This window comes from Ursus maritimus, unplaced genomic scaffold (genome assembly GCF_017311325.1).
Source record: "Ursus maritimus isolate PB19 unplaced genomic scaffold, ASM1731132v1 scaffold_12, whole genome shotgun sequence".
In the NCBI taxonomy this organism is placed as follows: Eukaryota; Metazoa; Chordata; class Mammalia; order Carnivora; family Ursidae; genus Ursus; species Ursus maritimus.
Genome location: NW_024423564.1, coordinates 56,881,287 through 57,020,112, shown reverse-complemented (window position 1 = coordinate 57,020,112; position 138,826 = coordinate 56,881,287). Strand labels below are relative to the sequence as shown.

Sequence of the window (138,826 nt, the reverse complement as noted above, 5' to 3'; positions counted from 1 at the left end):
CCTTACTACCCATCACCGGCCTATCCCATTCCCCCACCCCCCTCCCCTCTGTAGCCCTCAGTTTGTTTCTCATAGTCCATAGTCTCTCATGTTTCATTCCCCCTTCTGATTACCCCCCCTTTCTTTATCCCTTTCTTCCCCTACTGATCATTCTAGTTCTTATGTTCCATAGATGAGAGAAATCATATGATAGTTGTCTTTCTCTGCTTGACTTATTTCACTAAGCATTATCTCCTCCAGTGCCGTCCATGTTGTAGCAAATGTTGAGAACTCGTTCTTTCTGATTGCTGAGTAATATTCCATTGTATATATGGACCACAGCTTCTTAATCCAGTCATCTGTTGCAGGGCATCTCGGCTCCTTCCACGATTTAGCTATTGTGGACATTGCTGCTATGAACATTGGGGTGCATATGGCCCTTCTCTTCACTATGTCTGTATCTTTGGGGTAAACACCCAGTAGTGCAATGGCTGGATCATAGGGTCCAATTTTTAACTTTTTAAGGGACCTCCACACTGTTTTCCAGAGTGGCTGTACCAACTTGCATTCCCACCAACAATGTAGGAGGGATCCCCTTTCTCCACATCCTCTCCAACAATTGTTGTTTCTTGCCTAAGACAAGCTATTTCTTAATGACTATAATGAATAAAATCTTTTAAGGGTGGAGTCAGCGATGTATGAAAATCCTATATGTGGTCATTGGTGGTCAGAGCATAGGGAGTCATTGCTTTAGATTTTTACCCAAAAGACAAAAACCCTGTGCCAAGTCCCTTTAACTGCATACAGCATCTGACGGAGCCAGACTGCTTACCAAGTAGGTGACCTCAGTCTGTTCACATGACCTTACTGTGCTTCAGTTTCCTTCCTGTAAAATAGGGATGATGACAGACCTACCTCTTAGTATTACCGTAAGAATTTTTAAAAATTGAAACACGCGAAGTACTTAGAACAAGGGCCTGACACACAGTAGGAAGTCAGTGACGGCTGTTGTTGCTGTTTTGGCCTCGCTGTCCTCATCTGTAAAATGGACTTACACCACCTTTCCCATAGGCTTATTGTGAGACTCAAATGAAACAGTACACAAGTGCCTTAAAAGTGAGAGCAGGCTCTGAAGATGGGAGTGCGTGCTGTAATTTTTACTTTTATGACTCACACATGAAACAAGTCTAAGAACAGCATATTCCAGCCGGGAAATTAAAAGCTTTGTTCCTTCGGAGTCAGAGCATGCTCCTGTATAGATCAATGTTGCTGAAACGAAGAGAGAGATTTAATTACCTCAAGCCTTGGCGCCTTCCCCACTGAGAGCAGAGAGTGCCTGGTGAGAGGAGTGGCTGAATGTGGAGGTGACAGGCCAGCGTGTGGCACCTGGGGAATCCCGGACCACAAGTTCTGGCTCTGTTCCCACGGCCAGACAACCTGGCAAAGGCAGAGCTGGCCCCAAAGAGAAGGTGGGAGGCTGTGTCTTCCACGCTGTGATGGAATCTTCCTTGGGAGGGCTGCCTTCCTTGCCCTTCCATGCCTGTGTTGTGTCCACACAAATGCACGTGGAGCTGTGTTTGCACACACTGGCATCCACATGCGGAAGGGGATGTGCACCACAGTCTCAGCGGCACATGGTCACGTGAACATTTGAAAGTCATGTGTATGTGTATCTGTGCATCTGGGCACGCCTGTCGTGTTAAAACATGAGCGGGTTTGCACATGGGCCCTTGGCCCCCAAGGGCACAAGTGTGTGCCTCTGTGTCTGCTCTTGGCCCGTGGATCTGTATGGCCAGGTGGACCCATCTGTGTAAGTCCATGGCTTCACAGGTATAAATGAGCCTCTACCTGCACCTGCCATGTGTCTCAGTTGTGCCCAAGAATCTGAGACAGGGCAGGCTGTGGGGCTGTGGACATCTGTGGAGTGGGCTCTGGGAGATTCTGGGTGGATGCCCCAAAGCTAGGAAGAAGCAGGTTTAGAAGAGAGAAACTGAGCTCGCAGCTGGAGGGGTCAAGGAAGTGTGGATACTAAGTGAGAGGAGAGGCAGAGCCTGGACTGTGGGGAGGAGAGAACAGGGAAGAACACAGTATAGAAACAGGGAAGCAGAGCGTTGGTTAACAAATCCATAGCCACTGGCAGGAAAGACTGGAGAGCTGGCTTTTGTTTTAAACAGAGTTGTCTCCTTAACAGTGTCATACCAGCTGCACCCAGCACAGGCATAGAAGGTATCAGCCTGAGTGGTGTCATACACGCAAGGGCTCTGTATTTGCACAGGGGCTTTCCAGAGTTTGACACATGATGGGATTGCATCTCAAGCATGCTGGCTTTTACTCAGACAGCACTTAGACAGCACCTACTGTGTACATGAGGAGTTTGGGAGAAACTAGAATGAAGTGGAATCACATTCTTATATTGTAAGCGGAGGAATGAAACATCCAATGCAGAGAAAAAATACAAGCAACATAAAAAAAGTGGGTAGGAATTCCAATTTCTAGATTTGTGTTCAAGTCTGAACTCTGCCTTTTACTAGCTGTGTGGTCTTGGGAAAGTTATTTAACCTCTCTGAGTTTCATTTCCCTCATCGATAAGAGGAGATGGTAACACCAACATCACTAGGCTGTTTTGAGAATTACAGGAAGTAATGTATATAAAGTCAACTAATAAACTATACAGTACAAAGCAAATGTGGTACATGTGGGCTTGGTCAGGCAGGCTGCCTGGAGGAGGAAGGAGCTGACCAGGGGGATGAGCAAGGCTCACCCTTGCCCAAGAGAGGTCATGGGTGATCCTAATTTCCCACACCGTAGTAGGATCCAAGTACCTGTTCTAGAAAAGCCTTAAATGTCAGGGCAGAAGAGTTCCTTAGAGGAACACAAATGGAACCCCTCATGTTACACAGGCAGAAGGAGACTCGGGTTTGTCCAGAAGTTTCTAGAAGGAGAGCTATCACACTATGAGGCACTGCGGCAGGCTCTTGCACACGTTCTGACCCTGCTGATTGGCAGAGCTTCTGTTGGCTGACATAGCACCTTTTGCAAATAAGAAAAGAGCACTCCTCTGGGTAGGTGCAGCTCAGTGGTGCCCACCTTAGTGAGCTGTCAGCAACGTTGTGTGAATGCAAATTAGAACACTGTGCCTCCTTCAGGCAGAAACAGAGTCCCTGAGCACAGTGTTCGGCACCCAGAGCATGAGCAAGATGGCAGCCTCACTCCCCTCTCAGCTAGACCGCCCTGCGAAAACAGGCAGGATGGCCCTGTGTCTGAGCCTCGCAAGGGCTGGGACCAGCCAGCACGCCAAGTTCTGAAGATGCAGCAGTGAATGGGACACATGTCCCCACCCCATAGGAGCTCTCAGTTTAGTAGAGGGAATGACAGTAATGACAAAATTGCAACCAGTCATTGTGAAAAGTTCCATGGGAAAGGACACTGCAGAATCAGAGGGCCCCAAAACAAGCCTTGGGGTCAGGAGAAGCTTTGCAGAAACATGGACAAAAGGTCAAGGACAGGGTGAGGCTCGAGCGAGTATGGCGCACGTTAGTAGAGGTACATAAAGGGTTTTTACATTGTGATGCAGCCCTGTCAAAACGGACACATTCAAACAGACTCTGACTCAAAATGCCTCCATTACAATCATAAACGAATAATGCTTATTAAGCATTCACCATCTATTTTAATTCATTTAATCTTACAACAATCCTATGAGATAGGAAGTGCTATCATCCACATTTTCAGATGAGGAAACTGGGGGGTCAGGTATCCAGCCCAGCCAGTTAAGTGGCAGAGCTGGCAGGAGGGCTCCAAACTGCCCTCTTTACTGCCACCTTACACCACCTCTGGCCAGATGTGTTTCCCCTGTTGCAGCTCAGGAACAGGGACCAAAGGAGAGCTGGGCTTTGGGATGAAAGACCAAGGGCAGCACAGCGGCCTCAAGAACGTGACTCTTGGATGTCCAACTTCAGAGAATGTTGCTGACCAATGGTCCCATCAACCGTTCTCTGAAAGCTGGCACCGCCTTTGCACCATGCTTGCCCCTGACCTCTCTCCCAGCCAGTGGCAGAGCCAGGGAGGGCCACTCATGCAGGGCCACTCCTGGGAGACTCAGCTCTCTCATGGTCAACTGCATCTCAAGAACTCCTGGGCAGCTTTGCCAAACCTAGCCCTAAGACATTTCCTCCCAGCCTTCCTTCCCTCTCTCCCTCGCCCGGGGTCAGACTGGCATCACAGACTACAGATCTCCTGGCCTTCCCTGGCCTCCTCCTCATTTTCTCTCACAGGTGGTTACCCTTCTGGATGCCTGCACGTGTGATCCTATCTCAGTTTCTGCTCTCTGCTTTCTCGGAGGACCTGGCCTCACACGGCTGGCGTGGGTAGATCAGAGTAGAAGCAAAGTGGGTGCCCAGGAAAGGTCCCTGAAGCCTAGGATCCTGAACCTGGAGGGCAGCTGAGAGGGTTACTCGGGGAAGATGCCCACATGGTAGTCACGTAAAGCGCTGACGCTTTATTTTCCCATCTTCAGACCTCAGGGAGGCTATTCTTTCTTAAAGGAACCATTTCCCTCCCCTGCCACACACCCTCTTTTTCCTGCACGTGGCTTTACCTGGGTCCCATCTGGAGGTCCTGTTTCTAGGAAGACTTGACATCTTCTCTGGGTGATGTGCCATGTCTTCATTCTGTCACTGCCCTCTGACCTCCCCCTATCATGCAACTCACCCCACAGCCCTGGCAACCTGCTTATGCCTCTGTCCGCCCTGCTAGTGTATTCTGGGGTCTGGAGCAGAAGCGCCTCCAACATAGGAGCGTTGAATAAATGGACGCATTCATACATACGTGGAAGAGCGGCCTCCCAGCAGATAGACATGTCATGCCTTCTGCAAAACAGACACATGACCTGGATGCAGAGCCCCACGGTGCACAACTGAGACCACCAAGACTTTGGGTGGCTCTGGCGGCACCCCTCTTTGCCAAGCTGCACTCTTTGTCTGTATGAAGGGGCGATGATGCCAACTCTCCGAGTGGGGAAGATTGAAAATAAAACACATAAAGCCTTTGATAAAATGGCTGGTAGAGTAACAGGAACTCAAGTATGTCCGACTGAACCTGGCCCCAGAGGCATGTCATTGCACACACGCACACACGCAGTGGGGCTCAGACCAGGGCGCAGACTCTGCCCGCCTGGCTACGCGGAAGGACTTAGGGATGTAGGCTCTGCCGCCTCCCTACCTGCCTGCCTTCTCTCTTGACCATCCCGTTTCTTATCTCCTGATTATTAAACACACAGTAGTAGACACAGTGCTCCCTGCTCCTGTCGTAGCCACTGGGGATTCAGAAATAAGGAGAGTCTTCTTTCTTAGAGCTTGTGATCCAGGGAGGGGTTGGGAGGGGGAGAGAGTAGAAACAAGCAGAAAGATAAGTAGTGCTGCTCAGGGCGGGAACAGCCACGATCGACAAAGCCCCAGCTGCTGGCACGTGACCACGCGGATCCGAGATTTTCCACCAACGCCAGTTCCCATTTTAATATTTTTTCAAAAGAGGCACTTAGTTGGATATGATTCAATATGTATTAATTTTTTATGGACTACTTCAGGCATATAAAAAGCATGAGTACAACGCACGACCGTGTGCCCACTACCTAGCTTAAAAGAGAAAACCTCACTGCCTTCTCCTTTCTCTCTATCCCCAGTGGTCGCCTCTCTCCTGAATTTGGTGCTTATCATTCCCTGGTGTGTCTTTTATACTTGTATTACATACGTGGGTGCCTCCAAACAAGGTATCACCTTGTTTTACACATTTTCTTTTTTGCCCTCCAGGTATTTATTCCCATCCTCTTGCCTTTTTTCACATGAAGTTCTCCTACACATTTTTAAAAATTCATATCAACGTTACGTACTGCATGTATCACTCTGCACCATTTTTTGGTTTTTGCTCAGCATTATGTTTTAGAGATGTCTCCGTGTTGATACCTATATCTCTAATACCAATTTCCCTGCTCTATAGTGTTCCCTTCCATGACAATATCGCCTATTGATCTGTTTTCCTGGCAGCAGATGGTGGGTTGGGGAAATAGAATCACTAAGTCTGTCCCTTAGAGTTCTCCAAGAAGCAGACATGGAGATGGGATCAGATGTGCAAGAGAGTCATGAGGGAAACACATGAGTGACAAGGGGTGGGGCAGGCAGGAGTAGGCAGGGACAGCCTTCAGTCCACGGTGCAGGGGACTGGGGAGGAAGGAGGAGAGACTCAGAAGAGCTTCTGACTGTAGCCCAGTTCTAAGAGGCTCAGCAAGGCCCACATGAAGTCCCTAAGCAAACATCGACCATTACAGGTACCTCTCGCAAGGCAGGAGTGGTCCAGGTCAGCCCTGGTGCCCCTGTCATGCTCAATCACCAGCTGGGGGCAGTTCAGGGGTCTGAGTGATGCCACACTTTCCATGACCACCCTACTGTGAATGAGCAAGAGGAAGTAGATTCTTACTCTGTCTGGCAGACTTTCATTCATTCATTCATTCACTCACTCATCCACTACCTTTGAAAAAAAAGTGAGATGTTCAAAAGGCCATCATAGAAAGGGTCCTTAATGATGGGTCCTGAAGGACTGTTTCAAGCATCACTGCTGGAGTCAGCAATCTCAATAAGCCACTTCCACTGATTTCTCGGTGACTACCTGGAGCTCGGCTGCCAGGGAACTACAGTTAAGGTTCCAAGAGGCTCTGTGTTAAGGTTCTAGAGTCGAACAAACCTGCATTTCATTCTCCTCCCTGCCACCTGGTCATTTACACAAGCCACTTCACTGCTCTAGGTCTCACTCTTCTCATCTGTAAAATGAGGATAACCAGACCTATCTCACAGACTTGTTATGGAGACTAAAAGAGATGATATAAATAAGCATAGTGTTTTATACACATGGTAGGAGCTTTCAAAACCCTTAGTTTCTTCCTCTAGGTCATTGTTGGGGTAATTTTTGGGTGCAATACATTTTCTCAAACTGAGAAATGTTTAAAAACTTAGAACCCTAGTTCTACAAACTCCAGCTAACTACAGCAATCGGGGTGAATCGAAATGATGTCCACTGAACCTTCTTATTCATACCCATCACTCTTCCTATAGCAGCATTTGTGATTAATCTCACTCTAGGGCTAAATCGGTCCCAAGTGTTTCCAAGGCACTTGATAAAGAAGCTCTCTGATTTATAGCAAACACCATTATTGAGCGGTGGCACAGAGAGGCCATTGGGGGATTTGTCTTGCTGGAAACTCTGTTCATTGGAGCCATTTCTTCTATTTTCCTGGATAAGAGCTCAATTTATTTCAAAACGGATGAATGGAGTCCTTTTTTTGCTCCCTTGATGGGGTAGGAAGGACAGAGAAGTTGCACAAATTTTAAAAATAAAGAATAATACTTAATATTTTAAATTTGGAAAGCTCTTTACAGCTTACACAGACATCAGGATTCAACAGAAGGCTAGGCACATAGTAGGTCCACAATAAATGTTTGTGAAAGTGTATCATCTCCTTTATTTTTAAGATTTTATTTATTTATTTGACAGGGAGAGAGAGAGACAGCCAGCGAGAGAGGGAACACAAGCAGGGGGAATGGGAGAGGAAGAAGCAGGCTCCCAGCAGAGGAGCCGGATGTGGGGCTCGATCCCAGGACTCTAGGATCACGCCCTGAGCCGAAGGCAGATGCTTAATGACTGAGTCACCCAGGCGCCCCTCGTCATCTCCTTTAATCCTCACAGTGGCCCTGTGAAGTACACCAAGTCCATTCTTCCCATTTGGCAAAGGAGGAGGCTGAATTTCACAGCTAAGGAACAGCACAGCTAGGACTCTGACCCAGACCCAGACCTGAACTTTACCAGTCACCACCCAACAGTCCAGGAGCAGAGCTATCGGGCCCATCCTCTCAGCACAAATGACTGAGACACTTCCTCAGAGTGAAAACCTGGTCAGCCAAGGCTGCAACTTCTTTTTCACCTGGTCTTTGGGTTCATTTGGTTCTGTTGCAGATGGAACACTTGCCTCTTAGAGTCCACCTTCCTTACTTTGTCTGCTCAGAGCTTGACTGTCCTCCCCAACAATGCTTATAGTCATCTTAGCTTCAACATCTCCAGTGACAGAGAGCTCCCCACCCAGTGGAGCTGTCCACTGTTGAGAGCTCCTCTCAGTTGACTGGGTTTATATTTTGCCCTGGAATGTAATTCCCTGAACCTTAGCTAGACTTGGCTCCAGGCAGAATAGTAGCAGTGAAAAGCTTAGGCTCAGGCAGACCTGGCTTAAAGCACAGCCAGTCCACTTACTAACTCTGTGACATTGTTATTTAACTTGTAAAATGTATTATTTAACTCATAAAAAGGAAAATGGAAAATGGAACCAGTAATATTTTATCAGCAGCAATTCTTTTGGGTACAAGTAAGAAAATAATTAATAGTGGCATAAACTATTAAGACATTTAATTATCTCACTTCTCAAAAAGTTTCAAGGGAGGCAGTGCCAGTGTTGGCTCAGCAACAAGGTGGTATTAGGGTTCTTGGTTGGCATTGTCATGATTCTCAGATTCATGAGAAGGCCACAGCAGCAACAAACATCGTATCTTAACACAGTAGTTACAAAACAGAAATAGAAGACACAAGTTACCAAAAAAAAAAAAAAAAGGAAAAAGAAAAGAGAAGGATAAAAAAAGAAAAGAAAAGGAAGGAAAAAGGAAAAAGGATAGCCTTTATGTGTCCTCTTTCTTATCAGGGAGGGAAATATTTGCCATCTCTGGAAAATATTACATGTTCCTTTATTCCTCATTGACCAGATCCAGTCACATGCCTAACTCCTAGATCAATCACGGTCTTCAGGGGATAACATTGCCTTGATTGACTTAAATGATCATGATTTACCCCCTTGGGCAGGGCACAGCCACCTAAACAGAACAAAGTTTTGCTGGAAAGGAAGAGGAAGAATGGATGTTGGCTGGGCAGCAACAGTATTGGAGTTGAGGGTAAAAGGGAAGAACATAAGAAGTGTTTAGTAGAGTCTCTGACACATTTTACTCTGTTAACTGTAATTGTCTGCCATTGTTGTAAAGGTTAATGGAAGTATCCAACTTCTGTCTGACCATCTCCTCTCCCACCTAGAACTTGAGTTCACTATAAATTATGTTCTACCTTGATCATGCTCCCTGGCAGAAAGGATCAAGGGGTCATAATAGATAGGGCTGCCTTGTTGCACAACTATATTGGGTGTTATCTACATTGTTCTGTGGGTGGATGGCGCCCCTGGAGGTGTGCGGTTTATACCTTGTGTGACCATTAGACTCAGTCCTAATAGGAGTAAAATAATTATTTCTGTGTCATTTGTATTCACCATACCATCTTCCCCAGAAGTGGTCCCCTCCTGTCCTTGATATATTTGGTCCCAACATAACCTTTAGTTTTAGGATTTTGTTTTGTTTTTTAGTTTTAATTTTTAGCTTTTTTACTTGTTTTGTTTTATTTTTATCATAATTGCTTTTTCTAAATCTCACTTCAAAAATTAGTGTGAATCAACATCTTGTCAACATCTTGGGTAAAAAGAGGCAGTTCCCTTCGAGGGAGAAAGTCAGTGACCAGTCATGGTCATTGAGCTTGCCCATGGGAACTCTATCTGCCCTTCATATGTCAATGGGCCCTAGGGTGAGGAGGGCTCTCTGGCTCTGCTAGGACATCTGAAATAGTTCAAGGAGAGAGATCTTGCCAGCAGAGGGCAGAGAAACCAGAACAGGGAATGCCTGAATAATACCTAATGTTATCTTGAGTAGAAAACAAACAACTGTGTTGAAAACTACTCTTATATTTGTCTCTTGACATTCTCTGCCTTACAAAAAAAAATCTCTTAATTTGAGGCCTGGCCTCAAAGAAATGAATCTCCTCTCAGATTTTGGCCCCAAACTTCCTTTTGTAAATCATCTTTGGAAGTAAATGGACTATAAGCCACAAAGTTGAGAGGGAAAGAGAAATAGCAAGGAGTGATCAGTTACCAAGTGCCAAGCATCTACATGCACAAACCCACTGCCTTCTCACAGGTGCTCTGGGAGGCAAATATTACAAATATTTGGTAGGAGTGACATTAGTCCTGGGAAAGTGAAATGATTCATCTAAGGTCTATCTGGTTCGAAAGACATTTCTCTACATTGCACTGTATTTCTGTGCACTGTATGCCAACCAACCAGCCAAAGAGCCAACGCACTACCACCTAACACCTCCAGATGGCATTAATCTGAGGCCCAGAAGCTTGGAAGGGCTAGGTAGTCCAAACCGTGATGTCTACAGGAGGTCACCGAGGCTCTCTGGGCTCTGATTTCTTCATTCCTATATAAAGTGGGACAATCATAGCCACCTCTCAGAATTGTTGCAGGAATCAACTATGTCAAGTGCTTTGGGGGCCTGGTTGGAACGAGGCCTCGGTAATGAGCGGTGACTCCCATTAATGCTCTGCTTACTGATCTTATTGTAACTTGATCTTGCTTGAGCCCTAATGACCACATCTCCAGAACAATCCAACCCAAAAGTCCTCTGCAGAGTAAGTCTGAGTGCTGCTAAGCAGGCCTCCCCAAGACTGGCTTGTCTCCCCAGCCTGTCTTTCCTTCACATTTCGACTCCTGACAGATTTCTGTGCTCTGGACGAGGCCGTTGAGTGGTAACTCTGCAATCTGTCCCGGCTGTTATATAAACTTCTCCTGCTCCCGGACAAGCTGTCACATGTGTGTAAATACCACTTTATGCCTGGACTAGGATTTCCAAGTCAGAACTCCCACTGCGTGGGTGGCTATTAGGGTCACTCTAGATCCAGGGCCCATGAATCACAGATAATAGGTTCAAACTGAGAGGCTGCTCTGGGAATTGACTGTGTGGCCTGAAGGAGGGATGATTAGCTATTGTACTTGGGCAAGTTTATGGCTACTCTGGGCATCTGAGGATCACTGTCCATGTCACCATCATTAGAAGAGGTAACACTATAAAGGGACAATAAGCAACTCGTGCCCAGTACGACCGTTGACAGGGCCCATTTATATCTGATAATTGACTTATGACTTCCTCAAAACGATCCCCAGAGATAGGGACTATTAGAACCATTTGCAATGCAATCATGGGCCACTCCACCTCTCTGAACTTCAGTTTCTTCACCTGGTAAGCGGGGTTGTTATGGGGAGTCAGTAATAACAAGTTTGATAGTGAACTTCACAGTTTGGTTTCCCCTCGAAGCAGGTCCCGAGGCAGGCACTAAGGTAGGGTAGGTGGGTACCAGGTCATTTGGCAGCGATCTCAGGGAAGCACACGCAAAGAAGTGGATGAAGAGAGAGGGAAGGGAGAGAAGCCTATAGAGTCTGTATTAATAAGTGGGTTAAAGTTTTGGGCAATGGGGGCCCCGTCTCGTCCGCTGACAAACTGTGGACCACACCCTAGAATCATCCCAAAAGGATGAGACATTTGTCCAGTGATGCTGATCCCCTGGATGTGAGACACCCTGAAGGAGTTAAAACCCCAGTTCTTCTGGAGTACCCCTGCTGGTGGTGGAGCAAAATCATGTGGGGCCAGAGAAACCCCTCAGCAGAGAAGGAAGCAGCCGGATGAGAACAGTGCTGGAAAACTCTTCCCCCAGCCCTGGCTGCAGGTGAGCTCAGGTGGGCTGAGGGGACAGGGTGGTCCTGACACACTCTTGATGCACAGACATCCTACATGCTGGGGAACAACTGAGCCCCCGGTATACATTTGGGCCTCCCACCCACCCCCATGAAGCCTCAACCATTACTACCTCCATTTTCCAGAGGAAGAAAACTGAATCTTACAGAGTAAAGTGACTTACTCAGAATGAGCCAGCCCCAAATCCGGCTCTGTCTCACTGCAGATGCTGAGCTCTTAAGGGCAAGCCTAAGAAGAACATTAGCCTGTGTGACAGACCGGCAACACTGGCACCCTGAGGAGTTTCCTGACAACTCTGAGAGGCGATGCTAGTCACGACTCTATTCTTACGCTGATGGAAGAGACCCATTTCGAGCAGTACTTTGGATCAAGAGTAAGAAAGATGATTGCCACAGACCTCCGGCCCCCAGGTCACTCCCAGGCCGAGGGCGGGCTCACAGTGCAATGCGGCAGGCGTGATTTGTCTCCATAACATTCAGGGGAGGATGAACTGAGGCTCTGAGAGGCCGAGTGGCATATTCTGTCACGCAGAATGAGGAAAGCAGGTGAGGAAAGCAGGATCTGAAGTCCGATCTTCAGACCTCAAATGCTCAGCGGTTTCCTAAACTAGTTCCCTTTATGAGAACGAGTTGGATTTTTGTGATCAGCTCAGGTCAAAGCTAGTGATCCAAATGGCTTTGGGTCGTCGTAGTCAAGTCTACCGTTTCAGATGGGGATAACTGCTATGAAGATAAATAAAGCAGAGAATAGGGTCAGTGAGTGGAGGATACAGAACTGGCAGGATTTTCTGTACCTGCCATGGAGTGTTTGTGGGTAGTGCTGAGGTTTACAGGACCTTGGGAACTGGGAGGAGGTGATATAAACACCCCCTGGTATATGGGTGAGGCTTTCCCCTCACTGCATTATAAAGTGCACCCCAAAACTACCTCAAGCATTCACATAACTCCTTTTGCTCACTTGTTTGTATTCATTCATATGTATTCATTCTTTCAGTCTTTGCACTTGAAGTCAGTGAGCACTTACTATGTGCTGATTCGTGTCCCTGAGGGCTGCTGGGCCCTTGTCATGAACTCCTGTCATTTAGCTGGTTAGATGGTGTTAAGGGGGGGAGACCATGGAAAGTGTCAGGGATCATGGAGCAGGAGAAAAGGCTTGGGCCCTAGAACAAAGGAGGACCCCGAATAAATGTTTCCCACATTGTCCTGACAGTTGCTCTCATTTGCTGTGTGTGAAACAAAGCATGTGAAAGTCAGTAAAAGCTTGAGTATCACAAAACGAGTTGAACCCCTAGACTATCCGTGTGCCCTTGGCTAAGTTACACAGTCCTGTGATCCTCCATTTCCCCGTCAACTGGGAAATAACCCGTGTCTTGAGGAGGCGCTGTGAGGATTACACACAGAGAGAGGATGTGGTGTCTTGTCTTTAGCAGGGCTCACCAAACATGAATTCCCATTCTCTCAGTCCATCCTCTGGAGAATGCGCTGGCCAGGAAGAGACTGACGTAAGCATCAGAAAGTAGAAATTGGTGGAAACCAGGTATACTTTCTAGACCAAGGTCATTATAGGATTAATAGAATAACTGGGATAAATACACACACACTCGCTCTCTAATAAATCAGACTAAAACAAAATTTGGTACAAATAGGCTTCCCTTTGTCTTACATATCTTCAATTCTAGATCAGGCAAATGGCCATCCTTTTGGAAATGACCTCTCCTAACTAATAATCTTACAGCGCAGACTAAGACAATGCTAGAATATAAGAACCAGCAACGGTATAGCAGTTTGGATGCTGTACAAAGCATATACACATTACTATATTCAAAACCCATAATAATGCTGGGAAGTAATCAGGGCAGATGTTACTATCCCATGTTCCCCCCCACACACAAAATAAGACTAGCCATACTGACTTTGATTCTCTCAAGGCTACCATAGCATCAGAGGAATACTGGTAGAAAAAATAAATTCAACTTGTTTGTTTCTGTACAAAAACTGTCATAATTACTTTAAAGAAATATATCCTTAAATATAGAACAACAGAACCTTTAAGGTGATCATCCATCATCTACTTTGATATATTGGTCAAAATTAATACATGTCAATTTTACTTTCTTTTATAGTCTGAAGAGAAAAACAAAGCAATCTGACATCAGACCTATGTTGCCCAGCATGAGGTCCCAGGCCCCTCATGGTCCGCAAAGACGGTACTGGGTATCTGCCAGCCATGCTTAATATTTCAAAGTGCCGAACTAAAAATTTTATATTTTCGCTCATATAATTAGGCCACCCAGACTAAGTAAAATCACAAATTTTTCTTTTGGCTGAAATTTTGATAATACCAGAGATCACATGATGATCAGAGGTCCTGATTGGTCTTTGGTGATATCACAGAAATTCTGAAACATGGGAGCAGGACCACACTGTGACTTCCGCCCCATGCCCTACAAACTCGACTCCTAAACAGCCGGCACAGCAAGAAGCCCTGGTCATGAGCCTGGACCCTCCACCCCTTCAAGACAGAACTCTGCTGTCAAAGTCCATGCACACAGTCAGACCATGTAAAAGGAGTCCTTGATGACTAAGAGGCTGGGAGTCACTGGCCTACCTTTGGAGGCTATTGGTTTTCTGAGAGAAGTTCGGGGGTAGCTGTGAAGGAATATACACTGCTAGGGTTCTTCCCAGTAATGGAGAGAGAGATACTTCTCAACACAGAGTAAAGAACTCTCAAGGCTCTAATAACGCGTTTACGTTATAAGATGATTAACAAGAATTTTAACCCTCATGTATATGAATATACTTAAAATGAATATTTTTACCACCTGTCATAGAGTATTAAAATGAATGCTTTTAAGAGAAAGGAGGGTACTGGCCCTGCTGTTCACAAGTGAGGGGTGAAGGGAGATGAGCAGCTTTCATTGCCACTTCCTTTATGAGATCTGCCAACTGAAGTGGCAGTAACTGGATGAAGAGCACAGACTTTGGAGTCAGAAGATGAGGGTCTGAATCTCAGTTCTGCCATTATGAGCTGAGTAGTGCTGGGCACACAGTTGCTTAATATCTTTGAGCTTCGGTTTCCAGACGAAAAATGTAGGTAATACCTCCCTCTCCAAAGAATGTGGTATTGCTGAAGGAGCACTGGGTTACAAATCAGGAATCCTTTCCTTCTCACCCCAGTTTGCCAATTAGTTGAAGTGCATCCTTGAATAACTTGCCTAATCCCTCCAAGGCTTAGTCTTCTCCTTTATGAGTAAATAACACCACATTGTCCTTCCAGTCTCATAGGTTGGTTTTGAGGACAGGAGATACTTCAGGTTGTAAATGGTAAAGCCAATATACTAATGCAAATTTACTACCACATCAACATAAAACTTACGTTACATTGTTTTTGCTCAGCTTAAATATCATTTTGGACCAAATCTACAAAGAATCATCTTGTTTCTTTGCCTCCTGAAAGAGGATAAATGGAATAGGTTTGTATTCCGGTTATTTAGTAGACCCTGTGGCTCTATGCTAGCCACTCTGTTTGAATGGTGCTGACTGTGACCATCCTTAGCCCCAGCCAGTCAGGATTATCCCATCCCCTGTGGTGGTGATTGCTTCTGGGTTGCTCTTTAGAGGGTCCAGTTAGTATTGAAGGTTCTGTTTCAATAGTTGTGAGGTGAGCCACTCTTCCCATCTGGATGCGAATGAAGTACGTAACTCTGGCAGCTGCTGGCAGCCATCTTGACATGAGCAGGGAAGAGTGAAACCACAGCTAAGAAAAATCACAGAGACAAAGAACCACTGCTCTGATGATATCATGATCCTCTGGACTAAATCATGTCCAAAGCTAGTGTACTTCTGGGCTTTTTTGTTTGGTGAGGCAATAAATTTTCTTGAGTTTCAGGGTTTTTTTGTTGTCGTTGTTGTTGTTCTTGCAAGTAAAATAATCTTAAGAAATAGATCACGTAACATTGTGTAAGTTTCATTAACCCTCTAAACTTCAGTTTCCTGGTCTATAATGGGGAGTAATAGAATACCTATCACATCCAGGGCTGCAGTGAGGTTCAACAGTGCTTGAAAAATGCTTAGCACAGTGCTTGGTACAAAGTAAGCATTCAACAAATTGTGGCTATTTTTATTATACTGTGTATTATACTATACTATATTTATTATTTTTATTATGTTTGGAGTGCTACATATTATGCTAAATGCTTTCAGTACGTCATTTGCCTTAATCATCATGTCAACCTATAAGGTAGGATTTCTTATCCCCATTTTACAAATGAATAAATAAAGGTTAGAGAGCTGAAGTGACTTGCCCAGGGTCCCATGGCTACAAAGAGGTAGAGATTTCATAAAGTGTCTTTCTTTCTTATTTATTATCCTTTGACCAGATGATGTTGAGTGTACAGTATCAGTAAAATACTAACTGAATATCCATACGGTGCCAAAAATTATTAGGTACTAGAGACAAAGCAGTAAATATACATATTCTCTTTGAGTTTAGTTTTAGAGGACAGTCCTACAACTACCCAGATTATGGGAGAGATCTGATTGAATTTGTGCCTTGTATTTATTGGCATCATGCTCCTAAACCACTGAGCAACCAGCCAATGACACCTAAATCCTCTGGGCACATGAAAAGCCCTGACAGTATGGTATGCAACTAAATGCAGAATTTAGGGAGGTCTTTTCCATATACAACTTAGAGCACATGTATACATATTACATTCCAACTGCTATTTAATTTCCCCTAAAACTCTGAACTGAACACGTAACATTTCTTTTACATTTATTATCTCATGGGTTAAAAAATATTTTTTTCATATGCACTATAAAGGTATTCTCTCTATATTTTCTCTGCTCTTTCTGACGGCTTGTATATGTTTCCTAGGAAGTCTGAACAGCACAATTAGATGTGATAATGGGATGGAAGGAAAAATAGACCAGGGCCTCCACCACACTATTTTCTTAGGAAATCTACAGGGAAATCTAACGGTGTGCTTTACTGTTTACCTCTAGGTGACATTCTCCAAATGTCTTTACATGTTATGGAGTGCCTCTGACAGAACTAGGAGTGTGAATGACGACTAGCAGAACAGTTAATCTGAACCTCCTCCTTACAAGTGTTGTCTTGTGTGCAGATCAAGAAATTCTTTACCAGCAATCTCCAGTAAGCCTGAAAATTTAAAGAGCCCCTGAAATTCTCTTAACAACTAGGTACATACTGTGTCTAAGGAAATGCATCAGGACACATCCCAAATGAGAAGTCACCAGCTTTCATAGCCAGGGGGAGGTTCTACTGTCCTAACCTGCCTCACCCAGGCTTTTCATGCTCTTTGTGAGAGAAGGGTCTGAGAGGAGGAAACCCATCCTGCAGGTAAGTGATCCTGATTTTATAATTAGATTTTTACCTGTACTGTAGCCATACATGAGGACACGCACACACACCTGAGGATGGCGTTTGTTCCCCTCCGATAGCTCTGCTTTAGATACTTGCGAGTTGTGAAGATGGACAGACGTGCAGTCACACCGATCTAGGTTTGCTCTTTCTAGCTGAGAGGTACTGGGTGCACCACGTAACCTCGCCAATCCTGTTCTCACTGTGAAAGGAGATGGCTGCAACCTACTTCATGGGGTCTGGGAATAAACAGGCCTAGCTCAGAGTAGACACTCCATAAAAGATCGTTCTTTCCCCTTTAATTCTCTAAGAAACTATGTAATATAATGTGTTTCAAGAAAAATGTCCCTCTCAGGAATAGAACCTCAACGTCACTAGACTTCACAAGTTTGGGAGTACAAATAATTTACACAAATAATAAATTTTAGAAGTTTATTTCCGGACTAATATAATACAGTAACTTCTGAGTATCACCAGGGATGTGCCTTGTGCTCCCTGTCCCATCTTCTTCCAGCCCTTTGCAGATGTCTGCTGCCCAGGGAGATCCACTTGGGGGCGGCACCTTCTCTTGCCCCTCCTGGTGATTCCCTCAGTGGGAACAGGGTGGTTGCCTTCTCTGAGAACTGCTGAGATTCCCAGATCTTAGTATGTGAAGGAGCCAAGATGATACAACTTTCTGTTAAGACTTCAGAACATGAGCGGCACACTGGGTCTGCAAGGAAATGACCCTCTCTTACCATTTTGTTTCGCACTTTGTCACCTGGACCACAACGAGCACTACTTTTGCCTATGAAAACAACTTCTTTAAGCTTCTGCCTATGTAGCCCTTTTTTCCTCAGAGTCCATAAGCGAGGACCAGGAAATTCTCCATCTCAAGGTCCCCTATTCCACATAATCCTATCCCAGGGCAAATCAATTTCTGCAAACAGATGCTTCAGACTGTCAGTTTCCCAGTTCATCATAACCACACAGACTCTGAACCCCAGTTTAGGCTCAGCTGGAATTCTCTCCACATTAAGAATTACTGCACATTCTGATTTCTCATCCACTAGAGGTCTGCCTTCCAAATGAAAAGCAAGTATGAGACAGAGTAAAATGTGTAATATAAATTTATTCCGTGACATTTTCCTCATTGAAGATACTTTAAAATAGATTAAAATATATCAATATTTCATGAAAATACCTAGAAGAATTTAGATAATACTTGTAATATACATGATTTAACCCTGAATATACAGTTTTTAAATTTCAAACATCATTTTTTAAAAAATAACATAAAAATGGTAAGGATTGTGGCATTCTTCATATATCCCATGTCTCATAAATTTTAATTCAACTGCCAGTTCTCTTCTCAACTATATATGTTAAGGGTATTTGCTTCTGTTGTTGAATGGTGACAGTATCCATTTTCTGTTTCTCAGCAGTGATTTTTAGGTCTTCCTTCTCCGATTCTTCCAGGAAATGCTTCATGCTGAGTTTGAATAGTAATCGAGGGTCTGGTCCAGAAAGTGGTGGGCAATTACAGATCTCTCTAATTTTAAGAGCCTATAAATAAAGAATACGATACTATATATATATATTTATTTATTTAAATTTATTTATTTATAAACAAAATGTACATACAAAATATTTTTAAATGTATTTATTTATAAATTTAAATTTATTAAAATTATTCCAGTAATTCTTAATATGCTCTTCATAAAACAATGAAATATAAGAATACATTCTGTATTTTTGGAATAAAAGGTATCTTAATTATAACACATGAAGGAGAACCATACAGAAATTCATGGTACAGCCATATGCGCCCCAATGTTCATAGCAGCAATGTCCACAATAGCTAAATCGTGGAAGGAGCCGAGATGCCCTTCAACAGATGACTGGATTAAGAAGTTGTGGTCCATATATACGATGGAATATTACTCAGCTATCAGAAAGAACGAGTTCTCAACATTTGCTACAACATGGACGGCACTGGAGGAGATAATGCTAAGTGAAATAAGTCAAGCAGAGAAAGACAACTATCATATGATTTCTCTCATCTATGGAACATAAGAACTAGGATGATCAGTAGGGGAAGAAAGGGATAAAGAAAGGGGGGGTAATCAGAAGGGGGAATGAAACATGAGAGACTATGGACTATGAGAAACAAACTGAGGACTTCAGAGGGGAGGGGGGTGGGGGAATGGGATAGACCGGTGATGGGTAGTAAAGAGGGCACGTATTGCATGGTGCACTGGGTGTTATACAGAACTAATGAATCATTGAGCCTTACATTGGAAACCGGGGATGTACTGTATGGTGACTAACATAATATAATAAAAAATCATTAAAAAAAAAAAAAAAAAAGAAATTCATGGTACATAGTTACATTTTCATTATTTGTTCACACAGTAATGTATTTGAAACAAACAACTCTATCTGCAGTGACTGCCTGATGTCCTATTGGGGATAAACAAGACTTCTTAGAGGTGTCTCTATGATTTCAGTCAAACGAGGCCTGACCGTGAGAACACCCATCCAGATTTAAAAAGATCTGAAGACTCAAGAAATGAGAACAATAGCATACAGAAGTGTGAACATACTGAAAGAAGACACACATAACTAGGGCAGTCGGAGGGAGTACTGATGCTAATAACCTAGAAAAGTAAGCAAAGCAAAACCATCATAATTTTTAATTCCATGAAAAACAAAATGCTATAGGAAAAGTAATCACAGTCTACAACATGGCTCAGCTGTGACTGGTGTTTACAGTTTTAAAAACACTAAAAAACTAAGAGGCAGCCCACGGAATGGGAGAATATATTTGCAAATGATACTACAGATAAAAGGTATCCAAGATCTACAAAGAACTTCTCAAACTCAATATGCAAGAAACAAATAAACAAATCATAAAATGGGCAAAAGATATGAACTGACACTTTTCCAATGAAGACATACAAAAATGGCTAACAGACACATGAAAAAATGTTCAAAATCATTAGCCATCAGGGAAATTCAAATCAAAACCACACTGAGATACCCCCTTACGCCAGTTAGAATGGCAAAAATTGACAAGGCGAGAAACAACAATTGTTGGAGAGGATGTGGAGAAAGGGGATCCCTCCTACATTGTTGGTGGGAATGCAAGTTGGTACAGCCACTCTGGAAAACAGTGTGGAGGTCCCTTAAAAAGTTAAAAATTGAGCTACCCTATGATCCAGCCATTGCACTACTGGGTATTTACCCCAAAGATACAGACATAGTGAAGGGAAGGCCATATGCACCCCAATGTTCATAGCAGCATTGTCCACAATAGCTAAATCGTGGAAGGAGCCGAGATGCCCTTCAACAGATGACTGGATTAAGAAGCTGTGGTCCATATATACAATGGAATATTACTCAGCTATCAAAAAGAACGAGTTCTCAACATTTGCTACAACATGGACAGCACTGGAGGAGATAATGCTAAGTGAAATAAGTCAAGCAGAGAAAGACAATTATCATATGGTTTCTCTCATCTATGGAACATAAGAACTAGGAAGATCGGTAGGAGAAGAAAGGGATAAAGAAAGGGGGGGTAATCAGAAGGGGGAATGAAGCATGAGCGACTACGGACTCTGAGAAACAAACTGCGGGCTTCAGAGGTGAGGTGGGTGGGGGAATGGGATAGGCTGGTGATGGGTAGTAAGGAGGGCAGGAATTGCATGGTGCACTGGGTGTTATACGCAACTAATGAATGATGGAACTTTACATCAAAAACCAGGGATGTACTGTATGGTGACTAACATAATATAATAAAAAAATATTTAAAAAATAAAATAAATAAATAATAAAATAAAAACACTAAATCTTGATCTACCCCAAATCACAACTCAATACTGGGAAGACGGAGAGTTGGATCATGTGTGTGCGTGCACAGGGTGTGCCAACGATAAGGGGAACCTTAGTTCTCATCCTCTACAGGGGAAAGTAAATTGGTAATGCCTAAAATTGAAAAGTTAAGAAGTAGTAAGTATGTGTGTTATGTAGATACAGTGGGAAATACTTAAAGAATCATTGAAGAGAGCTGAAGATGGTTACCCTTAAAAAACTGAGGGCAGGGTAGGGGGACTGCAGCTTTAAATAAGGAGACTTGGAGATCTAGGTGATTCTCTAAAGTGGCTACATAAATGACTTTAAGACACAAAAACTAAAACAGAAAAATTTTAAGGAAAAAACATTTTTTATCTAAGGAGAGCTTAAAAGAAAGAAATTTAGGGACGGGACCTACTTTAATTTTTTATTACTTCTAACTTTTTTATAGTGATGCACATTAAGTAAGTAAAGCAGGGAAGGAGACAGTCAGTGTTTGTGAGGATAGTAAAATTTTGGAAAGATTAGCCCATCGAGGTCTCACTGATAAAATAATGATGGCAGTGGGGAAGGGGTACTGCTTGGAGGGAGGTACGGGAAGGAGAGAGGAAGGCGAGGAGACCTGAAGGACATGAGGGAAGAGGTCACATGGATACCTGGAAGAACAGCATTCCAAGAAGCAGCAGGGAGTGTGCAAGGACCTGCAATGGAAGCATGCCTGGACAGTTCTGGAACAGTGAGGAAGCTAGCTCAGCTGGAGCTGAGCAGGGTAGGGGCAGAAGCAGATTATGTAGGATCTCATGTATTATAGTAAGGATTTCAGGTTTTACCATGAGTGGGCCTACCCCTGATATTTGTGGGGTCCATGGCAAGAATGTAATTGGAGGCTCAGATACCATGTGTTTAAATATCTAAAAGCAGTAATTCAAGCTAATAAACTACTGCAAAAAATATGTTCTATTCTCCTACTTTGAGGAATACACATTCAAAATGACCCCGAAGGCCAGGTATAAAATTAGAATTCTTGAATTCTGCAATGTGAAAGGTTGCAGGAGCCTGCCCACCTCCTGCCACTGACCTGCTGTCCACTCCCTTCTCCTCCCATCCCTGGCTCAGTGGGCACTGTGAAGGGCCTTGTGTGCGTGCATCCAAGGGAAGAGATCCACACAGGCCCCAGAAGCAGGCTCAAAAGTGTTTGGGCAAGGAATTCCATTATCCCAAATACCCAGAGTGCCACGTGGTAGGGGCACAGGTTCTTAGGAATATTCCTTCATGTTCCACAGGAGAGGAAGGCATGCAGCCAGAAGCAAACCAGAAAAAGGTCTTCTAAATGGATGAGGCCATGGAAGGAGCTTGGATCTAGGAACACTTCTGATTCTGAAGGAGGCGATGAGTTACCAAAATAAACTAACGAGGAAAAAGCATTAAAGTGAAATTCTGTGGTGACAGGGCCTTATCTGACTTTCTTTGTATCTCACAATCATCCACTGAGCATTAAAAAAAAAAAAGTTCATTAAAGTAAACTGAACTGAAAAATCAAGAAAATGTTTCACAACTACAGCACTGAAGTAAACAGCAAGTCAGAGCCTCAGCTAAATGGCACCCTTCCATCCGAACCCAGTTACCTTTGAGAGTGGAAGCTGCTATTAAACTTGACACTGAGACATCAAGCACAGGCTGAGACTGCCCTAGCAAAATGAGGGCAGAGTCTACTCTTGCTTTAACTCCTTTACAGCCACTGTGATATCCTTTTCCAAGCAGAAGCTGCTATGTGACGGCTGCTACCTCACATGCCGAAGACGTTCACTGGGGTCAGTAAAGGGGCAAGTGTGGAGTCCAGCAGGTAACAGCTGGCACAGCGGAATGTAGCAAAGAGAGATGCCAAGCAGCAAATGAACGGGAAAGCAGAATCCCATCTAATCTTTTATATTCAGCACAAGCTCTTCTCTCTCCCCTAAGTTCTTTTTCAGTATTTTTACACTCAGCCAATATTTAGAACACCACACTGAGTGAGGTGCTATGCACACATCAGTCTGAATAAACAGTCATGATCCCTGCCCTCACACAATTTACTTTGCATTTCTCCATTACTGGGCATTTGAATTGTTTCCATCGTTTTGTTTTGTTTTATTTGGCTTTAATAAATGACCCTATGGGGGAGCCTGGGTGGCTCAGCTGGTTAAGCGTCTGCCTTGATCTCAGGTCATGATCTCAGGATCCTGGGATCAAGCCCCGCATTAGGCTTCCTGCTCAGCGGGAAGCCTGTTTCTCCCTGTCCCTCTGCCCCTCCCCACCACTCCCTCTCTGTCTCTCAAATAAATAAAATCTTTAAAAAATTTTTTTTTAATTAATTACCCTATGAAAATCTTTGCTTAAAGAAAAAATGTTGTAACTTCCATTTGGGTTTACTTGAAGTACACCCCCCAAAACAGAATGATCTGAACAGAGTATAATTTTAGTTTATATAGGACCAGATTGCTTTCTATCAGAAAGGTTTTACCAACTTATAATGTCTTCAGCATACAGGCCTACCTAAGTTATTCATAATCAGCATTACATAAAATTTCATGATTTTTATCTAGATAACCATATCATTTCAAACCTCAGAATCCTTAGAAATCATCAGCTGCAGTTTACAGATTGAGGAAATTGAACCCCAGAGAGGTTGTGACTGGCAGGGAACAAAAAATTGCTTGGCAAATGTTTACGGCAGCTTTATTCATAACTGCCCAAACTTGGGGAAACCAAATGTCCTTCAGTAGGTGAATGGTAAATAATCTGTGTTACATCTAGACAGTGGAATATTATTGAGTGCTAAGAAGAAATGATCTATCAAGCCATGAAAACACATGAAGGAAACTTAAATGCATATTTTTAAGCAAAAGAAAAAATCTATCTAAAAAAAAGCTATATAGTGTATGATTCCTACTACACACATAGCATTTTGGAAAAGGCAAACTATGGAGATACTAAAAAGATCCATGATTGCTGGGGCTAAGCAGGGAGAGAGGGACAAATAGGCAGAGTATTTTTAGGGCAATGAAACTACACTGTGTGACACTGCGATGGTGAATACAAGTCATTATATTTGTCAAAACCCACAAAGTATACACCAAGAGTTAACCCTAATATAAACTAGGGACTTTGGGTCATAAAGACGGGTCAATGTAGGTTCATCTTTTGTAATAAATGCACCACTCTGGTGCAGGACTTTGATAGTAGGGGAAACTAAGCAGAGGCAAGGGGTATATGAGATATTTCTCCTGTACCCTCCATGAAATTTTGCTGTGAACCTAAAACTGCTCTTAAAAATGTCTAATTAGAAAAAAATGACGGTGGCATAGAAGTAAAAAGGCTTAGAAAAAAAGGGATTAGAACCCACTTCTGTTGTTTTTGATGCTTTTACACTATGATGCTTTTGTACTAATTTTTTTTGCACCACATTTTGTTTCTTAAGTAAATCTTTTACTAAAAAAAAGTCTTTTTGAGATGTCTAAGCTATGCTTCATTGCTAGAAAAACTATATATTCTTCATAAAGGTTTTCTCTTAATATTTCTACATGTGTGAATTGTTTCTCTTCTCCAACTATCAAAACAAAATCCTATTACAGACCATACACATTTCTATCAAATCTTCATCTACTTTGCACAGTAAGATTTTATCACATATGTTGATAAAATTTTTATTTTTTACTTTCCTTTCCACATTTATTTTATTACATTTCAGGGTGTCAACATCTTTTATTTTTATAAATTCAAATCTATCTTATTAAATGCACTTATTAGGGTATTATGCTAAGTGAAGTAAGTCAATCAGAGAAAGACAATTATCATACAGTTTCACTCATATGTGGAATACAAGAAATAGCGCAGAGGTTCATAGGGGAAGGGAGCAAAAACTGAATGGGAAGAAATCAGAGAGGGAGACAAACCCTTGGTGATTCTTTACTCCAGGAAACAAACTGAGGGTTGTAGAAAGGGAGGTCAGAGGGGGGATGGGGTGACCGGGTGATGGGCAATAAGAAGGGCACTTAATGTGATAAGCACCGGGTGTTATACACAAATAATGAATCATTGAACACTACATCAAAAACTAATGATGTACTACATGTTGGTTATTGAATTAAAAAAAAAAGATGCTAGCAAATAAATGATACTTTTTAACCAGGTGAAAAAAAAATAAACTTATTAAATATCTCTTTATAAGTAAGCAACATTTTCCCACTGTACAACTAGAATATGTCTTTCTGTTGCCTTTACTTTGTTTTCTGCATTTAACTTTATGCACTGCACATAACAGGTACGTAATAAATGCATGCTGAATTTTAAAGAACACCTATAGAACACAAGCTCTGAATAAATCATTATGATAAATGTCATAGGGAAAACAGTCTTAAAGAGTTGAGAGTCTAGGAGAAAGCAAGAATGTACTCTAATAAGAAAAATATACAGTTCTAAGAATCCCAGGGAAGACTGGAGTTAAATACGGAATTGGCCAGCCTACAGATTCCCACTTGAAGTGAAAGAAATGAACATATACTGTTCACTTTCTATGTGCCTTCAACTGTGCCAGGTATTTTACTTATGTTATCTCAATTGGTGTTATGGTATGAAGCACCTTTGAAATCTTGGGCCCAATGCAGAATATTTAACATTAAAGTGTCTTGTAAGATAGGGAGGGAAGGAAAGAGGGAAGGAGGCAGGACCTTACCCACACAAACACTCAAGTATGTACATCAGTCAGGAGATACTGGTATCACAATTTTATAGATGAAGAACCTAAAGGTTAGATTAGGGAACTTCTGCAAAGTCAGGAGGGTGGATCAGAATTAAAACCCAAAGCTCCCAAGACCACTGCTCTTTTTAAACTACCTCCCATAAGCATCCTTTTTCCGTTACCAACTATTAGTTTGCTACATGCTAAATTTCCATGAGGGAATGTAACCGCTATTCAACCGCATTCATTGCCCAATTTTTCTTTTTTTTTTTTAAGATTTTATTTATTTATTTAACAGAGCAAGAGACAGCCAGTGAGAGAGGGAACACAAGCAGGGGGAGCAGGAGAGGAAGAAGCAGGCTCCCAGTGGAGCAGGATGTGGGGCTCGATCCCAGAACGACAGGATCACGCCCTGAGCCAAAGGCAGATGCTTAATGACTGAGCCACCCAGGCGCCCCCAATTTTTCTATTTTTAACCCAATATTATTTTACTTCTCTTGCCTATTATGACCCATCATGCAATCATGTAAAAAATATTCATTAAGCATCTCAGAAACTGTCACAGGCACTAGGGAGACAGCAGTGAGCAAGGGCCTTATGTTCTTAGAGGAGGAGACAGACAACAAACAAGTAAACAAAATCATTTTGGTTAAGTACACAAAGAGACAAAACTGAACTCTGTTAGACAACGACTGCGCAGAAGAAGGGCTATTTGAGACTGGGGGAATCAAGGAGAGCCTCTGAAGGGAGATGGCGTTTGTGTAACAAGAGCTGAGGGAAGAATATTTCAGGTAGAGAAGTCAGCAAGTAGAAGAGCGGTGAGGAGGAAACAGCTCAGTGTGAAATAACTGGAATCAAGGAAAACCTGGGGGAGAGGGACATGTGGAAAAGTTGGAGAAAGAAGCAGTGGCCAAATTACCTAACTTAAAGACAGCTAGGAATTTGGATTTTTATCCTAAATTCAAGAGATACCACTAAAAGGTTTTACGCAGGGAAATGACGTTTAAAAGATCATTCTGGCTACTGTACTGCATGCAAACAGGCTATTGTTAGGCGATTAGGTGAAAAACCGAACAGGAAGATTACAATAGGAGATGACGGCAGTTAATCCAGGTGAAGGATGATGGTGGTGGAGAAGGCGCAGAAGACAAGACCTTCTTGTGGTAGGATATAGAGAAGGAATCAAAAACGAGTCCTGAGTTCCTTCCTCTGTGTTAACAGCACTGCTTTTATTACGCTACCCATGTATGTGAGGATAATCTACTTGCTCTGAGTAAATAATTATTGTTACCTAGTACTGTACTGTTTGCTGGTTAATGACCCCAGTCTATACTTTTAAAGGTGGTATTTTTATCAGTTTGTCAAAACAAAATGTTCATAAAATGGATCAGATAATTAACAATGTCCCTTTCTATATTTTGAAGCTAGAGTTAAAATTATTCATTGAATAACTTCTCTTTAAACTTTCGAAAAATTCTCCAAAATAAATCCCCATCAGGGCTAAGTGCTCTTTTCTTTGCTACTTTGTTATGACTCTGGGTTTCGGATACAGCTGTTTTTATTTATTTTATTTAATTATACGTTACCTCTTCCTTCAGAAATTAATTTGAGGAGGTACATTCTAGTTACAATTTCTACTTCTAGCTGTATCCACTTTGGCAGTTCTCTCTCTCACACACACACACTCTTTACACTTTAATTACTTCTGATTCTGACCTGAGCCATTAATTAACATCATCTACCTAAAAATAACATTCTCTCAAGTATTTTGGTTTTCCTACATGCTAATTATCGTAGCTCTTCTCCTGATCCTATTTATCTTTTACTCTTTGTCTAACTAACTGATTCGATAATTTTCACTTTGACAAAATTTCTGAAACAATCAACTATTATAATTTTGTTTATTTCTGCTTAATTTTATTTTCCCTGTCTGGGGCACGCTATATGTCTTGATTTCCCTTCTCTTTTTCTAATATAGGCATTTAAATTGGTAATTTTTTTTTTACATATAGGTTTGACAGCAATCCATGAAAATACAACTACAACCATTACAAATTTTTTTTTGTTTATTCTAAGGAGTGCTCTTATGTTTATGGATTTCTTGTCTTATACATACAAGAATTTTATTTTAATTTTCATGTGGCTGCCCTATTTTAACTTTTGTCATATTAATTTTAATGTACTATGTTCTGATAATTTGAACCATAACATTTTTATATTATATTAAGTATACATATTTTGTCCAAGTTAATAACCAATATTTTTCTGAAAGATGTATGTACATTCGGGAAAAAAAATACATCCTTTTCCTGGCATTTAGTTTTTTGTGTCAATTGAATCTTACTTATCATACTTTCAACTCAATTCTTTATTAGTTCCTTACTTTATCTATGGTTTTCTAAGAATAGCAGGGTGCAAGCGAAAATCACAATCATATATAAACAGACTAAATGATAAACTCTATCTAATCCTTGATCATCTGTAGATTCTGGAAAGAGAACTCCAGCTACTAAGTACTTCACTGATAGATTGTTCTAAGTGTTCCATGTATTAAGGCATCTTCTATCTTAAAAGAAAGAAAAGTGGGTTTGACTAGATAGCATACCAAAATGTATTATTTCCACTGTTTTTTATTTCTTTTCCCCTAAATTCTTACACTTCTCCAAAATCTAAAAGGTAAGATCTAAAGTCATTCTTACTTCTGTGTGCCTTTATATTTTCCTTTTATACTTGGCAGCTTATAAAATCCTATCTTTGCAATGAAAATTAAACACTTGGCAAATATCTAGGCATTGTCATTTCAGGACATCTCGGGCATGATGCTCTGTGGTTCTAAATACCCACCCTGAGAAATGTTATCTAAATCAAACATGTTATAAAAACCACAGGCAAAGAAATTAAGACATAAATGAAGGACTGGCGTTTTCTACTATTCTATGTAGCTTGATTTCATGTCTTTTCAGTGTTCTTCCATTTTTCAGACTTTCTTTAGCTTTGGGTGTTTTAATTTGGTTGTGCTGTGTTTCTTTATCCCCAGCATCAATGAGTCTTTGCTCTGGGGCATCAATTCTGCTCCTCACAGCCTCCACTGAAAGTTTTACAGCTTGTCTGCTGTATTCACAAGTTTAGCAATTTTCTGGAATGGATGTATCTTACATTTGTAGTCATTCTTTCTTCTTCTGTCACTTTCAATGTAGTCAAATCAGCCTTCTCATGCCAGCTTCAGGGGGCACCTAGGCTGTCCTCTCCAACGTAGGAAAGCTTTTAAGTTACATCTGAGATTTGTTTTGTTTTTTGTTTTTGTGTGTTTTGTTTTGGTTTTTTTTAGATTTTTCAACTCTTTGAAGCTCATCTACTGGAAGAAAATGGGCATTTCAGAGGCTTTTTGTTGTTATTGTTAGACTTAGTTTAGATGAGGGTCCTTGCGGTGTTATTAGTTGAGGACACTCACACACAACATGTCCTTTAAATACAATTACCTATGATCATCTTTCTTTTCAACTCTAATGTACTCATCATCATTCTGATTTTTAAAAAATCTCTCCCATCTACCTCTTAAATCTACTCTTGAACAGGAGAAAAATGTGGCTGCAACATCTTTTCTTCCATTAAATTTGATTTGGCTGGTCTGAGTTCCTTCTTCACTGTTCTATATAGATTCCTCCTGAAGACGCACACATAGGTTAGCCTTTTGAGACAGAGGACAATGATAATTCCCCTCAATCAAAAAAACTTCTCAGGTTGCTGAAAAACTGCTTATTTATGGGGTGCTAAATCATTACCCTACAATCACTTGCTGGCCATGTGAGGGAAAACCATGTTGACAAAGGAAGGGCCAGGCCATCACCATCCAAACTTCTGATCAAATGTAGCATCACTAAATGTGGAGCAGCCAGATTAAGAGAAACCTGATGTGAAACAATATGAAACATAGCTGCACTGCCTATAAAATATTCTTGTCAAAATTTAACATCTGTTTACAGATATACAGAGAAACAAGTGTTAAAAAAAAAAAAAAGAGAGAGAGAGAGAGAGAGACAATAGACCCAAAATAGATTCACTTGTGGTAAGCCCCACATCAGCAAACGAAGATTTACAGCTAATCTAACTGCAGTTTCAACCTCTTCCAAAATGGAATCTTAAACCAGTGAATCTGGAATTTCCCAGTTAGCATTTAGTGAGGTAATCTGCCAGATAGGCCACTGCCAGATAGCTCCTCTTTCCTTGTCCCTGCCCCTTTCTGCTTACAAAAGTCTCCCATTTTATTTGATTGTTTGGAGCTCCTTTTTATTGCTAGAAGGATGCTGTCCAATTCATGAATTGCTGAATAAAGCCAATTTGGTCTTTACGTCACTCAGTTGAATTTTGTTTTTTAACACAAGTTAGATGATATCACAAAAAAGCAATCACATAAATCTAGAACACGAGGCTACATATATTCAACAAGTCAATGGCATGTTCAAAAACAAACAAAACAAAAGGGGGGCCACTGTTCTGAAGTCAAAGAGACTTAAGGGACAAAACAACCAAATGCAAAACATGGATTTGATGGATCAGGATTTGAATAAACCAATGGTAAAACTACATTTTGAGACAGAGAAATCTGCATATGGACAGGATATTTATTTTTAATAAGGAATTACTATAAATCTTCTTAGGAATAATAGTATAATTGTGGATGAAAATGGTACTACTTTCTAAAATACATATGGGAGTAACTGGGAAGAAAGACCTCATGTCTGGCATTTACATTAAAATACTAATGGGAAAAAAATAAGAGAAGATTCAAATGAAGCAAGTGACCAAAAGGTTGATAGTAATGAACGCGAGTGGAAAATGGGGGTTCATTAAATTATTCAAATTATTCTCTATCTTTACATGTGTTTTTAAGATTTATAATAAAAACAATTTTAAAGATGTTTTTCCTCTCTATCCTCCATTCTCCTGTCATTCCTGCATTTTTCTGACTTCATTCTTGATTTTATATCTATACCTTTAGTTCAAAATAACTCATGAAAGGTTTAAATGTTTTCCATTTTGGCACATGGACTATTTTGAGTTGAAGGCAATAAACCCCTGTGGGCTCAAGAGAAGATTTTGCTCCTCTCTTAACTACCTAAAAGAATATAAATTGGGGGGTCTTTCCCAGAATAAGAGTTATTACCAGAAATAAATTTTATCTGGGTGACCCATGTGTATGAAAGGGCAAACATCTCATTACCAAATATCTGCTCTTCTCCTTACTGCCCTGTGAACTGCTCTCCTCCCCTTTGAAGCCCCAAGGCCTTATCCCATTCCTCAGCGCAGAATGGCATATATATTTCATTTTACCTGTCTTTGAACCTCTCACGTATGTGGGGTTCCCATATGTACAAAATTAAACTTGTTTTTCTCCTGTTAATCTCTCATGTCAATTTAATTTAGACCAGCCAGAAGAACCTCTAAAGGGTAAATAAAAATGTTACTGCCCCAACAACCTGAAAAAATGAAACCAATGCTTTTATATGCCACTTCAAGCTCTCTTCCTTAATTTCTATATGCAAACATATACTTCAAAAAAAAAAAAAAAAGCCTAGGATTTTAGCATCAATAACCTCAATCAAAAACTCACTAGAAACAAATTTAACAGAAATGAATGAAAATAGTAGTTTGTTACTTTAAGAGATAGAAGAGAAATAGAATAAGGATAATGGCTATGTGACTACTTAAATTAACAAAAGAAAAATTTCTATTATATATTAGCCTGACAGGATGATTTGATTTAGTGTCTTTACTTGAAAGGCAAATCGAGGACAACAGAAAATAAAAACAGAAGAAACTGTGAAAGACTTTGAAATGGGCAAGAAAGAACACTGGATACCCTATCAAGGGCATCCTTGAGTGTCACCTCTGCCTTTCAAGGCCTTAAAGCTGTTTTACAACTTCATAATCTGTAGAAAACCAGTAACAATGAAAATAATACCTGCCTGTAGAAATGTAAGCGAACTGTCTGGTGGAATGCAATTGATCACTGCCTCATGAATAGATCAGTTTTGCATCTGTCTGTAAAGTCGGTTCACCATTCCTGATTGTCTATATACCTATGGTTCTGAAATTCTCCTGTGAGCTAGCTGTAACACATTACTGGCTCTCTCCGTAATAATAAGTTAAAGAAAATCTCAGATATTGCTCATCATATATTTGTGTAAGTCACGATTTTACCTTTAAAAATGTTTTCCCTCTAATTCATTTCATTTCCTTTCATAAACTGAAATGGAAATTGGAGTCTGACTAGTTTTTGAAGTGGCATAAAGAAGTTAGTTATAAATAACTAAAAATTTTAATAGATACAAAAAATTTAAAAATTAAGGCCTCCTTGACACAGGTCAATTTTCCTCTAATGATAAATAAGAAAAAGTTCTCAAATAAATTTTGTAATCAACCACTGCTGACATAGGAGAGCGATATACTATGAGATGGCTGTATCTATTACCAATAACAACTGAAATATTTATTAAACAACTGTTGGCACACATCAGGATTCTTCTAGGCACTACCTATCAAGTAAAACATCACTTACTCATAAAAAATAAACCACAATAATTAGGTTTAGAAAAAGAAAAAAAAAACAGGAAAAAAATTAATGGCCAGAGAAGCTTCATAATTAGATTAAAGTATAAACCAAGTCATTTCAAGAGAAAAAATCACCTCCATTTTTAAACACATTTTTCAAAAAATATCATACTTTTCTTTCCCCCTAAAAGCAATTTTTTCTAATAGCCCATTCACTTCAGCCTCAAGTAGATACACGTCACATGCACCATAATATTTTTTTAAGGTTTTAGACAATGTTACTGTCAGGCTTCCTGGCTTTATATGATTCAGAGGCCAATTCAATTACAGTAGCTGCTATGATATTTGCCTTTTCCTCAACACTCTCCATGTCAGACAAAATGAAATTCTGTAAGGTGAACAGTGTATGTTTGTGTACACTGGCCAACAACGACATTTCACTTCAATGTTAAACACTCATATATTCTACTCATGAGATGTATAATATTAATGATTTATGCATTTACTTTGTCCAATTATAAATGCATAAGAATGATTTACAAGATCTCTACCCCCAGCTTCCTGAAAGTTTAAAGAATTCGAGATAAAATGAGATTAAAATGAATGCATTTATAGCCTGCCAGTATCTATAAAAACTGAATGCAGTAAATTTGAACATCAAGATTTAAAAAACAGTTTACAAATAAGGCTGACATTGAAAGTTCTAAGAGTCATTAAAAAATAAATCCTCTTCAAAATTATAATAACATAACCCTAAGGCCAAATTAAATGTTTTTCTTATACATTCTATCATTCTCCATCTCCTTCCCCCAACTAAGAAAAGGATGGCAGAGAGTAAGTCAGTGAGAGAAACAGAAAATAAAAAATTCAGTCTAAATGCTTTCGGTTGTAAAATAAATCTTTCAAGTACATTTCTATCCTGGGTTATCATACCATTTTCTTTATTCACATCTATTCATCCATATTTTATAACAATCCTTATAGAAAGAAAGTTAAATAAGGGATCTCTTTCAAGGACAACTTATGTTATACATAAATTTAAAACCTGAACAGTGTTAAATAGAATTTTAAAACTGTCAAACCATTAAACAGCAACAGGTTGATTTAACATCTGTTCTTCAATTTTTCACCCAAGTTGTTATGGTAACCAAAATATGCGTGGAATATTTGTTTCCTAAATTTAACTGATTATTTCAAGTAAATAAAATTATAGCATATCATCTTATTAACTACAAATATTATTAATACTATAACCCTATATTTATCATTTTTAAATGCTGGTGGATTACAGGATTATATTTAACTAGACATTTATGCATGCTTTATCTCAGAATACACATTAAAAAATAGCAAAGGTATATTTTTTTCTAACTTGGGGGCATTTCTTGATTTTAAAAGCAAAACAAAACAAGGAACTAATCTATTTTCTGAACAATATACTATATTAAAATACTTCAAAGTTATATGATTTTAGTGCTTTGTAGGAAATGTAGATCACGTTCTTTCCAAACACAAGTCAATCCTGTTATTCCTCTAGTGCTCAAAACTTTCCACTGGTGTCCCATCTGTGAGCAAAGCCAAAGTCCTTACACTGGCTTCAAAACCCACACTCTCCACTTTCCCTTGCTTACCCCATGCAGTCACATTGGTCTCTCTGCTGTCCTTCAAATACACCAGGCTCACTACTACCTCAGGGCCTGGTACTTACTATTTCTTCTACCTGGAAGAGTGTTAGCCTAGGAAGCCACATGGCTCATTCTTTCATTTATTTCATTTTTTCCTTCAAATACCACCTTCTCAGTGAAACCTTCTCTGACTGATGCCATTTCAAACAGCTATTCCAGAACCTCGACCACCTCTGCTCACACATCACCTACCCACTATGGACTGAACTGTTCCCCCCACCCCAGATTCTTAGGCTGAAGCCTTAACCTCCAATGTGATGACAATATTTGGAGATGGGGCTTTGGGAGGTAATTTAGGTTAGATGAGGTCATGAGGGTGGAGCCCTCATGAAGAGATTAACATGCCCTTATTAGAAAAGGAAGAGACACTAACATGATCACTCTCTCCACCGGATGAGGACACAATGTTCTAGAAGGCAGCCATCTGCAAGCCAGAAAGACCTCACCAGAAACGGAATCTGGTGGAAAATTATTGGACTTCTAGCCTTCAGAATTATGAAAAAATTAATTGCTATTGCTTAAGCTAGAACCTTAATCTTGGACTTCTACCCTTCAGAACTGTGAAGAAATAAATTTCTGTTGCTTAAGCCACCCAGTCTCTGGTATTTTGTTATGGCAGCCCAAGCTGACTAATGCATTGTTCTTCCTTTACCTTCCTCATTAACACTCATTACTAACTATTATACAATATATCAGTGATCTATTCTATACATTACTAATTAACGCTGTTTATTGTCTGTCTCCCTTTACTGCATAAGCTTCATGAGGGCAGGGATTCTGGTGTATTTTGTTCATAAGACTTGAAACACCTGTGGTCTGGGATAACACATAATCAACAAATATTTGTCAAATGCACAAAGTATAAATTTAAAATATCTTAAATCTTGATATGCTATGGTAGGAAATAATATATTTCTTTGATGATATTCAGGGAATCCAGTAAGAAATAAAAAATACACAATCTTTATCAAGTTAATTTTTCTTAAAAAAATCAAAATTATTAGGCTTTGTGTTCTTACAGAACCAAAGAATCTTAATTTCCTGATTTTCTTGATCTTTTCTCCTCCTATGAATTTGATTTGCTACAGGCTCAATCTTCTTCCTACCAGTTAAATATGTAAACTACTTTATACAGTTAACTCTATCTGGGATTGTTTTCTCTGTTTACTTCGTTAAGTGAACTCATCTACCTGCTTCACTGTCACCTTTTTCAGATGACTCTGAAATCCTCATCTCTTGCCTAGATTTCTCTGTGTTCTGGTGCTGCATTCCAAACTACCTTTGAGATGTACACCACTTCGGGCATACTGTCAGGAATGTCAAAGGACAAGAGCTTTAGGTAGAATATAACACTGTACTCACGTAAGTAAAAAACAAAACAAAGCAAAACTAAATAAAATTTAACTACAACAGCAAAAAAAAGTAGTCCTTAGTAGTATAGACTCACATAATTCTGTATATTGCCTGAGGAATCGCTTTGTTTCATTATAGAAATTAGACTTACAATGGTAGGGCATTCCAATTTCTGGATTATGACTATGTATTCTAATTAACAGTATACTCTTGCACTATCAGCTTCGCTACAACCACTGAATTATTCCCAATATTGTAGTAGAGTTTTATTACTTTCAAATTGAATTTAATCACTTGGGGGGGAAAATATAAGAAATTATACGAGGTTTTCAAATTAAGTTTCTGAACTAGGATAGTTTATTTTTAGAAGAAAAAAAAATCTTCCAGTGTTTTTCATCATTGGTTCCCAAATAACATATTTGTTTCTCCAACCACTTTTCCTCATACTCACTAATCAATTCATTATTTTAAAGACTTCTCTAAAGCACATTTTTTATAGAATTTAGGACAGGCTTCAAATGAAAGTTGGCTAGAGTTCATTATTCAGTTTAAGCAAGCCATATATTTTTAGAATTTCACGAGCAAAAATGCAAAGAAAAGAAATTCTAAAAGAAAACCATGTGGTTATTACGACTTTAGAGATAGGCTAAACTTTCCAGGGCAGTACAAGGTCCCTGGGATGTAGGTATCACTGAGAAGACTCACAGAGCTAGGGAGCTAGGGAGCTTCAGTACACATAAATTATTAATGAAACACATATGATCCCAGTCTTATGTTGCCATTTTAAGATGAATGATTACTATATATTATATCAAGTAAATTTCACTGCTGTTTCTTTCTCAAATATTTTTTCTTTGAATTAGGAGTATAAATGAAATATGTTTAGGAAAGGACTTAAGAACCCATGTCTGGCTGTCCCCAATGCTCACGAAAGGTACAAAGTATGCCCTAGCTGTCAACAAATTCTGTCATCATTCCTCTCAAAATATATCTGAAATCTGACCACGTCTCTCACTCTCTTCTGCCTCCATAATGTTTTACTAGGATTATTCCAAGAGCCTCCTAAATAGCGTCCCTGATTCCACCCTTGCCCCACTACAGTCCACTCTCCACACAAGAGCCCCAGTGATCACCATAAAACACCTGAGTCAGGTCGATTCACTCCTCTGCTAACCCTCTACCAGCTTTCCTCATCACTTGAAATAAAGTTCTTACAACAGTTTAGAAGACCCTTCATGGTTTGGTTCCCCCTACATATCAACCATTCTTCGCACCTCCTTTACTCCATTCAGCCTCCATGTCTTTCTGGTTATTCCCTGGACATACCAAGCATACTCTCACTTGAGGTCCTGTGCATTTGCTACTTTCTCAGCCTAAAAGATTCCCTCCATATATTCACAGGATTTGCTCCAGGGCTTTTCCAGCCTCTATTCAGTGAGGCCCTCCTTGACACAGGACCACAGACTAGTAAACCTTCTCTGCTGCCTAGCCCTCTCTACTACATTAAACCTGCTTTATATTTCCCCCTCATGCTTATCACTACTTGACATACTACATGTATGTTTGTTCATTTATTATTCGAATTATCTAATTAAAATGTTAGCTCCAAGAAAGCAAAGACTGTTTTGTTTTGTCCTTGCTCATTCCCTGGCAACAGAATACAGAATAGATTAGAAATGAGTATCAACAAATACCGATCACAGAAATGAATGAATGAATGAATCTTGTGATTATTTCTCATTCCAAACTAGATGCCACCTATTATTCCTTCAAATTGCATACCACTACAAATCTACTTTTATGATAAGTCATATTCCCTGTTGTATTAAGAATCAGTTTGTACTTAGCATGAAAGTATCAAGAACCATCTCTCATTTCTCTTTGTATCCCCTGCACCTACTTGCATCATTTCTTTCTTATAATAGGAACCCAGTATTCCTTAAGCTGAATTTGAAGTCATACTGAAAGATAACTTTTATAACACACCTGGATCTCTTTTTATCCTTTAGCAAACAGACCAATACCAATTCTTAAATTCCTAAAGAATATTCTGCTTTTAAAACCAACCAGCAAATTTAATTCAAGTGAAACAAAAGAGCGATGTAGCCTGGCTTAGAGATGCCTGACATCCATTTTGTACTGATGTGGTAACTACAGAAAACATTTTGAATGATGTTAGGTCAAAAGATTTTCAGAAAATAGTAAAAACTACTTGACAGAAAGCTGCTTCGACTTGATCCATTCAGGAATTCTACCAAAAAGGAAAGAACGCCACACAGCACACGCTTTATAAACAAAAAAATAACTAAAAAGCAAACTAATACAAAGAGATTTTTTTTCCTAAGAAAACAAAATTTCAGCATTGCTATTGAAATTAATAATTAATTGACCCAAAAATTTTGCACAGTTCACTAACTGGTATTTTTAACAAGCTTTTTAACAAAGCTTAAATCACCAAGAAAAGACTAAATTATGATCCATATGTTGAAAAATACATACTTTGAGTTGTAGACTTTTGCCAAATCAGTTAAAATTAAAAGGTATGATTCTAAAAAGGTTAAACTTTCACCATCAAGAAAAGTCAACTGAACAGCAATTTATTCCCCAAGACTTGTGTACAAGCAGGATTTTTACTTTTCAGTCAAATCCTTTGAAAATTGATAATATATAATTACAGTGATCAAAATATTTGATAGGCTACACTAGAACTCTCTTTTTCTAAGCACAAGAAGCAACTACATTAAAAATAAATGATACAGTAAAAACAATGTCTTGCCTCATACAGAGTTAGCTCACCTGAGGTATGAGTCTATCCAAGTTCTCAGCTCGATTTCCATGAGAAGGATGTGTGGATAACCATTCTGGCAACTTGGGATGGCCTTGGAGGCTATCTGCAAATTCCATCTGCTGCCAAAACACTGAACTGGCTCTGACATCCACACAAGCCTAAAACCAGAATTAATTAAAGAAAAAAAAAAAGAGCTTAGTTATGACATTTTTTAAAATTTACATCATTATGTTTGAAAAATATTTTCTATCATTATTTGCAAATGACATATCCGATAAAGGGCTAGTATCCAAAGTATAAAAAGAACTTATAAAACTCAACATCCAAAAAACAAATAATCCAATTAAAAATGGGCAGAAGAAATGAACAGAGATTTATTTCTTCAAAGAACACATACAAACGGCCAACAGACATACAAAAAGATGTTCATCATCACATCATCAGGGAAATGGAAATCAAAGCTACAATGAGAGAGCACCTCATACCTGTGAGAATGGCTAAAATCAAAAACACAAGAAATAACAGGCGAGGATGTGGAGAAAAAGGAACCCTCGTGCATCACTGGTGGGAATGCAAAGTGGTGCAGCCACTGTGGAAAACAGTATGGAGGTTCCTCAAAGAGTTAAAAATAGGACTACCCTACAATCCTGCAATTACACTACTGGGTATTTACCCAAAAAATACAAGAACACTAATTCAAAGGGATATATGCACCCCTATGTTTACAGCAGCACTATTTATAATAGCTAAGATATGGAAGCAGCCCAAGAGTCCACTGATCAATGAATGGATAAAGAAGATGTGGTATAATACACACACACACACACACACACACACTCTCTCTCTCTCAATGGAATATTACTGAGACATCAAAAAGAACGAAATCTTGCCATTTGCAGTGACATGGATGCAGCTAGACAGCATAATACTAGGCGAAATAAGTCAGAGAAAGACAAACACCATATGATTTTACTCATATCTGCAATTTAAGAAACAAGAGAAAGACAAAGCCAGAAACAGACTCTTAACTATAGAGAACAAATTGATGGTTACCAGAGGTGAGGAGGGTGAGGGGAAGGGTGAAATAGGTGATGAGGATTAAGAAGTGCACTTATGATGATGAGCACTGGGTGTTGTATGGAACTGCTGAATCACTAAATTGTACACCTGAAACCAATATAACTCTGTATGTTAACTGGAATAAAAATAAAAGCAAATGAAAAAAAAAATAAAAAAAAATAAAAGCAAATGAACAAAAAACCAAATGAAAAAGCAGCAAGAAACAAAAAAATAAAAGTGATTGCAATGAAAAAAAGTATTTTCTAGCATTTTAATAAAAGTAGAATTGCTCATTGCTTTAAAAAAAACTCATACAAGATGGTATTAGAGAAGCCCAAAACCCCCTATACAACATTCACAAATAATCCCACTCCCAAAGATAGCCCACTATTTTCAGTACGACAGGTATTAAGAACATGTATTGAGGGCAAAAATCTTCCACACGAATTAATATTTTGTTTTCATAAAAATAAGGATTTAAAATCTCATTATTAAACTGTACTACAGAAATTTTATTCTTAATCTAGACCACTAGAATAATTATAAGACTTCAAATAAACTTAAATGAAATATTTTTTGTTATATTTTTAATGTGCATATTAATTTATCTACTTTTCCTCAGTGTGTGTGCTAAAGAACATATTTAGGTCATTCAAAATACCTTATAAAAGTATACCTTTTTTTTAACAAATAGGATACATACATCTTGTATGTGTGTGTAATTCCATCAGACACTCATACACGTACACTTATCAACACAAACAACGTTTCTGGAAGGCAATTTAAGAAACTGTTAATATTAGTAGCTACCCTAAGATTACAAGTGGGGTGTTTGATGATGGAGGAGGACTTTTATTTCTGAATTATATAAAGTATATTATTTCTATAATATAATTACTTCTAAATCCTATATAGGTCGATTTAGTAAATATTATTATAAGCCTGTTCAATCTATTGACATTTCTAATTTTTTCTAATAAGAAGTGACTGGATAAAGTGATTATATTTCCCAACTAGTTTACCCCTAAGACAATTAAGGGAAAAACTTACACTGTACTGACTAAAATGTGCTATCAAAAATCCTCAGCCTTAAAACAATGAGATTGTGACACACAAAAAGGCAAATACACAATATCATGCTATTCTAGTCAACATCCATGTCTCTCTGTTTTTAACAAACACCATTAAAATATTTTCCAATGCTGGGAAAATGAAAAGAAAAAAATAATTGGAAATCCAAGTAAATTTTATTCAATGTTTAAAACAATACAATTATTTTTATTGTGGTAAAATACATATAAAATTTGCCATCTTAACCACTTTTAAGTGTACAGCTCACTGGTATTGAATCCATTCACATTGTTATGCAGCCACCACCACCAGCCATCCCTGCAGCTCATTTCATATACACCTATTAAACAATCAATTACCCATTCTCCTCTCACCCCCTCCTGGGTGACCACTCTAACAAATTCCGTCTTTATGGCTTTAACTACTCTAAGTACCTCATACAAGTGAAATCATACAGTATTTGTCTTCTTGTGACTGGTTTACTTCACTTAGCATTATGTCCTCAAGGTTCATCCAGTATTACAGCATATTGCAGAATTCCCTTCCTTTTTAAGACTGAATAATATCTCATATGTCTTGTATCACACTTTGCTTATTCATTCATTGGTCAATGGACACTTGGGTTGCTTTCACATTTTAGCTACTGCTAATAATGCTGCTAGTTTGAACATGGGTATACAAATATCTTTTGAGGCCCTGCTTTCAATTCTTTGAGGAATATAATCCAGAAGGGGAGCTGCTGGATCGTATGGTAATTAAATTTTAATTTTTCTGTGAAACTACCATACCATTTTCACAGTGGCTTACCATTTTACCTTCCCACCAACAATGCACAATTGTTCCAATTTCTTCACATTTTCACCATTTGTTAATTTCTGTTATTTTGATAGTAGCCATCCTAATGAGTATGAGGTAGTATCCCATTATAGTTTTGATTTGTATCATCTAATGATCAGTGATGTTGAGCACCTTTTTGTGTGCTTAGTGGCATTAATTTATCTCCTTTGGAGAAATGTCTATTCAAGTCCTTTGTCCATTTTGCAACCAAATCTTTTGTGTTACTGTTCGGTTTTAAAAGTCCTCTGTATTCTGGATATTAATTCTTTATCAGATATATAATTTGCAAATATTTTCTCCCATTCTGTGGGTTGTCTTTTCCTGTGGATGGTGTCGTTTGATGCAAAAACTTTTTTTTTTTAATTTTCATGAAGTCAAATTTGCCTAATTTTTTCTTTTGTACCTGTGTCTTTGGTGTCACATCCAAGATATCATGACCAAATCCAATGTTGTGAAGCTTTGGTCCTATATATTTTTTCTAAGAGTCTTATTGTTTTAGGTCTTAAACTTAAGTTCCTGATCCATTTTGAATTATTTTTTGTATATGGTATTACGTAAGGATCCAATTTCATTCTTCTTCTGGATATCCAGTTTTCCACCATCATTTGTGAAAAGACGGTCCTTTGCCCAGTTTCCACCCTTGACAAAAATTATTTGACCATATACATGAGGATTCATTTCCGGGCTCTCTACTCTATTCCATTGGTCTGTATGTCTTTTATGCCAATACCACAGTTTTCATTACTGTAGCTGTGTAGCAAGTTTTGAAATCTGAAGTGTGAGTCCTCCAGTTTTATTCTTGATTTCAAGGCTCTTTTGGCTACTCATGTCCTTTTAAGATTGCATATGAATTTTCTATTTCTACCAAAAAAACAAAAAAAGTCACCGGGATTTTGATAGGGATTGTGTGGAATCTATAGACTACTTTGGGTACTACTGACATTTTTAAATTATTAAGTTTTCCAGTCAGTGAGCACAAGATCTTTCTCTTTCTTTATGTCTTGTTTCAGCAATGAATTTTTAGTTACCACTGTGTAAGTCTTTCACCTCCTTGGTTAACTCCTAAATCTTTTATTCTTGCTGAGGTTATTGTAAATGGAATTGTTTTTATCATTTCCTTTTCAGATTGTTCATTGTTCATGTATAGAAATGAATTTTTGAGTGTTGACACTGTATTCTGATACTTTGCTGAATTAATGTATTAAGTTCAAACAGCTTTTTTTTTGAGTCTTTAAAGTGTTTCCTACATATAAGAGCACATCGTCTGCAAACACAGATAATTTAACTGCTATCTCTCCAGTTGGGATAACTGTTACTTCTTTTTCTTGCTCTGACTACAAACTTCCAGTACTATGTTGAACAGAAGTGAGAGTGGGCATCCTTGCCTTGTCCCTGAACTTATAGAAAAAGCTTTCAGTCTTTTACCAGTGAGTATGATGTTTGCTGTGGGTTTTTCACATATGACTTTTATTATGTTGATGTAGTTTCCTTCCATTCCTATTTTGTTGAGTGTTCTAATCATGAAAGGGTGTTAAATATTCTCAAATGGTTTTTTTTCCTACATCAATTGAAATGATCACGTGGGGTTTTTTTTTCCCTTCCTTTTTTGAGATGTGGCATATTACATTGATCAAGTTTTATATGCTGAACCATTCTTGCATTCCAGGAATAAATCTCCCTTGGTTATGGTGCATATCCTTTTAAAATGCTACTGAATTCTGTTTGCTAGTATTTTGTTGGGGATTTCTGCATCAATGTTTTTAAGGGATATTGGTCTATAGTTTGCTTGGAGTGTCTTTGTATCAGGGTTATGCTGATTTCAAAGAATGAGTTACGAAATATTCCTTCCTTTTCAATCTTTTGGGAAAGTTCGAGAATTGCTATTAGTTCATCTTTACATGGTTGGTAGAATCTCCCAGGGATGCTGTCAGACTTTAATTCTTAGTTAGATTTTGATTACTGATTCAATCTCACTACTAGTTATAGGTCTATTAAATTTTCTATTTCTTCATGATTTAGTATTGGTAAGGTTTTGTGTTTCTAGGAATTTGTCCATTTCATCTAGATTATCCAATGTTTGGTATGCAATTGTTCATACTACTTTCTTACGATCCCTTTATTTCTATAAAATCATTAGTAATCTCTGCACTTTGATTTCTGATTTCAATAATTCAAGTCGTCTTTACTTTTTTCTTAGTTCAGCTAGCTCAAGTTTTGGCAATTTTGTTGATCTTTTAAAAGAACAAAATTTGACTTTAATGATACTCCTCTAATTGTTTTTCTGTTCTTTATTTCGTTTATCTCTGCTCTAATCTTTACTATTTCCTTCATTTTACTAGCTTTGGGTGTAGTTCTTTTTCTAATCCATTAATTTGTAAGTTAGGCTGTTCATTTGAAATCTTTCTTGTATTTTAATGTAAGCATTTATAGATATAAATTTTTTAAATTATTTTTTTATTTATAGTATTTTTTTATTATGTTAGTTACCATACAGGACATCCCTGGTTTTTGATGTAAAGTTCCATCATTCATTAGTTGCGTATAACACCCAGTGCACCATGCAATACGTGCCCTCCTTACTACCCATCACCAGCCTATCCCATTCCCCCACCCACCTCCCTCTGAAGCCCTCAGTTTGTTTCTCAGAGTCCATAGTCTCTCATGCTTCATTCCCCCTTCTGATTACCCCCCCTTTCTTTATCCCTTTCTTCTCCTACCGATCTTCCTAGTTCTTATGTTCCATAGATGAGAGAAACCATATGATAATTGTCTTTCTATGCTTGACTTATTTCACTTAGCATTATCTCCTCCACTGCCATCCATGTTGCAGCAAACGTTGAGAAATCGTTCTTTTTGATAGCTGAGTAATATTCCATTGTATATATGGACCACAGCTTCTTAATCCAGTCATCTGTTGAAGGGCATCTTGGCTCCTTCCACGATTTAGCTATTGTGGACAATGCTGCTATGAACATTGGGGTGCATATGGCCCTCCCTTCACTACGTCTGTATCTTTGGGGTAAATACCCAGTAGTGCAATGGCTGGATCATAGGGTAGCTCAATTTTTAACTTTTTAAGGGACCTCCACACTGTTTTCCAGAGTGGCTGTACCAACTTGCATTCCCACCAACAATGTAGGAGGGATCCCCTTTCTCCACATCCTCTCCAACAATTGTTGTTTCTTGCCTTGTCAATTTTTGCCATTCTAACTGGCGTAAGGTGGTATCTCAGTGTGGTTTTGATTTGAATCTCCCTGATGGCTAATGATTTTGAACATTTTTTCATGTGTCTGTTAGCCATTTGTATGTCTTCATTAGAGACAATCTCTTCAATAAATGGTGCTGGGAAAATTGGACAGTTACATGCAAAAGAATGAAACTTGACCACTCTCTCACACCATACACAAAGATAAACTCCAAATGGATGAAAGACCTCGATGTGAGACAGGAATCCATCAAAATGCTAGGGGAGAACATAGGCAGCAACCTCTACGACATCGGCCACAGCAACCTTTTTCATGACACATCTCCAAACGCAAGAGAAACAAAAGAAAAAATGAACTTGTGGGACTTCATCAAGATAAAAAGCTTCTGCACAGCCAAGGAAACAGTCAAAAAAAATAAGAGGCAGCCCACGGAATGGGAGAATATATTTGCAAATGACAGTACAGATAAAAGACTGGTATCCAAGATCTACAAAGAACTTCTCAAACTCAATACACAAGGAATAAACAAATCATAAAATGGGCAGAAGATATGAACACTTTTCCAATGAAGACATAGCTATAAATTTCATACTCAGCACTGCTTTCACTGCATCTCATAACTTTCTATACGTTGTTTTTGTTCATTTCTAGTTTTTATTCAATTCCTTGTAATTTCTTCTTCAATCCATTGGTTATTTAAAAGTATACTGTTTGGGGGCACCTGGCTGGCTCAGTCAGAAGAGCATGAGACTCTTGATCTTGGGGTTGTAGGTTTGAGCCCCACATTAGGTGTAGAGATTACTTAAAAAAATAAAAATCTTAAAAAAATAAAAAATAAAGTATACTGTTTAATTTCCACAATTTTGTGAATTTTCCAGTTTTACTTTCATTATTTATTTCTAACTTCATCCCACTGTGGTCAGAGAAGATACACTGAATGATATATACCTTAATCTACGAGAATTTGTGACCTAACGTAGGGTCATTTTTGGAAAATGTCCCATATGCCCTTGAGAAGAATGTATACATTCTGTTGTTTTGGAATAGAGAATTCTGTATATTAAGTCCTTTATTTCTTTACCTTCTATCTGGTTGTTCTATCCATTATTCTGGGTAAAGCTACTCACGTCTCCAACTACTATTACAGAACTATCTATTTCTTCCTTCAGTCCTGTCAGTTTTTGCTTCATATATTTTGATAGTATGCAGTTAGGTACATAAATCTTTATAAATGGTATGTCTTCTTGTTGTTTGAAACCTTTATTACTATATAATACCATTATTTGTCTCTTGTAATCTTTCTTAATAAAAGTCTATTTTGTCTGACATTAGTACAGCCACTCCTACTCTCTAATGGTTACTATTTGCATGGAATATCTTTTTCCATCCCATCACTCTCAACCTGCATATGTCCAGGGGTCACAAATTAGTCTACTATAGACAGCACATAGTTGGGTCATGTATTTTTATCCATTCTAGCAATTTCTGTCTTTTGACTGGAAAGTTAATCCGTTTATATTTAAAGTGATTAATGATAGAGAGGGACTTGTATGACTGTGCTAATTGTTTTCTATATGCCCTCTACCTTTTTTGCCCTCATTTCCTACATCACTGTCTTCTTTGTTTAGTTGATTTTTTTCTAGTGAAATGTTTAAATTCCTTTCTCATTTCCTTGTGTGAATATTCTATAGCTATTTTCTCTGTAATTACCATGGGGATTACATTTAACAACCTAAGTTTATAACACTCTACTTTGAATTTTGCCAGTTCAACTTCAGTAACATATAAAAACTCTGCTCCTGGGGTGCCTGGGTGGCTCAGTTGTTAAGCGTCTGCCTTCAGCTCACCGCGTGATCCCGGGGTCCTGGGATCAAGCCCCACGTCAGGCTCCTCCCCTGAGAGCCTGCTTCTTCCTCTCCTACTCCCCCTGCTTGTGTTCCCTCTCTAGCTGGCTGTCTCTCTGTCAAATAAATAAATAAAATCTTTTAAAAAATAATAAATAAATAAATAAATAAAAAATAAAAACTCTGCTCCTTCACAGCTCTGTCCCCATTCTCTTCAGTCTCTTATGTAACAAAATTACATCTTTATAAATTGTATAACCAAAAAATAATAATAATTTAAAAATAATTCTTTTAAATGCATTAAGTCTCCTAAATTACATAGAAAACAAGATTTGGAGTTACAAACTAACCTTTATAGTAATACTAGCTTTTATACTAATAGTTTTTTTTTTTCTTTAAAGGTATTTCCTTTAAAGGTACACCTTTAAAGGTTTTTCTTAAATTGTGCAGAAACAAAAAAGTATAGTTACAAACAACTGTTACAATAATACTAGTTTTTGAAACTGTCCATATATTTACCTTTACTAAGATCTTTTTCTCCATAAAGATTTGAGTTACTGTCTCGTATCCACTCATTTAACCTGTGGGACTCCCTTGAGCATCTTTTGCAGAGCAGTTCTGGTGGTCATGAACTCCCTCGACTTTAGTTTAACTGAGAATGTCTTAATTTCTCCCTCACTTTTGAAAAACAGTTTTTCTGGACATAGGATTCTTGGTGACAGGTTTATTTTAAAGCACTTTGGATATAACAAACACAGGTCTTCTGGACCACAACGTTTTTGATGAGAAATCTGTTGATAATCTTAGTGTAGATCCCTTGAATGTGATGATTCACTTCTCTCTTGCTACTTCAGGATTTGCTCTATGTCTTTGGCTTTTTAAAGGTTGATTATAACATATTTCAGTGTGGGCCTCCCTGTTTCACCTTTCTTGAAGCTCACTGAGCTTCTTGGATGTTTATATTTATGTATCTCATCAAATTTGGGAAGTTTTCAGCCATTATTTCTTGAAATATTCTCTCTGCCCCTTTCTCTCTCTCTTCTCTTTCCAGGACTCCCATGTTGGATATGTTGGTCCTCTTGATCATGTCCCCCACGTCTCTTAAATTCATCTTTTTTTTCTGCTCCTCAGCTTTGGTAATTTCCATCGTCCTAACATCAGGTTCACTCATTCTTTCTTCTACCGGTCAAATCTCTCTTTGAAAATGTCTAGATTTTTGTTGTATTTTTCAGCTCCAAAATTTGTTAGTTTTTTGGAGAGTTTTCTACCTCTATACTGATATTTCCATTTTATTAATAATCACTTTCTTGACTTACACTTTCCTTTAGTTCTTTAAGCATCTTTGAGACAATTGTTTTAAAGTCATTGTCTAGTACATCTACCATTAGATATTCTTAAGGGACAGTTTCTGCTTATTTAATTTTTTCCCTATGAATAGGCCATACTTTCCAGTTTCTTACATGCCTGTTTTTGTTTGTTTGGGTTTTTTTGTTTTGTTTTGTTTTGTTTGTTTGTTTGTTTTACTACTGCTGTCTCTGTGCCTAGGGTTAGCCTGAGACATAAATATAACATCTCCTCAGGATTTTTCTGAGCATGTGCAGTCACTTTCTAATTTTCCCCAAATATGCAGTTGTTTTTGAAAGTCCTAGCCTTTAGTATCTGGGTCCTCTCACCAAAAATTAAAAAAAAAGAAAAAATGAGGTGGGGAGGTGGTGGGAGAGGAATGTTACCAGATGTTTACGTCCCCTGGAAGTCACTTCAGCCAGAGGGGCAGGGCTTGCTATAACAGGAAGAGGTACAAAACAATGGCTGCCCACCTGTATGCACCTAATGATCAAAAGCAGCATTCAGTGACCAGAACACAGATCACTGATATTTGGAGGACAGGGACCTTTTTGCTTACACTGGCTCCGGCAAGCTGTGTTATGACATGCTCCAAGAAACATGTGCACTGCCATGTGACAGAGGTAGGACAGGTAGCAGCTAATGCGATAAGGGGTGAAACAGACCAAACTTAAGCACAATTCATTGTCCAGTCTTCCCCTGGGAGGTACAAGCCTTCAACAAACCCCAGAATTACAAAATAGTTACAATCAGACAGACTTTGTTAGTGTAACTGTGGACTATCTGAGGAGACAAATGCCTGGTGCTTCCTACTCCACCATCAAAATTGCAACATAATTCTTTAAGACCTCTGAATACACTAAATTAAAAAGAATCCAAGGTACTTTGCCCTATTGCACATATATAGACAGACACATATACATGTTTATAAATAGGAATATATATGTAAGACAAAAATATAAATGTGACCCATGTCTATACATGTATATCTATGTATGTGTAAAATACATATGTGACATATGTGTGAGTTGTGTGTGTGTGTATATCCACACATAAATAGTTGTTTGATACTGAATTCTAAACATACACAGAAATATGTCCTTCGATAGCAGGTCAACATATTCATAATAATATAAATACAAGCTGGGACAAGCAAGCAAGATATTCTTCTAAGATAATTAATAAAAATATGAGTTGAAAGAATTTGAACTGAAATAATAAGTTACTATTTTAAAAAGCACAGCACATATAGCAGCTAAAAAAACAAAAAACAAAACCAAAAAAAAAAAAAAACCCTGAAAACTGTAAGACAAACATTTCAATAGACATTTCAAATTCAGGAATTATCTACTATGAGGTATTCTGTTACACATACCAAACAATATCCAATATTTTTTCACACCAAAAGTGTTAATCAGGGGCGCCTGGGTGGCTCAGCCCATTAAGTGTCCACCTCTTGATTGTGGTCATGATCTCAGAGTCATGAGACTGAGCCCCGCATCGGGCTCCACAATGAGCAGGGAGCTGCTTAAGATTCTCTCCCTCTGCCCCTCCCCTATACTGGCATGCTCTCTCTAAAATAAAATAAAAATAAATAAAAGTGTTAATCAAAAGAGAAATAAAGTACTTCCCTCTTTAATCTCTTAAAAAAACACAGAAGGCAAGCTTTAAAGTAATATTTGATATGTAAAAATAGAAGAAAATAATTATCCCACAGACTGAAAAATATTCCAAACTTAAAACTACTCCAAAAGGACTGAAAAAATCTGCTTTAATAGTAAGGTAAAGGTATCTAAGTGTGTCTGTTCTTCTAAAACCCAATTCAAAGGACCATTAATGTAAGATAACTTTGTTTTCAAAAGGGGTATTTTATTTATATTTTTCTAACTTATAAAAAATAAGTCACAGGGTATCAGTAAGATATTGGAATAAGAAGCACTGAAACCTTCTTCCCACCACAAACACACTGATTTAACAATATACAGACAAATTCCCTTTCTGAGAAATCCAGAAAGTAGCTCAGAGGCTCCTGAACCTTGGGCAACTGTGAAACCAGACACATCAAAGCCAATAGGAAAATTCGGGACAGCCCCTTGCCATAATCCCTACCCTTAACACAGTGCCATACAATTGGAAGGAAACCTCAGTTCCCAGCTTCTCCCTAGTGAGGGAAAGAACTGGAGCATGTATCCAACATTCCAACTTTTCCAGGACAGCCCAAGGAACTGGTTTTTCTCTTGTCTCAGAGCACTGACAAGAGGCAGCACACGCTAGGCGTGGAGGCCAGTGAGAATAAGGATAGCAGTCTAAACTAGCACACAAACAACTGCAATAGCCCCTCCCCCAGCTCAACACAGATTGGCAAAATTCCCCAGATCCAAGCTTCTCCTCCCTGGGGAGGAAAGAAAGTGAACCATATGTTTAACTTTCCAGTATATCTGGGAGATGCCTGAGAAACTGCCTACTATCTCACCTATCTCAGAGCAATGATGGGACCTGGTATACTTTATTTATTTGGGGGGGAGGGCAGAGAGAGAAAGAGATAGAGAAATTTAAGCAGGCTCCAACCCCGTGCACAGCCCAACACAGGGCTCGATCTCACCACCCTGAGATCATAACCTGAGCCAAAATCAAGAGTTGGACACTTAACCTGAGTGAGCCACCCAGGCACCCCAAGGAGCTGGCATACTTTAGATGTCTGGGTTCCACTAAGAACAAAGACTGGGCTGGACTGGCACAAAGGTTTGAGAGGTCCACAAAATCTCTGGCAGGGCTAATTAGTAAGGATCTTCTCCTGGACAAGGCCAAACCACAAAGACCGGAAAAGTTGGTTGTTTTTTCTAATGTAAAGAAACCAACTCAGAGTCAATGAAAATGAACAGCCAGGGAAATATGTCCCGAAGGAAAAACTTAAATCCAGAAACTGACCCTAATGAAACATATATATGATTTACCTGAGAGATTCAAAGTAACCCTCATAAAGTCACCCACGTCAGAAGAAATACATAAACAAAGGTGAGAATAACAGAGATAGAAATATTAAAAAAAAACAAACAGAAATCTTAGAACTGAAAAATAAATGAACTGAAAAATTTAATACCAGAGGAGTTCAACAGCAGACTTAGATCCAGAAAGGCTCAGTGAACTCAAAGACAAGTCACTGGAAATTATCCAGAAAAGTAAAAAGAAAAGAAATAAAAGTGTAAAGAAAACTTAAGCATTTGTAGAACACCATCCAATAGACCAATATATGCATTACAGAAGTCCCAGGAAAGGAAAGAGAAAGAAGGAGCAGAAAGTTTATTCAGAGAAATAATAGCTGAAAACCTTCCACTTCTGGGGAAGGAAATGGATATCCAGATCCACAAAACCGAAGACAAACCATGAAAGATGAACTCAAAGAAATCAACTATCTAAACACATTATAAGCAAATTTTTAAGTCAAAGACAAAGAATTTGGGGGGGAAAAAAAAGGAAAGAAAAGTGCATCAATATGTACAAGGGCATCTCCATAAGTCTTCTCAGCACACTCCTTGCAGGCCAGATGGGAGTGGGACATTATATTTAAAGTCCTGAAAGAAAAAAATTGCCAACCAAGAATAATGTATCAAAACTGTCCTTCAAAAATGAAGGACACGGACTTTCTCAAACAAAATCTGAGAAATTTCATTGCCACCTGACCTGCCTTACAAGAACATTAAAGAGAACTCTTCAAAATGAAGAAAATAACCATAAACAGCAATATGAAAGCACTGAAAGCCTAAAACTCACTGGTAAAGGTAAATATATAGACAAATACAGAATACTATAATATTGTAATAGTAGTAGATAAATCATTTTAATTCTAGTTTAAAGTCAGTAGTATTAAAAATAACTACAAGAATATGTTAGTGGATATACAATATAAAAATATGTAAGCTATGAAATCAATAAAAGTGTATGGGGGAAATAAAGTGTAGACTTTTTGTATTAACTGAAGTTATTATCAGCTTAAAATAGACTATTATAACTATAAAACATTTTATGTAAGTTCCATAGTAACCACAAAGAAAGTACCTATATAAGATATACAAAAGAAAAAGGAATCAAAGCCTGTCAACACAAAAAAAAATCAACAAAATACAGCAACTGCACCAGATGAAGAAGACTAAAGAACTGTAAGACAAAGAGAAAACAAAATAGCAACAGTAAGTTCCTTCTCTATCAATTTCTTTAAATGTAAATGCATTAAACTCCTCACTCAAAAGACAAAGAGTATCTAAAAGAATGAAAAAATAAGATCCAACTATATGCAGTCTACCTGAGACTTATTTAGATTTAAGGACACAGATAGGTTGAAAGTGAAGGGCTAGAAAAAAAAATATTCTGTGCAATTGGTAACCAAAAGACAGCAGGGGTGACTATACTTAAATCAGACAAAACACATGTTAAGACAAAAACTGTCATAAAAGCAAAGGGACATTATATAATGATAAAAGGATCAATAAACATGGAAGGTATAATAATTATAACTATATATGCACCAACATCACAGCATCTAAATATATAAAGTAAACACTGATAGAACTGAAGGGAGAAACAGACAACAATATGATAAGAGTATGAGACTGCAAGACCCTACTTTAAATAATGCACAGAACTTCCAGACAGAAAAATCAAGATGGAAACAGTGGACTTCAACACTATAGACCAAATTGATCTAATAGACATCTACAAAACATTCCAATCAACATGAGGAAAATACTCATTTTCTCAAGCACACATGGAACATTCTTCAGGATAGATCACATTCGGTCACAAAACATATATCTTTTCCAGCCACAATGAAGTGAAACTAGAATCCAATAGCTGAAGGAAAACTGAATATCTACAAATCAAACAACAACTCCCAAACAACCAATGGGTAAAATCGGAAATGAAAAGGTAAATTACAAAATATTCTGCGACAAACAAAGCCAAAAATACAACATATTAAAACTTACACAATGCAACAAAAGCATTATTAAAAGGGAAGTTTATAGCAATAAACGTCTACATTAAAAAAAGATCTCAAATAAACAACCCAACTTTACACCTCAAGGAACTATAAAAAGAAGAACAAATAAGTACAAAGTTAGCGGGAGGAAGGAAATAGTAAAGATTCTAGCAGAAATAAACAAAATAGAGAATAGAAAAGCTACAGAAAAAGAAATCAATGAACTAATAAAAGCGGACTTTTTGAAAGGATAAACTAAATTAATAAACCTTTAGCTAGACTAAGAAAAAAATGAGAAAATACTCAAACAAAATCAGAAATGAGAGTCAGACATTACGACTAAAGTCACAGAAATAAACAGGATCGTAAGTGACCACTACAAACAGTTACATGCCCCAAAATTGGATAATCTCGAAGAAATGGATAAATCCTAGAATCACACAATCTACTGAGACCAAATCATGAAGAAACAGAAAACATGACAAGACCTAAAACAAGAAAGAAGATTGAATCAGGAATAAAACATCTACCAAAAAAGAAAAGCCCAGACCAGATGGCTTCACAAATGAATTCTACCAGACATTTAAAGAAGAATTAACACCAATTCTTGTCAAATTCACACAAAAAAGTTGACAAGGAGGGAACACTTCCAAAATCATTTTGCAAAGTCAGCATTATCCTGATACCAAAGCCAGACAAAGGCACTAAGAATACTACACGCCCAATATCCTGATAAACAGGTTCAAAATCCCTCAACAAAATACTAGCAAACCAAACCCAATAGCACATTGAAAGAATTGTACAACAGGGTGAGTAGGGGGAAAATGGCAGAGTAGGAAGATCCTAAGATTATCTCCTGCCACGGATATATCAAGGCAACAACTACAGGTATTGCAAGTCACTGTGAAAATGACCTGAAGATTGGCAGAACAGATCTTTCACAGCTAAAGACATAAAAAGAAGGCCACAACAAGAAGCAAAGGAGGGATACAGACACCGTAGGGAACCAAACCTCTGGCACAGCAACCAGTAAAGAGGAGAAATAATAACAAGTATGGAAAAGGAAGGTGGTTAGGCCTAACACTGGGCATTTGCAAGCCTATGGACCTGAACCAAGAAGACAAATCCCCATAATATCTAGCTTTGAGAATCAATGGGGCTTAACTCCAAGGGAGCCAGAAGGCTACAGGAAATCAAGTCTCTGTGCTTAAAAGGCCAGTGTACTATATCACTCTGTCAGAGACCCAGCACAGAAGCACCAATTTGAAAAGTCTTTTATATACATGACGGAGATTTACTGTCTAATTTTAGGATGTATGCCAGAGAGGCAGGAATCTGCAGATTTCTCTGGGAATAGAAGTGACGACAGGCTCCATTCTTCTTGCCATCCTTTAGCCTAGCTAGCAGGATGCTTGCAGGAGCCAGTTCTGATACTCTCCATCACCTTGCTAGCACCATTTGCCCCATTGCAGCATTTCCCTATAGACCCATACCAGCAGGCACCACTCCAAAGCAGCACAAGCCCTGCCACATGGTAAGCAGCCAGGCCAGGAGCAGTGCTCCTCTAAAGTGGCTACTGTCTAGGGGAGGGTAGAAGCAAATGCCACCCTCCAGCATGCGTAGAGTATCTACAGCTAGGTTTTTCAGCCACAGCCCTGCCCACCAATGCACCCACAGCAATCGTAGCAGACAGCTAGGCTGAGGGCTGGCCTTATCCACCAGCATACCCATGGTGACTACAGCCAATCCTCAGCCAGCTGCACCAGGGGCAAGCTATGTCCACCAGTGTGCCCACAGTAGTTTCAGCTGGTCATTGTTGGCAGGCAGGCTAAAGGCCAGCTCCAGCCACCAAGACATCCTCAGTACTCACAACCAAGCCACAACAGGGGAGTGCATGCAGCTCACACAGGTGATACCCATGGAGCACCTGGTTCTGGTGACCAGGGGGATTGAGCTACTGGGCACTACATGACACCTTTCACATAACACTACTACTTTCAAGACCAAGAGACATACCTGACCTAGTTAATACAAAGAAACAAACACACAGAGTCAGACAAAATGAGAAGACAGAGGAATATGTTCCAAACAAAAGAACAAAACAAAACCCCAGAAAAAGAGCTATATGAAATGGAGATAAGTAATCTATCTTACATGATACAGTTCAAAGTAATGATCATAAAAACGTTTCACCACACTTATGAGAAAAATGGATAAATTCAGTGAGAACTTCAATAAAGAAATAGAAAACATAAAGAGCCAATCAGAGCTAAGCATACAATAACTGAAATGAAAAATACACTAGAGGAAACCAAAAGGAGATCAGAGGATGCAGAAGAACAGACCAGGAAAAAGAAAAAAAAGAATTTTAAAAATGAAGATATGGCACAAAAATAGACATACAGATCAACGGAAAATAATAGAAAGCCCAGAAACAAACCCACGTTTATACAGTCAATTAATCTATGACAAGGGAGGAAAAAATATACAATGGAGAAAAGACAGTGTCTTCAATATATGGTGCTGAGAAAACTGGACAGCAAAATGCAAAAGAATAAAACTGGACCACTTTCTAATACCATACACAAAAGTAAACTCAAAATGGATTAAAGACCTAAATGTGAGACCTGAAACATAAAAATCCTAGACTAGAACACAGCAGTGATTTAACATTGGCCACAGCAATATTTTTCTAGATATGTCTCCTAAGGCAAAGGAAATAAAAGCAAAAATAAACTACTGGGACTACATTAAAACAGAAAGCTTTTGTATAGAGAAGGAAACCACCAACAAAACAAAAACTCAACCTACTGAATGGAGAAGATATTTACAAATGATATACCTGATAAGGGGTTAATATCCAAAATACATAAAGAACTTCTACAACTCAACACCAGAAAAAGCCCAAACAATCCAATTAAAAAATGGGCAGAGGACGTGAACAGACCTTTATCCAAAGAAGACATACAAATGGTCAACAGACACATGAAGAACTGCTCAACATCGTTAATCATCAATGAAATACAAAAAGAAAGCACAACAAAATATCACTGCACACCTTTAAGAAAGGCTAAAATAAAAAATCAAGAAATAACAAGTGTTGGTGAGGATGTGGAGTAAAAGCAACCCTCATGCACTGCTGGTAGGAGTGCAAATTGGTGCAGCCACTATGGAAAACAGTACAAAGATTTCTCAAAAAATTAAAAACAGAAATACCATATTATCTAATAATTCCACTACTGGGTACTTATGCAAAGAAAACAAAAATGTTAATTTGAAAAGATATATGCACCCTATGTTTGCAGCCCAAATGTCCATAGATAGATGAATGGATAAAGAAGATGTGGTATATATACACAATGGACTATTACAAAGCCATAAGAAAGGATGAGATCTTGCTATCCGTGACAACCCAGAAAGGGCTAGAGGGTACTACACTAAGTGAAAAAAGTCAGACTGAGAAAGACAAATACCATACAATTTCACTTAATGTGGAATCTAAAACAAATGAATAAATAAACAAAAAGCAGAATCGGATCTGCAAATGCAGAGAACAAACTGATGGTTGCTGGAGGAAAGCAGACAGAGGAATAAACAAGCAGGTGAAGGAGAAGGAGGGTTATAACTTCCAATTATGGAATGAATAAGTCACAGGAATAAAAGGCACAGCACATGAAATACAGTCAATGCTACTATAAGAGTACTGTATAATAACAGATTGTAGCTATACTTGTGGTGGGCATGGCATAACATATAGAAACTGAATCACTATGTTGAACACCTAAAACTAATATAACATTGTGCATCAACTACACTCAAATTAAAAAATCAAAAATTAAAATAAAAAGTTTTAACATGAGGATAGGTTAAGGCACCTCTGGGACAACATCAGGCATACTAACATTTGAATTATAGGGATCCCAGAAGAAGAGAGAGAGAAAGGAGCAGAAAACTTATTTGAAGAAATAATAGCTGAAAACTTCCCTAAGCTAGGGAAGGAAACAGACATTCAGGTACAGAAAGCCAAGAGAGCCCCAAACAAGATGAACTCAAGGAGGTCCACCAAGAAAAATAATAATTAAAATTAAAAGATAGAGAATCTTAAAAGCTTCAAAAGCGAAGCAAACAGTTACATACAAGGAAACCTCTATAAGGCTATGAAGTGATTATTCAGAAGAAGTAGGCCAGAAGAAAGTAGTATTATATATTCTAAATGCTAAAAAGAAAATACCTACAACCAAGAATATTCTACTTGGCAAGGTTATCATTCAGAAATGAAGGAGTGATAGTTTCCCAAACAAACAAAAGTTCATCACCACTAAAGAGGCCTTGCAAAAAATGTTGAATAGTCTTCTTTAAGTGGAAAACAAAAGGCCACAACTAGAAGGAAATTATGGAAGAAAAGAATTTTACTGCTAAAAATAAACATATACTTAATAAGCATACATCTGTATGTTGCCTATGAGACTCATTTCATGCCTAAAGACACATAGAGGCTGACAGTAAAGGGATGGAAAAGATACTCCATGCAAAGATAAGCACACACACAAAAAAAGCTGGTTACCAATACTTATATCAGACAAAACAGACTCTAAAACAGAGACTGTAATAACAGACAAAGAAGGGCATTACATAATGATAAAGGGATAAATCCAATAAGAGGATGTAACAACTGTAAATACCTATGCACTCAACACAGGACATACAGAGTGGGGAAAAGACAGTCTCTTCAACAAATGATGCTGGACAGCTACACGCAAAAGAATGAAACTGGACCATTTCCTTACGGCATATACAAAAATAAACTCAAAATGGATTAAAGACCTAAATATAAGACTTGAAACTATAAAACTCCTACGAGAAAACATAGGCAGTAATCTCCTTAGCAATATTTTTCCAGATATGTCTCTTCCAAGGAAATCAAAGGCAAAAATAAACTATTGTGATGACATCAAATTGAAAAGCTTTTCACAATATAGGAAACCATCAACAAAATGAAAAGGTAACCTACTGAATGGAGAAGATATTTTCAAATGATATAACTGATAAGGGGTTAATATCCAAAATATATAAAGAACTCATACAGTGCAACACCAACAAAAATCCAATTAACAAAAAAGCAGAAGACCTGAATATACATTTTTCCAAAGAAGATATACAAATGGTCAACAGACACATGAAAAGATGCTCAACATCACTAATCAACAGGGAAATGCAAATCAAAACCACTATAAGATACAACCTGACACCAGTCAGATGGGTAGTATCAAAAAGGTAAGAAATAACACATGTTGGGAAAGATGTGAAGAAAAGGAAACCCTTGTGCATTCTTGGTGGGAATGTAAACTGGTGCAACTACTATGAAAAACAGTATGAAGATGCCTCAAAAAAATAAAAATAGAAATACCATATGACTCAGTAATTTCACTTCTGGGGATTCACTCAAAAAAAAATGAAAACACTAACTCGCAATAGACAAGATATAGAAGCAACTTAAATGTCCATCAACAGATGAATAAAGAACAGGGTAGGGGCGCCTGGGTGGCTCAGTCGTTAAGCGTCTGCCTTTGGCTCAGGGCATGATCCCGGCATTCTGGGATCGAGCCCTGCATCAGGCTCCTCCGCTGGAGCCTGCTTCTTCCTCTCCCACTCCCCCTGCTTGTGTTCCCTCTCTCGCTGGCTGTCTCTATCTCTGTCAAATAAATAAATAAAAATTAAAAAAAAAAAAAGAACCATGTATATCTATACACACACACATACATACACACAGTGGAATATTATTCAACCATGAAAAAGAATTAAATCTTGCCATTCGTGGCAACATGGTTGGACTTAGAGGATATTATGCTAAGTGAAGTTAGTCACACAGAGAAACACAAATACCATGATTTCACTTAACATGGAATCTACAAAACAAAATGAATGAACAACAACAATAAAAAACAGAAACAGACTCATAAATACACAGAACTGATGGTTGCCAGTGGAAAGGGGTTGGAGGAATAGGAAAAATAGATGAATAGGTATAAAATTCCAGTTATGAAATAAGTAAGTCACGAGGATGAAAAGTACAGCATAGTGAATATAGTCAATAATAGTGTAATAACTTTGTATGGTGATAGATTGTAATTATACTTACCACAATGAGCATTGTGTAATGTATACAACCGCTGAATCACTATGTTGTATGCCAGAAATTAATATCGACTATACTTCAGTTAAAATTTTTTTAATTTTAAAAATAAATTGTACTCAGCCTGAAAAAACAAATCATACACTATGACTAAGATTTACTTCTGGGATACAAGTAATACAATATACTACATTAACAAAATGAAGGATAAAAATTACATGATCATCTCAATAGATGCAGAAAAAGCATCTGACAAACTTCAACACCTTTTCATAAAAAAAGAAAAAAAGCCAACAAACTAGGAATAGAAGTCAATTACTGTAACATAATAACAGCCATATATGAAAAAAACCCTAGCAAACAACACACTCAATGGTGAAAAAATTTTTCCTCTAAAATCAAGAACACTCTTGTCACTTCTATTCAACACAGTACCAGAACTAGCAAGAGCAATTACACAAAAAGAAAAAGAGTACACAAATCAGAAAAAAAAGAAGTAAAATTATCTCAGTTTGCAGATGGCATGATCTTATATGTAGAGAACACTAAAGATGCCACAAAAGAAAACTGCTGGAATAAATGAATTCACCAAAGTTGCAAGTTACGAAATCAACATATAAAATTCGGTTGTGTTTCTATACACTAACAACAAAGTGTCTGAAAAGAAAATTAAGAAAAGAATCCCACTTAGCATCAAAACAATAAAATACTTAGGAATAAACTTAACTAAAAGTATCAAAGACTTGGATACTAAAACTATAAAACAATGATCAAAGAAATTAAAGAACATACAAATAAATGGAAAGATACACTGTGCTCATAGATTGGAAGACCTAATGTTGTTAAAATTCCCATGGCACTCAAAGCAATCTACAGATTCAATAAAATTTCTATCAATATCCCAATAGCATTTCTTACAGGAATAGAAAAAACAATCTTAGGGGCACCTGGGTGGCTCCATTGGTTAAGTGGTTACCTTTGGCTTGGGTCATGATCCTGGGGTCCTGGGATCGAGCCCCACATCAAGATCCCGGCTCAGCTGGGAACCTGCTTCTCCCTCTCCCTCTGTCCCCCACTCATGCTCTCTCACTACCTCAAATAAATAAATAAAATCTCTCTTTAAAAAATCCTAAAATTCACAAAGAACCACAAAAGATCCCAAAAAGGCAAAATAATCTTAAGGAAGAAGAAGAAAAGGTACTTCCTTTCATACTTCCTAATTTCAAAATATATCACAAAGCTACAATAATTAAAACGGAATGATATTGGCAGAAAGACAGACATACAGATCATCTGAACAGAATTAGAGAGCCAACAAATAAGCATATCCAGTCAAGTGATCTTTGACAAAAGTGCCAAAAATATACAATGGGCAAAGGATAGTCTCTTCATTAACTGGTGCTGGGAAAACTGGATATCCACATGTAAAACAATGAAACTGGACCCTCACTTTACACCATGGACAAAAATCAAATCAAAATGGATTAAAACCTTAAACATAGAACCTAAAACATGTGAAACTCCTCAAAGAAAACATAGGTGGAAAAGCTTCGTAACATTGGTCTTGACAATGATTTCTTGGATATGACACCCAAAGCACAAGAAACAAAAGCAAAAACGGACACATGGGACTACATCAAACTGAAAAGCTTCTGCACAATAAAGGAAATAATTAACACAGTGAAAAGGCAACCTACAGGATGGGAGAAAATACCCGCAGACCATACAACTAATAAGGCGTTAATATTTAATACAAACAACTCCTGTAATGCAATAACAACAACAAAAAAAAACGAGTAAAACTGGGCAAAAAACTTAAATAGACAGTCCCCCAAAAACAACATACAAATGACCAATAGGCATATTTAGAAATCCTCGACATCGGGGCGCCTGGGTGGCACAGCGGTTAAGCGTCTGCCTTCGGCTCAGGGCGTGATCCCGGCGTTATGGGATCGAGCCCCACATCAGGCTCTTCTGCTATGAGCCTGCTTCTTCCTCTCCCACTCCCCCTGCTTGTGTTCCCTCTTTCGCTGGCTGTCTCTATCTCTGTCAAATAAATAAATAAAACCTTTAAAAAAAAAAAAAAAGAAATCCTCGACATCACTAACCATCAGGGTAAAGGAAATCAAAACCACAACGAGAGATCACCACATATCTGTCAGGATGGCTATGATTTTATAAATAAATAAATAAATAAATAAATAAATAAATAAATAAATGGGTTAAGTGTTGGTGAGAACACAGAGAAAAGTGGACCCTAGTACACTGTCAGTGGGAACGTAAAATACAGCCACTAGAGAAAACAGTATGTAGGTTTCTCGAAAAATTAAAAATACAACTATTACATGATCCAGCATTCCTACTTATGGGGACTTCTATAAAAGAATTGAAAGCAGGATCTCAGAGATATCAGCACTCTTATGCTCACTGCAGCATTACTCATAACAACCAAGATGTGGAATCATTGTAAACATCCATCAGTGGAAAAGTGGATAAAGAAAAGTGGTATTTACATACAATGAAATGTTAGTTTCTAAAAAGAAGGAAACTCTGCCATATGCAACAACATGAATGAACTTTGAGGACATTATGGTAAGTGAAATGAACGTAGTCACAAAAGGACAAATACAGCATGATTCCACTTACGTGAGGCACTGAAAATAGTCAAACTCACATAAGCAGAGGATAGATGGTGGTTGCCAGGGGCTGGGAATAGGGAGACACAAAGTTGCTATTCAAAAGGTAGAAAGTTCCAGTAATACAAGATGAATAAATTCTAAAGATGATCTTCTGTACCACACTGTGCCTAGTTAATAGTACTGTATTATACACTTAAAAATTTGTTAAGATGGTAGATCTCATGTTAAATATTCTTGCCACATTAAAAAAAGATAAAATGATAATTATAGATCAAAACAGACATATTTAGAAAATAAATATTCAGCCCATCACAAGCCTAACTCACTTGCCTCAATACGAATTATACTAGGGGTGCCTGGGTGGCTCAGTTGGTTGAGTGTCCAACTCTTGATTCTGGCTCAGGCCATCATCTCAGGGTCCTGGGATTGAGCCCTCTGTTGGGCTCTGCGCTTGGCATGGAGTCTGCTTGAGATTCTTCTCTCCCTCTCTCTTTACCCCTCCTCCTACTTGCGTGCTCTCTTCTCCCTCTCTCTCTAAAATTAACAAAATCTTTTTTAAACAATTATGGCAAAGTAAGGAACCTGTGTTTACCAAGTGTCTGCAAGTACACTACGAAAAGGTGCGATAATTTCCAGACAAGGTTTTCTTCTTAAAGTAGAACTAGTAATGGTCAGAGTTGACCAGGGAAATACAAGAAAATATGTCTCAGCAAAATATATTGGTCCTGGAATACTTTTTGAGGCATTGTACTGGGACAATGGGAAGTGCAGAAATAGAAAGACTGGATTCAAAATACCACTTATTTTATTTAACTAATAATCACTTACATGGAACTAAATGCCAGGTAATATTCCAAGCGTATGACAAATATCAACTCATTGAATCAACATAACAAACTTTCAAAGTAAGTACTATTATTACACTCATTTTAAAGATCAGAAGAAGAAACCAAGGCCCACAGAGGTCAAGCAATTTGCTGAAAATAATATAACTAGGAAGTGACAGATTCAGGATTTAAACACAAATAGAATGGGTGAAGTGTTTGTGACCTTGGGCCAATAACTTAGTCTCCAGGAGTCTCAGATTCATCTATAAAAATGAAATGAAAGCAGGGGATCATTAGGATTAAATGTGATAACTCTTGTAAAGTAGTTAGTCCAGATCCAGAACACAGTGGATACTATTTCTACTCTTACATTCCCCTGGTGAGCAACCAATATTGCAAGATGTTAGGTTTGGTCGTAAGTGATGATACCACAAATTTACAACTAAAGAAGGATTTAGTTTAATTCAGACTATAATATCAGCATGCATGAATATGCATTAAGGGACATATTAATCGAAAAAGAATTTGCTACTATTCAATTAGAAACTCAGTGGGATATGATATTCATAAGAGTACAATAGAAGAGCTATTCTTATATTTGAACATTTTCCAATGCCAAAACAATGCCAGAAAAAAAATGTATAAATAAATTCAGACCTAGTATATCCTACCAGTAGCCACATTTCATTAAAAATATAACAATAAAAGCGTCTCTGAATTTTGCTTTCTATTCACCTAGACTCTCCAACAAAACTGCCAGCCGTAACCCTAAGAGGTAAAGTCTGACATTAGCAGTTCTGAGTCATTTTTCAGAATGCCATTAACAGCCTACACTTCTCTCAGTCCTGGTGACATCCTCTCCTGTATTTCACCCAGACAAGTGGTGGGTAAAATAGTCATCTGAGATAATACTACGAAGGACTATGGCAGTCCTTTGAAGGGTAGTCTGACGCCTAGTATACACTGTAGAAGAATACACTGAGGCTATTTTAAAGATACAATTTAAAGGGACCAAACAGATTTTTAAAAATGGTGATCTTAGGGGCAGTGTGGCAGAAAACCAAAATTGTTCCTGGTGCATTAAGATATTACAGAAAGTTCCACTTCAGAAACAAATGTACCTTTATCATAGGAGGGTAAAATCTTACTATCTATGAGGCCTTTGGCAGGTTACTTAATTTCTCTATCCCTGAGTTTCATCTACAAGATGAGGATGATAATAACAACACCTATACTTCACAGGGTTGTTATGAAAATTACAGAGTTAACACATGCAAACAGAACAGTGCCCTGCACATACAGATGTTAGTTAACATTATTGTCATTGCTGTCAATATCATCATCAGTGTTATCAGCACTACTGTCATCACTATAACCATCATCTGCCAGGAAACTGGTTCTCCCAGTCTCTCACTTTCATATATTCATTTTCCCATTACCTCTGATGGCATCGCTTACTAAAGCTCACTTTACTGTGGAACCCATTTCTTGTCTAAACATTTTCTAGCCAATACTTAAAAATCGCTCTTTCCCAAATGAATGTGACATAGTCTCAAGATGGTTTTAGCTAAACCATTCTCAATATCTGCCAATCCCTCCCATTAAAAACAAAATAAAACAAAAAACCTTGACTTACCAAAACTATTTTATATGCCCTAACAAAGAGAAATAAGAAGACTTGCATCATTTTGTATATTCATTTCATTTTAAAGTTTTTTGCATCTTTTGATTGCCAACATGTCAGTTCATTAATCAATACAATGAAGTTTTAATAAACTTTCATGTACATATTTTCCCTATCCTAAAGTTTTATAAGATTCAACATTTAGAGCTAAAATCATTGCAACTAAAAAATGAAGTGAAAACACAAAAGCCTGTCTCATTTATCTAAGTGATACAATGAGGTTCAAGTAAGATGTAATACATGATGTATGCTTTATGAAAATTTACATTATAACGCACCTAGTAAATGAGATGTTCTCCCCACTTACCGTTTTTTTATTCTTAAATCATTAAGCAAAGCACCTAAGATATAGATAGAACACAGAAACAGTCAGTTTGTTATGACAAAGGCTCAGATTACCAACCTGGAAAACTCTGAGACCTGGACATGAGCTCATCCTAACTAGAGGTGCATGTTATGGGACAAATCACTTCACCTCTTTGGACCCTAATTTCCTTATCTGTAAAAGGAGAAGGCGGATTGGATTATCTCCAACTTTCCTTCCTGCTCCAAAAGTCTATGATTTTAAGCTATTATTTACAGAAATTTTAGAATTTTGATTTTATTTCTGATTAAAGTAGATTGTTTATTACCTATTTCTGTCACTAGATGGTGCTATCTACATAGTAATTCAGGCTACTTTAAGAAACCATCAGGCAACATCTCTCAACAGGAACACTAATAAACTTTGACTCTCCAGGCCAGTCTAGGGAATTTATGATCTCTGTCCCCATCCCCTACCCCCTGCATGCCCATTAAACACCAGTAATCTCTACTACCCTAATCACTGTGACAACTACAATCATATACAGTGCCCTACTAAAAAAAAAAAAGGCTGCTCCTGCATTAAAATCACTGAAACAAAATTAGATTCCTTCTTCATATTTAAGAAACAGATACTAAAAAATAAGAATGATTTAGCTGTTAGTAAAATCAGCCATTTATATAAATGACTGTAAAGTGTCAAATTATCTTTACAGTGACAAATGAATACACACACATACACACACACACACAAATCAAATACTGAATTTGATTGTCTGCTGGTAACTGGACATCTAGTTATTATTCTGTGGGTAAGTCACACCTTAGTCCAACCAGTTTTTACCAACCCTATATTAGTCTGACAATTTATATAATGATAAACTAAATGTCTTATAAATGAAAAAAACTATAAAAATGTAAATATACAAAATAAACTCACACCCAATAACAAAGCACAACTAGAGAGCACTCTAAGGGAGGCAAGCTGCCTATTTTCAAAGAGGCCTCCTGAGTAACTTGATTTTAAAGAATTTTCCATATTCTGTTTAGTCCTTGGCCTTAAAATCTCATAAATCTAACGGGACAGCGCATGACCAATAAATCCATCTCACAGAAACAGTTCCCATTAACCAAGTTCACAAAACTGATATAAAAGCAGAATATCAACTTATTAATGTGTGGCAATAACTGTAACTGCCAAAACTACCAAGGGCACAGGGCATCTGCGTCCTCAAATCATTATGTTCTTTCCCTTCTAGGCATGGTCCAAAGGAAGCCAGGCTATAATGAGGTTGCCTAATAAGGACAGAATGAGGAATAAGATAATTATGTTCTGTGATTTGAATATTAAATGGCAGTAAGTCAAGAAAGTCTGATGCATCAATGTCCAAAAAGAGGATATAAGCCACAGGTAAGAATCAAGTAGAGGACATACAAAATAACCCTTTAAGGTAGGTACTATCATTATTCCCATTTTTCAGACTAGAAAAGAGACTTAGAAAGGGTAAGTGATTTGCCTACAATCATGGGAAACAGATGAGAGGTCAAACATAGGTTAGTCTGACTCTGGAGTCCAAGGTCCCAACCACTATGCTACGGGTAAGATATAAAATCCGCACAATTGCTAACAAGTCTCCCTTTCAGTTTTATCTCCTGACATTTGTGCTCTTGAACTCTACATTTCAGCACATGAATTTTTAACTCCGGGACTAAGTTTGCTTTTGAACATGCTGTCCGCCATGCCAAAAACACCCCCATCAACATCTTCATCAGGATAATTACTACTTAGCTTTCAGATGTCTGCTGTAAATATCTTTTTCTCAGTCTAATCTCTAGGCCAAGTTCTCAACCGTAGCTAATGTTACATTTCTGCTCTCCTTTTTCAGGGGATCTTGTGTATCTCTATCACAATGCTTTAAACTACGAAAATTGTTTATTGACTGTCTCTGCTTGTTACTCAAATTCTGACCTCCATAGAGGTATTGTGTATCCCTACATCCTGGAATATGATAAATACACATTAAATATACATTGAATTAATAAATGGAAATCGATGTAATAGGTCAGAGAAGGGCTATGTATATTAATTTAAAGAGTGTCACCTGGGTCTCAAAGATGTCTCTAACAGCGTGTATTAACAAATATGAAAAAGAATGTGCCAATCAAAAGTAGAATCTGAAAAAATCTGATGACAAATGCTGGCCAGTGTCCACTTAAGTCTTACCTTGAGAAAGTGACTATCCTAGCTGACTGGACCTAATTATTATTTATGGCAAAGTGGAGGGAAATATGATTGGAGCCAATGAAAGCTGTAATGAGGCTGACACAGAAGTTCAGGTAAAATGCTAATGGTAGAGATGGAAACATATTGAGATATATTTTACAGATATAACTACTGATACTTAGTGAAAGATTCCATGTGAATGATTGAGAAGGAAGTACTAAGGAGGACTCCAGATTTCTTCCAAAAGAAACTGAATAGAAGGTGGTATATTCACTGGGGAAAGGAAGACGAGAAGTAGATGTGAGCGAAAATCAGGGATATACTGAATATATTAGGTTTGAGATATCTGTGAAATTGAAAGAGGAAATAACAGGCAGATATTTGGTTTTTGTTTTGTTTTTAATTTTTTGACTATAGCTGAAACACAGGCATACATTTAAATATAAATGATTAGAAGATTAGTGCTCTTAGGATTTTAATTGTATTAATTCTATAATATAGGTCCAATTACTATTCCTATCCTATAGATGAGGAGAACTGAGGCAAAGAAAGGATAAAAAACTCACACAGGATCACATAGCTAGTACTCTAGAGCTGGCAAAGCAGCTGTTCAAACTTAGGCAGTCAAGTTCCTGAGCTCGCTCATTATCACTATACTACACTGCTTCTTTGGCAGCCGACTGATACCCCCACAGCATGGGCACTCCAGAAAGGGTTCTGCATTTGATACTCAAGAAAAAAGGGCTGAGGTTTAAGATTCAAATAGAGAATTAAAGAAGAGTCTCCATAATGAATGGGATAACCCCACCTCCCTCTCCCTTTCCAACCCTTAACAACAGCCAGTTTTACAGGATTCTTCTGCAAAGACACCTGAACAGGCACAGAGAAAGGGCTTACATATATTCCATGTGGAAGTTCTCAAAGAGAGAGCTAGCTCACTGCCTTATCATTTTACAGTGGAGTCCACTATCCCAACCTAGGTATACAGAGCTTCTGAAAAGTTTCTTAGTGCCTTCTTATAAAATATGGACAATCGTAAGTTACAAATTTGGGGATGTATGTACTTCCATCTATGAGAGTAACTGGTACTGGATTTGTCCTCCCACCACTAATAACCATAACACTGGAAGACTACATGAGGTATACATTTTCAGGTACTGGACAAAAAGCAAGATAAGACTGTGATTCTTGAGAGAAACATTTCTCTCACAGTGCGATCCCCAGATTTGCTCCTGCTCTCTGCCTGGAGGTAGTTTCCTGACCACAATGTAAGGGGGTAGAACCAAAGCAGAACATGGCAAGTTTAGCTAAGCTAAGGAGTTAGAAGATAACAGTATAGGGCTGCAAGGGGTAGTTGGAATTTGTTGGTTAAGATATCAGAAAGCAGCTCAGTCCAGAAATTGGCAGTTTCCTTGGGGGTACCTTAAACTAGATTTCATCAAAATTAAAAAATGTTTGCTCTGCAAAAACAAAACAAAACGAAAAAACAAAACACACGCACACAACTTTGTTAAGAAAAGATGAGCCACAGATAAGGTATAAGCATTTTCAAATCACATATCCAACAATGACTGTATCCAGAATACACTCCAAAAGAACACTCCAAAGCCAATAGACAATTTTATTAGAGTATGGAGGGGGGAAAAAAACTGAACAATACTTAACCAAGAAGGAATACAAATAGTAAATAAGCAAATAAAAACCTTAGTCAGATTATAAAAGTTTAAATCTGCTATAACAAGAAATCAATCGTCTAAACCTAATGAGTCAAGAAATTACAAAATAAACACACTATGTGGAAATACAGAGGTAAACAGCTAAAGAAGTTAAGGTGACTTTCACTTCTGGGGTATAAGGCACAGGGGCAGTAAGGGCTGATATTTCTCCTTATGAGTTTACAATACTAAACAACTTTCTATACTATAATGAAACGTGTAGCTAATCACACAAATATATACATACTTTTAAAGGGCAGTATGGTTAATAGTGTTAAATGCTACTAAGAGAAAGAACAAGATAAAAGTAGAAAAGCACACATGGGATATGACAACATGGAGACAACAGGTTGATCTTGAGAAATGTAACTGTGGTAGAGGGATAAGACCAGAAACAAAACTAGAGCAACAGACTTTGAAATCATACACACTTGGGTTTACCATTTTATACCTGTAAGAAGGTAACTTAACCTATCTGGGCTTTAGCTCCTTTATCAATAATGATACTAATTTTACTTCAAAGAGTTACCAGAGGATTCAATCAGACAATACAGATAACATACTAAGCACCATATTAGAATACAGTGTTAAATGACAGATAATGGCGTTATCATCTAAACAGGTGATATCACAGAATGAATGGTAGTAACAATATAATATCTGAGGTTCTTACAGTGTTCCTCCCTTTTGGTAGGAAATAAATACGTGTATTCAGACATGGTATTTTTATAACCTAAGTGCTCCAAGGTGCCTGGGTGGCTTAGTTGGTTAAGTGTCTGCCTTCGCTCGGGTCATGATCTCAGGGTCCTGGGATCAAGTCCTGCATCAGGCTCACTGCTCAGTGGGGGGTCTGCTTCTTCCTCTGCCTCCCCCCACTTGTGCTCATGCTCTCCCTCTCCAGCTCTCTCAAATAAATAAATAAAGTCTTTAAAAAAAAAAAAAAAAGAACATTATATCCTAAGTGCTCCATAACAAAGATATTACCTGTATCACTATGCATTCATGACTTAATATCTGTAGCAGTATTGTTTTCTCCTTTGAACCAGTATGATACCACAACTGGCAAAAGGTCACCTCGTCCACAACACAATATTTAGATGTGCTTTAGAAAATGAAATCATAGTTATATCTATCCAGATATACTCTCTTAAAAAATAGATGGCTTGCAGTATCAGTATTTACTAACTTCTCTAATTTCATTCTTCTTTCTTAAATAGAGAATTTAATTTACCAAGTCACCCAAAAACATAAAATTGGCATTTGATCACCAAAGTAGTAATTCCCAAACCTGCCTAGAGAGCAGAATAACTTGGAAGTTCCTAAACATATTTAGATTCAGGGTTTCGTCATCTAACTACCGACTCAGAATTTCCAAGCGTGGGGCCTAGAATATGTATTTTTAAAATCTACCCAGAAAAACATTTTTAAAAAGGCAATTTGCAAAAGAAGAAATAAAATAGTTCAATAAAAATGAAACAATATTCTCAACTTTACTACTAGGCAAGAAAATTCACATTTTTAAAACCAATGAGATTCCCTTTTTTTGTCCAAATTAACAAAAATTAAAAATATTGAAAACAGTGCTGATGTAAGTATTTAAAAAGGGTATTCTGATATGTCATTGGTTAAGATTTGCCATAACATTCTGTAATAACTGGGAGTATCTTTTAAAAATAAACATGGCAATGCCAGCAATCCCAACCTACTGTTATAAAAGTGCAAGGAACATAAAGATATGTGACTAAGGATTCCAACTATGGAATTATTTGCAATTTAAACAATGACAAAAAACTCTGGAAATAACCCAAAAGTACATAACAGATACATAATTAAATGAATTATTGGCATTACAGAATATTAGGTAGCTATTAAAAAGACTAAGCTAGAGATTTCCTCTTCTAGCAGCGACCAAGTAAATAATTATAGCAGAACAATGTTCCTATCAAATACAATTAGAAAATCTAATAGGTGAAGGGGATTAAGAGGTAAAAACCTTCAGTTATACAATAAATAAGTCATGGGGATGTAATGTACAGCATAGGGAATATAGCCAATAATATTGTAATAACTTTGGTGACAGATGGTAACCACACTTATCATAGGGATTATTTCGTAATGTATAAAAATACTGAATCAATATCATACACCTGAAACTAAAAGGATATTGTATGCCAATTATACTTCAACAAAAAAAATCAGAAAATCTGGATAAAACATAAATAATATTTGTTCAAAGGTACTGGAGAGTTACCGAGTCAGCTAAGACTAGAAAAGCCAAAATTCCAGGAAGAAGGAAAGTTCAGGAAGGTGAGTCTGATCTGTGTGTTGCTCTTGCTTTCAGTGAAATCTGTTAAATTCTAAGCACTAAAGAGCCAGAGGCTGAGAATACAAGCAGAACTCAAAAGAAACCCAAGCAGAAAGAGGTGACTAAGGAGAGTTTTCAGCTGTCTAGCAGGACTAAAGAGCCAAAATTTACAAGTCAGGCTTGACAAGGCAGCCAAATTTGAGAAGCTAAGATGTGAAAGATAGGAGGGCAAACACACCACCGGATGCCAGTTCACCAAGGCATCTTATTGATTCTTAAGCTGTACAGTGCACTTTTTTAAACAAAAAGTGGATGAAAACTGAATAGAGATTTCAACAGTCTCATGGTGCTGGCAGATCAAAAACTGAAGTTCAAAAACCACTACAGAGAAGGAACTTAGAGACTTCCCTGAACAGCAATACTCTTATGAATGAAGGTGAAGTAGAGGTAAATTGAAACTTATGAAGACCCAGCTCAGGCTCTGACTGACTGAAATAATCTGCTCTATTCTAGTTGTCCTCCAGACTAAAGGGAGAATCCCCTAAAATGGAAGAAATTATCATTCAGAGCCAATAGTACTGTTTAAATGAAATGTCCAGAACTCAATAAAAAAGCACAGAAACAAGACCAAAGGCAAAAAGCAGACAGCAGAAACAGAGCCAGAGATAGTGAAAACAGAGTTAACAAACATGAATATTTAAAAAAAAATTATGAGTAACACAATCAAGAATATATAAAATTATAACAAAACAGAGAATTTCACCAGAGAACTGAAATTTATAAGAGAATCAAATGGAAATTCTAGAATGGAAAATACAATAACTAAAATTTAAAAGTGAAAGATGAGTTTAATGGCAGAATGGACACAGCTACGAGACAGTGACAGAAAATATACACGCTGAAATGTGTGTTATCTGTGGGAAAGAACAAGTCAGATGTGCTAAAACCATGGAAGAACTAACAGTCAAATTATTTTAATCTTAGGTATTGGCATGTCCCAATAATCTGTACTATTCTAGGGTGTGAGAGTTGAGGCGTGAATACAGTTTGAACTTACTCATGTCTAGAGGGTGTCTGAAATTGAAAACTAGGCAGATCCATCTACTCAGACCCTAAACGTGGCCCTAAAGTAAACTGCTTAAAGAAACCGGATCCCAAATATTACAGCTGGTGAATTTCTGAAGTATGTCCATATTCAAGTGGAGATCAAAGAAGCCAAACCAAAAGAACTGCGGACTGAGCAAAACTTTTTTAAAGATTCATTTATTTTGAGACAGAGAGAATGAGCAGTTGGGGGAAGGCCCGGGGCGGGGGAAGGGAGAGGGAGAGGGAGCGAGACTCTCAAGCCAACTCCCCACTGAGCCCTGCATGGGGCTTGATCCCACAACCCTGAGATCATGACCTGAGCTGAAGTCAAGGTAGGATGCTTAAAAACTGAGCCACCCAGGCACCCCACAAAACTTTTTTAAAAAAGGGCTACCTTGAAGATTATGACTTAAACTTTAGAATAACTAAGGTGATTAGCAGTGGAAGGAATCACAACATGTGAAACTCCTTAAATAAAACTGTATTAACTTTTCAACAAATAAACAATGTATCTGTAGAATGCAGGATCTCTCAGACATTAAAAATACAGTAAAGGTAACAAACTGATGATTGCCAGCAGAGAGGAGCATGAAGGGGTGGCAAAACAGATAAAGGAGCAGGAGACAGAGGCTTCCGGTTATGGAATGAATAAGCCACAGGATGAAAGCTACAGCATAGGGAATACAGTCAATGGTACCGTCACAGCGTTGTACGGTGACGGTAGCTACGTTTACGGTGAGCATACATATGGAGTTATCGAATCCCTGTTTTGTACACATGGAACTACTGTAATATTGTGTGTCAACTATATTTCAATAAAAAAACCCAAAATACAAATATAGATATATATGTATATTAAAAATCTTTATACCAGTAATATTGAGAATTTAAACAAAACATACGTTTCTAGAAAAACAAAACTTATAAAAATTGACACAAAACTGGGGTGGCCTGGGAGGCTCAGTCGGTTAAGCTTCCAAAGCTCAATTTCAGCTCGGGTCATGATCTCAGGGCCATGAGATCCAGCCTCACATCGGGCTCCGCGCTCAGCATGGAGTCGGCTTCTTTGCCCCCCTCTCTCTCTGCCCCTCCCCTCACTCACTCTCTCTCAAATAAATAAATCTTTAAAAAAAAAAAAAAAAAACCTGACACAAAACAGAAAAATGTGAATAGTTCTGTATCTGTTAAAAAGCCTGAATCCATAACTAAAGACCATCCCACAAAGAAATCTATAGGCCCATATGGCTTTACCCATGAAATCTTCAAACATTTAAAATATAAATATCACTAATATTACACAAACTCTTCCAGAGAAAAGAAAAAAAATGCTTCCCAACTCATTTTATGAGGCCAGCATAATCTTGATACCAAAACATGACGGACATTACAAGAAAAGAAAATTCCAAGCGGTATCTTTTATGAATATAGACATAAACATTCTAAGCTAAACGTTAGCAAACCAACTTCAATAATATAATGAAAGGATAATATAACTGATAAAAGTGGATTTATTTAAAAAATAACAAGTTGTCCTAATGTGTAAAATAGAAATCAATGTAGTTTGCCACATAAACAGATTAAAGGAGAAAAATTATATACTCATCAATACAAAAAATGAATCTGATAAAATTTAGCAGTTATTCATAATTTAAAAAAAACCTCTTACCATATTAGAAATAGAAGGGCAACTATTCTTATAGCAAGTCAGATTTAAAAAAAAAAAACCTTCATAACAGACATCAGAATGGTGAAATATTGAATATTTTCCCCCTAAGGTCATAAAGAAACAAAAGTGCTCACCGCCCACCCTCAACATTGTACTGAAGTTTCTGGCCATTGCAATAAGGTAAAAAAAGAAAGTACACAGATTGGAAAGGAAGAACTAAAGCTGTCATTATTCACAGGCGACACAAACGTGTATATATAAAATCTAAAAGAATCTGCACACTATTAAAATTAAGTGACTTTAGCAAGGTTGTTGGATACAAGGTCATTTATAAAAAACGAATTTCACTTCTATATATGAGGAAGTTTACTTTTTAAATGATATGGTAACATCAAAAAATGTCAAACATTTAGCAGTACATTTAACAAAAGATATGTAAGTCCTATATACACACACACACAAAAAAAACATTTGAAAACAACACTGAAATTATAAGAACATCTTAATAAATGGACAAATAAATCACTCATCGGCTGGAAGACTCAATATTATTGACAGTAGTCAACTGTTCCTAAATTCACGCAATTCCAATCAAAATCCCAAGCATGTTTTTCTCAGGCATGATTTGATAAGCTGATTCTGACATTTATGTGGAAAGGAAAAGGACTAAGAATAGCCAAGTCAATCTTGCAGAACCAAACTGGAGGACAGAAGTTATTAGATACCACCGCTTACTACAAAGCTACAGTGACAATGTGGTATTGGCTCAAAGACAGATAACAGGCCAACAGAATACAATAGGGAGTCCACAAATAGACTTCTCTATAGCCTCCCACATTTATGACAAAGAGACACTGAAGTATAGTGGAGAAAAGATAATTCTTCAATAAATAGTGCTGAGGCTATTAGATATCCACACGGGAAAAAAATTACCTTGACCTCTTCCTCGTATTATATTTTTAAATGGTAATAAAATAATAAGCTTCTTGGAAATAAAACAGTAACCATTTATTGAAATAGGCAAAGATTTCTTAACCAGAACACAAAACACACTTACATTAAAAGGAAAATTTCATAGACTGTAGTATATTGAAATTAGGAAACTGTGCCAATCTGTGGCCCACTATTTGGGAAACTCTCAATCTACAGTCAGATAATTCACTCAATTCTCATTATGTGACATTCACATAACTACTTTCGTTTTTGTGAATGAGCAATATCTTCATTTATGAGATTAAACCCATAAAACTCATAATAAGAACTTCAAATAATAGTGATTTCTAATAGCTAGGACTTTTAATAACTACTGGAAACCCAACAAAGAATCAAGTACAATTTGAATTTTATGTACAAAGTGCCGTTGTTTTTTACTCATTTTAAAAAATGCAGTTTTACCTCTAATATTAAATTCTACTAAAAATGCTCAATTATCACAGATGATAAAAATATCAGGCAGGCATGCAGTGCCCTGTAAAGGAGACATGAGCAAAAGCCAACTTAAATCATAGTAAAGGCCCAGAGCTGCTCTTGGTGGCTAGCCAAGGTCAGTCATTTGCTGCAACAAAGATAATCTCAAAGATACGAAGTAATAAGCCTATTCTTCCATTTATTTAAATTGTAAAAATTCAGGTGATTCATCTAGGATCATAGGTACAATAGAACAAACCTTTCTCTGAGTGGGGAAAAACAATTACACTTTATTTTACTCAAAAAAGCCCCCTTATCAGCAAAAAAGAGGGGTAAAATAAAGAGAGTATATCAGCTTCTAGAGTGCACAAATGTAAAAAGGTACTAACGAAAAATTTCATACAGTCCAACTCTCATTCTCTACCCATGTCACAGTTCATTAAGACAATGTACATTTATCTTTTACTATGTGAAGGGCACTGTGTTTTCTCAACTACCAAGCATCTTACCTTTGCAGCAAGCTGTAGTCCAATTTTGTCAGCTTCAGCCTCCAGTGTTCTACTGTATGGTCTATCAAACATATACTAAGAAGAAATAAGAAAGAGAAGCTCCATCAAGGGTATTTATTTCACAGTAAAAGGAGTAACAAAGTGCGATTTTTAAAATTAATATCATGGAGCATCTAGGATAAAGTTTTTATGCTCTCCATGATTAACATTTAAAGAACACCATCATATAAAACACTAAGTGCAGCCTTTATTTTAAAAACATAAAAATAATATTAAAAAAACTTATGCCTACAGACTTCTGGAGAGTCTACAGTATCACATGGAGTACAGCAGTCCCCCTTGTCCATGGTTTCACTTTCCATGGTCTGAATTACCCGCAGGCAACAGGGGTCTGGGAGCAGATGGTCCTTCTGACACATGGTCAGGTCTATAGCAGCCTAACGTTACGCCACAACGCCTACGTCATTTACCTCACTTCATCCCGTCACATAGGTATTTTAGCATCTCACATTATCACAAGAAAAAGGTGAGTACAGTACAATAAGGTATTCTGAGAGAGGCCACACTCACATAACTTTTTTTTTACAGTATGTTGTTATAATTGTTCTATTTTATTATTGTTGTTAATCTCTTATTGTGCTTAACTTACAAACTTTATCACAGATATGTATGTACAGGAAAAAACACAGTATATATAGGATTTGATACTATCTGGGGCTTTAGGCCTATCCACTAGGGGTCCTGAATATATCCCACCTTCCCCCCATCCCATTGATAATAGGGGAGGAGTACTACTATACAGGTATCCCCCACTTTCCAAAAATTCGCCTCATACTACTTTGCTTTTACAAAAGACCTATATTAGTACCTGTTTTCACTAACCAAAAGAAATCCAAAGCGTATGCTTGCTTTTATGAAAAAAGCTTAAAAGCAAAGTGACATAACACAAACTTTCAGAAAGCAGGGGATACCTGCACTTCTATTTTCCCAATTACAATCTCTACCTACTGTGTAGAGGATCCCCTAAGAAAGTTCATTAATGCAAGCTTTTAATACAGCCAAGGAACATTTTGATCTTGTAGTTTTAAAAGAACATTGAAAAAATATAGCTAGATAATAACCACTGACACTACGTGAGAATTTATTTCAGTTAGAAAATTAACCATAGGGCAGAATTTTCTTCCTTTGATAAATTATCTTAATTCCATCTTTCTTTTCTAAGTATTGATTAGTTAGGGAAATGAAATTTTCTTCCAACTTCAATTAAAAAAATACAAATAGATATAGTAATTTTAACTTTCCTAATTACTTGTATTTATGTGAATGCTTTCCAGTTAAATTCTAATTTTCAGTAAGTACTAAAATTTGTAGGAGATGGATCAATAGGCAGGACTTTTGAGAACAGAGTTATTAATAGAGGAAACACTGTTTCAGAGGTAGCTACATGTCAGTGATGTCTAGAAATAATATAATCAATCTGATCCACAGTACATGACTACTAGATATGACCTTCTTCCTTCTTGATCATATCCTTTCTAGGTTGCTACACTGTATTATACCATGTCTTCACTCTCAATGAGCAGTCTACAGGGGTCCATCAAGTCTACTGATAGCATAATTGGTTAAAAACATTGGTTTTAAAAGGACAAAAACTTAAACTCAAGTTCAAATGCTGACACTTATTAACTGTGAACCCTTGGCTAATTGTTTAACCCCTCTAAGCCCAGTAGCATCATATGTAAAATGGAGTAGCAAGAGCACCAATCTCCTAGGGTTGCAGACAGGATAAAATGAGCAAATAATAATAATAGCTCCTATTTAATGTAAAATGGAGTAGCAAGAGCACCAATCTCCTAGGGTTGCAGACAGGATAAAATGAGCAAATAATAATAATAGCTCCTATTTAATGAGTCCTTGCTATGTACTAGGTACTGTGCTAAATGCTTTATAATCACTGGTTCTCAACTGGATATGATTTTGTCCCCTAGGGACATCTGGAAATGTTTGGAGACTTTTTTTTTTTTTAAGAGAGAGCGAGCGTGTGCAGGAGGTATAGGGGCAGAGGGAGAGAGAATCTTAAGCAGGGTCCACACCCGGCAAGGAGCTTGATGTGGTGCTCAACCTCACAACCCTGAGATCATGCCCTGTGCCGAGATTATGACCTGAACCAATCAGGACAAGAGTTGGACACTCAACTGACTGAGTCAGCCAGGCACCCCTGGAGACATTTTTGACTGTGACAACTGTGGGGGAGGGAAGATGGGGGTGAAAGTGCTACTGGCCTCTAGTGTGTAGAGGTCGGATATTTAGAGTAGATACTTAGAGGCTAAACATCCTGCAATGCATGAGACAATTCCCCACAACAAAGAATTATCTAGTCCAAGATGTCAATAGTGCTCAGATTGAGGGATCCTAGTTTAAAATGCATCATTAAACCCATAATAGTGCTTTGAGTTAGCCAGTATTATGCCAATTTACAGATGAAGAAACTGAGACCTATAACTGGTGAAGTAATCTGCCCAAGTTCTATAGAATTTAGGTCTAACAGAGCCTAAATTCAAACATAGGTCCACCTGTTCACAGCTTGTAATCTTAACCCCTGTACATAATTAATGTACAGTGTTTATCCTAGTGCTTAACATACTGTAAGTACTCAATAAATCTTAGCTACTATAATTATTACTAATAGTTTCAAAACCCTACCTGGTAGCACTCAATGAGGGCTGCTACATTATACCCAAATCTTTTAAGATTACAAAAACAGGATGCCCCAATGGTTATGTGAAGGCCCCTGTTTCTTCTTTTCTCTGGCAAATGAATGTCAGCAATTCCCCCTCATTTATGACTTCACTATCAGTATCCCCTCCAATCATAAGGAGCAAGGCTTTCTAGACAAACATTTACTCAACACCAAAATTACTGGGGAGCCTTGATTTAGGGAAAAAGATTCCAAAGAGAAGTAATCCCTACTTTATTTTTAGTTTAATTATTAAAGAATTATATGAAGGTGCAGGATTCATCAAGTATTTCAAGGGAGAAACAGCTACAGGTTATCTTTTTTATGACAAAATCTTCAGATTACATTGCAGAAAAAAGCTATGTACTGATAAATGGGGAAAAAACTACATTAACTCCTTTGACTTCCCAGCATATCAGTAACAGAAATAAAATTCAAAATATGAGATCCTGTAACCTATGGAATAACCATTCTTTTTTTTTTTTCCTTTTAAGAACCTTTATTTCAATATAAATGCAGCCAGACGATATGGTAACACTGAATAAAAGACTTAGTTATCCAACTTCAAAAGCAATTTGTCTCAAAGAATTTTCTGCATTAGATTTAAACAGCACCCAGATGGCACAATGATGGGTGCTCCACAAATCATTAAATAAACAAATAACAGATTGTTTCTGAATAACCAAACCTCCCAGGACAAGAGGAAATATGTGAATAAAGATGTAAAATAAAATAATTAATCATCGTTAACAAAACAATTATCAAGACTGCAAGACCTACTTTCAGTAGTGCAGTGTTCTGAACAAAATGAGGACCTCAATAAATTTTACAACGATTATCATTATACATAAGTACTAAAATGAAAGTTAACAAACACCTAATAAGATTATCCTTTTGGTATTTTCCAGGTAATTTTAGTTTAACTGGGAGTAAGGACATAAGGGTGGTAAAGCAGCTTCAGGAACACTGTGTCCATAAAAGTTTACAGGTTTTAAAAGTTCCCCATCAGAATGCAAATCTTTGGGGAAAGGGAGAGTCATAGTAAGTACACCACAGTCACTATGAGAGACAAAACTGAAAGTCTGAAGATAAAGTGACGGAAGGAAAGGATTGGTGACCAGGTTTTCTCTCCTAAGACCAAAAACTATCCCCTCACATACAATATTATGTTAGCCAAAAGTTGCTAAGCCCTTGTAACACATCTATCCCCGATCATTTAGAAGATGTAGTATTTTCTCATTTGAGTGCTCATTATTGAGAATATCCCTTAAAGGGATGTCTGGGTGGTTCGGTTGGTTAAGCTGACTCTTGGTCTTAGCTCAAGTCATGGTCTCATGGGTAGTGAGGTCGATCCCCGCCGGCTCCACACTCAGTAGGGAATCTGCTTCTCTCTCTCTCCCTCTTCTTCTGCCCCCTCACCCTGTGGATGCCTGTGTGCGTGTGCATGTGTGAGTGTGCTCTCTCGCTGGAATAAATAAATCTTAAAAAAAAAAAAAAAAAAGAATATCTCCTAAAAATGAGAAACCATTAAGACCCTAAAATTAAGTAGCTGTATTTCATGGTATGTGAAAACATCTCTGGTATCTGTTACTTTACAGTAATATTTAAAATATCCTCATCACAGGCCATTACAAATTCAACTTACTGTCTCACACTTACCTCCTGCAGTTTAGACTGTATCCACTGGCCCAAAAGTGCCAAACTATCTCGAGGACAAATGGCCCAAATCATTGTGAGAAAAATCAGACCTAGGAAATCCAATAAATGAACCAAGCTAGCCTTTTCTGCCTGAGAATAATCAAAATAATGAAAATTACATTTAATAAATTAAGAGTATATACCAAAAAATAAAGACAATGTATACCTACATTTTCTAGTTCATGTGTAATCACATTAAAGACTTTACATGTTTGACCTTTACCAACTAAAATCGCATATTCTTTCTCTTCTGTGTGCTTTAATTCATTCCATCCCTTGCTTACATACTTGCTTACGTGTATATACATTCATTCATTCACTGAGCCAACTAACATCATTTAGACACAATGACAGGTTCATAGATACGAATTAAGTTCATTAACCTACACTTCTTATATTAACAAGCATAATAATCTTGTGAAATAGATACAATTACCCTATTTTATAAAGTAACTAAGATGGGGAAAAGCTAAGAGAGTTGCCAAAATTCACAGAGCTATTAGTAAAATGACAAGGAATCAAACCCAGGAAGTTTTAGTTTCTAATGTAGGCATTAATTTTTAAAGCAAAAAGTGTGCTCATTATGCTTATACCTTTGGACAAACTAAATACCACCTACCATACGAAATAGTTAAAATAGTTAAAACACAGAAAAATCAGAAAAAGACTGGAAATTTATTTTAAATGAAAGTCTTTTGGGCTTTATGACCGAATATATGAAGTATGATTCATTTATGCAAGTTTGCAATTTTATCACTCTGGTATTTCTCACTAGGAAATCGAGTTCTATAAATTTTTGTATTTATTTATAGCAGTAACCAACTTTACATAAAATAGTTGTTTTGGGTAGTAATTTCTAAGTACAAGTTTAACACACTGGATTGTTCATTGTTCGCTACTAAAGCTGATCAATAAATGTTAATGTAATGCTGACATTGGTAGTATAGGAATCATTACCTGAATGTATGAAACATGGCTGACGACTAAAAATAATCACATAGAACACTTCTCTTAACGATATAATCTGCCCTCACAAAGCATTCTTTGCTTTATTATACGAACTGTATATCATGCAAAACAATAATGGAATTATTTTAGCAAAAAAGAGTAAAACTACAAATGAAAGTCATTACTGAAAAGAAAATGTTTGTTATTATTATAGAATATAATTGCTATTACAGAGTTTTAGAAAACTAGAAAATTTTTTTAAATATGTATTTGTGGAACAAAGAAAGCAACATTAAAGGCTACATCAAATCAAAACGGAGACTGCTAAAAGAGAAAATACAGTGCTGATAATGTGTAAGACCTCTACAAAAATATTAATAACTATTTTCAATTTTTAAGACTTTTTTCTTTTTATATCTTATCTAATTAGCATTCCCGTGCTGACAGAGATGGCAACAACATGCTGAATGAGGCACTGAACTAGAGGCCAGAAAAGTAAAGGCACAGAATATGAACATCTCTTAGATGCTAAAAATGACCAAAATTGATTGATTTTGCATTTATGAAGCCCTTTATGAAAGACAATCTATTTCGATTGCTTAGATTTATTCTTGTATATATCTGTTCAAGGAAAATGTTTTTTATATTTTTCTGTAACTCAGAAGAAATGAAGGAGATAATTACTATCTGTGCTTCAGAAAAGCACAACTGTGGCCCACTTGAATTTATTAATACTTTAAGGAAGAGAGAGAATTTGAGATGACTTTTAGAGAGATTAATAGCATTATCATTTCCATTTAAAATTAGCATTACTTGCATTTCCAACATAGCATTTCACGATCCTTTCACTATTTACCTTCATGTTTTCAATTAGAAAATATATGTCTCTCCAATTAACGTGGACAAAAGAGACTTGCTTATTTTTAATGAATAAAAATAAATATATAAGTAGTCAAATACATTAGTTTTTTTGACTCATACCAAGTCAAACAGATGTGTATTCACAGGAGTATAAATCAACCTGAAATCTATGATCCATTAAAAAAAGTGCTGCCGGTGATCAGGTAATTGGTAGAAGGAAGCAATGTTGGATTTGCAAACAAAAGAACAGGGTTAAAGTCCCAATTTGCCAGTTGGCCACATTACTCATGTTACTTAGAGTCTTTTTAAACATGAGTTTCCTTATATAGAATACAGGGATATTACATACATACTTAATGAGGATGGTATTAGATTTATAATTGAGAAGGTATGTATTTAAAAGCTCAGCAAACTGTAAAATGGCAAGGTATCATTATTATTACTCTGCATTAATTATATATGGCATATCATTCCAGAGATTTTCAGAGATGCTCCAAGCCATCCGCTGAGAATGAATAAAAAAGCAAGAAAACTGATTTACCCACTTAAATAGTAATATCACTTTCATACAGTTAATTTTCTGAACAGATTACAAGTGTGTTAATAATTATGGAAAGTTTAAAATCTAATTTGAAATAATTAGAGGTTGGGAATAATTACTTTTTAGCAAAAGACACAGGTGATAAAAATAGTATTTAAGAGAAACACTAATTATTCAGGTATCAAATACTAAAGACCATAAAAATTCTCACAATTAGCCAATCACATTTTTTTCAATTAACAGAATAAATCAATTACTAAAAACTAAAATTCCATCTTTTAAAGAAAAAGAAAATGGAAAGATTAGGTTTTAAAAGATGTAACTTGCTAACTTCAAAGCAGTATTGCAAGAACTGAACATTCATTTTAGGTACTTACAGCATGCCCAAGTACTGCGTGTGCTATTTCATGGCCCAGAAGGAAGGAAAGTTGATGGATATCAGTCACACTATTTAAAAGCCCAGTGAAGATAAACACTTGTCCATTCTGCGCCATAAAGAAAATAATGTAAGCAAGCGGAACACCTTAAAAAAACCAAGGACATTAAATTGAACAATTAAACATCAGGTGTGAGAACTTTCACTTACTGGCAGCACGAAGGCATTTAAATCTGGGGAATCGACCACATGAATAATCCAATTGATCTCAGAGATCCCTGGAATATCTTTATTGCATTCAATCAAATGATTAACCACCTCTTTAACCATCAGGTATCGGGCATCCTTCTCAGTGAGCATATCATTTTTAAATTCTTCCATCCACTGAAAGATTAAAAAAGTCATCTTTATTTTAAGCGAGTTGTAGCTCTACAAAGTGTTTATATTGCTTCATGAGAAGTTATATGGCTACTTATTGAACATTTTAATTTTTAATTATGTAAAAATCTACATATACTAAACACTCAAAACCTTAAATTTGAATTATTCATGCAAAGGCAATGTGGTTTCTCACAAATGGAATGAATTCTAATAACTAAGATTTTTCATGTAAATTGGCTGACATAAAACTTTTATCTTTTCTATTAGCCTATAAACAAATAAAATGCTTAAATAGGATTTCTACTCTCCTAAATATTTTGGAAAACAAAAGATTGCCTAGGGAACAAAGATTTCACACAAGGAAGCACAATACAAAAGAAAATTACTTTCATAATCCACTGACTAGAAAAACACCCTATACTTAATGAAAAAAAACTTCTACCAAAAAGAGGACATTTCATTAATTTTAGTGTTTTATTCACACAGAATCAAAGGAAATTACTGAAATTTTAGAACAAATGGGCATGTCACTTTCTCTACACTATGTTGAGTAAGACTAGCCACCATATGAAGACACTTTCTGAAGCTATATTCATGAGAAACCCTTTCAAGTGTAGGAAAATTAAGGATGTTCTGAAAATATTACTTTAATTTCCATAAAATGTATAACTTCTTTCACATATGGATCAAGAAGCTTATAACCTTCCCTGAGATATATTAAAAATAGATGTTTTGTAGAATTGAAATCTGAAATAGTCTTTAATATCAGTAGCATTTTTAAAAAGCCCAAGTCACCAATATAAACTGGAACAACAAAAAGCATTATTAACCTTTCTGAAGTAGATGAAACAAGCAAAATTATATATAATAATAGCACTTTATAATATCTCCATAAGAACATGTGCTTGAGTTTTCGTATCAAGCAGGTTATTACATTCGTAGGTTAAAAAATAAAAAGAATATATATGAACATACATATAATTTTTTAAAGATTCTAAGTGATATGAATGGTAGAAGACATACTAATTTAACACTAGACCTGCCTCAATCTTTCCAGAACATTTTCCTCAAACTTGCTTCAGACAAGATTATCCTAAGAAACACCTCCAATCTCTGTATAAATTCTACTAGAAGAGACGCATCTTATCTTTACTAAGAACAACCTTTTTAGTAAAAAAAAATTGTTACTTCTTTTTAAATGGTAACTTTCCACCAATAAACTCAGAAGCTTAACTGAAATAAAAGATATATTTAGCCATGCCAAAGCTGTCAAGTGAGACTATGAGACTTTAATTCAACAAATACCAACTGAGTACATACTATGTGTGTGCTAAGACCTGGAAAAAGAGGATCTGTCCTCAAAAACTCACTAGTGGTATAAAATGCTTAACTTACCTTATACTTGCTAAGGAGTTAAGGCTTCTGAATTCCAACTTTATTTTGCATTCAAAAAATATAATTGCCAAAAATTATGTTTTAGAAAAGAAAAATCCTACTCTACATTACTTTCCAGGTACAAAATTCTATTACATACCTACTTATCCAAAAAATATATATACTAAGCACTACTTTGTACATTGTGCTAATACTTAAGATAAAATGATAAAACAGACAGGTTCTGTGTTCCCATAGAGCTTAGTCTAACAAAGGAGACAGATCAGCAAAAAAATAATTATGCAAATAATTATTATGTTACCCTCATGATAAATGATTTAAAGGAAGAGTACAGTATACAAAGAGAAAATGAAAGTAGGAGACCTGACCCCAACAGAACCAAACATGGACACAATTACAAATGAGCTCATTCATAATTTAGTCTGTATGAAGGATACCTCCTAGAGCCTAATGTAGCCAACCTGCCTAACCCAGTCTAGATAATCAAGGAAGGCTTTCCTGAGAAAGTGACATTTAAGGTGACATCCGATGAGCAGGAACTAGTTGGGTAAATGAGAAAAGCAACATAGGCGGTAGGAATACTAAGTATGAAAAGTTGGAGGCCTTTTGGGAAAATGCTAATTTTCTATCAAAGACTAACATAAAGAAAGGGGGGGTAATCAGAAGGGGGAATGAAGCATGAGAGACTATGGACTCTGAGAAACAAACTGAGGGCTTCAGAGGGGAGGGGGTGGGGGAATGGGATAGACTGGTGATGGGTAGTAAGGAGGGCATGTATTGCATGGTGCACTGGGTGTTATTTGCAACTAATGAATCATCGAACTTTACATCACAAACCAGGGATGTACTGTATGGTGACTAACAATATAATAAAAAAACATTAAAAAAAAAGACTAACATAAAAAAGTAGTCTATCTTTCATACGCAAGAAACTTTCCTGCTTTGAGTATTATATTAAGCAATCTGATTATAAACAATTCTTACTACTTACTGCTTCATATTCCAGTTCTGATAAAAGTCTGAAATGTTCCTTCCCCAATAATAGTAGCTTGCTCCTTCCTGTGACAGGACTCACTTCCAGGTGAGTAAAATAAAACACTACAAAAAGCAATCCAAAACTACTGAAACAAAGGAGTAACTTCCATTTATTCTTTCTTAAACTTTCTTTAAATAGTTCCTTCTTGTTAGGAGGAAGTGCCTGCCACCATTTCCTTATGCCCCTAGAGCAAAAAGAAAATTCAAAGTTCTGACAATAGTATCAGCACGTATCACCAAAACTTAATCTATGCTAGGATTTTATGTCATCAAACATGGAATTTTTGTGGTATATTTCTCTGTATAGACAAAGTTTTTCAATTTATAAAATTCTTAACTAAATGATGAAAAAGTAATCAGTTATATATATAGAACTATAGTTTAAAATTCTAAAGCTCATTTAAATTTTTTCTTCAGTTATTTTAAAGGTGAACACTACATGAGAAGTTATTTTACACAACTTCTATTAATTAACAATTATGGACTGTTTACCACATGCAAACGAATATTCTAATCGTTATACATACGTCATCTCATTTAACCGTCACAATAACCCCGGGTCACAGGACAGAGAACTGAGACAGAGAGAAGTGAAGAAACTTGCCCAAGGTTGCAGAAGTGATGAGGGAAAACCAGGCAGGGAAGACAGTGTGATCCCAGGTCCGAACATTTAACCACTTAGTAGGGATGAACTGTCCCAATAAACATGGGAGGGGGTTATCCTCCCAACCGCTCATCAAACTGCTGGCACAACCTGCCAGCACTTCGGCAAGGTACAAGGGAAACCACCTCGGCACTGATGTTAGAAGTAAATATTGCTCACTAGCAAAAAGTCCGCTATCCCCTCAAGAACATGAAAAGGAGAGGTAATAAGAGCATAAACACCATAAATAAGGAAATGAGAGACTGTATGGTTAGCACATGAGGAGGTCTACTTTCTACCAAGCAACAATACTCTCTGCTGGTTATCAGGGTTCACAGACATTGTGACAAACAATGTTTTCAACACTGGGACAAATTTTTTCCTCCTAAGTTCATCTGTGAAATCACAACAAAAATTTAAGATACATATATCATTCCCTTGACAAAATTCTTCTTATAAAATAACTAAGTTATCTTAATTTTATTAAGTGCCACCTAAAATGCCTCAAAGTGTTTCAACCTGAAGAGACTTAGGCCAGATTATTTCCTATTTAAAACTTTACGTGACTTATTATTCTTTGCTTAAAATTATGATGAAAACACGGTTTAAAAGAAAATGTTAAGTTGTTACAATAGTAACAAAAACAAAAAGTTAAAAATAACGATTAAAAAGGATGAAAAAGAGCCATTGGCCTAAGAACCTGGGCTGAGTTGTGACAAAGATTTTCTCTTCTACCAGACTCTACTCAGGCTCCCCTAAACTTTTTTCAACTAGGCCTCACCTTTGGACTTCTGTATTTCTCTCTTCATTGTCCAGTTTCAGCAAGAATCCTGCTAAATCAGGTTAGCCAGAATCCCCCATCTTCCATATCTGATCACCCTCAGTATCCGATTAGGTTCCTCACCATTCACCAGCCCCAAAGTGATGTCTGATTACCCTCACCTGCCTTCAGCAAGAAGCCTAGTAGGGTCAGGTTAGGGAGAACTCCCCCCTTACTCCTAATGTTTCCTCTTAGTAATTTTCCATCCACCAAACCTCACCCTGCTGCTCAGCTATAAATTCCCACTTGCCCATGCTGTATTCAAAATTAACTCTGGTTCTATACTTAGGTCTCGCTTCCCCTACTGTAAAGTCCTGCTTAAAATCTGTGTTTACCGCTTTAACTATTGTCTAGCTCTGGTTTTCTCTGACAGCCGTTACTTACATCAAGAGCTAACACAGCTGTTATTTTTTTCTGGGTGCCAATGTGAAAGCATAAAGAACACAATACACTAGAGAGTACAAGTTCTCAATTTCTGATAGAAAGAAAATTTGTTTGGTTAGTATAGGAGTAGGAGGGCTAGAAGGGCCTTCATAGTCATCAAAGGTAAGAAAGCTTAATGAGCAGACAATGCCTAACTTTACCTTTTTTCAATCTTCATGGAGCAAATAAGAGAAAACAAGATTATATGGAGGGAGGTTTAAATTAAACATAAGGTACTATTTAGCTATAAAAACATAATTATTATGAAGGACTACCCAAGAGAAAATAACAAAGATGTGTTGGAAATAGAATAGAAAAGTGAATAAAATACTAGTTAAGTGTTAACTTGGCTAGGCATGAGCCCACTCTTAAGTAAGTGAAGTTCTTCAGTTTCATGACCCATTGCCTCAGATTCTGTAAACTGAACACGTATGTTTGTAAGTACTGTTCTTATACACAAGCTGTAACCAACATTTCTCATCCTTTTAATCATAAATGCAAGATCTTTTAAAAAGTATCTATTTAATTTTTTAAAGATCATATTTTTATACTATAATATGCAGTAAATTGGGGCACCTCGGTGGCTCAGTCAGTTAAGCATTCAAGTCTTAATTCCGGCCCAGGTCATGATCTCAGGGTTGTGAAATCAAGTCCTGCATCAGGCTCCATGCTTAGTGCGGAGTGTACTTAGGATTCTCTCCCTTTCCCTCTGCCCCTCCCCCCACGCTGTCACTGTCTCTCTCTCTCTCTCTCAATAAATAAATAAATAAAATCTTAAAAAAATAGTACGCAGTAAATCATTCCAAGATTACTAAATCATACTTAACAAAACTGTGTAGAACCAACTATTTAGAAACTTAATTTTGAGCTAAATATGGGTAGGAAATCTAACAAGTTTTCATTAAAAGTATAGTTTTACAAATACCTTTTAATATAAAAGGTTATTTTTTTAAAAAAACTTTTTACCTGCCTACAATGATTGCAAATAGTTTCTGCACTGGTTTAAGAATTATCAACAAGAGAGGAACTGGAGCAGCTTGAAACCGAGGAGAAGTGTGGAAACTCCTGATGTCTCTTTCATGAAGACAGTTTAGAGGATGCAATTCTGAAAGGGCAGGAACTCCTGTAACTTCTTTCAACAGTAGCTGTCTTGAAAAAGAGTCATTCCACACAGTACATTTGGGGGTAACCATCCCAATTTCCTTACAACTCGTGTTCAAGAGGCATCCTGGTCTTTTGCTACTAACAGTCTTAGAGAAATAAAAATTTTCAGGCAGAAAAGTCAACCTATCACACTGATTTACTCCCAGACCCTGATACTTATTAATTGTATGATTAATTTGTACTTGATGACAGTCTGGTGAGATTACAGCTAGTGTGTTACATTTTCTCCAGCTGGCCAGCAAATGAAATCGGAAGAAAACACAGTTTCTAGTAGCAGACTGCAGTCCATTGATGAAGTTCATCTTTCTTCTTGATTATCTGGAACACACACAAAAAAAATAAGTTATAAACATCTCTGGAAAATACTTACTTACAAAACTAGGAACATAACACTTATGAAATAAGTATGTCAATTGTTCTTCCCCTTGACACATCTCAGACTGAATACCTTAGGTTTCTACCACCACCCCCATAGCAATGCCCCTCAGCAATACAAACCAAACAGCTTTTACTCATTTTTTTTTTACTCTGTAACACATACTTTAGAAACCTGGATCTTGGGGCACCTGGGTGACTCAGCTGGTTAAGGATCTGCCTTCAGCTCAGGTCATGATCTCAGGGTCCTGGCACTGAGTCCCACAGCGGGCTCCCAGCTCAGCAGGGTGTATGCTACTCCTTCTCACTCTCCCTTTGTGCTCTCCCCACCCCCTTCTCTCTCAAAATAAATAAATCTAAAAAAAAAAAAGAAGAAGAAGAAGAAACTTGGATTTTCCTTTTCTGTTCATTTTTTAGTTTTAGTTGGGGGAACTCTGTTTTTATTTTAATAGCTAAATTATTGGGGAATAAGAAGTGGATTAAGCAAAAATAACAGGTTTTAACAACTGGCAGTAAGTAGGGAGGAAGCATGTAATGGAACAGTAAAATCTAACTTTTAAAATGTATTTTTAAAAATACAAATCTCATCCTTTCAAATAAAATCCTTGTACTACTGATTGGGGTCAAGATGGAATAAGAGGAACCAGACTTATCCTCCCACTGAAAACAACTGAAAAAAACAGAATAAAACAATGCTTTTAATACATTGGACATTAGGCAATGAAGACCAGTGATCCCTAAGAGATGGGAAACAAATGTGATGAGCCCTACAATTGCCCCAGCTTCCTGCCTGGAAAGTTTCCAGGCCACTATGTAGAGAGGGGAAACCTAGCACAGCCCAACAATGTTCCTAAATTGGAGAGATGAAGCTGGGAGTTCAAGTAGACCACAGTAACTAGATCGCGCAGAGTACAAGAGAAGACAACTGTGCGGAGTAAGAATTCCAGAAGGTGCTATGCAGGGAAATCTGCCTGGTACTCAGATGAGCTCTAAACAGGGCACTCATGTGAGGTAAGTCCCTAGAGATGGGAAAGAATCACCTGACAGGATTAGAGGACCAATATTCAGGGCTCATGGAGGGCAGAGTAGAGTGCCTATTTCTATCTACACTTCAAAGTGGAAAACCTTTGAATTCATGGGGCGTTGGGGAGAGTACTCCGAAGCGTTTTATCTCATTGGAGAAAAATTAGTCGTAGACTAAAAGCTACTCTGGCCCTACCTAACAAAGATTAAAAGCAAGACTCAAGAAGATCAAACTGTTTCTAAGGAACTTAACCACATTCTAGAAAAAAGCTCAAAAACAGCTGCTGTAAGAATATAAAAATATCCACCACTTAATAAAGTATAATTTATAATTAAAAATTACCAGACAGCAAAGATGCAGGATTGTGAACCATAATTAGGAAAAATATTAATAAAAACTCACTCCTAAATTACAGGAATGACAGCATTGATAGATAAGGATATTAAAGTAGTTATTTCGACTGTATTCCATGTGTTTAAGAACTTAAAAGAAAATCTGAGAATGTTATGTAGAGACATGGAACATTTTTTAAAAAGACCTACACTGAACTTCTAGACAAGTAGAATGTCTTTGATGAAAATTACACTGAATGACACTAACAGCAGACTAGATTTTTAACAGTGAAATAAAGATTTGTGAACTTGACCCATCAATAGAAACCAAGAAAAACAAAATAAAAAACCAAGGTGAAAAAAAGGCACAGAGCATCAGTGAGGTGTAGGATAACTCAAGTGGCCTAATATATGTATAACTGGAGTACCGGAAAAGAGGAGAGGGATGGTAGACCCCCCCCCCAAAAAAAAAACCCTTGAAAAAATAATGGCCAACATTTTCCAAATTTCATGAAAACTGTAAACCCACAAAACCAAGAAATTTAAAAAGCCACACACACAGTAAACACAAAGGAAACATACTTCAAGACATATCCTAATCAAATTTCTTAAAACCAGTGGAAGAGAAAATCTTAAATTTTTAAAATTTTTATTATATTCAGTTAGCCAGCATACAGTACATCCTAAGTTTTTGTTGTAGTGTTCAATAAGAAAATCTTAAATTTGACATGTTTGATGAAATGGACCAATTCCTTGAAAAACACGAACTACCAAAGCTAACTAAAAAATGGATGTATCTAAGAGCCCTATATCTATTTTTTTTAATTGAACTTGTAGTTAAAAACCTTCCCACAAAGAAAGCTCCAGGCCCAAACAGCTTCACTGGGCAATTCTATCAAACATTTAAGGAAGAATTAACAATAATTCTATTCAAACTCTTCCAGGAAATTGAAAAGAAATTAATAGTTTGCATTTTATTGCATGAGATCTGCATTACTGTGATACTAAAGCCAGAAAAAAAAATTATAGGAAGACTATACAGTAATATCTCTCATGAACATAGATACAAAACAATATTTTAGAAAATCGAATTCAACAGTATATAAAAAGACTACATCATGACCAGCTGAGATGTATCCCAGGAAGGTAAGGTTGAGTAAAAATTCATAAATCAATGTAATCCACCCTATTTATTGAAAAAGAAACACCACATGATCATCTCAATACAGAAAAAGCATTTGATAAAATCCAACATCCAACCCTGATTTAAAAAAACTAAGTAAACTAGGACATCCACAGAAAAATACAACCAACGACATATTTATTGGTGAAAGACTATACTTTCCTCCAAAGATCAGGACTGAGGCAAGGATGCCCACTCTCATCACTTAAATTCAATATTGTACTGGAGATCCTAGTCAACACAACAGAATGAATAAATGCCTAAACAAATGGCATCCAGACAAGAAACACAGAAGCTAAATGGTCTTTATGCCTACATAACATGATCATCTACATAAAAAATCCAAAGATATCCCAATGAGTTTAGTTAGGGGGCAGGATACAAAAGCAATATACAAAAACGATGTTATCTCTATATATTATCAAGTGATAGAAGCCAGCCCCTACTCCCTCCAAAAAAGTACATACTCTATGATTCCAGCTCTATAATATAAACTGTAGAAAATGCAAAATAATGTATAGTTACAGAGAGATCAATGATTGCCTGAGGATGGGAAGGTAAAATCAGGAAAGGGATTAAAAGTTTTGGAGGCAATGAATATGTTCACTATTTTGACTGTGGTATTAGTTTCACAGGTATACACATATGTCAAAACTACACTATACAGCTTAAATATGTACAATTTATTTTATATCAATTATACATCAGTTAAGCTCTTTTCCAAAAGATACTAAAAAGAGACAACAATCAAATGCAATGTGTGAATTCTGATTAGATCTTAGTTTGAAAGGAAAAAACCAGCTTTAGAAGACAACCGAGACTCTTGGAGGAATTTGCATATGGATTTGCTTTTAGGTTATCTTACATAAGTACTGCTTATTAGATGATAATGATGTGGTTATATAGGTGAATATCTTTTACCTGAGTACTTGCTGAAGTATCTCTTTATGATGAATAAAACTTACTTTCAAATCATATAATACATACACATACACACACATACACACACACACAGACGACATAAAGCCAGTGCAGTAAAATATTAACAATCCTATCTAAGTCATGGTTATATATGTGTTCATTAAAATTTTTTTCAATTTTTCTGCTTCAAAATCTTCATAATAAAAGTTGGAGGAAAATATGTAAATCTAACTCAAACTAGACTAATATTATCTAGAAAGATGCTTCAGAACATCAGCTTTAATAAACCATATTACGTATATATCAAACTATTTGAAAGTCACTCAAAATTTTTATATACTTAATACATTCCACTCTTGCATTACTAACATATAATGTGGAAAAAAAAGGGCATGGTAAGCAAACATTAACTCCAAGTTAACCTTTTGGAATTACTATACATTTTAAATCAAGGTCCAGACTTGATACATAATAATCTGTATCAACAAGATACTTCTAGATTTTTTTTTTCTTTTTTGAACCAAGCTGTAAGTAATAAAATAACTGAAGCCTAGAAATCATTCAAAATTAGTATCTGAGTAGCTAGTAAGGTTCCTCATCGGCTAGGTGGCTTGTGAGTTACAGATGCAGCATAAAATCTAGTCTCTACCCTCACCGATGTTATGGAGTTGACAGGGGAAAATGTATCTAAGTAAAACTATTAAGAGATAATAAAATATAGTTCCTCATTAAGTGTTATACACTATATGAAGTTTTAAAAAAGAAAAGATATCCGTGAATAGCATAAGAGTTCAAAGCAACTATTATTTTTTATGCCATTTAGGCAGATCCAGAAAAAAAATGTTTCAAATGGGAAAGTATACTTAAGGTTTAAAAATAGAAAGTCATGGGGCGCCTGGGTAGCGCAGTCGTTAAAGCGTCTGCCTTCGGCTCAGGGCGTGATCCTGGCGTACCGGGATCGAGTCCCACATCAGGCTCCTCCGCTAGGAGCCTGCTTCTTCCTCTCCCACTCCCCCTGCTGTGTTCCCTCTCTCACTGGCTGTCTCTCTGTCACATAAATAAATAAAATCTTTAAAAAAAAAAAAAAATAGAAAGTCATTTGCTAGAAGTCAAACTGCAAAAACAACACAAACCTACATTCTTAGATCCTTCACTATAGGAGATAAGCTTCAGACACTTGCCTGATCACACTCCCTTTACAAGGGCATCCTACAGCCTCAACTTCTGGGATAGGCCCAGACTGTCAATCTTTCCCAGTGACCCCTGCCACTGGTCACAGAGCTAGGAGTGGATATCTCACACAGAAAAGACTTTTGGTGAGACAGTATCAGGCAAAGGGGCAAGGGGGTGTATAAATTGGGGTTACAGTTGGTGCTATGGCAACACAGAGCAATACGCAAGCAAGAACTGCAAACAAAAACCTTTGCAAAAGAAGTGATGGACAGAAAGGACAATGGAATCAAGGTGCCAAAAGTAAAAGATAATGAAGCCTCAGGGACAGAAAAAGAGAGAGGGGGCAAGATTCATACCGTCCTGGTTCCCAAGAGTCCACTGTACTTCCTAAATTAACTGAGCTTCACGAGCTTTTACTTTCTTCCTAAAACAACTCCCTCTCTTCAAAGAGTTTCTCTACCTTGTAAATAAGTGATCTCTGACTTAAGTTACATGGTGTAAAAGTTACACGTTTCATATACAAGCTGATAACATTTAAATATTACACGTGCTGCTTGTCAGAATTAGCTAAGAGTTCCTTCTAGACTTTGCTAAGCCAAATTCTCAATTTTCAGCACTGAATCAGTTCCAGATAATCAGTTCTGGATAATCTCTGCAGTGACAAAAGATCTCAATCTACATTAAATTGGTCATGTCAATTCTGCCTCCTCAACATCTCAATCTAGCCTTTCCAGGGTTCTGTGGCCTAGGTTGTGGATTACTATATACCCTCCAATCTCTCTGCCTATTAAACCACCAATTCCTACCCCTCCAGTTCATCCCCCCCAAACTAGAACTAAAGCAATCTTTCTAAAATGCAAATAAGACAACATCCTACAACTCAAAAAAGTCCTACTTTGCTAAATACTATTTAGCTATTTTAAAAAATGGAGATTTGTGTAATGAGAAAAAGAGACACAAATCTTAAAAATAACAACAAATGCTACTTGCAAAAATTCCTTAGATCAGGAATGGCAAACCCAGATGTGTAAACCAGCACTGCACAACAGAAATTTCTGCAATGAGGGAAACATATCCGCATTGTCCAATGTGGTAGCTCCTACCTATGGCTGCTGAGCACTTGAAATGTGGCTGGTGTGACTGAGGAATAGGAATCTTAATGAACTTAATTTTAGTTAATTTGAAACAAAATGGCCATAGGTGACTAGTGGCTACTGTATTCAACACAGCAAGTTTGTAGAGTCCAGGCAAAGCCATACTGATGTAAATGCAGGTTCATGTCCATACAAAGAAGGTGCAACAAGCTTAATGGAATTTGAGCTTAGCGTTACCACAGTTCAGTATTTTCAAGAAAAGCCAGAAATTCAAACTTTATGTGAAAGTTTCAGATTTAAAATGCTGGCAACAAACTTAAAAAAACAAGAAACAAACAAACAAAAACCCCTTTTTAACCACCATGGCCAAACATACACAAGACCCTATTCAGCTTTTGATCTCTGAATGATGTTATTCATTCACTAAATATTTAATGAGTGCCTCCTACATGCCATACCACCGAGCATTCCGGATTCTGGAGATACCACAGAAAATAAAGCAGACAAAAATCTTTGCCCAATTTGCAAAAATATTAATGCTAAAATATGCTAGTATATATAAATATAAATAAATCTAAAGCAAAACATAGCAAACTATTCATTATGGTTATTTTGGGAGGCAGAATGGTGGATGTAAGTGATTTAGTATTTTCATCTCATGTATTTCTGTGCTGTTTAAATTTTTACAGGATGTATTATTACTCTTGTAAGCTCCAAAACCAATAAAGGCAACTATTTTTGCTATTTCCAATGGTTTCCATAGGCTTCCATAAACTCCTCCATATAGAAGACCAGGCCTCCCATAATGCCACCCCCCACTATTTCTCCAGGCACCTTCTCTCCTTTCTCACCCATTCCAAAGCTCCAGACCCACTGATTTACTTACGCCCCTCAGAAAAGCTCTCATCTCTATTTCTGTGCACCTCTATTACGCTGCTTAACTCTGTGATTATGGCAAGCAAACTCTTGCTCATCTCTCATGACTTACGTGAAATCTTTAAAAAATATTCTGACACAGAAGGTATAGGCAAAAGCCCCAAACATCACATGAACATAACTAAAAACATTATCAATTGTATCATTGACAATCAGGTGTCATTTAGAACAGAAATAATGCCTGATATTTTGCCTGGTTTATCCTTAAGAACGGGTAAAAAATTGGGGAGGAAATGTATTTATACACTTTCAAAGAGCCAACACTAGACAACACAGAACCTAAGAAACAATCACGGCTGACAAATCCTCTTCAAAGAACTGTAGCAGGTCAACAAACATAGCTGGCAAACTTTTAAGATTACTAAATTAATAATGTGAGAAAATTAAACAATTTGGATTGTTAGCCTCTAACAACATTTCAGAACCTTAATTCTTTAAGTACCATCTCAGAATGAGCAAGTACAGCACTCACTGACACTCACAGCTGAAGCCTGGAAGACAGTTTTAACAACTCTGCTGAAAGTGACTATTTCTTCTCTAGTTTCTATGGAAACAGCTGTCAGATTGGCAAAAATAGGACGTGTACTTTAAAATAATCATTCAAGCAAAGTACACCCATGATGGAAGACTTAAAAAAAAAATAAATTGGAAGGCAACAGACTTGGTTCTTAAGCTTCCAAATGCCAGCCTGCACCCCTTCGCCATGGCTGAGATGATGGATATAAACCCACATCATTTTCGTGAGGGTTAAACAGCACTGGTTGGAGTCACTTTAGCTGATCAATCCCTGAATTCCAAATGAGCTCTTTTCATCGCCCCGGACTAAAATTTCTCACTGAGGACTGCACAGCACAGTAAAACTGTTGCTCCGCTTTACACAGGCAAGTGGCATTATTTAAAGAGTATAAAAAGTTATTTTTGTAGACAAGTTTATGAAGAAATTATCACAACTCCCGACAATCGTTTAGACAGGAAATGTTCAGTTCTTCATGGCAGGGTTTAGGTAGGAAAACTTTTATGTTCTCTACTTTGAGAGTGAGGAGGAAAGAGAGGGACTGCCTCTCGAGGTGCTTTAGGCGGCTAAGCGGTTTGCCACAGGTTAAGGTGTTGTAGATGTGAGACGCAACCATGCTGCGTTAATACTACTACTTTAAAAAAAAAAAAAAAGAACGAAAAAAAGGAGCCGGGGGAAAGGCAGGGTTATCTTTCCGGAAACCACATTCACCTGCCAACTTGCACCTCCCCGGCTGGCTGGGCACTCTGGGGTCCCTGCACTTCACGCCGGGAGGGGAAGGAGGGCTGAAGCTTCACTCTCCCGTACTCCTTTTCCACTCGCCCCTCTCCCCCGGCCGCAGACGCCGGCCCTACCCACTCCCGCCCGGATGCCCCTGCGTCCCTCCTCCCAGGCTCCGCCACCCCAACCTCCTCCGCGGTGCTCACGAGCCCAGCCCCTCACCCCGGCGCCCCTCGAAGTCCTTCCACTCCAACTCCCGCACTCTGCCCCCGCCCCTGGGCCCGGCCCAACTCGTAAAACAAGGGTAAAGACTTCCCCACCAGGACAGACCCTAGCAGCGGCGAAAACGAAGACGACTCCTCCGGTCGGACCTTTGCGCAAGCGCATACCCCATCGCAGAAGCCCCGCCTCCTCACTTCCTGCCCTCTGTCCGTGCCCGGGCGCCTTTTGCTCCGCCCACAGCGGGCAGTCGCCACTCCCGCCCAGAGTCGTCCTCCCGGTGGGCGGCTGACCCGGAGCACACGGTGGCGCTCTCACGCCCCCGCGTGGCCGGAGGAGGGACGTGGCTGCGGGCTGGGCTGTTTGCCTGGCAAGTCTTCGCTTACGTCCTTGGAAACGGATTTGAGACCTCTAAAGAACGATCCAAGCAAGGCTGTGAGGTCTCAAGATTCTAAGGCAGTGCGGGTCAAAGGGAAAGAGAATCGAGGGCTGCCAAAGGACTAAGGTTTCTTGGTGTTGAAGTTGCACTGATAGAAGTAGTCTTTGGAGTGAGAGACTTCTCTGCTTTTACATGACTTCTGGAACGGCACATTTTAAGAAAAGTGGAGAAAACCTGAAGCATCTGGAAGTTAGTTGAAAATAGCTAGCTACAAAACAGTGTGTCTAGTACCTATCGTTTATGCCACCAAAAAATATTTATCCAGCACCAAGTGCATTCTAGGTGCCAGGGATACAGCAGTGAACCAGATAAAGACACGACTTTCATGGAGCTTGCTTGCATCGCAGTGAGGAAATCTAGGCAGTAAGCAAGCACACAAGTAAATAAGCACGGTATCAGGTAGTGGTACGATTCTATATTAGTTTGTTAGATTTAATTCTATGCACGATGAAAAACATCTTAAAAGATGTAAACACTATAAACAATTTTAGAGGATTATAAGCTTTTACAAGATTATGAGCAATATTTTCTTTTGCCTTGTTTATTTGCGTTTTCTAATTTGCCTTTTACTTTGAAGGAACTATCCTGGCAGATCCCTGACCACTGGTTCCCTAAAACCTGAAGCGGCAGGACCCTGAATCTTCATGGGTTTATCTGAAGTGCATGTGTCTTACAGAGGGTTGCAGTGGACTAGCTATCTCTTGCTCAGCATGCCTGGTGAGCCTGCTGCTATCAATATAACAGAGTGGGGTTCTCTGGGATAGCCAGGTGTTCAGATCCTTTCGGACTATATTAGGACAGATCAGCAAGAGGGTACAATGACTACCATCAGGGCTACTGCATGGTTAAATCTACAGTCTATAAACCATTCTCCTGGTTTCTGAAGCGGCCAGACTGGCAAATTAAATGGAGATATGACAGGGACAACTACTCTGTATCTTTCAGGTCTTTAATGGTGGCATTAATCTCTACCGTCATCATCCTATCCGCTTGGATGAAATATTGGTTTTGATTTATTATCTTAACTTGGTAGGGAAGGGACAGTTTTAGTGGCTTTCACTTGGTCTTCCCCACTGCAAGAACTCAAGGCCGAGGCCCTAATGTGGAGCTTGCTCTCAATATATAGTCCCAATGATACACTCAGGGACGGAGGAAAAACCAGTGGATGGGTCTATGCTCCCATTGACTCATTGTAAGCTGCATATCATCCAGGATTCTGCTTACGATGTGACCCCCCCCCCCCAAATCCCCACTCTTAGAGAGGGACCATGATAACACTTTGAGTTTCTGGGTAACAAAATCCTTTCAGACCCTGCAAAATTTCTGGGTGTTTCTCTTTCCCCAACATATAGTTAGCTGTGAAAGTGGTCACAGGCCATAGAGTAATCATTGTAGTAAATATTTGTCTCAGTGTTGCAGGGTCCTTCTTAAGGACCCAACCACCTCTTCAGTCAATGGGTTCTGTGGTCTTGGTCTGAAGATTGACTCAGATCTGAGAATTGAGCAAAAAGCATGACTTCTTTATTAGGGCAACCACACTCAGACTCCTGCTCCCCCATTCTTGCCTTCTTCTGGTTATAAATATTAAGCAGCACCCTGCTGGCTGACCATCTATTTTCCCCCTAGGGACACCTTGTACTATTAAATACCTTCACAGCCCCTGAGGATCAGGTCCCCTGTGGGGACTCTCTTAAACTGCCAGCTATCTAGTAATTACAGCCTCCAGGCTTCTGGTGGTTAAAGCCACCACCTGGCTTCTATGGCTCCAGGATGTTGTCATTACCAACCAAGATACTACAACCCAGTCCTGTGATTGCTTCTCTTCCCATCATGCCAGGCCTGCTGAAGACAGCCCCCTCTGAACTTCTTAGTGATGCTGGTACTTCTCTCACTAGTGCATTTCCCATTGCCATTGTGTGTGGTCTGTCCTTTGGGCCTCCTGTGGAGCATAACCCTTGTCTGGTCTTCTGGCTCCATGATAAATCATCCCAGCAAGCCCACTTCTCTCGGGACCTTCTTTTCTTCCTCAACAGTCTGCTAGGGCAATTCAATGCCTTCCTCCCTGGAGACTTCCCTTGGCTGAAATTGATATAACCTGCCTCATCCAAGAGTGTGCTTTCTCCCCGGGAACAGCAAGCATCCAGTGACTGGTTAATTTAGGAGATACAAAGGCCCCCAACTGAGGACACTTCAAGGCCACCCCAGCTCCAGAACTCTCCATAGGATTGGCTGACACTTCTCCATCTGCCCAGTCCTCTGCCCCTTAGTTATGGGTGGTGTCCCCAAGGACCCCTCCACCACACCCCAACAACCTTGCACACAAAGACGTATCGCAGAGTCTGTTTCCAGGGAACCCAACCCAAGGTAACTCAGTTTTCTCCAGAAGTAGAAGCTGCCTGGCTTCTAGAAAGACTTTCATCTACACCTCCCAGAAGTACCAGAAGCTGAATCCTGAGTTAAAGGGAGAGTAACTCTGAATTGTGAGGCTCAGCTTTTTTTAAAACCAGCTGCAGGGCTGCCTGGGTGGCTCAGTCATTAAGTGTCTGCCTTCGGCTCAGAGCGTGATCCCAGAGTCCTGGGATCGAGCCCCACCTCAGGCTCCTCCGCTGGGAGCCTGCTTTTTCCTCTCCCACTCCCCCTGCCTGTGTTCCCTCTCTCGCTGGCTGTCTCTCTCTCTGTCAAATAAATAAGTAAAATCTTTAAACAAAAACAAAAACAGCCAGGTGCAGACAGAAGCTCAACAGTCAAGGCAACTCTGCTGATCTCGATTCAGGTTGAGAGCCGGGCAAGGTGGCCAGAGGATTTGATAAGGGTCACACATTGGGTGGGCCGCAATGGATGGGTGGTACCTTGACTGAAGGGACCTTCCATTTTTCTTGAACATGTGCCAGGCATGACTGTTTCAACATTTGGTTCTGCATCTGAAATCACCCCAGTATAGACAACTGCAACACGTTCATTTGCCTGCTGTACTTCGACAGATACTAGCCCAGCATTTTCTTCATCCACAGGCTTGACAGATTTACTTTTCCTCTGGCAACCCAGCCTTTCTTCCCATGGAATATGAACAGGCATGCCTTTAATTTTTTTATTTTTTTTATTTATTTATTTTTTTTGGCTTGAAGAGCATAGTCACACCAAGTTCTAGTGTGTTATTTTTATAAATTACCACCTGGATTGTTAGGCTCCAGCTTGCTGAGTGGTCTCTTTGCTTTGGTCTCATGCCTCTTGTCTAAATAGCAACCACCTGGCCTCAGGTCCAGAAGTTGGGGGTCCAGATGGTGCAATATGGGTCACGAACTGCAAGCCAGGCCAGAGAAGAAGGCCACTGCTTTGACACATCCTTCCGGTCATTCCCCAGAGATGAGTTCTCCAGAGATCTCAGCTTAGCACTTTTGTAAGGGTCAGAAAAGTAAACTATTAATACCAAGAAAAACAAAAAAGAGAAAAGTACCCTTAATCCACTACCCACAGATAATTAATCACTGTTAACACTCTGATATGCAACCCCCTTGAAAGGCAAGATTAAAATTACTTTAAATATTTAAAACTTTGACGGGATGAAAGGTTTCTCACTGTCCTTTTAATGTACATTCCTTTGATTCCTCAATGATGTAAACATTTTTCCATGCTTATGTGCTGTTTGGATTTCTTCTTTGGCAAATACTTGTCTGTGCGCTTTACACATTTTTCTACCTAATATTCCTTTCCTTCTTATTATCTTATGAAAGTACTTTATATATTTAAGAATTTTCTGTCGTTTATGTAATGAACTTTTCCCCTGTTTGGCATTTGTCTTTCAACTTTGTTAATTTATGTATGCAGAGACACAAACTTTAAAAAATTTTTGATAGAAACAAATCTATCCACCTTTTCATTGTGGTTTCTGCCTTTGAGATTGTATTTATACTCTATCCAAAGCCCAACATTATATATTTATCAATATTTTCTTCTGGTATTTAATGACTTTGTTCTTTCTTAAATCTTTAATTTATCAGGAGTTCATTTCAAATGGGGAAAAAAAGGAGTTTATTTCAGTACAAGGTCAGACAGAAAAATACAACCTAAAATATTTCCTGAATGATCAGGTTACTGGAGCTTTTACAAAAGACACGTGCGGGTACTGTGCCCGTGGGAAGCACCACCAAGCTACTGCTGTCCCAACAGTTTATCGAATAACCCATCTTTTCCTGACTGTCTTGAAGGGTCACTTTGGTATATACTAAATTCTCTGCTTCTGGGGTTTTCTCTTCTGTTCCTTTGTCTGTTCTGGCACTCGTGCATGAGGCTTACTATTCTAACTTTACAATATAGATTTCATTTTCAAATACTTTCTGGCTCTTCTTAATACATTTGACCTTCAGGATGAAGTTTAGAACAATTTTTCAAGTCCTCCCTACCCAAAAATGCACTGGGATGTTAATCTTGTTATTGCTGTTTTTAAACTTGGATTAATTTTGAGGAATTTTATGCTTCCACAAGGTTGACTCTATCAATCCAGGAAACTTGACATGTGTCTCCATTTAGCCAGGTCTTCTTTTATGTCCCTCCATAAAGTTTTACAGTTTTCTTACATGGGTCAAAGCAGTATATTTTTTAAAGGAACTATAAACTTTGACTTCATAGGATTACAGTATCTCAGAACTGGAAGGGACTGGAAAACCATCTTGTCACCCTACCCAGTCTGTTGCTGAGCCCACCTCTCAAACAACCAAAGATATATGGGGTATTTCGTGTTTATTTCAACATGATGACATCACACTATAAGTATTTTCTGTGATTTCCAGTTTATCACTCGAACAACAGGTCTTGGAAAAAGTTCTGTATCAGTGAATACGCATCAACTTAATCCATTTTGATCACTGCATGGTGTTTTATGAAGATGATATCGCATCATTTGATTTATCATCCCCCTGTCCCTGGACATTCAAGCTATTTCTGTCATTTTGCTGTTACAAATAAGTCAGCTGCCAACCTTGAACCCTAAGTAAAATCAAAGTCCCCAAAATAATAGAACACAAGACCAGTGCCTGCAAAGCCCCCTCCTCAAAATCACCACTAGGTGGCACAATGCCTGTTCAAAAAAAGTCTGACTTTCCAGGGTCCTTTGGTTCTATTCAATAAACATTTATTGAACATGCATTATATAGTAGGCACTGGAATTTTTTTATATACTAATTTCAATAAAATAAACAAGTTCATCGGGGCACCTGGGTGGCACAGCGGTTAAGCGCCTGCCTTCGGCTCAGGGCGTGGTCCCGGCGTTATGGGATCGAGCCCCACATCAGGCTCTTCCGCTATGAGCCTGCTTCTTCCTCTCCCACTCCCTCTGCTTGTGTTCCCTCTCTCGCTGGCTGTCTCTGTTAAATAAATAAATAAAATCTTTAAAATAAATAAATAAATAAATAAATAAATAAACAAACAAACAAGTTCATTAATTCGAAAACACTTATGGAGTGCACACTACACGTCCAGCACGGTGTTGGTCTGAGAAGTCGTGGGAAAATTAACAATCCTCTGCTGTTCTAAACTCCAACAATTCCCAAGATAAAACAGGAGTTGTTACAACATGGTACCCACTGATTTCTAAGCCCCAGACAAGTCCACATAGTAGACAAGAGACCAGGACAGCAGATTCTCAAATAATTTGGACAGTTGCTTAAATGTGTCATGAGATCTCCATGCTTCCATCCCCAGGCTCTTGGACAAGCCATTTTCTCTGTATGAGCTGCTGTGTAAATTGGTGTTCCTTCAGAGGGATACCCTGAGACAAGGATTCAAATGCAAGACATTCATTTGGGAGGTGATCCCAGGAAGCACCAGCTGGGGAGTAAGGAAGTGAGACAGTGAAGGAAAGGAAGCCAGTAAATGATGCATTAACAAACTAGTTACAAATGGGGGCTGATGGAGAGGAATCCCTCTGAAGAACATGGGAAGACCATGTAACACACACCTCAGAGTTTCCAAAGTGAAGGCTGAAGTTGCTGGTCTATTTATTTATCTACTAATTGCAGCTAGTCATTGGTTGAGGGCTGTCCTGGGGATGATTAATTCTCTAGCACTTCCAGCCTCCTTCATGTGCTCCTGGGAGCTCAGAGAAAGCCTCAAGCAAAAGGATTCAGATGCTGGCAGTTGCCAGTTGGACCAGCATGTGCAGAAATATGGGCCAGGCACCAACATGCCGGGAGATATGAGTGGGCACAGGTGGCAACTGCTATGAATGCCTTTTCTACTGTCACCTGCCTGATTTATTCTTCAAAACACAGGGCAGAAATCACTCACGGGGACAGTCTTGCATCTGCACCAGGCCTGGCAAGTTGCCCCACTTTCTGTGCACCAGCAGCACTTCGTGCTTGTGTCATTCCTACTAAGAGATTGTAAATAGTGGCTCTGAGACCCAGGGTGGCCTCACACAAAACCCCGGGGTCAAAATCACCAACATGCTTCCATACAAGTGAGCTCCTTGACTGGTAGATGTATCCCTCCAATCTCTGCCTCTGCTTCATGTCACAATCTGCTCTGTGTTTCTGTGTGTCCTCTCTTTGTAATAAGGACACCAGTCATTGAATCGGGGGCCCACCCTAGGTCCAGGATGATCTCCTCTCAAGATCTTTAACTTAATTAACATCTACAATGACTCTATTTCCAAAGGAAAGTTAAAGGAGATAACATTCTTCAGTGGCCCTTAAATTAGGAGAATATGGGATTGGAACTGCTGGCAGCCATCTTGCCCATGATGAGGAGAAAGTTGGACTAAAGAATGAGACCAAACCAAAACCAGAATAAAGATACGATGAGAGGAATGGAAACCTGACATTGTTTGAGCCCTTGCATCCAGCCATGATTGAAGCGAACATCTCCCCTTCACTTTCCACTTACAAGTTAACAAATTTCTTTTGCCTAAACTGGTTTGAGTTGAATTGTTAACACTTGGAACGGAAACAGTCCTCACTGATGGACTCAAGTATTGCATTATTGTTTTCGTCCTCAATCCATTTCCTCTTCCTCTTCTTCTCAAACCTGATGAATCCCAATTTATCCTGGGGTCTCAGTTCAAATAGAACTTCCTCGAGCAATCTTCCCTAAGATGATACCCACCTCCACCTCAGATTTCATCAGTTCTCCCTGATGTATGTCGTCAGAGCCCAGTACTCCCTCATTGTAATGATGTGGAAATGGGGTGTGCAGCTGATGGCCAAGAAAGAATTTTTGAGAGGTCTTTGGTGCAAAAAGGTGGTTTTTATTAAAGCACAGGGACAGGACCGTGGGCAGAAAGAGCCGCACTGGGGTCATGAGGAGTGGCCCATTATATACTTTCAGGTGGCAAGGGGGTTAGGAATAGCTTAAGTTTCTAAGGTATTTTGGAAGCAAGGTTTCCAGGACCTTGACAGGGCTAGCCATTGTTGGGGAAAGGTTATTTATTACTGCCTAATAAAACCTTAGTCATGAGACCCTTCAGATGTGTATCAGTGGGCCATATGCTTGGAGGATAATTGCTAACATATATTTCAGGGGAGATAAATATAAAGGAAGTTTCCAAAGGAATTTTTATATGTGAAACTAGATTCAAAGGGTCCTGAGGTGGGGAGGAGGGTCAGGATAATTTTAAGCTAAGATTGCCTTTTGCCCTTAGCAAAGTGTCAACATCCAGGCAGCTGAGCTCTGGGAGGAAGGTCACTCTACCCGTTTCAAGGGCTTGTCAATGGGCTGTAGGCAGGAAGGAAATGCAATTTTTTCCTTTGCTTCCGTTTCCCATATCAGTAACACGTGCCCCACACTATTGCAACTACCTGTTTAATTGATCCTCCAATCCCAACACCACTACTGCATTGACACGTAAGATCTTTGAGGGCAGAAATTGTTTATTGCTCTACTCCTGTTTCTAGCACAGTGATGCAACACAGCAAGTGCCTAATGTCTATTCATTCACAATCTTGAATCTTCATTTGTTTTTCAAAGTATAGAATAAACGATGACCAAGTATAAGTGTTTTTGTGTGGCTACTAGACAGTTGTAATACGAGCTGATTAATTTTTAGTATAAAAGCTAGTAATTGCTTTTACTTAGGATTTCTTAATGAAATAATGAGAATAATTTTTTTAAACTCCCCACGCTGATCAAAGAGGATAATTATACTCATGAAGGATGAAAATTATTGCTTTAATAGTATTTAGTGGTCTGATTAGACTAAACAAAGGAAGAACCCAGTTTACCAGGTCTTTAAGCATTTTCTGAAAATCTGGATTAAAGTCTAAATAATAGATCACCATGAACTGTTCTTCTTTTAAATAATTTTTGGGGGTTTTTTCCTGATTATTAAAATAAATTATATCATTATGGAAAATTTGGAAATACATAAAAGCATAGTTGGAAACAACAGAAAGCCCTATTCTCTCCATCGGTGAATCTTTGCATTTTATTTCTGTGTGCGTCCATAACCAGATACCAGCTCAGATCCTGGCTCTCACCCCCAGGGATGCTCCTGCTCTTACCTTAGGCTCCCGTGGGGTTCCTGATTTCACTTCTCATGGTTGTTGCCTTCTTATCTCACAGATACAAAGAAATACTTTTTTCTTGATTTCCATACAAATGACATTGCCCATACGGCACACTTGCATAGCCAACTTATACTGAAAATTTGGGGGTCAAGGCAAGGAGGAAATTCATTTCACAGGTCCATATACATCATTCTTTCATTCGGCAGAAAGGGCCTTTAAAAAAAATGGAATAATAAGGGGCTCCTGGGTGGCTGAGTCAGTTAAGTGTCCCACTCTTGATTTTGGCTCAGGTCATGATCTCAGGGTTGTAAGATCTTGCCTGAGTAGGGCTCCCTGCTGGATGTGGAAGCTGCTTAAGATTCTCTCTCTCCCTCTGCCCCTCCCCCTTCACCTTCTCTTTAAAAAAATGGAATATTAGACTTCCTTTCTCAGTCAAGTCTCACACTAGGGGTTTGTACTGGATTGAACAGTATCCCCCCCCAATCCATGTCCACCTGGAACCTGTAAATGTGACCTTATTTGGAAATAAGGTCTTTGCAGATATAGTCAAGTTAAGAGGAGGTTTTACTAGATTAACATGGGTCCTAATCCAATGACTCTTGCTTATAAGAAGAGGGGAACTTGGACACAGACACACACTGAGGAAGGAGGCAGAGACTGAGATTATGCTGCCACAGGCAGGGAAGACCAAGGACTGCTTTGCAACCACCACAAGCTACAGGATGCAAAGGATGCTTCCGCAGGGCTTTCGGGGGAGGACATGGCCCTGCTGACACCTTGATTCTGAACGTCTCACCTCCAGAACCCTGAGAAATTGTTTTCTGTTATTTTAAGCCACCAAGTTTGTGGTGCTTGATCGTGGTAGCTCCAGGAAACTAAGAGAGGCTCCAACCCCCTACGAGGTGATCCTTCCTTTCCCCTATCCCCCCAGCTTCCACCCAAAAAATTCCCTCTGGTTTCTTTACACAAAGCGATTTAGGTTCTTTTGCTCCTCCCCCAAGCAAGGGGCCCTCCCTCTGCATAGGCAAAGGCTCACTCTCAGCTTCACCAAACGGGGAGGTGGGAGGTGGCCTAGGAGGCCTTCCCTTTCTTCTGCCTCCCTCAGCAGGCTGTTCAGAGAAAGCTGAGTGGGGCAAAGATTGAGTCCTACCCTGATAAAAAATTATACCTTTCCGCTTGAAGATTTAAAAAAAAAGGGGGCGGGGAGAACAGAAAAAGAGGGAAAAGAAAGCAGATGTGGTCGGCTTAGATGCAAAACAGCAAATGGTGCATTTAAAATAACAAATGTGTTCCCATTTTTCTTTTTTAAAATGGAGCGGGATTATTATACAGTTTTGTGACGCTTACCCCACCCCATATTAGAAAGTCCTCAAAAATTATACTATAACGTACACAGATCCACAATCCCTTACTTACAAGTCCAAATCGCTCGGAAAACCAAAAGCTGTTTTAAAAGTTCAGCGCCAGCTCATTTGGCAGCAAAGTTGACCTGAAGTGGCCTAGGGCTATTTCTGGTCTATTTATACCAATTAGTGTGACTATAAATAAGTTTTATGGCAGAAACCTAGACCTGTGGACAATGCTGCCACAGACCCACAGAGGGGGCTAAATAACATGCCCCAAATTGTCCTAAAATTCCAGAATTCTGAATTCTGAAACTCTCTCCCAAGGAGCTGTGGACCTGTATAACCATCTCCGTGTCGTTGGATAACAGGTTGCTTCGAGCGTTTTGCTATGATAAAATCGCTGCAGGGAACACGTCTCATATGTGAACCTTTGTGTGCATTACTGTTTTATTTCCTTAACGCAAATTCTTTGACATGGAATTAGGAAATCAAAGAAAATAAACACTTCTAAGGTCCTTGGTGGATATCGTCAACTTGTTTTCCAGAAAGGTTATACCAATGCACACCCCCCTCATCGGCACTGAATACTACCAGTTGCGTTCATTTCACAGGGGAGAATTTTTGTCCCGCTTTGCTTTGAACTGCTGTAATTACTGGTGATGTTAGATATATTTTTTAAAAATGTTTATTATCAGGGCATCTGGCTGGCCCAGTCGGAGGAGCATGCAACTCTTGATCTCGGGGTCGTGAGTTCAAGCCCCCGTGTTGGGTGATGAGATTACTTAAGAAAGAAAACTTTAAAAAAAAGATACTTATTATCATTTCTAGTTCCTCTTTCGAAGTCGTCTATTTGTGACCTCTGTCCATTTTCTACTGACGTCAGGACCACCTCGTAAGGTTGTTCTGTGTATGAGCTGCACCCAGGTCAAGGGCATACAGTGGTCAAAATCAGGTCTGACTGCAGTCATCTCCCTATGCACCCTCAGCTGAGGAGGGGCACATTTTTCTTCCTACGAAGCTACCGGCATGCCTGTGAGCTTGGCAAGCCTGCACTGCAAGACTGGGTCCAACTACATGGGGGGCCTTTTTCTAATTTATCTGCCCAGAGGGGGGCGCCCTTTCTCATCTGCGCCAAGGTACCTAGCTAAGGCCTTGATTAGAGCATTGTTTTTCTAATCCATTTGTCTCGGTTCTTTATATAGTAAAGCTATTAACTTTCTGCATATCATTTCCTGCTGTATTTTCCTTGCTTATTGTTTTGTGTTTGTTCCACTCATAAATTATTTAAATGCATTCCACACTGCTTTTCATTAACAAAACCTTCATGGAATTCTAAGTGGCTTTCTTTCTCTTCCTTTTGCTTCTGAATATTATTTTGAGTGGTGAGATATGAATAGAAGCATAGGAATTTACCTGCTTCAATGGTTAACCCCAGTTGTCACAGGGACGTATTTGGCTCTGTTTGAACTCCCAGGCAGAGCTAGCCATGCGGGGAGATATCTGTATCCACTTCATCTATCCATCCGTTTAATCAGCATTAATTATCAAGCACCTGCTATGTTCCAGGAACTATGCTAGGGTTTGAAAATGCAGAGGTGCATAAAAACAAACAGCCCCTTCCTTCACGAGCTTGCACTAGACATGCGTATTCAAGTTTAACGTAGCTAGCAACGGCAGCTGACATTACAGCGCTCACAGTGAGTCAGGCCCTGGTCTAAGCACCCACGTGTACTAGCATATTTACTTATCTCACCAACCCTTTGAGGAGGTAGGTATACTATTGTCCCCATTTTATAAGTAAGGAAACTGAGGCATGAGAAGTTTAAATAACTGGATCCAAGATCACACACTGACAGGTAGCTTTGCCAGAAGTTGCACCCAGACAGTCTCAGCCACTTGCCTTCCCACAGCGCTCACAGATTGGTCACTTGAGCTGCCTATGCCAACCCTCTCCTTGTCCCCAGATGGTTGCCCCCAAACAGCAGGCAGTGAGTGGACAGTAATCATAAATGGCAGACAGTCAAGTCTGTCTTGGTCTGGGGCTTTGCTCCTACCAACACTCTCCTCTCAATGTGGTCAGTGGCCCCCAACTTCTGACTTGGTCTTGTCTCCTGGTACTAATCTGGACTTGTCCTTCTGTCTCCATTCCTAGGTTTGACCCTTCCTGATTTCCTCTACAATTCCTTCTCCTCTTTCTGCCCCTGAAGTGCTGGAGCCTTTTGAGGCATGGTGTTAGTTCTTTTCCCTTTTCAGTCTTTTACTTTTCCATAGGCAATCGCATCCCAGTTCACGGTTTTGAAGTACTACCTATACTCCAGTGCCTTTCAAAACCCATATGCCAGTGCCTCCCGAATTCCCAGCTCCAGCCCATAAAACACCAGACATCTATATCCAACTCCTAGCTGAATCCAACATGTCTGAAAACTATACTCATCATTCCACTCTCACCAAAGATGTTCTCACTCCCGTGTTCTCTGCCACAGGGAATGATTGGTACCACCAATCAGTCATGAAAGCCAGAAACCTAGGAACCATTCTTGACACCTCCCTCCTCCTTACCACCCCCATACTGAATCCATCCCCAAGTCCTATTGATTTTATATCCTAACCATCCCTCCAATACACCCACTTCTCTCCATCACAACCACTATCCTATACAACTGCTCTTGGTCCAAATTACCTTTATCTCTCACCTGAAATTCTTCTTCTTCTGGTCTTCTACTGTTTCCTTTCCTCTACTCTCACTCCTTTGTAGTCTGTTCTCCATATCTCAGCCAGTGGTCTTTTTAGAACACAATGTGATTATGTCATCCTCTGAAAAATATGATATTTTTTTCAATGATTTCCCTATGCTCTTGTCTGGTGTGGGGGTGAGGCTGTGTCATCAGGGAGGAGGGGGCCCCGTGTTCTTCACACAAAGGTCCTCACCACGCAATTTAAGAGCAGAAATGATCAAGTTAAAAATAAAAACAAGCAGGAGACTAACCAGGGAGACAAGTGGAGCAAACATTAGACAAGAGAGGAATCAGGGTATTGGCGCTCTACTAACACTACCACTCTGTGCCTGACTCGAGTAAACCCATTCTCCCTTCTGGGCCTCCATTTCTTCATCAGCAAAATGGAGTCACGGATTCGATGATCTTTTTTCCACCTCTGACATTCTGTGATTCTATTTGGAAAACAGCGAAGCCAAAAAATGTGAGCGAGGGAGGGGGGGAATAATGTGATTTTTTTTTTTTTAATTGCTCCATTTAAGGAAACAGCAAGAGTGGAGAAAGCCCCAGTGACCGAAACAAGGAAATCAGATGAGCCTCCCACAGGGCTCAGAAGACAAGCCGCGACCTGCTTGGTGAGCCACACCTGGTCCTCACATTCCTTCTGAGGGCAGTCCCAGGACTGTGCCCAAGACAGTGAATGGGTGTTCTAGGGGAAATCCTGGAGGTAGAGGCTAAGCCCCTGGAGAGAGCTAGTTCTGGTTAATACTGCCCTCAGCAAATGCAAGCTGAGTCTCGAAACACACAGGTGAAGGGTTCTTCCTTGGAGGAAGTGGCTAAGACAAGTGTTTCAGCCTGCTTGGTGCGCAGAATAGCGACCTGAGCTAGGGAGCCAAGGACAAAGGTTCTAAACCCAGGCTTTGGCACATGGAGGTTGTATGATCCTGAGTTACCCCATCTCTTTGGACCTCAGTTTTCTGACATGTGAAATGGATACCATCTATAAGAGAGGAGGAAATTTAAGATATCCTGAACTCTAAGTGCCCAGGTCATTCCAGGCACTTTTACCAGTTACTTCATTTAACCTTTGCATTGATGAAAAAGATCTGAAAGCTTCATTCAACAGATGGGGAAACGGCACAGAGGTAAGCGACTTGCTTGCCTAGTGGGGTAGGATTTGAACTCAGGTTTGTCATCACTGGGGTTATTTCCAGTAAGTCAATGTCGCCAAGATGACAGGTGTAAAAAATGCTTTTGTGAAGTATTAAGTGTAATAAAGTGCAAAGACTCTTAGGCCCAAATTAATGCAAGAATTTACAAGGTATCCGGAAGTGATGCTCTGTGGAGAAACAGGCTTTTTCAGGGCCTTTCCCAGTGCTCAGCTGCCCACTCAATCCTTAATCTGTTTATTTTGTAGTCAGTCAAGTGCCAGCTTTTTGAAGGGACTCTTGAAACAATGGCAGCCTGGGGGTTGTGAAAAGAATCCTGGACTAGGGAATGTGAGACTGTCTAGTTCCAGCTGTGCCACAGGAACATTCGTCTTGAGCAATCACTCACCTGTGCTGTCTGTAAAATGAGGGCCTGGGCTAGAGGTGATGCCCAAGGTCCTGTTAGCTAAGGCACTTCAGGGACTCGAGGGGACTGAACGAGAGTGGAGTCTCACACTTTTACAGCTCCCATTCTGGCCTCGGGCACTTGTACTTTGGGAAAGCCAGCCTACACCACTCCCCTCCTTAAGCCCCATTTGAACCAGAAGACTTTGGGGGGTTGGGGGGGTGGCTGAAGGGAGTGGTGCCCTAGCAGGACGGCTTATATACTTAGGGATCCACCCCAAGATGGGAAAGCCACAGCTGAAAGCCACCTCCCTGGTTCTTAACTGGTGTTTCAGCCTTTGAGGGGTAGGCATAAAGTACAGAGTAGGAGTGGGAGGAGGAACAAGAGATGGATTCCAGGGGAAGAAACTGAAGCCCTGCGTTTAGCTATTTGACATCAGGTGTACCAACCACTCCCTCCTTTGTGCACACCCATTGTTGCATCAATTTCCCGGTAATTGCTGAAACTTCTTTACCTGTAGGCTACCCAAGAGAGACCTTCTAGCACACTCCACATAAATGAACCAAAGGAGTGAAAATGAGGAAAGAAGCACGAAGAAGGCAGGTTGCCAGTTTTATACTTGATCTTAGCCAAGAGGCCAGGAAGCGATAGGTTGCCAGTTTTTACAGCTAATAGGAAGTAAAAGCTTTTAAGCGTATTACTAGTGAAATTTTAGGAAAACAACTTGGGTGCGTGCTGCCCCCCCCCACACACACACATGCCAGGGCATCGGGCCTACTACAGACTAGTTGTAACTACATGGGAAAGTCCTTGAACCTGTCTGGGGAACCGCGATACTTGACATGAAGTAAATCGCCAGGGGCTACATGGGAATAACAGCACTGCTTCCAAGTAGGGCTGGGAGTCAAAGGAGACACAGCTCCCGAAACAAGGGTAGTGCTTTTTTTCTCCACTGGAGATTCTTCAGTGAACCTGAAACTGGTACCCTTTCCCTACACCAGCACCTAGTTCTAGCCTCCTCCCCCAGACCCACCCTCCTGCACTCTGGGGGAAGTTTCCAAACAATCTTATTTAGAAAGACCAGTATTTATACCAGCCTGTGTAAGTCATCTCAGGAAAAACTGGAGTGGCAAAATGAAATGCCCGCTCCTGCAAGGGAAAAAAAAAAAAAGTGTTAGAATTTGAAATAAGAAATCTGAGTCATGGGAAATGAGAGGAAACCCAAGAGATATAAATCTGGAGTGAGTTTTCACAAACTCCATCTTTTGGTCTGTACCTTTTCCATATTTTATTAAATTCGTGTTTTAAAAAAAATCACAGCAGCATTATCAAAGACAAAATATGTACAAACATTTTACAAAAGAAACATTACTAATATCAGCTATAATAAGGGCAGGCTGAAGAACAGACGCTGAGTTTCCAGGGCACAGTCCGCCCTCAAACAAAGACATCTCAAATGTGTTCAGGCAGCTCAAACAGGCTTCTTTCCCGGTGACAAGCATATGTGGTTGGTAATACAAACGACAGCAAATGCGGACACTACGCGGGCTCAGCTGGCGAACTCCTCTTCTCACCAGCAAGGCCAGGATACAGATGGAGGTAATCAAATAACTTAACCCAAGACGGTAAAAGCGCTGCCCCCCCCCCCCATCTAAGCGCCTGTAAGCCTGCAACACCGATGGCGTCAATGGCAAACGATGCGGGATTGTAATACAGACAGGTGATTCTTACATATAACCCTGAGCCAAACTTTCCTTAACTCTTCAGTCAGGTTTCTTGTTGGACCGAAAGGGAAGGAATTTTAGAAATGCTTCCTCTGAAGCCAGAAGTCAGAAAGAGAGGTGACCCTGAGCCCAGGATCTATTAAACTTGGTGGGGGTGGGGAGAGGCAGGGACTGGGAAAGAGCAAGTTCTCCTGTAGGCCAAGAGTCAAGGAGCGCGGCTCACTTCGGTCTGGGGCCGGGCTGAAATCCGGTACCCCGCCCCACCCTCTGCCCCACCGTCACCTACAAGCTCGGTTCCTTTCTCAACTCCCCCAGTTCCTTGACCTCCACCTTCTTGTACTTCCCCGACTTCCTCCGGTTGGTGATCACCAGGACCGCCACGCCGGCGACGAGGGCCACCACGACCACCACGATGACGGCGATGAGGCCGGCCGTGAGGCGCTTCATGGAGAACTGGGGGGGCTTCTCGTCCAGGTAGTAGATGAGCGTCCGCTCCACCAGCAGGGGCTCGCCGCGCACGCGCACGTCGAGGCCGCCGCGGCCCGGGAACAGCGACTCGCCCTTGACGTCCCTCTCGAAGTAGTAGGCGGCGTCCGCGATGTCCACGTCGCCGGGGGCCTTCTCCGACGCGTTCTGCCGCAGCTCGATCTGGATGGTGGGCCGCTCGTAGTGCACGGCCGCCACGAACCTGGGGTGCAGCCGGTAGCGCTCGCGGAACAGCCGCCGCAGCTCGGCGTCCAGGTCCGAGTGGTTGAAGGCGCGGGCGGCCGGGCGGTGGCGCAGGTCGATGAGGATGTGGTGGGTGCGCACCAGCTCGTCGCAGCGCAGGCTCAGGTCGCCCTTGTCGGTGCGGCGCACGCCCACCGAGTTCACGCACCAGCACACCGACGTCTGGTTGCACTGGCGGGCCTTGAAGCGGCCCTCGTGGTCGCAGTCGGGGTCATACAGGCCGTCGTTGTCCAAGAGCGCGTGCTCGCTGGGCCGCACGAGCGCGCGGCCGCTCTTGGGGGCTCTCATGCGCGCCTTGAGCAGCAGGCACTTGGAGGTCAGCGTGGAGCAGTCCACCGGGAAGTCCAAACCGAGCACGCGGCACTGGCAGCGGCCGCCGGGGCCGTCCGCGCGGCACAGGGTCATCTTATTGGTGGCGCACGTGCAGTTGTCCTGTGCGCCGGCGGGGCCGATCGTCGCCGCCAGGAGCAGCAGCAGCAGTGGCAGCGGGGGAGACGGCAGCGCGAGGCCAGGACCCCGGGCCATGGTGGGGACGCGGAGCGCAGACGGGACGCGGGCAGACCAGGCGCTGGGGACTCTGCGGGGCTCCGGCTCCGCGCTGGGACAGTCTCGGGCGTCTGCCGCTGGCCGCTCCCTTCGCTCTTATACTCCGCCGGACCTGCCCGGCTGGTTGGGCGGACTCACCCTCTGGTATTTGGGTGACACATCCCGCGGTCCCCACCCCCCGCCCCGTCACCGTCCCACGGAAGGCACAGCCCGCTCTGCGCCGCCCGCGATAGGATCGGGGGAGCGGAGCTGCTCCCGCCTCCTCCAGACCGAAAGCCCGGGAGAAGAAAACCGATACTGACCTGCGGGCTGCGGGGCCCCGCCCCGCCCCCGGCCCGCCCGGCCTCACCTGGGGAGGAGCAGCCCCCGGCGGCCGCCAGCTTGAGGACCGTGGGTGGCCTGGTATCTGCTCTCCTGAGCTGGAATTCTTAAGAATATCATTGAAAAGTAAGGCGCGTGAGATCGCCAGGCTTTTGTCCCCTACCCCCTCCGTTTCAAGTTCCCTTTCCCACTGCTATCCCTTCTCTACCCGCTAGTTCTCCTAGTAGCAGTTACATAGTTTACAGTTCACAAGCATTATCTCACCATCTTCACCTCAGTCCTGACAGGTATGGACAATCTTTCAGACCCATTTTATAGGTGATGCAGCCATCAATATCCTCAGATTCTTCGGAGGAGTCTTTGGTATTCCGGCCGGCCGTTGTGAAACCTTAAATCAATGTTTATGGAAACAGTGGTGCAGAATCCGAAGAAAGGGAGCAGTGTTTGTTACCGTATCATGAGTAAAACCCAGGTGTGCCGGTGTCCAATGTGTCAGAAGTTCTGTTAAACGCTTTTTCCTCTACACACACACACACACACACACACACAGAAACATAATCTTCATACATGTACTCAGTGTAGAGAGACAAAAAGTTCTTAAAAAGAACAAGCAAGATTATAAGGGGTTCTTTGTATAACTTGATTCTAAAAGAGTAAATCGTTGCTTTTCTTTTTCTGTGTCCCATATAAGTAGCTGAACCACTACAAATAAGGAAAGAATGGAGCCTGTGGGAAATTGCTCGTCTGCCTCTGTGCGGCTACTTTAATGGGATGGAGGGGTTGCAATCTCTTTTTTGAATCATCCAGAAAGTCCAGGCTTTCAAAGCTGTGGTAAAATTAACAATAATTAGCACACTATAATTATTCCTGGCTCCTCCGTTCAGAGCACATTTTATATGTTCCGCATTTAATGAACACCAGCAGTAGGACAAGGGTGTTGTTTAACACATGAAAGCCAGCTAGGCCTCTATCCCATTAATTTTCAAGCAATTCCTGAGGCGGGTAGGTGGAAATATATCATTCTGCATTTACAGGTAGAGAAAGCAGAGTCATGTGAGGGCAGTTTCTTACCTACAAGCTCCAGGCATTGTGGGAATACTCCTCTGGTCTCTACTCCCACTGTCTCTGCTCAGCTTCTTGAACCTACAGCCTAGTCAGATCCCAGTTTCTTTCCCCCTCTCCAACGCCTAGTCCATCCTGTGTCAGAGGAGCCTTTCTAAATCACAAATCTGTGTCCATCTCTGCTGAGAGCAGAGTGGAAGGTGCTCTTGGCTCTTGGAATAGAATTCACACTTTTTAAGTTAGCGAACAAGATCGTGTATGGCCTTGAGCAAGGTACTTCTCTGTGCCTTAATTTCCTCATTTGTGAAATGGGGATAATAAAAGTACCTACTAACAAGGGAGGTGTGAGAATTAATGTAGATAAACGTCTTAGAACAGTGTCTGTTCTAACAGTATCTGCACTTAGTAAGCATGGTTAGGTGGTAGCTGCTCACATGGTCCCCACCACTACCATCATCACCATCATCTTGCTCCTACCGGTGTCTCCAGTCTTCTTCACATTTTCAAGCCTTTGTGAAATCATATACCAGGAGACTCCCCCCTCATTTATTTAGTGCATTATTGTGCTTTTTCTACTGAGCTCTTGGATCGCCTCCAGGAAGCCTTCCCTGATAGGCCCTGTCTATTGCACTCAGGGCAGTACTCCTCTGTGCTTTCCTAAATCCTGTAACATACCACTAACTTTTCTGGGCTTCTGTCTGCCCCTCTGTAAAATGGAGATGACAGCATCTCTCTATTTCATAAGGCATTCTGACAATCAAATCTAAAATAAATGAGACAGTAGATACCAAAGTTTTGTAAACTGTAAGGCACTGTAAAAATGTCAGGTTGCATTTTTATTTTTTAAATACCTATCTTTTTAAGAGGCAGCCCACGGAATGGGAGAATATATTTGCAAATGACACTACAGATAAAGGACTGATATCCAAGATCTACAAAGAACTTCTCAAACTCAATACACGAGAAACAAATAAACAAATCAAAAAATGGGCAGAAGATATGAACAGACACTTTTCCAATGAAGACATACAAATGGCTAACAGACACATGAAAAAATGTTCAAAATCATTAGCCATCAAGGAAATCCAAATCAAAACCACACTGAGATACCACCTTACACCAGTTAGAATGGCAAAAATAGACAAGGCAAAAAACAATTGTTGGAGAGGATGTGGAGAAAGGGGATCCCTCCTACATTGTTGGTGGGAATGCAAGTTGGTACAGCCACTCTGGAAAACAGCGTGGAGGTCCCTTAAAAAGTTAAAAATTGAGCTACCCTATGATCCAGCCATTGCACTACTGGGTATTTACCCCAAAGATACAGACGTAGTGAAGAGAAGGGCCATATGCACCCCAATGTTCATAGCAGCAATGTCCACAATAGCTAAATCGTTGAAGGAGCCGAGATGCCCTTCAACAGATGACTGGATTAAGAAGTTGTGGTCCATATATACAATGGAATATTACTCAGCTATCAGAAAGAACGAGTTCTCAACATTTGCTACAACATGGACGGCAATGGAGGAGATAATGCTAAGTGAAATAAGTCAAGCAGAGAAAGACAACTATCATATGATTTCTCTCATCTATGGAACATAAGAACTAGGATGATCGGTAGGGGAAGAAAGGGATAAAGAAAGGGGGGGTAATCAGAAGGGGGAATGAAACATGAGAGACTATGGACTATGAGAAACAAACTGAGGACCTCAGAGGGGAGGGGGGTGGGGTAATGGGATAGGCTGGTGATGGGTAGTAAGGAGGGCACGTATTGCATGGTGCACTGGGTGTTATACACAACTAATGAATCATCGAGCCTTACATCGGAAACCCGGGATGTACTGTATGGTGACTAACATAATATAATAAAAAATCATTAAAATAAAAAAAAATAAAGAAGATGGCATCCAACAAAAAAATAAATAAATAAATAAATAAATAAATAAATAAATAAATACCTATCTTTTTACTTTTCCAGCTACTAAGTAGCCATAATCCTCTGTAAATGTCAGAGATACCTATTTGGTATTCCAATGCGTCCCAGGCTGGCGGGAGGAAAGCTAGTGGGGAAGGGTTCTCAGGCCTGGGGAGTGTGTACAATGGGGTCTTTGACTGCTTAGCTATTCAGGCTAGTGCTCCGAGGTCTCCAAACCTTGGCCTTTATCAGCCATGGGAAGTGTTGGGAGGATGGGGATAAAGAGAGCCTATTCTCAATGTCCTCTCTGGAAGACAGAGTGACCCCCCCCCCTTTTCTTTCTTAATTTCTGTGGTCAACCAAGTTTTCCCCAACAAGCACACAAACACGATGATGAGTTTGTTTTGTTTTTATTTTTTTTATAGATTCTTTTGGGAATTAGATGAGAAATACTTAATTATGTTTTCTAAGTAGGCTCTATGCCCAATGTGTGGTTTGAACTGCCCACCCCAAGATCAAGAGTCACATGCTCTACTGACTGAGCCAGCCAGGCACCCGATGATGAGCTTATTAACTAAGCACAACCTCAGCTCTGATTCTCCCTTCTTCCTTCATCCTTTTCCTGCCTAGGTCTGCAAAATATCACATGTGAGCTGTAGCTCTTTGTATTTTTTTAATCTCAATTTTCAAGTATGTAACAAAAGCATTCCAAGAACTCAGGCTTGCCAAATGTGTATGGGGGACAGGAACCATACCTGAGCACTATAGCCCCAGCACCAGCATATATTAGGGGCTCCATAATGTTTATTGGGTTAAATAACAATGAGTTGTGCCCAGAATGTCAGAGTATCAATATACATTCCCAGGAGTGTTCATGGTGACCATTTCAATTCTCTGCAAGTCCAATTCTCATCACTTACCCCAGCCACAAACCTCTGTCTCCAAACACCCAGTTTCAAGGAAGACTGAGTAATGATGAACTGACCGTTACTTTTGCTTTTATGCATGATCCCAAACTTTGATCAGCCTGTGGCTATAGGGAATAGGGGTACAGTCTGATCAGTCTGTGAGCAGACAGGGATTCTGGATGCGTGCCGTATAGTACAGCCGAAGGAAAATAGGCTCCGGATCCAGTGAGACTTAGGCTCACATCCTGGCTTCACTTCACTCACTGGCTGTGTGATTTTGAACAAGTTACTTCACCCCTCAATTTCCTTAATTATAAAATGGGGGTAATAATGTCTACATTTCCTCAACATCTGTGAAAAGGATGACTTCCCACCTTGTTATTATGAACATGCTTCCCCCCCACCTCCCACCGAACATCATACTTCATCTATTCTTGTGCTCTGTTTTCTAAACTGGTGGTGATGATCTGACTTTCCTTGGTATAAGATCAATACCGGCTCATCAGTTTTATATGTCAGGGTGTGATTTATAAAAACAAAACTGTATTTGATTAATAAAAAAAATACTTACCATCTATAATTATTTTAATGATTCAAGATAAAGAATATAAAATACCCAACACGGTGTTTGGCATACATTAAAGAGAATTCATCTCAGCCATTATTATCAGCGCTCTCAGGAGTGTGAGGATGCTTGGAGATCATTATAGGGTCCTGCGCAAAGCTGGTGATTGTGGGGATTGCTGAAGACCAGGCCCCAGGAGCTGTGTGCAAGGGAGGGGAGTTGCCCCTGAGCCCTTGTCATCCTGACCCCCAGGACGCACAGATACGGAGACTATCTAGATGCAGGTCAGGCTCTAACACTTCTATGCTCATCATTTGCTGAAAGCCCTACAGCAGCCCTGGGGAGTAGGCAGGGAAGACATTATCCCTATTTTACAGATGTGGAAATAGAGGCCTTGGGAGGACAAGAGAAGGACCGGCTCATGGTCACATGCTTGTAAGTGGTGAGGCCAGGCCTAGAACCCGGGTCTCCTGACACCACATGTACATACCAATTAACAAAAGTGGAAGAGGATCGAAGGGGTCAAGAGGTTAGAGTCTCATCTTGGGTTCCTCAGATTTTCTCTTCTTTTTCTTTCTTTCTGTTAGTTATACAAATATTTTTTAGAAAGTCCTGGTTTTGTGAAGAGCAAAACCTAGCTAATTGTGTAGGGTACCACAGTGATCCCACAGCTGAAACCCTAGGACTCATGCCATGAGCCACCAGCTCCTCCCACATGGCAGTGGAAGTGTTGCTTGCTGTCTGCCTTGCTGTGGTGAAGGAGCCCACGTTTGAATTCTGCGCCGCCAGGCCATGGGCGGCTCCTTCTGCTTGGTTTGCTTTTTTGTAGAACAGTGATGATGTTGTCTGTGAGTGACACGGTGGGGATTCCATGGTGTAAAGTCTGTGAAGCTGCCTGGGCCAGGTTGAGAAGACCCCTCACTTCTCTTTTGTCCCGACCACGGTCGACTCTGGCCTCTGTCAGGAGCAGCCACTGAGGCAGTGGGCAATGCCAGAAGGCCAGACAGGGTTTCCCCCCTCCTGAGAGACCGCTTGGAGTGCTGGAGGAAGCAGGCGATCCTTCAGCCAGAATGCAGAAAATGCAGACAGAGAAGTGGACTGTGGTGATTGTTGGCTAGGGATGGAGGAAGAAGGCCCCAAGAAACCATAGAAAGAAGGGGAAGTCAGCCCAGGGGCTGGGGAGCAGGGGTGCAGAACACGGAATAGATAAGGTGTACATGATTCTAGTTTTAATGTTTCATGTCTTTAAAAATGTAAAAAAAAAAAAAAAAACATTGCATTTAGAATTCAAAAGAGCCAGGGGATAGGTACACCCTCTATATTTCCTTGTTTATTGTTACTAAAATGTTTATAATTTTTTTTAAATAAGTCAATCCCTCAAATTAAGTTTTAGGAGAAGTATTTGGAGTAAAATTTGTTTTTCTTCTAATTGTCTTTTCCCCCCATTTCCGTAGTTCCTGTTATTAATAGGCACTGCCGTTTATTGATCACCAACCTTGTGCCAGGCGCTTTATAAATAAATTCCCTATAATTCTTCCAGCATCTCTGCAAAATAATTACTCTTGTCCCCATTCACTTGATGGGGAAGCTGAGGCTTAAGTTCACACCGCTAGGACTCAATGGAGGAGGGCCTTGAAGCCAGATCTGGTGACAGAGACATTCACACTTTTCCAGGACACAATTGAGTCTTGCTGAAGAGTCTGGAATGAGCAGGAGTAGAAGGAAGATGTAAGAATGGTAAACTGGGTGTGGTTTGGGCGTGGTTTGGGTCTGGGCTGCTTCAGGAATGGAATGTCAGATCTTTTCACTTTTCTGGAAAGACAATAGCTTCTCTCTTGTGTGCTCATTTGGGTGCGGCCTTACTCCCTTTATTAGGAGACGTTTGGGGTGACATCTGTGATGCTGCTTGGCGTTTGTAGTCCATCAGGATCTGAAAAGCGACAGCAGCATCACCTGGAAAGTGTGTGTCATTGCTTCATTTCAGTATCTCCTACCTATCAGCTTCTCTTCATGATCTTGTCATGGTCTCCTTGTCAGGAATTGCAAACCGGAACTGGACCCTCCCTCCCCTCACGTCTAGTCTCTCTGCCCTGGGGTAGCTGGCTTCTTTTCCAAGGGTTTTACACTCAGGGTAAAAGCCGATAAAACATCTAATAACTGTGTAGTCACTTTGTAGTTAATCTCACGGGCTCTTGGGCCCATTGTTTCTGGAGAGATTTGGCAGCAAACGAACAGAGATTGGGAAATCTTGTCACAACATTCCTGAGGCGGCCACGGTTCTCCAACCCCACATTTGTGAGTCATGGTGCTTCCTTTCCCAGAGCTCGCCAGCTGAGGTGTGACGCTCCCATGAGGGGGTGTGGAGGCGTTGCTGTTTCTGAGAGCTTCCAGCCCTTCCAACATGAGGGCATTGGTGGTGACAGGTCTCAAATGGGCTGCTGCCTCTTCCAAACTAGCCTGCCTGTGTTGGGCAGTCCTGGTCCAAGGGATGCTCCTTAGGGTTATTGAGAAGGACATCAGAGGTCATTTATCTCAGTCTCCCACCCCAAGTGTGGAGTCCTGTCTCCAAGTCCTGTACCAGGGGCTTATGCACTGCTTCCATATAGAAACAACCGTCCTCCCCATGAGACAGCCCGGCCCAATCCCAACCAGCTCCATGAGAAGGGCCATCATAATATTCAGGCAAACTCTGGGCCTCTGTAACCTTCACACACTCTCTGAACTTCCATTCTTGGAGCAATACCAAGTAAGCGATTTCACCTTCCACTCAGTGTCTCCTCAGGTATTGACTTGAAGCCAGCTCTCCCGGCCCCCAGCTTTCCTCCTCAATCCTTCCTGCCTCTTTCTTTGCCTTTCTCTAGTGAAACCTCCCTATGTCCTCATCCTTCCTCCTCTGCCAATGTCACACTCTGTGTGGTGGCGTTGTTGCCACCAGCAGCCCCATTCAACACATGGTTATGGAATGAGGCCGTCTGGGGAGATCCCCACCGAGGATCCTCCGGAAGCTGTGAAGAAGGGTTTGTTTCTGATGTCCCACCCCTCGCCTCTGCCTGGGAGGGTAGGCATAACCCAAACCATCCCTTACCTGTCTACTCATTCCCTCTTTTCTTGGAACAGATGGTGTCTGAGCAATATTTATAATATCTACAATTTACTGAGAGCCTATTATGGGCCAGCTGCTCAACATGTCTTATCTTCAACCTTACATCATCTAAATGAGGTAGGTTCTGTTATTCTTGCCTTACAAATAAGAAACCCATGCAGAAGGACACTTGCCCAAGAATATATCGATAGTAAATGGCAGAGCTGGAATTCACACTCATTTCTGTCTGGCTCTCAGATTCTGCTCTTTGTGATACCATGCTGCTACGGACCATGTTTATCTCCCCAGCCCAAACGTTTTAACATCCACCACACCTCCGTACAAGTTCACTCCTCTACAAGTTCGAACTACACCGCAACTTCTCTTTCTTTGCAGCTGCTGAATCAGAGCATCAAAATAGTGTCTCAACTGAAGCCAGGTAATGATACGGCTTCAATTTTATGGGACAACTTACAGTTTTGCTCCCTGACATCTTGGTTGAACTCAACCTTTCAGGGAAGCAGACAAGGCATGAGATACACTGTACTGATGAAGAAAGTCCAGCTGAGTACAGGTTAGTGGCTTGTCCAGCTTGAGAGCAGGTCAGAAACTTCCAGACTTCCCAGCAGCGGACGCTTTCCTTAGCTCTTGTGTTGCCCTTCCACGGGCATGAGCACCCCAGCCCTCTCCTGGCTAGGGTGTGCCCTCTGCTCATCCCTGCCTCTGTGGCTGTTTATCCCTAGATGTTTCCAGACCCTTCAGCCCAAGGATCCAACTGTGCGGAGGGGCTTGCACTCCTGCCCTCAGCAGCTGTGAGTCAGTAGACGGAAGTAGAGGCGAGGAGGAGTGGGAGAGAGGAAAAGTTCAGAAGTCTGGGGAGAATGAGAAGGAGGGAGAGAGGAGCCTTCATTGTTCTCCAATGCGGGGATATCTGGGTCCAAGACAAAGGGCCAGGAAGCCCCCATTGTTCTTCTGGCCTCCGTGGGATGCAAGAGATTGGACTCATTTCTTTGGATTCATGTGGGAATCAGCTGGCTCTGTCAGCTAAACATCAGCGTTAACCTTTCAAACCATGGCTGATGAGAAAATGAAGACTGCCCTCCAAAGCTTCGCCAAGAACACTGGAGGCTGCTGATTGGAAAGCCACGGGAAGACAGCAGAGCTCTTCTGCTTGCCACCATGCACCTCCTCTCCCCACCCACCCGGCTGGTTTCTCTTACACCCCTTCACCAACCATTTATCCAGCCAGCCACGCATCGATAGTTCACTTCAAATGCTTACGGAGTGCCTGCCATGTGCCAGGCCTGGACTAGGCCATGGGGCTAACGGGCCAATAGCACCTGACCCCTGACCCCGAGCAGCTCAAGGTCCACACAGCAACAATGGCCGCATTGGGGCTAGATATGTATTTGTTGAACAGATAACATAGAGACATGAAAAATTACAATAGAGGGATATAAATTTCAGTTCCTGCCCTCCCCGCTCACATGGGTTATTCACCTGGTTACAGAATACATCAGTAGAAAAACCTCACTTGTTCTTAAGTGTGTCTATTTTTTTCTTATTTTTCTCAGTGATGCATATGAAGAGCTTTGAGGGTGAGGGGTGGGGAAAAACACAACCCAGTAGGCAACATGTGCAGAAAAGATGACTGAAAAAAAGAACATTCGGGCAGGAAAACTCAGTCTAAAAAGATACCACTTGAGGGACAAAACTGACAGCCCAAATAGATAACATCAAAGCACGTTAAAAGCTGGAAATGACTTTCCAAGAAAGCTAGCCCAGTAGTAGTTCTACTCTGTTTGTGTCATGGAATCCATTTCTGAGGGGGTGACTTGGATTCTCTCCTCGAATAAACGCAACTGTGCACACACACGAACCCTTACAGGAAACTCATGAACCTTGACTGGGTTTCCAGGGGAGGCATCGGGATTCCCTGGAGTTTATTTATCTCAAGGACCCTCCCACCCCCAATTTAGAATCTGATGGAGTTCAATGCCTTCACCTCATTGAGCAGAGACTGCAATGACTCCTTTGAGGTCACGCCATCAGTTCATGAAAACATCTGTTTCGTTTTAAGAAGGAACTCAGAAACCAGGTGCTTGGGTTCAAATCCTGATCTTATCATTTGCCAGCTCTTGATTTTCAGTAAACCACTTAATTTCTCTAGGCCTCTTGTTTTCTTATCTGTAAAACCGGAGGTAATAGTAACCTACTTCATAAGGTTACATCTATGTGAAGAACTTTGAGCAGAGGTCAGCAAGCTTTTTTTAAGACGCTAGATAGTAAATATTTCAAGCTTTGTTGGCTAGGAGCAAAATTCAGGGCTATTATGGCATCCTTAGAGAATTGTTTAAAAATGTAAAATACGTTCTTAGCTCACGGACCATATAAAAATAGGTGATCATACAAAAATGGGATTTGGCCCACGGGTTGTAGTTTGCTGACCCTTAGCCTAGAGCAGCACGTGGCCCTCCATAAGCTTTCAGTAAGTGCTAGTTTCTGCTTTCCCAAACCAGGACTTTTTCCAATGCCAGGACTACCTCCATGTGGCATAAATCACAACAGGAAACAAGGTGCTGGCTGCCCAACTCAGCCAACCTGTTTGTTACAAATAAGTCGACGTTGCCAAGGCGTATGGAGCCTCCCTTGCCTCCCTGTTGCAGAGGCCTTCCCATCTGCATCCGGCTTGAGTGGGCGAAGTAGCAAAAGCTCTAATTATGTTCAGGGAAGCCTCGGGTCCAATGCCAGCAAGCATCCTCGGGCAGAGACCATGGGAGGGGCTGGATCAGGTTCCTGGGTCAGGGCAGAAGCACAGGAAGGAGAGAGAGCCTATCCCAGAGCTCCCCATGTTCTGGACTCTGGGGCACGCTGCCATCTTCCCGCTCTGGGGTGTTGGGAAAGCCCTGACTCTTGCCCCTGGGGGAGGCCAGTTCTGCCAGCTCGGCTACCTTCTGCCCGTACCTACCCTACCTTAGAGCCTCTCTGACAGGGGAAACTCCAGACACAAACACAATCACATGTGTGAGTTAGAGGGGACCCGACCATCTCTCACCACTGCTTCCTTTTACTGATGGGCAAACAAAGGCCCACGGTTGGGAAGTGACTTGCCAGAGATCAGACACCTGGGCTGCTGCCCTCCTGCCTTCCGGCTCAGCACTTCTGCTCTGCCTGCATGCGTGCAGGTGTCTGTCTTTGGCACATAATGGAAACTAGAATAGGAGTTGTCCAGTCTTTTTTGTTGTTGTTGTTGTTGATACTCACTGAAGTGCAGCTAGATTTGACCTGGAAACAGCTCTTTGCAGAGGGCATTCACTTGTTTAACTCACTCTGAGTGCCTCCTATGGCCAGGCTCTGTGCTGGGTGCAAAAGAGGAAAAAAGCTCCAATTTTTGCTTTTGAGGACCTTAGCTTACAATTTGGTGTGATTGTTGTTACTCATTAGTAAAGGTCAGGGATGGAGGTAGCCAGCCCTCAGAACCTTTTTGCCAGCCCAAGAGGGGCATCCACCCGTGGTGTTTATAGCAGCCCACTACTCTGGGGAGTAAATGTGTCCCCTCCAGAATCCCAATGCCCTGGGGTACCTCTTCATGGCATGTCCCCCTGTTCTCCCCCTCTCCATTCAAACCCTGCTCTCAACCAGGGGTCCCCCTGGGAATGAAGAAAGTCACATACACTGAGCATCATTTGGCTAAGCAAGTTTACCTAACACTAGCTCATTCAGTCCACACAGCAAGCCTATCAGATAGAAACTGCCACAGGTGGTGGAGACCCGAGGCCCAGACAGAGGGAGGGCCTTCCCCAGACTCACATGGCAAGTGCACTCTAGAGCCTGCATTCCAACTGTTGGTCTACTCTACAATCTGCATGCCTTCCACTGGAAAATGGGACTGATGTTAGACACGGCAACAGGGCTGTTGTGTGGTGTGGGGGAGATAACTCTTGCAGACATGCCAGCGCAGTGCCTGGTACAGCATTAAGGGCTCAATGCGTGCTACCTCCCCTTCCCCTTCTCTCCCTTCACCCATGCTCCATCCCAGAGAAATTCATGACTTGAGTCTCCTTGAGTAGAAAAATAACAAGCAACATTTATGGAGCTTTCTGTGGTGTGGGCTTCTGGAGTATCTAATTTAATCCTCACAAATCTGCTCTGAATTAGGCACTATTATTAGCTCCACTTTACAGAGGATGAAGTCAAGGCAGCAACTTGCTCAAGACCACACAGCTAGTAAGTGGTGGATTCGGGATCCAAACTCTGGTCTCTTGTAGTCTGAAGCCCATGCTCTTCAATAGTCCAAACCGCCTTGGTCCCTGAATTGGCAGTCCTATGCCAAGTGCATGCCTGGCAGGCTGCCCGATGGAGCAGGACTGGGCAGGCCGCTTAATGAGGGGACTGACCTGGGGAAGGAATGAGGTCACATTCCAGGAGGCTGAGGCAAAGCCGTCCACGCATCACTTCAAAAGACTCACTCTCTTGGAAAAAAACCAACAGGGTTGAATACCTGCGCCAAATAAGAAAACTGGATGCACAAAAGGGATATCAGGACCCAGCAAAGGATTCCAACTTCCAGGGCCAAAGGGCCTAAAGGAGACCAGTCCCTCAGACTCCCGTGAGCCTGGGCCCCCAAGCAAAAGCCATCGGCATCACCCTCCAAGGACTCCTTTCTGCCTTGTCCCCTTCCCCCTTCTACTCCCAAACTCCAGAGAATCAACTGGCCTTTCTTTCAGGCTTTCACCCCTCTGTGCATGCGCCTTAAGCACTTACCACATTATTAATTAATTCACTTATTTCAGGAATGTTTTCGAGCGCCGACTTTGTTCCAGGCACTGTGCTAGGAGTAGTGCATATGGTGTGTCTATTACCCCCGTGGACCTTACCAACTGCGAAGAAGCCAGACATTAAACTAAAAGTGAGTATTAAGGTAGGTGAAACACAGGGTGCTACCGGAACTAACTTCCTGCTTTTCTTCCTTTCTTCCACTGTCCTTCTCGCTTTCCCTTCTTCCCTTCATTCCACAGATATTTATGAAGTGCGCACTAGATGATGCCAGGCCTGGTCTTGGTGCCAGTGATAAAGCAATGAATAAGAAAGATAAGATGCTTGCCCTCCTGGAGCTGACAGTCCCCTGATAATTGGGGGATTTGACGCAGGAGAGGAAGAGCTTGTGAGCCATACTGAAGAGTTTGAATTTGATCTGGTTGTTGAATGAAAACCCAATGTTGACTTTAGGCAAGAGAATGGTCTGAGCAGACTTGGGTTTCAGAGAAACTACACTGGAAAACAATAGAGGATGAGTGGCCCTCTCAGGATGAGACTAGTAGCAGGAAGTTCAGACTGGAGGCTCCTGGGATATCCTGGAGATATGTGTGATGGAGCCTAGACCAAGCAGGGCTGACGAGAAGGAAAGACGGTCCCACAGCTCGCCCAGGACCGGGCTAGCCAGTGACACTGGCACCCTGGGCAGTATGACAAAGCAGCACCTCTTCAAACTGATATTTTAAAAATGGACACCTCCATTTAGTGGGCATGAAGGGAAACACAGTGTCTATTAGTAGGAGTTGCATGCCTATTTCTTTATGCTTTTTATGTGTACCGAAGATAACATTTCAAATCATTTGGAATCATCTTCTATTTCACAATTTCTCTGTCTCTTATAACAGGGTAGCAGACTGAGCTCTGAGAAGTCCAGCCCCTCTGCTAGAGAGACCACATAGAAAGGTCCCGAGATTACCCAGTAAGGGAGAGGCATCCAGCTGAGCCCAGCCCCAGGTGTCCCCAGGGTGCCAATCATGCAAGTTATGACATCCTAGGACCCTCAGACCAGCCTGGCAACCAGCTGATACCAGTGAGTGACCCCAGTTAAAGCCACATGAAGCTGGGGTATCTCCCAGCTGTGTCCTGCCTGAATTCATGACGCAAAAATTGTGAAATACAATAAAACAATCATATTTTCAAACCACTCAGTTTGGGGTCATTCGCTGTATAGCAATAGATAAACAGACCACTGTCATTTGCAGACATTTGAGGGATATAAAAAGAGGTAATCCCTGTCACCATGTGAAAGCCTCTTCATGTGATCCCTACAGAGGTCACAGGGACTGAACTCCAACCTGCATGCCACCCCAGCTAATGGGTCTACAGAAACCATGGTAACTAACACCATTCTTTCCAGGTAGATGTGGGGAGGCCCCTACGTCATGAGGAGAGCCTACTGGAGACACCAGTGAAGAATCTTTCACAGGTATCTAGCCTTTTTTTCTCCCTCACTGGATGGCAAAGAAGACACATGTGTCATAGTTGCCATTGGCAGCCACCGTATGAACACAACGGGAGCCAGACTTAGGATGAAGCCGGTGCTACAGAGGACAGAGGGGAGGGATGGAAAGAATAGGAACCTAGGACCAAAATGGCATCATCCAATCTCTGAATCAACCAACTCTGAAGCTCCCCCACCCCCACCCGCCGCCGGCCCTTGGATATCTGCTATGTGAACTATGTGAACTAATGTGTTTGCTTCTAGCCTAAGCCAGTTTGCGCAAGATTTATTGCCTGCTGTCCAAGACAACCTAATTAATGCTATAATTCTTTTCTCTGAAATTTGCAAATTTGGTCAGTGAGTTTAATTTCTTCAGTCCCAGCTCATCCTGAGATCACCCTGTGCTCACTTGCTCTATTCAAAGTCCCAGAATGGAGAATGCAAGAGAAACAAATTTGATCTGTCATTTAAACCATAAATTCAACTTGCTACATAAAATTCAGGAAAGTAATGCCTCCAAACAGTAAAGAGTGCTACACGTAAATATGAATAACAATAATCGTAAGAAGGATAACGAATATCACTGAGAAGTTACAATATGCCAGGCATTGTTTTAAATGCCGTGTAGGTTACTTCATTGAATTCCCACAACAATTCCATGTGGTTAGAGATACTTTCATCTCCATCTTACAGAGTAGAAGCTGAGACAGGGGAAAATTAGGTTAATTTTCCTAGGTCACACAGCAGCAAGTGGTAGAATGGGAAATTAAACTGAGAAAGTCTGACTCCAGAGCTCTACCTCTCAATGACTACTCTAAACTGAGAAAGAAGGAAGAAAGAAAAGAGGAGCACCGAAAGAAAAAAATTAATGTTTCCTAGATTTGTAAGCAAGGCAGGACGATTCATGGGTAGGATGGATTGGGGGTGAATGGATCAATATGAGACCAAGTGAGAATGAGGCATGAATAGGTGCTGAACATCTTACATGACCCTGACCTCTGTTATTGATGTTTTATAAATACCTATAGTCCATATTTACATATATATGTATATATATGCATATACACATACTATAAATATCTAATTAATACCTCTTTTCTATGTGACCTTGATCTTGCAAACTTTAGTTTTGTTGGCCATATGAGTGTGTCTTGGGGGAAGTGTGACCCTATACAACAGGTGTCAAAACCAAGCCCCAAAGCAGTGGCTCTCCTTGACCAGCCCCAGTTTCTCCCCTGGGCTTTGCTGCCTCTGGGCTGTTACTAAACTCACTCTGCTAACAATTCCAATTGTAATCAGTTTTTTGGAGCAAGAGGCAGAGGGGCTGGGGATCCCAAAATGGGCTCTGCATTCATTTGACACAAGACCTTGGCCCACCAATGTAATTGGTCCCTCTATTTAGAGGGAAGGAGCTTCCGATAGACTGATTTTGTGCCAGAGCCTAAGCATTACTGTGCCAAACACATAGCTACCATTCAGGCTCTTTCTTCAGAGAAGTCAACCTTTCAGTATTATGGCTAGGCTTTCACACAGGAGAACAAGTTGTCAGGTCAAATCCTTGAAGAAGTGAGTCTGTATTCAAAACATGCCTGTCCCAGAACTGTATGGGAAATGTTCCTTCTCTGAGATTGTCTGTTCTGAGGACCAGGCTGTGGGAAATCTCTGAACCAAGACCATTCCTGCATCTTTTAGGCTCCTAAGCATCTCATTCATCTCCAAGCTCCTCAAAGTCAAGTTCTCTGGGGAGCAATGTCTCTTATTGGAGACAGATATCCATGAATGGGAAATGCCCTTCTCTTAGGTAAATGTGGTTCCATTCAAGGCTGCTGATGAAAATTATTTAGAGTGTGACGGATTTTTCCAGATGATATCCAGGTCTGCCATACTTTGTACTTATCAGTGTATCCACTTCTGCAAAACAAATCACAGAGATGGAAACGCCCTCCCATGTCAGAGGAACTTTCCTCCAACTGATGTCTGTATTTGCCTCACAACACGCTGTTCCCCATGCTCTCCTTTGTGCATCCATTTATTTATTCATGCAACACATTCACTCATTTCATACAAAGAGACTATAATGTATCATGCACTGGGCAAACTACTGAGGACACGGGGGTGAGCAAGATAGAACAGTCTCTGCTGTCGTGGAGCTTAGCACGGAAGACAAGCTCTTAGAGCAGGAGTATATTGAATATATAATTTGTAATGGAAAATTGCAGAATGATATGCAGATTTTCAGCAAGGAAGTGAGATGGGCCATCTAAATAGACTGGGGTCAGGGAATGCCTTCTCAATCAAGTGAAGTCTAACCCAAAACCTGGAGGATGAGCAGTACTTGGCCAGGGGAAGAAGGAGAACATCACATTTCCAGGTTCCTTTGTGGTACAAATTCTGAATATGAATTAGTCCAAACAGTCAGATGTTCTCAAGCAGGGTTTAGAAGATGGAGTGACAAGGTGGCCTCACCTGCCTGCCTCTGTGGCTCCGCTGGCAAGCGCACAGGAGGTCTGGCTTTCCTGAGACACTGCTTGATTGTGGTGGCTGCCCAGTCATCTTAGCTTCTAGACTGTGGCTTTTGCTCATTTGGTTGGTTTCCTGATCCTGCCAGTGAGCAGCTGCAGAGGCAACTTCCCATTTGGCTGCCAGTTTCCTGAGGCAGAGAAGGCAGAAGTTCTGCTGCTGGCCAGAGCCACCCATGGCTCTTGAGGTTAGTCTTGCTTTCCAGGCTTGCCGTTTCTTCTATAACCCCTGACTATCATATCAGTTAAGGCTTATGTTAAATGCATATTACAAAAAAGAAATCTCAGGCAAGTTTTACAGTTAGGAATTACACACACACACACACACACACAAGTCTAGAGTTGCTAATTCAGTGGCTCAAATATGTCAGGACCAAGGACTCCATAATTTTGCAAGGTTGCAAAATGGCTGCTGTTGCTCCAGCCACTACATCTACATTCCAGACGAGAAGCAGAAGAAAGAAAACAAAGAGGAAGTGGCAATACCCATTTCAGGAATGTGAACCTCCCAGAAATCACCATTTGCCTTTTGCCTACACCTCTTTGGCTACAACTGCTATGTGACCACCTGCATCTGAATGAGAGGCTAGGAAATGTATGTATATTTCTTAGCTGTGCGCCTTGCTGTCCTAAACAAAACTACAGTTCTGGGAGGGGAACACTGACTTCGGGTTTGCCACCAGCAGAGTTTGCCCTGTCCTCCTGTTCCCCCAGTCTGGGATGCTCTTCTCTCCTGTCCACCTATTGAAATCTCATTCATCTTGTAAGAGTCCAATTAAATGTCACCTCTCCTAAGTTTTTCCAGGTATCTAGAAGAAACTTTCTTTTTTTATTCTTCAGTTTAGTAAACAATATCTTGGATGCCTGGTAAATGCCAGATCCTATTAGGAGCTATGGAGAGAGATGAGCAAGACAGAATTGCTGTCCTGATGAAGCTCAGTTGATTTCTGGGTCTGAAAAGCAGATTCAGGTTATTGTTTAAGGGGTGCAAAACTTCTGTTTCTGTTTGGGGTGGTGAACAAGTTTTGGAAACAGCATGGGGACAGTTGCACAGAAGTGTGAATATAATTAAAGCCACTGAATCACACACTGCAAAAAGGTTAAAATGGCAAATTTTATGTCATATATGTTTTAGCACGTGTACATGCACGGCACACACACCCCAGACTCAGAAAACGAAAATGTCAATGCAGTGTGGCAAATGAAAAAACAGAAGGAGGGACAGGATAATGGGGGTGCACAAAGAGTCATCTGCATTGCCCAGACATCCGGTCCTGCCTATGCCACTGAGTCTGTTGTGCATACTGGAAAACAGAGGCTGAGACGCAGCTAGAACCAAGAGGTTTATGGAGGAGGAAGCTTTGGAGGGGAGTGAGCAGGACTGGGCAGAGGAAGCTGCTAGAACTACAAAGTCCTTTGATAAATCTCTGCTTGCCCAAAGGAGAGTGTTGGATGAGGGAGCCCCTTAGAGCAATCCTACTTTGGGTGGAGATGCAGAGCCCCTTCTGCCACCACCTTGCTCAGGCATTGGCTGGGGCTGCACTGGGAGGGTACTGCCAGGAAGAATGAACTGCTGGAGGCTGTCTGCTCACTGAGGACTGACTTTTTTTTTCTTCTTTTCTTTTCCTTTCTTTCCTTTCTTTTCTTCCTTCCTTCCTTTCTTTCTTTCTTTCTTTCTTTCTTTCTTTCTTTCTTTCTTTCTTTCCTCTCCTTTCCTTTCCTTTCTCCTTATTCTTACTCTTTCTTATTCTTTTTTTTTTTTTTTTAAGAGAATACACCTGAGTAGGGGAGGGGCAGAGGGATAGAATCTCAAGCAACTCCTGTTGAGCTGGGAGCTGGATCTCACCACCCTGAGATCATGACCTGAGCCAAAATCAAGAGTCCTCTGCTTAACCAACTGAGCCACCCAGGCGCCCCTTATAGCGTCCTTTCAAGGTGCATAAATATAACCCATGTCTGTGTCTGCCACAGGCACCATTTTCTGTGTGATCTTGTGGTATTTATAATTTCTGCACCTCAGTTTTCCCATTTACAAAATCAGTTTTATAGTAATAATAATAGCAACGTCACCCACTCATTGGGACAATTATATGAGCTGTTTAATGCATAGTGCTTAGAACAGGGTCCAGTTTCTAGTAGGTCTCATTAAGCACTGGCTATTATTATCAGTATTGTCATACTAATGTAGAATGTATATTATGAAATAAATACAAAAAAGTAAGTTACAAAGATAGGCTACAATAAATATAAGTAGAAGTTCTGGTATCTTCTGGAGCTGCATTGATTGTCTTCCACATTGCTTTTTTTGAACTCACAATTTGAGCCACAGATGACAGTGACTGTGGCTAAGGTGGTGGCCGTGGATCTAAGGAGTGTGAACAGATTCAAGATGCATTTAACAACGTTAGGACTCGTAATGGAGTGGTCATGGGGAGGGAGGGAGGAGTCAAGGCCCACCCCTCAGTGCTGTATCTGGCTTGAACAGCTGTGTGGATGGTGTTGTCACTAAGGTGAGAAAGACTGGATGGGAGGGGGCCACGGGGCCAATCCAGGCTGTGCTTGGAACACACAGATATCTGTGAGGCAACAGAGAAGCCAAGGAGGCAGCTGGGATGGGAGCTCAGAGGTGAGATTTGGGCTGGGATATCAGGGAGTTACTATCCTGAGGATGGTGTTTCTGTCCGTGGGAATGGGCAAGACCACTCAGAGGGAGAAGAAAACCAGTCTCTCACCACCTAAATCCAATCACGTGCTGTTCTACCTCACCGAGCCCCCCATTTCTCAGCACCTGCCTGGTCATCAGCTCTCACCTGGATGATTACACCAGCCTTCTCGATTGTTTTTTGGTGCTCTTATTTTGCCCTCTCTCTCCTATACCACTCCTATACCACTCTCCTGCTGTACTAATCCGTCCTCCAGAACTTCAATGACTTGTTTTCCCAAAACTCCAATTGGATCGTGTCAATTCAGTGCTTCCACTGCAGGTGAGATAAACCCCAGCTCTTCCAGCTGTGTGTCTGGCCTCCAGCTTACCTCTCTGGTTCATTCTTTTATGATCTCTCATGTGAACGTGACAGTCCAATCATACCGATTGTTTGTAAGTCCCCCAGGGCTCCCTATGATCTCATGCCTTGACACCTCACTGGCTTTTCCTCACATTCAGAACAAAATCCAGACCCCTAATCATGGCCTGCAAGGCTCTGTCTGCACTGGCACTGGATACCTTTCCACTTAGCTCACAGCCTCTCCTCCTATCCTTCTCTGCTCCAGCCACTTTGACCTCCAGGCTGTTCCTTAAAGTTGTCAAGGAAACTCCTGCCTCAGGGCTTTTGCACTTGCTACTTCATCTACCTCAAGTGCTGGACATTCGATTAATTAAGACTCTCTTTTCAAATACATCTCCACTCAAATCTCACCTCATCAGAATCCTCCCCTTTCATTCTGTTCCAAATGACCTCTGGCCCCTCTCACTTGTCTCCCGCTGTCAACTTACTGGACAAATTTTATTTATTCTTCCTTGCAATTTCCCACTACCTGATATTATATGATACATTTATTCTGTTGTTTTTACAATCTCATTCTTCCCACCAGAATAGAAGTTCCACGAAGGCAGGGATCCCATCTGTCTCACTCACTGCTGTATTCCCACTGCTTCTATCAATTTTTGAATTTAGTAGGCACCCAGTAAATATTACTTAAATGAATGAACGAATAAGCACAGGAATGAATGCCACCATTCCTGTCTGTCCTTTTCACCTGGTCAATTCCTATTCACTCCGAAAGACTCAGGTCAGGCACCACCTCCTCCAGCAAGTCCTCCCTGACTGCCCAGGCTGGGGTGAGCACCCTTTGCTTTTCTTCTGGGCTGCCCTCTATTACAGCACGTCTGACCTTGCCCTGGGATTCTGAGTAGTGCCTCCCACCCCCATCTCTAAGCTTCTTGGGGGCAGAAAAATCTTATCCATCTTTCTCTTTAGTACCTGACAGAACGGAAGTACTCAGTAAATGTTTGTAGGATGAATAAAAGAATGAATAAGTGAAAGGATTACAGCAGAAAATTAAAAATTTGCCCACAACTCTGATGTGCAAAATAACATAACTGTCTTTGGCAATAACTAATTTTACTTTGCCCTGGCATCCCTACTCCCACTGATGGTGGAAAATGGTCCCTGAAGTTGCCAACTAAAAACATCTTGGTTTATGTGGGATTCATGCAGTCTCTTTCTGCCCAAACTAGTCATGTTGGGTTGATAGTTGATTTAAACTCAAGCCCTGTGTCAATCCTGCTTCTTTGCTCATTCCTCATTCAAGAAGCTTTCCTTATCTCCCAAGATGGTGTCTGAGTGCAGGTGTAAGTTTATGCCCATGGTGATGGGAGTGAAAGTAAAGAGAGTAAAGATGGGGAGCTCCTGTTGTTCGCAGGGTACTTATTCCAGAAGGCTGGCAGGTTTAGCTTGGTCCCTTGGCACTCTGGGTAGATGTCTATCATGGACTTTATAATACCTGAGGTCTTCTGGGTGTCATCCAACCATTCATGGTCCCTACTGCTGAAGGCTTCAACCCTGATTTACTCTCTAGTTGTAAGGTCCCTGTTCTCTGTGGCTTCTCGCTCTTGACCCCAGTCCTGGGGCTTCCAGGAATGTTCTGTTTCTTTATTGCCCCAACTTAGTGTGCAGCCCCTGTGCATTGCCCTTAGACACCTTCTTAGCTTTACTGCTTATATATCCCTGTGCTGTTGGACACAATGCCATGCTGACCCTGAGACTTGGATTTTCCCAGAGCTAGACTCTGAGATGCAAGGAGCAAACTACTCTGCACTATGATCCCCTCACCTCTCTCACAACACAGTTCTTCAGAGAGTTTAGCCTTCCAGTTGGGCTTTCTCCTTCCTCTGCTCATTGTTCCAAACCCTAGTGCCAGAATAGCTTTCTATTATGCAATTCTATCTGGACAGATATCCCTATATTATTATTTCTTCTTCTTCTCCTTCTCTTTCTCCTTCTTTGTACACTATAGCCTTCTATTTTCCAGGTGATTTCCTCTCTCATGTTACTTGGGCAAGAAACAGCAGAGCCCAGACACACGGTGTAAGGATGTGGGAGATTCAAGAGAAAGGAAATGACACTGGAGATCTCCTATTCAGATGATGGATGGATGGATTCATGGATGGATATTAGATGACTTGTCTCATAACATTAGGTCCTTACAGAGATAGTCCAGGACCCCAAGTCTGATCTTCTGACCATTCTTTCCTTTGTGTTTTTTGGACTGAAAATCCAGTTTCCCAACTTCCCAACTTTCCCAAATGCCACTCACCTTGAAAGCTTTCTCGGAGGGTAATTATGTGCCTTGGGAACTCTGCGCTGTTCAGATGTGAGGGTACGCTTTCTGCAGTGCACACACAGAGTGGTAATTTGTCCTGGGGGTTCCCCAGTGCCCAGTGGTCTGCAGAGTTTGTTAATTAAAAGCCATTTTGCAATTACGGGAAATGACAAGGCAGCAGCTTGATCAGATATTCTCTGTAGAATTCTATTTCATTCCCTACGTTTTTGCCCAAAAGGTCTGTTTTTATACTGAAGTCCATTCTCTCTCCCCGGAAATCCTGGTGCCTGAATCCAAATGCTCAATCAGCACTTGGATGTCTACCATGCTTTTCCAAGTTAACGTGTCCACAATGAATTCCTGATTTTCAACCCCATCTGGGCTCCTTTCCTAATCTTCTTCATCTAGCAGCATGTTATGGCAAATCTTGGAATCATCCATGACTATCCTTCATATACCTTGCATTCATTCCACCAGCAAATCTCATCACCCGTATCTCTGCAATACCTCCAGAACCACCCAAGTTTCTCATCATCTTCAGAGCTACTGCCTTTTTCCAAATCACCATCATCTTTGTCTGGACTGTTTCAAAAGCTACTAACTGATCTCTCTGTTCTTACTCTCGTCCGCTGCATTAGTTAGTATGTCTGTATATACATATACGTAAACACACACACACACACACACACACACACACAGGTTTGGTTACTCCAACTGAGACCCATGTAAACAATGGCTTAAACAAGACAGGAGTTTCTCCCTCCTGTAGCAACCGAGGTGCAAGCAGTCCAGGACTGTGTGGCAGCCCCATAGCGTCAGGCTCCCTGTTTCTGTGGCCCCACCCTCTGTAGGGTATTTCCTTGGCTCACATAACCCAACATTGCTTACCACCCTGTCTGCGTACTGCCCACTTGGGAGGAAGAAATGCAGAAGGGGAAGGCACACCCCTTTTACCTTTTTTTAATGCATGGCCCACAAATTGTGGCCACTTCCATTTATACACATTGTTCAGAATATAGTCCAACGGCCACTCCAGCTACCGGGGCAGCTGGGAACAGAGACTGTTCTGCGCAGCCAGGTGTCCAGCTAAAAATCAGGCTCTGTTGCTACAGGAAGAAGGTTGAGTGGATCTTGGCACATCTGTCATACACCTACCCTTATAGTCGGCTTTCCCTACAGCCTCCAAAGTGAACATCATAAAGCAGCCATTAGGGCATGTCACTCAGCAAATGACAGGAGGGTACTCAATAAATATTTGTTTAGTGACCCCGCTTAATAAACCCCAATCAGGCCTGGAATCAGTCTGTACCAGCTAGAAGGAATCTCAGATAATTTTCAGCACAATAGTTTTCAAAATTATTTTAGACCAAAAAATATGTATGTTTATAGAAAGTCTCCTGAGAAAGCTTGTGTGTAAAATGGATAAATGTCAGCTGCCCTGATTGAAATCAGGGGCAGCCAGGGATCCCTTCGCTTTCTCTTTCCTACTCAGCCCAAACCAGGTACAGATCCAGACTGACATCCCCAAAGCTCTGTGGACCACAGTTTGAAAACTGACTCTAGCAGAACACCTTCAATCCCCAGACGGGGAAACGGAGGCCCAGGGGCCAGCAGGAACTGCTTCTTACTGAGCGTCTCCTTCGTGTGTGGCCCTGAAGTAAGTGCCTTGCACACAAGAGCCAACTTGTCCAAAGTCTCACTGCAAGTGAGTGACAGCGGAGGCTGGAGGCCAAGGCTACTGGTTTCTGGAATGATGAGATCAGCCAGCAGAGCAAAGCATGCCTCAGGACTGGATGCTGTCCCTGTGGCACGGGGGACTTGTGCAGGTCAGAGGGCATTCCAGAAGATTGATTCCTGCAGTAACCGGTGCCCTCATTTAAAACAATACGTACTAGGGGTGCCTGGGTGGTTCATTCGGTCAAGTGTCTGCCTTTGGCTCAGTTTCTGATCCCAGGGTCCTGAGATCGAGCCCCCTGTCAGGCTTCCTGCTCTCCTTTTCTCTCTGCCCCTCCCCCTGCTCATGTTCTCTCACGTGCTCATTCTACAATTATGTCCTATGCCCATGTTTCAGGATCTCCAGACTGGCAGTGAGGTTTTCTTCTCATGGGGAGAAGTGAAAAGAAAGGAGCATTGAGGAGCCCTTCATTTGAATTAAACTAGCTCTGAAAACTTGGGCAAGTCTTTTATTTGCTTTGATAATAATATCCACCTTGGACAGTTGCTGTAAAGATCAGGATGAGACAAGGTCTGCAGACAGCAGTGGAGACGAGTAAGGAGCTGCTTTTGCTGTGTGGACAACACGCTATGCCGCACTCTTGTCCCCCGAGGGGCTCACCAGCTGGACGGGAGACAGACAAGAACGGGAGCCAAGAATCCCAGGTGCCTTGCAGAGAGCAGTGCACGCTATGCGTGCGGCAGGGGGTCTGGGAGCCAAGGCAGCGAGAGAGGTGACAGGGACGTGCCCGCCAGCGATGGAGGAGTGAGAACCTGGGGGTTAGAAGGAACCTCGGGAAAACCTGCGTGTGGTGTAGGACAGGACTTCTCAAGTGTGAATGGACTTTGGAATCACTTGGGGATCCTGCGAAGAGGCAAATTTTGGCCAGGAGGCTTGTGGCTGGGCCTGAGATTCCTTCTTTTTTAAAAAATGTCCTGGTGAGACCACAGCTGCTGGCCCTGGCAACACTTTAACCAAGGTATGGATGGTTACAAGAGACCATATCAGTGCAAGAGTCACACCAGCCTGAATTCCAGGCTCTCCTCCACCATCTACCAGCTGGGCCTACCCAGGCAGGGCCTCTGGCTTCTTACCTTATAAATGGGCACAATATTACCACCTTTGCACCCACACCTTCCCCATCCAGAGTTCACCCCTCCTCCCCAAGTGGGACAGGAGAGAGGGCGTGCTGGTGTGGAATGGGTTACCTGCGAGAGGGGAAGTGATCCCCCCCTTTGCTCCTTCTCCACCAGCCCCGGATGCCACTCAGTTCCTTCTCCTGCCCATTCGTTCTGTGTCCGCTTCCTCAGTTCA

General features: G+C 40.2%; 2 protein-coding genes across 4 annotated transcripts; both read right to left on the bottom strand.

The window, feature by feature from the left end:
- Positions 1-18,116: 18,116 nt before the first annotated feature.
- OMA1 (OMA1 zinc metallopeptidase) lies at positions 18,117-96,498 on the bottom strand. 3 transcript variants are annotated; one of them, XM_008699145.2, is made up of 9 exons: positions 96,413-96,498; positions 87,613-88,128; positions 84,717-84,945; positions 82,160-82,333; positions 81,951-82,058; positions 79,185-79,313; positions 74,789-74,863; positions 37,963-38,112; positions 18,117-18,570 (listed from the first exon to the last, which is right to left on the bottom strand). In XM_008699145.2, exons 2-9 carry the CDS (start codon positions 88,110-88,112, stop codon positions 18,358-18,360), a joined length of 1,578 nt encoding a protein of 525 aa, XP_008697367.1. In that variant the 5' UTR covers positions 88,113-88,128; positions 96,413-96,498; the 3' UTR covers positions 18,117-18,357. The 3 variants fall into 3 exon arrangements, with proteins under 3 accessions (XP_008697367.1, XP_008697368.1, XP_040483186.1); XM_008699146.2 differs by having other exon boundaries at positions 96,403-96,462; XM_040627252.1 differs by lacking the exon at positions 96,413-96,498 and adding an exon at positions 96,305-96,407.
- A 15,557-nt stretch (positions 96,499-112,055) lies between these two features.
- On the bottom strand, positions 112,056-113,911 carry TACSTD2 (tumor associated calcium signal transducer 2). The gene has a single exon (XM_040626688.1). The coding sequence runs from the start codon at positions 113,828-113,830 to the stop codon at positions 112,859-112,861; it is 972 nt and encodes a 323-aa protein (XP_040482622.1). The 5' UTR covers positions 113,831-113,911; the 3' UTR covers positions 112,056-112,858.
- Positions 113,912-138,826: the final 24,915 nt, after the last annotated feature.

Coding starts and splice junctions, on each gene's coding strand:
- OMA1 (XM_008699145.2), bottom strand. CDS start 88,112: ATGAACTTCATCAATGGACTGCAGTCTGCTACTAGAAACTGTGTTTTC. Junction 82,059..82,159: donor TAAATGCCTTCGTGCTGCCA/GTAAGTGAAAGT, acceptor TTTATGGCGCAG/AATGGACAAGTGTTTATCTT. Junction 79,314..81,950: donor ACGCAGTACTTGGGCATGCT/GTAAGTACCTAA, acceptor GATTATTCTCAG/GCAGAAAAGGCTAGCTTGGT.
- TACSTD2 (XM_040626688.1), bottom strand. CDS start 113,830: ATGGCCCGGGGTCCTGGCCTCGCGCTGCCGTCTCCCCCGCTGCCACTG.